Genomic DNA, 141,833 nt, shown 5'->3' with positions numbered 1-141,833 from the left:
ATTAGACCCACAGGTTAGTGCATTTATTGACTCCGCTATTGGCAAAACAGTAGTGACAAAATGCACCTTAAAGGAAATTGATATGTATACACAAACGGAAACAGCTCAAAACAACGCGTGTGCATTGCGCACAAAATCGAAGTCCTGCTATGGTTGCTATGAAGTGCATTATGAAAAGATGACATCATCAGGTTCCCAGGATGCAATGTGATTTATCCAATTCCGCTAAAGGAATTAAGAATAACATTGGATTCTTTTGCAATGAGGGCATATCAATTTTTAGGGAAATGCTTATTTTATTTAGCTTTATAGGTTAATGTTGGCAAACTGCACTCTTTTTAAATTCCAGAGGATTATTATCAGTCAAAACAAATCTTCTGAAAATGGATTGTGCATTACAGAAATGTTTTATATAATTATCTTCCATATATATTTCTAAATCCGCCCCGGAGAGGATTGTAGGTTTTAAACCCATTTCCTCAATCTGTCGTAGAACATTTGCTGTATATAAATCATTAAATAATGTGTGCTTGTAGCTGTGTATTCATTTATACATGTCCTATTTCCTCTCTGCCTTTGTCTAAAAATAGGCATCAAGCGTTTGGACATTGATGGATAGACTGTGAACTCCTGACCTGATGAAACGTAGCAAGAAAGGCTGCGAGGGCACAGCGTGGGGTGTCAAAGGTCGCCACGTTGAGTCAACAACCTGCATTTATTGTGTGGCGCAGATGAAGTTGGAATAACACATTTTTAGCCTTTTGGTTCATATCTGGCTCATAGAAACACGAGGAAGAGAGACTGGAGGAGCAGCGGGGGCTGATTGGGGATCAGCAGAGTCTAATCAGCGCTGCCCCTGAGATAAATGTAGGTATGGATGTAGAAGATGTCAGTGGCACATTGTTAAACACTCAGATGAGCTGTGTGTCTCCGCGTTTGAACTCTCGTCTGTGCTGAGCACAAAGGCTTCAGGCAGTAATGATGTCGCCTCCTCTGACCCAACACACTCCACAGGAGCGGTCTTAATGACCCTCTCCTGTATTCTTTCTCCCATTTTGCCTCCTCTGACCCCTCCCCGCTTTCTGGCTCTTCACACAGTTCCCCAATGCCAGGTTACTTCCACCACAGCGGAGATGGCCAAACACACCCCCTTCCCACACGCCCGTACGCTCCCCGAGGGTGAACCCAATAGGTCCACCTCGTGAGTCGTCGCATCTCCCCTCTCGGCCCCCCACCTCAGCGTGGATCCGTGTCCTGCCTCTGGGGCTACAACACGGACACGGCTCTCGTTCCCTTCTTCATCCAGCCGGCACAACTTATGTGTCGGGAAGGGCGAAGGGAATCAAATAACAAATCTGAGAACGCAGCGGTCGTCAGGAACCTTCTCTAAGCCGATGTGACGATGAGGTGTTTGGGGCTTTCTTAAGGTGGACCAGGGGTTACAGAGAACCTGGACGGATGAGAACTTGGATCTAAAACGCTACAGGCAAAAAAAAGAAGCCCTTGCATGAAAAAATACAGGTCACTGACTACTGCTCATGTTTCCTATCTTGGTTTCAGTCTTCAGCAACAATAGGAAGCTGAAGTGTCACTTTCTTATTGGTCTAATTAAATTGGCACCATCAGAAACTCTTTGATATGGCCGTTATTCATGCCTTCAGTGCAGATTTTTGTCCTTGAAACGGAATACGCCGAGCGAATTCGTATTGATCGCAGGCCTCTTTCCACTCCAAACGCTCAAGGCCGACGTTAAAATGACTTGCTTCCTATCTGCATCTTTAATTGATGCAGATAGGATATTGTGTGTGGGGATTGCTCTTATCCACACACTCAGTCCATTGCTCTTTACTGTTTGATATTGAGTGTGTGTGAATGCGAAGGCTTCTTTTATACTCTGCTGGTTTCATTCTCGGCCTGACATGAAGACGGCAGTTATGGCCGCCTTAAGAGCTTATGGATTAAAAGGAGGATGTGCTCTGTGAGGGAAAGAGAGGACATTAGGAGCTCTTTATTAGCTAATCACGTAGATGATGAGGCTGAAGCACTTCTATAAAACAGCAATGACAACAGCAGAAGATGATTTGCAAGACCCAACAATTGCTTTCTCCTTATTACATTAATTAATTACGATGGTGAGGATTTGCACTGCAAGTCAGCAAGTCAGAGTGGCGCTAATAAAGTAGAAAGAGTAGATAAAAGTATAGAAATCGTGTTTTGGAGGGCTTTAAACATTCCAAGTGAATGCCAAAGGAACACAATGAAGTTTTTACAGCTTCATTTTGAGGCTTTCACGTGTCATTTACGGAGCATTTATGAGCCTGTTAATGACACATTCGGAATTTTTGCCAAAGGTGGGATCTGGGAAATGCAGTGTTATTGAGAAGCTCAGTTTAAGTGGATCTTCACAGACATCCAGGGCCCCTGTTACTTCTACAGGCATCTGTAAAAGGCTCCCTTTCAGACATTACTAAGCCGTTTCAGACTGTGCTGAAGTATCTGATGTTTCACAGATATAATCTAAATATCTGTCAGGTTCTCCGTTCATCTTGAAAAAAGGCTTGTGGAGCTCTTCAGTATCGCATTTGTAAAGCCAGGAGCTGCAAGGTGACACAGCTCTTTTGTCTCCTGAGGTCAAAATCAATGTGGGCCTTAATTATATAACGCTCGCTGTCGAGTACGCTGTTGGCGGTGATTGTGTTTAGAAGTCAGACAGTTAAATCTCCCGACGTGTGGAAAGAGAACTTTTTTCCTTCCAAAGTATAAACATTTATTATAGCGACCTGCCGTGTTGCATTTGTCCCTAAACGCGAGTGTAAACTATGTTTTCAGAGCCACTTAGATGTGACAGATGCGTTTCACCAACCTGCACGCCCCTTCTGTCACCGGTAGGAGCCAGCCCAAGAACATTCCTGCATCCAAAATCATTAGAAGCTCTGTGAAAACACCACAGGTTGGTTTATCAGGACATTTAAACGCGAGCGACGTCGCTCCGTCCGTCAGAGGTTGACAGCGTGTGGATGGGAGGAGATGAGAGCCGACCAGACAGATGTGTGGCCATTATACGACTGGAGTTTTTATTGTCCCCTCCCTCTCCGCCACGCGGCAAAGATTAGAGAGCTGGGAGGAAGTTTAGCACACATCTGCCATGTGTGAAAGCCTGACAGCGCCTGCCTGTCCGCACAGGCCCACAGACCACGTGCAGGCCAACAAAAGTTCAAACCCGATGTCTTCATTGAAACATCAGGGGTTTGGATGACCATGCAGAGGTGACGAAGGGAAGGGGTCACCCACACACCTCTGCTGGGATGTGTCAGCAAAGGAGTGGAACCAGGTCACCCAACTGGTTAATAGTAAACAGTTACCGAGCGGGTGTGTTGTGTTCATGTGCGGGGCTATTTGTGTGTGTGTGACTTCCTTCAGGGCACCAATGCGGTGATGATTTACTTAATGTCAAATGAACAGTTGTGGGGAGGGAAACACCATGCAGGCGCGTTGGCTGGAAGCTCTTTAGCATTTCACGCCCTGATTGTGAGAGAGCTCCTGTGGTCAGCGCCGAGACGGGACCCATTTCTATCCTTCTCCTCCGAAGGCGAGGGCCCGCTCACGTCATTGACAGCTTTTGAGGAGAAAAGAGCAGAAACCATCTGCGCAATAACAGCTTTTATGAGTTTGTCCCACTCGCAGCGAGCACGCCGCGGTCTCCTGGGTGGGCATCACAGCCGGTGACAGCCTGATGCGGGCTGAGAGGTTGCCATGTTGGCTGTCTACCCCCCTCTCAGGCTCATCTCCGGGGTCCACAGAGACCGTGAAGCGAGGACTATCACCAGCGTTGCCGTTGCCTATAATCACTTTCTATCTTCTCTTCTCAGACCGCCATCCACATTTGCACTCTTTCCCCACACCATCATTTATTTATTTATTCCTTTTTCAGTGTTTCTGTTTGCCACTCTGATTTTTTTTCCCTTTCTCCAGATTTGTCACGGCAAAAAAAAGAGACCCAAATGGCGCTTAAGGCGAGGCCGGAGACACGCGAAGCAAAAGACACCATCAGCAAATCCAGCAGCAAATAACGGCTCTTTCTCCAGCGACATCTCGGACCCTTAATCCAGCTCTTCAAATTATCTTTACTGACATGGAGGTTTGTTGACCACCAGTGTCGGAGTACTAGGGGACTCGTTGATGAATCCAATCTGCCAACAGACTGTTTATGCAAATGTAGGTCACCATGCTTAGAACATGCGACCGAGCGAGGGGGAGACATGACAAAAGAAGCCATGTGAGGCATGTGTGCAGGTTATGGGACAGTAGCCGGAGATAGGAGCTGATCGGTGGGCTCGGTCCACGGTACCGAAGTGACAGCGGCTCCCACTAATGAGCTGACCTCATCAAACACCTCCACATCTTCCTCTAGCAGCACGCACACATGCACACAAAAGATCCTGATGCATCCTGACAGGTTCTTTGATGGGTCGTGGGGGTGGATGGACGTGGTCGGTGGGTGAGCAGGAGGTCGCCGTGTCACAGAGGTTTATGTGCAGCATCTAAATTCACATCATCATCTGCTTTATTTCCAGATTGTGTCGTATCCCCTCATAAATGCTCATGAAAAATGAATAGATAAGATAAAAGCTGGGTTTCTGAGATCAAACTGAGGTCAGTGTCCTGTCTATTTAAATACTGTTACTTGTCACAGTCGAGATTTTCAGACTTCATCTTTTAATTTTCTTCTCTGTGTACGTTTCATTGTGTAAATAATGTGTTGCCCTTGAGTTGGTGGCCTCACTTTTCAGTCCCTCTAACACATTTGTTCGGCCCTTCTCTTGTCGCCTCTTCCTTATCTTGATTTCTGAGTGCGGGAGCAGACAGGTGTTCCTGGCTGTTGCTGCCTCTGTGAGCTAAAGGCAGTAAGGCAACACCTTCCCCACCGTTTATCCGTTTATCCTTAACAACTGTGATGTCGTAACACGACCACTGTCCACTGTACATTTGCGTCTGCGTAAGTGAGCGTAGGTCTTGGGTTTTGAGGCGAAAGGGTTAGATTTCATCTAGATAGCAGCGGGAGCTGTGGAGGTGGACAAAACATATGTTCCAAGGGCTAGGAACAAAAGCACTGACACGTTAGCCTTTTCACAGAGATGACCTTTCCGCCGCTCCCCATTCCAGCCTTTCCTGCCTGCCGCTGTCCTTTTGTCTGCCAGCTTGCCTCAGGCCCAACTCGAGCCCAGTGCTAGAATTTCTCCCCATCTCCCCAAATCTCCCTTGACTAAATGTCAGGGTTACATATTTCTCTGCTCGGACTGAGGGCTTTAATTAGCACTACTGTGTGCACATATGTGTGAGTTTCTGTTTGTGCATGAGACTATGAATAAATCCGCTTAAGTCTGCATCATTTTACTGAGGGGAGGCGCGTGTCACTTGCGCGACCCTGAGCGCTCGCTTGTGTGTCCGTTCGATGCCGCTAACCTCCCTCCCTGTGGACCGGAGCGAGCTAACGGCATCAACGGGCAGGAAAATGTGAGAAAAAGATGGAGAATCGCAATTAACGGTGGCAGCAGATCCGCTAATGTGCCAAAACGCTAATCCTCACATGCGCAGACGCATCAACACGCAAATATGAACACATGAAACCCGAGGCCACCAGACATTCATACCACCCCGATCAGCAAAAGGAATGCCGTGTTTCACGTGCAATACACAAACCCAAGGTGCTTTTAACAGCTCTGATGTGCAAACCATCACTGAAGAAGCATTTACGCCTCACCATTGCTGTGTTTGTTAAAAATAATGAAAAACCTTGGGAGGCTGTTTTGCGTCTGAGGCCTGATGTTAATTAGGAAACAATGATTTAATCATTCACGCTCCCCTGCCAGCGTTCTCAGCGCCCCTGCCTCAGCTCCATGGCACAATAACAGATCAACAACCAAACATCACACCACCATGGCGATATATAACACCACCCAGGCAACACATTTTCATTGTTTCTGGGATGCTGAAAATATCTAGAGGTTGCGCTGGCAGATATGGGACAGCTTAATGATCGGTGTCTGTGTGAGAGAGACTGTGAAGGCACATCACATCAGAGGGGAAGACAGGCCCTTCCTCTCCTCTGTGCTCTTGGAGTGGCTGGCAGTTACCCAGTCCTCCATGAGCGCACGCCGCGGACTGGTTCTGAACTGGTTCCCTTACTCGGGGCTAGCCTGGGACCAAATTCTGCGTCACCTCTAATTAGGGGTGGCGCCCAGGCGCAGGCATAACGAGCTGATGAATAATTAGAATTGGAGGAAATTGTGCAGCCAGGGTGGCAAATCTGGAGGGACAAGTGCTGAAAACAAGGCAAGCGGCATTAAGTCCACAGTCAGTCAAATCTGTGAACTTGGCCAGCGGCGTTAACACTAGGCCTGTGTGAAGAGGAATAAAGCTCCAGCACTGGTGGCCGGCCAAGGCCATCGTCACACCCCCAGGGTGGATTAACAGAAACAAATAAGATGTGGGTGAGAAATGAATCCATAAATTACCAGTGATAAATATTCATTCCTCAGCGCGCCGGCATTGTGCGAATGCGAAACCGTGTGCAAACGGATGCAGAAGGGTGATACTGCAGAGCGCGGCATCAATTTTGAGGCAGAATGTCAGAATCCTATCGAGTGACTGACAGTTGTGTTTGGCTGCAAGTGCTGTTCTCACTTCCAACACCCGTGCTGAGGAGAATTTAGCCCAGCCACGCTGCCTGTGTATGAGAAGTCAAAACACCAGCTTCCTGCTTCAAACCAACATGAGGGCTAAATATAGCCTGCGTGCATACAACTTACATTTGAACTCATCAGACTTTAATATTTTAAAATGATTGCGTTGAGGTGCAGGAACAAGGCTAAAGGGATCTCCATCAGTACAAGGTAGCACCAAGTGACTGGGTCATATTCTTTCCTCTCGCGCCCCCCCCGCCCCTGATTATCATGCAAGGGGTCGAGACTGGCGTGAGAGGGGGGGTGAACAGTCCTCCCGGGTGGTGGTGGTGGTGGGGGGGCATTCATTGGGATGGGAGCCGGGGAGTGACGAGGACAACCATGGGGGATAATCCAAGGACTGTGCCCTGTGACGAAGCCCTGACGGCCAACATGGCTGCCCATCATTAATTAGTGCCGGCCTTCCCCAGCCACCAAGGTTATTCACGTCCGTGGGTCATTTAACACGCTGCCCACTTTCTGCTTGCTCTTTTCTCTGCCAGCTGTGCCACTTTGTCTGGCAGAGTGAAATCACGCCTGCTGACGCTGGGCATTAGACGTGTGACTTTCATATTTTCACCTCCCGTTCGGCGGCCTGTGTGCTTTCGCCACGCGAACGCTGATACGGGAACTGGCGACGCACTCGTATTCATCAAAGAGACGCGTATTTTATTTAACGGCTTTGAATGACTTCAGACCTCAATTTGCAGCCACAATAATGACCAAGGTTTTCTTTCACTGGGGTTTTGCCCTTGAAAACACTTCTTTCCTTTCGGCTACAGAAAGGATATAAAACTGCTGGTGAAGCAGAAGTAAAAGACATGGTGATTAAAACATGATATCAGAGCGGTGAATATGTGTCCATGAGGAGATGAGTGGGAGCAACAAAAGGCAGAGACTCAGAGTTTAGAAGTACACATCACTTATAATAATAACTATTATGATTCTTGTGTGTGTGTGTGTGTGTGAGAGAGAGAGAGAGGGAGAGAGAAAGAGAGAGGGAGGGAGGGAGGGAGGTCAAAGAACTGTATTTAAAAAAATGAAGGCAAATGTTTGATATATTGTTCTCTTAAAAGTAACCGTTTCCCTTTTCAAGCTAACCGTTGTCTATCTCTGCAGCTTTGTCTCGATAAAAGGTTTCCCCCATGTCTTGTCCACAATATTGCTGTGTGTCTCTGTGTATTATCTGCTTATTAGCCTATTACTGATATCTGGAAACATATGGCTAAAATAATAAGTAGAGAACACAACCATGTCATGCTACAATAAACAGGACTTTTCCTCTTTTTCCAATCTTCCAACTCATTTGAACTTAATGCCGCATTCTTCGTTTGGATAAGCATGAGCGTGTAGCCGATGTGGCCGTGGACGAAGGCGGACCGCGGAGCGAGGTCGGAGCTCGTTAAGACCACCTATTATAACATTTCGGAGGGTTCTTAATAGAAATGCCTCAGAGCTGATGGCGTTTAAAAGGCGAGGAGTGGGGGGGGTTCTTTTTTTTTGGGTTCCGTGCTGCACGTCATATCATTAACCACGGAAGGAAGAGTGCAGAGTGTCTCACATCCCTGCTTTCCATCCCTTTTCCTCATACATTAGTGTCCTAATGTCACATTTCATGTGTAGCGGAAGGAAAAACGCGTTGGGTCCCCAGCTGAATGTGGGCTAAGGGCAAAAAGAGAAGCCTTGGGCAACCGGAGCAGGGGAGAGTTGTGGCATTAATGGTGATGAGTACTGATCACAGACTCTGGTCATTAGACTAATAAGACTGTATTTAAATTAGCCAGGGATGGTTCCACCCCCCTACCCCCCCCTCTTGCCCACCTCCCACCCCTTCCTTTTATTTTCATGGTCATGCATTGGAGAACACATGGACATATTTCAATCTGAGCTTCTCTGCCTTCATTTCCTTAACGAAACAGCTAATTAAATGAGGCACTCTTCCCTAATTAATAATTATTTCTCTTCTGTCGACCGGAAGAATCCCTTGTTTTCTTTTCACTGGCCGTAGTTGGATTTAGTGGCCGAGAATGTTTTATGTTGCTGCGCGAAATGACCAGATCATCAGACAACCGGAGCAGCCGATTGTGCGTCCATATGTGGACGCAATAAGCGTCTCATCCAGGGCCAAACTATATTTATTCACACTATATCATTGAATTGCTCCACTGCACAGGCTTTTTGTATAACGGGAGTTTTTAGGTCCGGACTGATCTTTATTTTGTCTGTAAGCCCGTCACTTTGTGTTATGCTTTATAATGCCACAAACGTATCCCGTTACTGCAGGTGGAGGGAGCATAAAGGTCTGGGTGGTCTGTCTGCGTTTCAGCAACGCCGGGTGATCATGGCCGACAGTACCACTGGCGACGGTGTGATCCGCGGTCCGCCTGCAGCCATGGCGGGAACGTTCTGGCCTGTTCGGGTCCTCGGCCCCTTTATTTTAGCTTTTAACCAGCTTCACAGCTGAACAGCCACTTGGGGACAGGCTTAATCACCAATTTCCCCCCAGCGAGCTCAGCGGCTCCCCACCGCCCGGCGCTGGCGGCGGCGGTGGGATTTTGCAGGCTGACAGTGACCCTAGCACAATGGGGTAGGACCTGGCTTTCCTCTCCTCTGTGGAAACATCTAGAGGCTGTGTGTTTGCGGGCGGGGTCCAGGACAGGCTTATTGCTGGGGGTCAGTTTATATTGTGCCTGACTCTGCCCCATTCAGCTCTGTCATGACCTTGCAGGCCTGCTCTGCCCACTGGGGAGAGCGAGGGAGGGGAAGTGGAGGGTCACGATCCCTGCGGTGCACGTGTTGGATGCAGACGCTAACGCAGCCTGACGAGGGTCTATTGGAAACATATTCTCCGGGCCTTCGCCACTTTAGCCCGCTCTTTCCTCCTCTTTTTGCGTTTTCCTCTGACCTGATGGAGCCGAGCAGTGATAGCTGACCTTTTCCCAGCATCGTAGGATCACTGTTTACGCACCTTTGGCTAAGCCCTGGGGGGGGGAAGAGTGCTGCTCGCACCACATAAATCTCACCAAAGCCCATTGTCTCTCCATGGGAGCTTTGTTTTTTGCATATTGTTGCAAAGTTCACCAGGAGAATGACTGTGGGGAATTGTCAGAATGCAAAAATCCTCTTTTTTCCCCCTTCCACCATCTGACACATGTTCCAAATGCTGCAATTGTTTCTTACCATATCATATTGGGACCAGATACAGTGTCTGAATAAAACATATCGCATGTCATGTCATTTGTGGACAGTGCCTCCCCAAAAGCCAACATTTGTGTTTCTTTTGTGCTGATGTTTGTGTGTTGCAAAGCTCAAAGTAGGGATTTTTTTTTTTCTTCTCCTCATCTTTTTTTGTCTTTTTTACCACCAAAGACAAGCGGGATCTCCATCAAAGAGAGGCAGGGGAGCGGACAGATGGATGGAGCAGAGCATGATGCTTCGCCACAGACCTCTAATCTCCCATCTGGAATGTGTAAATCAAGACTCTGTATATGCTCAACTCTGCAGCTCTGACAGATTTATACAGCGCGAGCTTGTGTTTCGAGGGCTCCAGAGGCAGAGAATATGTAAACGTTTTGCAGCAGTTTATCATGGGAATCAGTCTTGTTTTAAAGATGGAAGATCATAACTGTATTGGGTGAGAAATTGGTTGTTTTCAGAATTTCAAATTTATCTTCATCGGCAACTTTTTGACATAGTCTAACTGGCCGGCTGTTTGCTGTGAGGAAGTTAAAGTTAAAGACCTGAATGGGAATCAGTTTGGTTTTTTCTTGTTGCACCGTCCTACAGTAACATGCAGCGAAGTTCTCTCAGTTCTCCGCGTGGCCTTTCCTTTTTCTTTTCTCGCTTTGATGCCCCCCCACCCCCACCCCTCTCTCTTCCCCAAGTTCGAGGTCACAGCTTTAAACAGTGCATGCGCCGTGTTTGGTGTCAGGTCTGGGGGGGGGGGGCGATTGAATGGCGGTGGCAGGGGAGCTGACATCTAACATGAAGGTTAAGTGACAGGCGGGGCACAATAAGGTCAGCTTCGGCGTGCCACCCTTCCAGACCTCTCTGGAACAGAGCGGCAGGAAAAGGCCCAGTCAACTGCTTACAGATGTGCCTGGACGCATGTTTCACTGACAAACTGGAGGCAGGCGCCACTCTCTGATGGTACCGCTGATCACTTCTAATCTGCATCTCACTGGCAGTTACAACACTCAAGTCACTGTGTGAGATCCTAAACATCCCAGTTCACCGACTTTGGCCTTTCATGGCTTATTTTCATCAATCTGCTGATGGCTGACATATTTATCTGGGCCGAGATTAAGAACTATGATGCTTGCAACCGTTTAAACATATTCTTTACTAAAGTTCCTTTTGGAATTTGCTAGAAATATGTTTTTTCCCCTCTTCCTCGTGTTACTAGCAGACTCTTCTTCAGTCCATACCATGTTCGAAGCCCATCTTTCACTTCTGACAGCTGTTTTTAATGCATTTTCCTGCAAACAGTGGGAACCTACGGGATCTCTTCCCCGAGGACAGGCAACCTTGCGAAAGAATAAACAGTCTGCTGCCTGCACATGGTGGCTTCAGATGTTTCATGTACACTACATCAACTATGACAGTAAAATTGCACATCTTTTAAACAAATTCCTCAATAAAAACGGCATGTTGAAGCGAACGCTCGGCAACGTGTTGACATGCAGCCATTGTTAAGATTTTGAATCTATGCAAATGAGTTGCAGTAGGTCCAAACTCAGAGCAATAACTATAAAAAAGACCCTGCTTCCTTTACAAATTTAAGATATTGTAATAATAGCTTAAATGATCGATACCGCTTTTTATCGTAATGATTTAATATGAATCCATGCTGTCATATTTATCTCACCAGATGTTGCTGATGCCTGTTAGTTTGTGTGACAGTCATCTGTTTGCTGGCATGAGAGCACATCAAAAATGACCATTTCGGATAAGACGAGATCACTTTAATTAAGCAATGCCTGCAAAGTACGAGGGAGAAAGAGTAAAAGAAAATGGGGCGTCCGCCCTGCCTCTCGCCCAGTGACCGCTGACTAGCAGCGCTGGTTAGAAATAAAAGCAATTTACAGACAATGGATGGATGGCTGGAAAAAAACAGAAAACATGGGGAACACGCTGAGGGCATCTGGTGGACAGACTGATCTGAAGGGGTAGGCATTGTTCAGTGATGTCACACAGGGGGGGAAGGTATTAGGTAATTTGCTGGGCCTGTCACTCCATGCAGACGGGCCCTGGCTTTTAGAAGCGGCATCATCAAACCCTCTGCTACCCCCTCAGATGCCTGCGAGGTGTCAGAGGAGAGGAAAGAATAGGAGACAGGTCCTTTCCTTCCTGACAAAATGATGCAAGTGTTTGCGAAAGGAGGAGGGCGCAAGGGGATGTTGCTGCTTCTCTGGTATGTGCACACACACACACGTGCAAAATAACACACATTCAGCAACTGCTGCCGGGATTGCTGAAAGCATTGCGCAGTGTATTGATGAAACCTGCTCATGTACAGACACACACACACTCAGCTCCACCACCCCACCTCTTCTTGAGGCACTTTAGACAATGAAGACCAGACTCCCGACTGTAAGCAACAGTTCTGGCCTGAAAAGAGCAAGAGTGTGTGTCTGTGTGGTTGTGTGAAAAGACCCAAAGGTGAATCTTGAGATTGCTTCACTGAAAAGGAAAAGAAAAGAATATCTGTCAATATTTTCTGTCTTCTCTCATCGTCTCAATTTTTTTCCACCCATCCAAGCCCTGTTTTTGCCCGATTGTGTGCACCTATTGATTGACAACTGGCTCCAGAGCCACTCAGGCCTCTTAAAATACCAGGCCGGGGCTTCAGGTTTCAGGCCCCGGCCTCAGGCCCCGCTATTGTCTGCGTCTGGAAGGTTGGCTCCATTAGAGCCTGTCCCAGTCAGCCCCATTCAGCCTGGCTGCTTTGTGTACCTCCACCTCTGCCGCCTGCCTGCTACCCACAGGGTCCGGCTAGGTGGGGCTGACAGGGTGTCAGTGCTGACAAGTTAGGAAGAGAGACAGGTAGACAGCACACAGGCCCAGGCGCCTGTCCTGGCAGCCAGTCTCAAGAGTCTTTCCTTTCTGACGCTGCTCACTCATCTTTTGTCTCCAGTGGTGTTGGCGCTCTGTTCTTCTCGTCACCGCTTCACAAGTTGCCGAGAAGGGCTGTTTACACAGGATATGAATAGAAAGGACTCATTTTACACGCACGTTAACTGAGCAGATTGAACGAAGTGAATCCTCCTTTTTTTTTTAAGCTGAATTCAGATTTGTAGCATTTTAAACAAGCCAGTAGGAAACGTTTACAGCACAATCTTCCAAGATTCATTCCATCTCTTTTTACCATCTTTTTCTCATCTGGGCGCCATGATTTGTTACACATATAGCAACAAAGGTCACTGTTGATGACGGTAAATGCGGCATAGTGGAACACCATCAAAAAAAACATCCCAGACAAGTGAGTGCGAGGTGGCTAAAACATGTCACCAGTCATTGTTTTTGTGTAATTTAATGCTTGAGTTTTGGCCCGGGGCAGATTTAACTATTTTGCGTAACTGACATGAAATAAACAGAGGTGACGCATTGTCACTTCCTGCCATTGTTGAATTGCTGCCATCTTCCACCGGTGACATCATCTGGATCCAGTGTGCGGTGGTGACCAGGAAGCACGGCCCTGTCCAGTCATGAACATTTACCACGTCCGGATTTTTATAGCAACCAATACCCAAACAAAGCCAAATCATCAAATTTTGGCATGTCTTTCATAATCTGACCAGGATCTTTTTTGGTATTAACTTTAATTTGCTAGCAATGAGATCTGGTTTGGTCCTCAGGTCTCCTCACAAAGAAGAGGAGGAACAATGTTAAGTTTGACTCTGCCGAGAGCAGCAAATGCTTCTCCTGCTCGAGTTAACCACGCCGGCGACACCGTCCGCCCCATCTGACATTTTAATCAGGCTGAGTTGTTGCAATGCCACATCCTCTTCGTCAACAGTCTCATCCAGAGAATGCATGTAATGAAATTTGCCCTAAATCATGGACATCAGGCTGGAGGTCCAAGAGGTTAAGAGGTGCACAGGGTCAGGTCCAATATAACGCTCCCTCTGCAGAATTAAAAGGGAAAGGCTTCCTTTGTCCGAGCCGCCCTGCAGGTCAAGGAGGTCAGAAGGTCGGTCTCGGGGGGAAAGGCCCGGCTCCTCCACTCTTAAATGCTGCAACCTCGTCCTGGAAAAATCGAAGATGCCTCCCAAAAAAAGAGCCTTGTCTTTGATGGCGAGGGTTCAGCCAGGGGCACGGTGACATGATTCAGTGTTCTATAATTGAGAGAAGAGGAAGTCCACCTCTGCAAAGCCGCACAGCCTCGAGGTCAGAGGACGGCACACGGCACCTGTGACATTATCCTTTGTGACTGCACGTGTTTGCGTACGAATGCGGATGACACGGGGACGGGAGGTTTGTCGAGGAGCAAATGTGATTCACGTCAGACATCGTGCTTATTGATAAAGATGACAGATGCTCACGCTAGCACGGCGGACCTGATTCAGACGTTAACGCAGTTAACTGCTATTTGCTCGCTGCGCTATTATTCTAAATGGCATTATGGTGAGATGTGTGGCTGCAAGACATGCTGGTGCGTAGGTCGTGCGGGTGGATGTGCTCATACAAGTTGTAATGGCCGAACTAGGAGCTGCTGGTTTCAATATTGAATGGGTATCAAGGCCAAATGGAAACAGTGGCAGCTGATTGAGACAAATGGTACTGAGGTCTGACATCTCAGCTGAGCGAGGGAGAGTATATGGACACACTCCGAGTAATGATATCATGCTTGATAAATGCCACATTAGCCCTTTTGTTGCCTGTATGGACATAGCGAGAGACACTTTAATAGCCGATACAGCATCATAGACGAAAGGCCTGATATCAGATTTATTTCAAAACTTCGGTCTTTGCTGAGACAAACAACAGAGCCATAAGATAAAATAGTTTGCGTCTGCTTTTGTGTCTTCGGGGCAGATCGAGAGATGTCTGCCACGTTTACGTGGAGTGACCCTCAATTTCCTCGTCCATCCCAAGGGCTCTCCCTTGTTGTCTCTCTCTTTGTGTCTGCCTCGCTCGCTCTTATCTGACTGTCTGTGCTTGTTGACTCTACCTGAGTTGGTTAGTCATCCTCTCCAGGCGTCACTAAGGCAATTTCAGGGATGACCATAAATCAGCTGACAGGCTCCGTTATCAGCCGGTGACACATTCAACATCTAAGCAAAGTTTAATGGCAAGCTATAAACATTTATGAGTATACCTTTTGTGTGCAACTTTTGGCTCAAGTGTTTCTTCAGACCTCTATCAGCGGTGCCTTATCTTGCACTCAGTGTGACAGATACAATGAATGGAGACAAAATGGGCTATTTTGCTCACTGAATACGTGCAACCACATAACTTGTTGGTCAAGATTGTTCCAAGCGGTATTGACTTTGTCTGCCCAGGTGACTGGATTCTTGTGGGTTGAAAGGCACTGATAAGAGAACAAGAAGGTGTGAAACCAACTGCGCAACCGACACGGGAGGCTGCATTCATGCCAGGAGGATTATAAAATAATCTGATGGCTCTGTTGTTATAACACTCCCATTTTGTGAATGCTCAAAGATAAGAAAGAAGGAAAAATGTGTCACATATATGTTTGACTTCAACGGCGCGTCAAGCTTTGAATCTTCAAAATCCTTCAAATGTCCACAAATAACTCCTTTGTTTTTTAACTAAAAAGGTTAAAGGCCATTCCGTCAAAGGAAGCCAGCTCCACCATATGTTTAAAATATGGTCATTTGCATCACATGCAGGCATATTACAGGAGGCAACATTGTGGGTGGCTTCATCCATCAGAAAGCTCCTTACCTGCTGACAACCATATCAGCATCTTCACACCTCTGGCTGGAGGGACTGTCAGAGGAGAAACAGCACAGATGTGGCGCTCGTTGTTTTCAGACAACACAGGTGTCCACTGATCTGAAACAAACAAACAAACACTGGTCAGTGAATACTTGGATTAGATATGGCTGGTATGAAATTACAACAAACTAAAAAACTGGAGCCGTTAACAGAGAAGTTAACAGAAAAGTCCAGTGGCTCGGCCTCAGTCCAGTATATCAAAGGTAATAGTGGCGCGGTTTAATTAGAGCTTCAACACCAGCGCGCTGCACCAGCCAGCTGATAAGGAGAGCAGACAGATGACAGGAGGTGTGCGAGGCCGGCTGGAGACAGCCTTATCTCGGGGCGGAGAAAGACTGCAGCCGCCCTGGCTTCCTCACGCGATGGAGGGTGTGTGCGTGTGCGTGTGTGTGTGTAAGATGGGGGAGAGGTTGCGATAAGCCAATTACCTGTGACTCATCGACTTCTTTTTCTCATTGCTTTGCAGATAGCCGTGGCAAAGTAGCACATGTCGGTGTCAAAGGTCGGCGCAAACACCTACAAGGTCTCAGTGCCACCTTGCGACATGAGAACGTCTCTTTACCTTCATCCAACCGCAAATCACTCTGCTATTTTGGATATTCTATCCATATTGTGGTAATTGTGCTTTATAGTGTGGAAATAACAGCGTCTCAACCGAACGTAGAAGGTATAAATGGGTTAAAATGAGAGTTTAAGATGGAGATTCAAGTGAAAAGGTACAGTAAAAGTGAGACAGATGTTCAATCTGTATTTTATCTCAGAAGAAATGCATCAGATGAAGTGTGGGTAAATGGATGACCCTCTTTCTCTTGGTGTATCCGAACATTTATGGGCATATTAAGTCAGTGAGTGAGATATCCATAAAAAAAAAAAGATCCATATAGCGCCGCTGCTATGTCTAAGTGTGTGTGTGCACTTGTGTGTGTATGATGGTCTGGCTCCTAGCTGTCTGCGCCTTGCTCCCCGCCACTCACTGCACACCACATTATTTTTAACCCACTGCCTCTGAGAGGAAGCAGGAGAAGCTCGGGCCTCTGAAGTCCAGCACAATAAGCAGTAAGATCACACACATACACAGTCACCAAGTCGCACACGTGCGCTGAGACACCTCGGCACACACTCCGTGCTTCTGTCACATCCTCGCAGACGCAGCGATTCATGGAGTTTACAGACTTTACAGGCTTTGCTGTGGAGACACGGCGAGTGTGTCTCACCTTGCACCCCACCCAGCTCCGCGCTGGCGCTGGCTGAGTCCGCTGACCCAGATCCAGAAGGTCACCCCGGTTCAGCGGACTGTAAATGAACTGATACTAATTACAGTAAACAGGACTTCATCAGGCATGTGTGTTCCTGCATGTCTGCTTGCATGTGTTAGAACCAGAAAGGCTTAATTCAAGGAAAGGAGAGTTCCGCTCACCGGGCCCCGGGCAGTACGCTAATCAAGCTTGTTTAATTGTTTGCATCGTCAGAGTTTGGATTTTACTTTTCCAGCAAGTAAACACTCAATCATCAGCAAGGAGCTTTTAGAACCAACCCGCTGTCTCACGTCCGGACTTTTTTTATTTAAAATGATCTAAAATGTTCTTCAGATTTTCCACCGTGTCTGAGTTGCCCGCTGCAGATCTACCGTTGTGCACGTGACCTCAGAGCTGCAGGGATCCTGAAGGGTGGCACGAGGAGTGCGATTAATATCAGATTTAGTTGTTCAGTCGATTCAGTGACATCTGCAACCATGGCCTCGGTGCCATCAGCAGATGCTCAACCAGAATATAACTTAGGTCCACAGTTCTAACATGCTGCTGTGTTAGGGTTAGACACATGCCAAAGAGAAACTCATTAGCATATTTATTTTAGCCTTTCATTACACCTGAAAGATCCTCTAAGCCCTTTCCAGCCGTGTTCCACGTTGACTAATTGACTTCCCTCTCTGTAAATTACCCAGTCAAATGTTCCATTGATGCCTCACTGGGGAAAGGGGTCGGCCCCCTGAGTGGTTCCTCGCTAGTATTTAGCTTCTTGCTGTAGGGACACACACTTACACACACATCAAGCCAGTCACTCAGTCAAGGCAGAAAATCAGATTGACTCAACCTCTAAATGGCTGTGCCATTGAAATCAGATTACAAATGAGGTAGCCCACGGTTTGCAGAGCCATCTCCTCCACCACAAACACTTTGGCCTTGAAAACATACACTTCTCCTTTTTCATTTTTCTTTCCTTTCCCTGCACACATTCGCCCGAGAACCCACTCATATACACACAGGCGCTTGAGAGGGAAAGTGATCAACAGGGAAAGTGATGGCTGGGGGAAAATTGAAGGTAATTAAGTCCAGCCCTCCTTGTCTGAATCGATGAGATGAGGGGCCACAGGTCCATCTCACGTTGCATTTTCTTCCTCGCAAGTCCTCTTTAAAGCTCTCGGACACTTCATGAATGGTTCTGCAGGTTTTATAAATTACTGGAATGTTTGTCAAGAACTAATATAATAGCCTGACTCCTTCCTGCAGACTTGCTTTCTTCATTATGAGAAGTGTCCTTAGTTCCCTCCACGGGGCCTGATGTTGACATCCTGCTTCACAGCCTGTCCAGCCGCCACAGTGTGCAGCCAAACGCCCTGAAAGTGTCTGCTGCATTGTTCTCCCACTTGAAAGTCAGCAAAGCTTTGTCAGCGTCCTCTAGTGTAGTCCTTTATCGTATTCACACGCTGCGCTGTATTTTTAGCCCATCCAAGTCTGCTCACTTTGTTCCGGCAATTCTTGAGCAATCTTTCAGACCCCCAACCTCCGCCACCACCACCTCTTCCATTGTATTTTTAGACAAAGGTGAAAAACGGTGGACCTTACTGGGAATTATTAAGGACCTTCCTCTGGCTGAGGGCTGGGTCTGTCTGAGGACAAGGAGATGGAGGCTTGAATTTAGAAAATTGGGTTGATGTGTGCAAGGCAGCCTGAACATCACTGGCATTAAATATAAAGGGGGGGGGGTTTACATCTATAAGTATAACTAAAAGGTTTGATGTATTGGGAAACACACTTAAATGATTAATGGAGATAAATTAGAAGATAAAATAACCCAACTTTTATGTAGAGACTCAAGAAAACAGATACACTGATGGATTTCTGATCTCGAGGGTTGCTGGGAAGCAGATGTTTGTAGATTGCTGTTACGCTAAGTAAGTCGGCTCCTGGCAGGAGATTCACAAGTAATGTATAAACCTCGGCAAGGGCGATATCCGTCTTTTCGTCTAACACCCAGCAGGAAAGTAATTAAGCAGATTTACCAAAACGTCAAACTTCCCATTTCCTCGCAGCCGCTGACTGACCGCTGTTGGTGCAGAAGCTGGCAGCCTTGGCATCCCAATGAAACAAATATTCCGCTTAGCAAGTGGATTGTTTTGCAGAGTTGTCAGAAAAGGCATACAAAAGATGACGGTTCACTTGAAATTCAAAGAGTCGTGCAGAAATGCTGAGCAGTTCTGTGTGTCGGGCCAGCGGCCGTGACCAGAAACTGATTTGTTGCAGGGAATCGGACGGTTTCTCCACCTGTGGGAATGGTGGAATGAAAGGAAACGTATATGATAAGCATGCGAAAGAGTTTGGTTTTGCATGCTTCTTGTACAACCTCCATCTGCGCAGCCTTTGATATTCAGAAAATTGCTGTTGTGATGCTAGTACCAAGCTAACAATAACACTTTCTGCAGATGATTAAAATGTTTGTTGTTCTCTGTGTTCATGAAATAAGACTCGTGTTCTTCAAGCCAGTTTTTCTGTGAATTCTGGTTCTGGCTGGGGTTAAAGGAGAAGGGGGTGTGGAGTATAAAGTGGGGGTTTGTCCACCACTCACCAACAATCAATGTTAGGGCGACCGTGTTTCATTTCCTGGTGCCTGCCTTAGTTCCCTTTAAATAGCATTACCTGTTGAAGCCAGTTAAATCACAGACAGCATGATTAGAAGGCTGTTGAGGACCCAAAGCCTGGGCAACAAAGCCCGAGCTAGCCTTTAATTCAATTTATCTTTATAAACACACACATCTGCCTCTGATTTGCCACAAAGTTTTTGAGATGTCTTTTACTGCTTTGACCGAAAAGTTTGGGGCTCAATTTACCTACTAACCAAGAAACACTCACTCATTTGAGAACCACCCATATCTGGATATTGATGATTTTGCCTGTAATAAGGCCCGGGCCAGTGAGTGCAACATAAAACAGTACATAAAATATCCTCCTAATGGTGCATTAATGACCAGGATCAAAAGACATCTGTATTAGTCAGGATTATATAAATTTCCTGGGTTGCTTTGTGCTTAATGAAAATATATGTATTGCGACTGCACGTAGTCAAATATAACCGCGATGAATGAGAGCATGTGTGCTCTTCATAAGCTCAAAACGGGTTGGGGGAGGTTTTAACATCATGGTGGACAGAATACTACCTTGAGTACTTGGCATAAAATGCACATTATACCACCAATCTGGCCTTTTTGTTCCATCCAAACATCTTCGCCACACGGTATTCATGGAGGTGACGGAAACAGATGGGAGCTGGGGGACATCAGCTGTTGCCCGTTAGCCAGGTCACCGCGCTCACCATTGTCACAAGTAGACTCAAGCGTCGTGTCGACATTCTCAGGTCATGTTCTGGAAGTGTGGGGTCATGCCCCTTCACCCCCAGTCCAACCAATGAATTAGGGGCCAAACAAGATGTAATTACACCCATTTGGCTGAGGGAATAGTCACAGGACTGGCAAGTGGGCTGGAATCTCCAGTGCCTGTTTTCTTAGACAGAGCTGCCCAACCAGGGGTCGCGACCTACCTTTGTCAACCGCGGGCCTCATAGAGTCAAGCTGATACTTGACAGCAGAAGTTTATATTAATCTGTGTTGCAGCTCTCGTTTGAGAAAAATAAAGTCAGAGCCCTTAAACTTCCACTGAAAATCATGTGTAAATATAGTTATCATATCGCAGTGTGAGTAGGCGACACATCATTAGGGTGTTAGCCTATGAGCTGATGGGCAGAGGCCAAAGTGTAACACATCCTCGGTGCACGATAGGCATCGTTTATCACCGAGAGCACTGCTAGCCCATTAACAACCGTGGTTCCATTAGCTTTATCTGCAAGGCTTTCATAATGCCTTGTCAGGCCGCATCATGATGTTCGCGTGAGGAAATCATTAAATATTGTTTGTGTGAGATGGAAGCATCTAACGGCCGGGCCATGTCCTCCGGGGTCCTGATGGAGGGGGCAGATAGGGAAAATTGAAAACCAGTGGCACTCTGGTGATACAACACACTCTCTCCGACTAAGGCTGGGAAACACTTTCTATCTACAGTATTTCTGAAAGAGTTGAAAAGGGATTTAAGGAGAGGGGATAAATAGTAATTACCCCCTGACTTATCTGGCTGATGGGGGGGCGGGGGGGTAGTGTGGGGTTAGGGATTAAGACGAGGGGATCAGGGCCTCTCATTCGGACGGAAGATGAAGACAGTTGTGTTTGTATGAACAGACACTGGAGTTCATTGTCCTCCACACTTCCTGCCACCCCCAAGGAAAAAATGACCCCCCCACCGTACCCTCGATGTGGAGAGGTATCTTCATGCAGGAGTATGCACACAGGCCTCATTCTGTACACACACACACACACACACACACACACACACACACACATCCTCCTCTCCTGATCAGATGACATCATTAACAATCATTACTGGGACACCAGGAAGTGCAGAGATCTCCGGCTCAGTGTCTGGCTCCATGGGATCAGGTTAGCCTGCTGCAGATGAGAGATTTGAAGAGGAAAACACCCAGCAAAGCTATTTTACCTCTAGATTTCATTAGTGCCCCGGTGCCAGCAGTGGCCACAAAGAAACAATGACAAAATCCAAGAGGGGCCAACCCACCGTCACTTTGTGGGCCCTTTGTCTGCCTGGATTTCCTATAAATTTGTGGTTAAATTTCCTCTTAAATCCTTTAAATTGACTTTCTGTGAGAATCAAAAGCATGCCTGAAGCTGTTTGTTTCAACATGCAGGAAAGCCACGCCAGATGGCGGTTTGATCAAATATTAAAGCATATTTGCAGTGTTACACAAGCATCCAGTTTACATACAAGTATATTAGGTTAGGCTTTCCTCTGATGTTGAATATTTCATTAAAGCCGGATGATCGGTGTTTTCTCCTACTGTCAACTCAAACTGGATGCAGAACTTTGCGGTTTCTGTGGCCGGGTTGATGATTTTGGCCAGGCCCGGTGTGTGGCGTGTGACGGAGCCGCGGCTCCTCGGAGGGGAAGGCCTTTCTCTTTCAGAAACCTGACACGCCAAGCCCGGCTCTGTCAGTCCCAGGCTGGAAGCTGAGGCCTCGGTAGCTCCGCCGGTACGAGCCCAACCACAGCTGCCGCGAGACAAGACGTACCGATGGTGCTGACGCTGTCGCCACGAGACGCTGTCGCCACAAGACGCTGTCGCCACGAGACGATGTGCGCTGTCCTTTTCCTGGGGGGGGGAAGACGGCAAGTGTATGGTGGAAACGTCTGGGTAGCTGGGAACATGCACGCATCTGTGCACCGCAAATACAAGGAAAATGTGTGTGAGCCCAGTGTGTGTGTGTGTGTGTGCGTGTGTGGGTGTGTGTGTGTGTGTGTGTGTGTGTGTGTGTGTGTGTGTGTGTGTGTGTGTGTGTGTGTGTGTGTGGACAGTCCTGTCTGAAGAAGGGTGACCCCTACTGTTACAGCAGCTGCACACCAGCTCTAGCAAGACAGCAACAAGAGTCATATTAATAATGAGATAAAATAAAAAAGACAAAATAAAAAATAACTCACTTTAAAGGACCATCTAAATCTGCTGTGCACCATTTAATATAAATATAGTTTATTTAATGCTGCATCAGGAACAGCATGGTGCTCTTTTATTTAAATATAATGGATTTGGAAACCAGATTAAATCAAATCAAAATTATAACAGACCTGTAAGGCCATATGTTACAAACTTATTAAGAACTAGACATTTAGGTTTTTTTTTTCTTTCTTTCCATAAATATTACTTATATATTTGCCTTCAGATAAAGATCCTATATGCATGTAAATCTAGTTTAGTTAGTTTCTAATGTCAGAAATGTGCTTTTTGCTATATCAGGTGGTTTATTTAGCCTGCTGACATTTGTACAGCGGCTCAGGAAATAATGCAGCCTTGAACCTGCATGCAGGGTGAAAGAACACAACCTTCTGGATGTGGGTTGTCTTCCAAACGAGCCTTCACCTCAGACAACGATCATCAGCAAACATCACAGCCAGAGAAGTACTTTTCACATGTTCCATCACCGTCCACTTGAGCTTGGTGCTTTTTTCATGAATAGGGGCTATGATTGGAGCAGGGAGTGCTGGAAATCCTTTGAAAAGAGAAAACAAAAGGTCTCCTCCACCGTGATGGAGCAGACCTCTCAAGAGACCGGACCAGGGTCTGACTCAACCTTTCACACAATTGGCAGCCAACAATGAAACAAACCCTGCCCTCGCAAAGCTGCCATTGTGCTGGAGCACGCCACAGCTGCGGAGAATCACATTTAGGTGTCAGAGGCAACAAATGTTTCTTTAATTGGAATCGTGGTATTAGCTCATGTTTCCTCCCCGTGCTTTATGAATCCCCTGTGCCTATTGTTCTGAAGTTCGCTTTGACGTCGCCCTGGCGGCTCCAGCTAATTGAGTGAATGTGTGTTTGGACCAGGTTCAAGAGAAACTACTGTCTTTTAGTGTGTGTGTGTGTGTGTGTGTGTGTGTGTGTGTGTGTGTGTGTGTGTGTGTGTGTGCGTGTGTGCGTGTGTGTGTGTGTGTGTGTGTGTGTGCGTGCCTACATTGACATTTCACCATGTACCCTTGCTATTGGACATGTTTTAGTCCCGGGAAAAAGGATCATTCAGTTGTCAGCAGTAATTTTTTTTTAAAAAGTATGTATCCAAAAAAATTTAATGTTTAAACAAATATTTCCTTCTATAAAGTAAAAAGGTGAACAGATAGAAACATTATAGTAATGCTTAAACTACATTTACCTGGCAGGAAGTGTTTATTGTTTTGAGCTCCTGAAGCAGCTTCTATTGGCCTGATAAGTACCTTATTTTTATTTTTTCTTGCGCTACCTAAATCTTCTTTAATCGGTAGAGATACGATTACTGTAATCTAGGGCATCAAAGACACACCAATCCCTTTCTAATCCGGGATCTTAACACTGGAGCAAGACGACCTGCCACAATCCAGGTCACACATACGGATGACAGATGAGGACAAAGGAAAACTCTTGGTTTTCAAGCATTTATTTTAGCTTTACATTAATTATGAAGGGGATTCTGATGGTTTCTGCTACCTGGGATGTTCCCTTTTCCCCAATAATTGTTCTGAAATATCTTAATTCATCCATTTAAATAGGAATCCATTTTACATAGAAACATAATCTGCACTTGGAAGTTGTTTTGATTTTTGATGTATTACAGAAAACGACGCAGCAAAACAACAAAAACAGTTTCCTGATTAAACTACTCATGTCATGTCCCAGACGCCAGATAAATTGCATAATCTGCATATTTCCCCAAAATCTTTAAGCCCTTTTTTCCGGCGAATGATAAAATCGCAAATGGTCTCCAGCGCATTTCCGCTGGTCTTGAGAGGGGACAGGTGCTCCCAGATCAGTGTCACGCACGGATTACATCTTGTGTCGCGGAGGGATTGTGAATCGCCGTCATAGGAACTGCGATTAGAAATATGGATTAGGAGCAGAATAAGACGCAGATAGTGCTAAATTCAGCAGATAATCTGTCGGCGTGCCTTGACCAAAAGATTCCTTCTGTGAAAACAGAGTTAAGACGACTCTCTCAGTGTGTGTGTGTGTGTGTGTGTGTGTGCGTGTGTGTGTGTGTGTGAGGAGGGGTTGGGAAGATTACAGCAGAGGATGCTGATGTGTTATGCTAGCACAACGGTTTCAAAGATATTTGAACGCTAGCAGGAGGATGTTTGCTGTGGCCAGAATCTGAGGTTTGCTGGTTAATGCACTCACAGCAGAGTGGAAACACAAGTCAGTGGTTGGGGAGAATTCATTAGCGCGCAGAAAGGTGGCTACTATTACACTCCTCCGGTGAAGCCCAACTCATCCTGCGCTCAACTCTCTATTTCTCTGCAGTAAAGTTACACCAGCCGAGATGATATTTCCCAAGACACCAGGGCCACTGATTAGAAAATGGTCCTCACTGAAACAACAGCTTCTGATCTTTATCAAAGTTTAACATCCTCCCGCCCTCCCTCCGTCTCTCCCGACCATGCTATCTATCCGTCTCGGAGGCCTGTCTCTCCTGGGAGCCAACTATAAGTACTCCATCAGGCAAACCGCATTAGCGTAATTTCGTCCCAGGAAATTAGCAGAGCAGAGCGGCGCCAATTAGAAGTCAATAGCTGGCTTTATTAATCGAGCTAGCCATCGCACTTGATTAGATTAAACCGAGGATGAGTTCTGTTTGCGTGTGTGTTGCTGTGCATTTACTCATCTCTGCGTCTGCTGTCAGTGTGTGTGTCTGCGTGTGTGTGTTGCAGAAAGCAGCAGGTGCTGCTGACTTGCTGATCATGGCTCATTCTGACTGTCTGCAACTCTGTCAGAGCCCAGTAATATGTTGATATTGACCCCTTTGAAGACGCGGCGCGGAGGGGCACCGAGCTATAGACGGCTGCCTTCCTGTAGATATGAGCCCATCGAATAAATTAAACTGACATTATTGTATTAGGTTATACAATCGCATCAATTAGCGGGCGGCACGACGAGCACGACATCATACTGTGACACAGTGAAGCATGACAAACAGATGGATATTGTCATAAAGAAGATAATTCCAGGACTTTATTCTCTGGCTTCGCAGTAGAGCGGCAGCAGATTTGACAGCTTAGGTGGCATTATTCACTCACACATGGAGATGCTGTCGATATGGATACATCTCCGAGGATTACGTTGTTAATTTCCTGCTTGTGTAATCTCAAAATCTCAAGCCACACAAACGTGCCCTAATCCAGCTACCACGTATGCGGAATAACGCCGGTTCCTAGAGCTGCGGGAAAGATTTGTCTAATTTACGGAATTCAAACTAAAAGTTGGGTGTTTTTTTTCCTGTCAGTTTGTTTATGGATCGGTCTCTTTTGTATGTTTGGATTGATAATTTAACACTCTTTCTCTAACTCCTCCAAAAATAAATCTTTGTAATCCATATCCGGGAAAACACTGGAACAAAGCTTAGTTTTAACCAAATACACACGATACATGTGGCGAAGCAGCTTGTATATGAATTACGCATCCCAAAACGAGAGGAGAAATATACATTTGGGTGACAACATTGTAATTTTCTTTTAAAACATGAGTCCTTTTAAGATCTAATCACAGCTCAGGGCTCCAAGTGTTAAGTTTCCAGCTGAAAGCATTTGGAAATCCCAGGCCCCTGTGTGTCTTTAAAACATGGAGTTAGGCAACCACAAACTGGTCAACACAGCCCAACCACAGAAGCCCCACTCTCTCTCTCTCTCTCTCTCTCTCTCTCTCTCTCTCTCTCTCTCTCTCTCGCTCTCTCTCTCTCACACACACACACACACACAGACACGCCGTGGCACCATAATTACCAGGGTGTCCGCCATTCAAAACCAGCACCCAGCAGATGTTAAACTGGCACTCTTGGGTTAGAATTTATTGCAACTGATCTGCATTAAAGGTCAAATTAGCCTTTTCTGTGAATACCAAACCCGCCTTTAATGGCGTTTTGAGGTGCGCTCGTATAGCCTTGGCCACAAACCAACATTGTGTGAGGACAGCTCCCCCTGGGTCCACGTCTGAGCTGGTGGCTAAGTTGCTCTGACAGCTACATGCTTTAACAGATGCAGTCCAGTGGAACAGCCTCGCTGGGAAGACACTTGGTGGATGTATGTGATTCCCTATCTAAATACTAAAAATGTAAACTTTGACTTTGAAATATATACCAAAAATTTAAAGTCAAGAGTAAAACAATACTATAGATAATTGCAGATGCTAAACGGTGGACATCGAGACGCACATGCTTAATTATGCTGAGATTTGTGCGGTGAATAATTCACAGACATCATGAGTCAGGTACAAATCCACCTGTAACAGCAGCCTATTGTGCATCAAACCCGCGGTCTTTCCAAAGAGCGAGACCCCCACACACCTACAGATCGGCTTACAAGACACAATCTCAAATCTAATCACAGTAGCTACAAGAGTTGTGAGGGGAGACAAAGCGAGAGGCTTTTCATATTCGTCTCCCTCGTGTCAGGTGGACTAAGTGCCAGCTGGACTGGAGGAGCTGGCCCAGGAACAGGTAGCGTTGCTGACTGCAAAGACAGTTTTAGGTTACCGAGCAAAACTGAAATCAATGATCTGCGCCGCCGCCGAGAAATGGTGCCCGAAGAGTTTGAATCTTTCTGACAGCGAGAAGTGAAAGAATGCGAAATCGTCTTCACAAGAGTCTGGAAGGAATAATTGAAGTGACACAACACAGATTTACTGTGCGGGACGTTATTCTTGGCCATACTTTAAATCAAAATTTCATCCTCTTTTCTTAATTTTTCAATTTCCCCTTATTACAAAAACAACTTTTGCAACGTGCAATTATTGATATTATTTTACCAAAGATATATTTTTGCCCTGAAAATTTCCCCAAACCTGACAAAGGGCCCGTTTCTTCAGCCGCAAACAAACACTGCTATTGACTTGGGCTAAATCATGTGAAGCATCACTGAGACGCGATGTGGAGACGCCGTCCAGCTCAACGTCCACACGGTTGCCTCAGGACAGCGTTCTGAATGAATAAAACCCATCAGAAATTGGAAAAGCCACATTCTTTCAAACATGATACCCTTGGTTATTATTCCCGCTTCCTTCCTTCCCTTTGTTTCACAGAAATGCTGCCACACTGCTGCAGATTGTTGACCATATTTCCCTCCGTTGTCTCCGTCTCGTCCCACCAAAAAGTCTAGTTTTCATGCCCCGTGCTCGTGCATGTGTGTGTTTTTCTGTGAGGGGAAAAACACCGCTTATGAGGTGTCCCACCGTGTTCCAGGCTGTGACCTGTCAGGGCTCGTCCGGCCACTTATCTATCACCGTGTATGCGGGTGGCTTGGATCAGCGCATCCCAATACACATATTTGCTCTTCAAGCGTGGGCTGAACAACACGGAGGTCAGCCATCAAGATGACCCCCGGTTGTCAAACACAGCTAAACACAAAGGCATTTAAGACGCTTTCTTCGCCTCGGGCCGGGTGACCAGACGTCTTCGCAATTACGCTGCTGCAACGACGAAAGATAAGTCGAAAGTAGAGAGAAACTGACAAATTGCTTAAGAAGCAGCGACGTATGAATAAAACAGGAGTTGCTGCGGAGTCGTCTTCATTGTCTAACTTGTAAATCTCGCTTGTGACGGACCCTCGAGAAACTGGAATGCAAGTGCGTGACAGTGATGGAGGTGAGCTGCCAGACAGGGCGTCAGGTAGCTGCCACACAGGGTTGATCAGCCCCGTGACACGCCATGAGGCCCGGCCTGTGACATGCCGCTCTTTCCAACAGGTTATGAAGACAGGCAGGTTGGCGTCGGGGTGACAAGAACCAGGGGCTGTCAGAAGGGGAAAAAAATGCAAGGACAAGATGTCATGTGGCGCCACCGTCCTTGATTTTGCTCGGCTGAGACAGCCGTGAATGCGGTCCGTGCGCGGCGTTGATGGACGGGTGTGCATATTGCACGTTGAAGATGTTCCTGCGTGCGCCTTGAGCAGCTCGTCCTAAATCTTGCCACATTTTTTTTTTTTTTTTGCACCTTCTGTTTTCAGTCTTGTCCAAACTCAACAGTAAAACCTCAGATTTTATCTAAGCTCAGTTTATTCATCGTGTCAGTGGCAAAAAAAAAAAAAAAGGCCCAAGAAACAACTTCTGACCACAAAGATTTGGTGGTTTACTCTTCGACAGTGTGCTTCTTGTTTCTGAAAGCGTCCCTAAACCCCTCGGTTTTGGCATCAAGGCTGGAAATTCAAAAATGTCCTAATTATGGGCGGGGCTCCTGGAGTCATTAAGACACGCCCAGCCGCTCTCCAACAGCACCCCCCACCCCCACCCCCAGATTCACATGCCCAAAAAGACACACAGGAGAAAAAAAATTCTAAACACACATCGACATTAATGCTAGCTAATGCTAATGCTAGTCGCACATGTCCACACGTTTGCCTCGTTATGTCCAAATCCAAATGACCGCAGAGAGGTCATTTAAGTTGGAGAACTTGCAATATTTGGAATTCTTTCCCATGCCTCCAACATGGGATCAGTCTCCATTTCAGCCAATAGCAAAATTCAAGCGTAACAACAGGTTTTAACCTATTGAGGGTAGTGATTCAACAATACTTTAATTCAACTATCAAGAGTGTGGCCATAGTCAAACCATTTGTTCAGCATAGAAAATGGTTTGGGGGTCGAGTTACTCTGTAAAGACTGAGAGACAAACATTTGTTTTTTGTGAGAAATCAGAGTTTCTTTGTAAAGTTCTTACAGATTTGTCAAAATAATCAAATAAATAATCAAAGACCAATCTACTGCAACAGATAAGCCCTAACATGCGTCGTAAAAACACCAACTGGTGTGACATGCAAATACAGACTAGAAGGCTTTGTTTTGCAAGGCAAATGTAGAAGAGTTCTATTTTCCTAAGGCCAAAGAGCAGTAATTTGTTGCAGTGCTGGACTTGTTTTCTGGAGATAAGAAACTAGTTAAGGAGAAAAACCTGTCTAGCGATGCTATTGCCTCAACGCGATGATGCTAATTACTCTGATTTCCCCATTAGGTGAATAACTTTAATGTGTAGCACCATCCTAAACATCATATACACCTCTACTCAGAAGACACACAGGATTCCACCCATGTCCTCGCAGATCAGAGGTGGTTGATGGACAATCTGTGGAAGTATTCATCAGCCTCGAAACGTGACGATAGGTATGATCCAGCTAAGTCAGGCCTCCAGCATGAGAAAGCAAGACAAACTTTGAGAGGGCGTCATCTGCAGCAGCTCCAAAGGTTTCTGATCACAGTTGCTTACAGCCACGTTCAAGGCCTTGCATGAACTTTAGATAAGGGCCCGCTACTTCAGACATCTTCTTGAGATGCTGTTAGCAGCAGCAAACCCACACAGTTTTACTTGAATAGGCAAATGTTGTGCGGAATAACGTAGAACGCACCAACGGGGGCAACCTCAAAACCACCCAACTTCCATTAATGCCTCCGTGTTTATCTAACAACTCCTCTCTTGTTAAATCACCCTCTACTGGTGAATTAAACCCGGGGGACACGTGCGGTAATGTCTGCTACGGGCAGCCATTTGTCTCTTTCCTCTTCATCCTACCTCTGAAGGGTTAGGGTTGAAGGCACGGTCAGACGTTCTGCGCTTCCACCCATCACAAGACCTGGATCAAGGTCACATGACATTCAGCAGAAGCATAACAATGTTCTCTGCCAGCAGCTAATAACAAAAAATTCTTTTTGACTGAATTAACCCGCAAACAGCTTCTGGGCTGCTGAATGACCACAATTGTACTTAAACAAGTCCATTTAAAGAAACACGCCCAAACTGTGTCAGTATTTAGTACTTTTTAGTCTTTTGACTACCCCCATCTGCAAGGTAAAACTGGAATCTACTGAGTAGACTGGATGGATGGATGGATGGATGGATGGATGGATGGATGGATGGATGGATGGATGGATGGATGGATGAATGGAAACCCTTGTTCCTCATTGGTGGAGCTACCTTTTGATCTCGGGGACGGCTGTGTGCAGTGAATGCATCATTGTGTCATATTTGAACTGTTGTCTCCATGTCAAACAGCATGATGAATAGAAGCAAATGTGAAGAGAGAAAAGCTGGAGGCTGAATTGGCCTGTGCCGGAGTGCTCCGTGCAGCTACAGACAGATCAATATTTGCAGACACTCCTCTGCTATAGACAGCATTCATGTCAGGATGGACAAATGGTAGCCACTGCAAAGGCAACGTCTGGCCCACACACCACACTCTCTTAGACAAAAATATGTACTCTGCCTTACCTCGTCCTCTCCGCCCCTCTCATCCAAACACACTCTGAGCGCACGACAAACGCGCAGGTAAAGGTTAACAAAAGGTCTCTATGGATCCTTTGAGTCACAAAACAACAACCGCTGTCTGCGTTCACCCCGCAATTATCTCCTTACAGGGCTAATCCCAGCAGTTAAGTGGCTGGCTAAAAGCATGTGTACACAAACATTGCCAGAGAGCAAGGTGGTGCACGCCATTTATCTGCTGGCTCCATCACACACCTGATATACACCCATCACCGAGCCTGACAGGAAAGATACCGAGTCTGACCTCATAGGACACGAACCTGACAAACCTAATAATTTATAGCTAACAGATGCAAAACGTATTAGCGAATGACGTCTTAGATATTGATAATGACTTATTACTTATTGGTTCATTCGAAATGTGGTGGCAGTTAAACTGACAACATCTTCAGATAGAATGCTTGATATCGATATTCCCGAGGTGAACAGTGCACGAAAAATCCGACAAGACAGTACAAAAGAAAGGTTTTTGATTAAGTGATAGCAACACAGGAAGCTGACGTAATATGCGCAAATCAGTCATTTAACACCATCTGAAAGAGCATAGCCTGCTCTGAAGGGAAGGGTGGGAGGTAACATGAGCCAGTGTGAATGGACTCATTGTTGCTTTGGCTTAATTAGGCGTGACAAGTGAGGCGTGAACAGATTCCCATCATTAGGCCTCCTAAAAAGCCCATTAGAATCAATGGGCCACACTCCGGTCAGACTTTGTGTCTACCAGGGAGCCAGCCTCCTGCCCCTTCAGCAGGACACTGGATACAGTTACAGCCACCATGTTACGGCTAACTCAAACAAGGCAACACCCAAGATAATGCAATTGACGCCACGTTCAAGGGGAAAGGGGAGGATGATGAGAGAAGCAGGGCCAGGAGTGTGGGACTGCTGGGTTTGGGGTAGAGCTTGTCAGGCTAACAGGAAAGTGTGTGTGAGTGTGTGTCCCAGCCTGTCTGCTGAACAGAGGGCGATACCAGAGAAGAGATCCGAGCAGCCAGCGCGGCTGATAAACTGCAGGGATTAGCAGGCACTTCTGGAACCCAAGTGGCCCTATCAATACGGGACCGGGCCCATTGATCTGTTGTCTGCACGGGTGCTGGAGCTAATTCCTGGACCTTGGCTCTGAGTGCTCCTCACCACGGCGAGGTGGGAGGAGGGTAGTGGCGGGGAGAGACAGACTGGCAGCATGGCGCCATCCGCAGACCCGAACGTATTCGAGGGTCTGCCCTTAACACAGCTCGGTAGATCCCTAACATCAATGCAATTAGGTCGCATGGGGAGAAAGTCTGGTGCAATAAATTCAGTCCATATTGAGTCACTATGGAATTTAGTACAGGGATATCTACTATTTGCTGCTACCCGCTGCAGTTTGTGCAGTGAGCTGAACGTGAACCATGATCGTATCCTAATTATATTTTTACTGTAAGCAAGTTACTCCTTCAACATTTGTCACTGTCGGGTATGGAAATTGCAACGTGTTGACAAATGGGGCTTATCTGGAGGAGACTAGCCCACATTAGCACCTCCACATAATCCCTTTCTGTCAGAGATACAGCCAGAGGAGCGAGGCTCAGGAAAAAAAAAAAGGTAAAGCCATAGTATGATAAGAATGGAGGGGCAAAGGGGTCGAGGTGTTGAGAAACTGGGGGGAGCACCAAAGATGGGTATCAATGTGGAAGGAAAGGGAGGAGGACTACTGGGAAAGTAAGGTTTGCTGAAAGTTAACCCCCAAAAGAATGTTCTGCTTCTGCACCAAGCTTCCTCTTTTGAAAATGACAGATTTAAATGACAGATTTAAAGATGGTGCGGTATTACCATCAGGGAAGAAGATAAGAGGAGAATAATGAATGATGGAGAGCTCTCGTAGCCCACTCAGTGACAGCGGGGCTGGAAGAAACGCACACACCGCTTAATATTTCATAACTAAAAGTGACTGGCTGGGTTTTGTCTGATTCGGTTCAGTGTCGTTTGGCCCTTAAGTTTAAGAAATGCCGTCTGTCTGCGATGGAGTTGAATGGAGAAATATACTTAAGACCTATATGAAGTATTAACATGCACTGGAAAGGTGAGTGACACAAAAGGACTGAGAGCACATCATTGTGTATATTCTGTGGTCATTTTATGGATGTTGCGACTTATTTAGCATCTAACAAAGCAGACTTAGGTGTAATTGTAGGCGTGGACCTGTATATGGTACAGAGCTACACTTTTCCATATATTCTATACATTGGACATGTAAAAATGGATGTGTGGAACTACAGAGAAATGAAAACTATGCATGTATAAGCAATAAGATTGTTACAGACGCTGAATATTATTCTCAACACACAATTTCTAGTTCAGGTTGACGCTACAGTAACGGCATCAGGGCTTTGTCAGGCCCTGAATCAAGAATTTGGTGGAGACAGGAACTTGAATTAGAAGAGGGAAGAACAAGAGAGGGCCTGTAATAACACCTAAATCCATTCAACATACCCATGATGCCAACATCACGGGGGCACAAGAAAGAAAAAACACAACCCGGGGCGACAGCGATTGTCATTCCAAAATGTTACGGTAATCAGTTAAGTAATTTTTCAAGATATTCATCTAAAGCAAAGCTGGAGTCAACAGCATGACGTAACCAATCGGCTGATCCTAAAGGGCCTTTGTAAACTAAGCCTGCGGCTTCAGTGGATGTTTGGGGAGAAATTAAATTTTACATTTCTGACTTAGATGCGATGTTTAATTTTTAGAGACAGCTGACTGCTGCTATAGGAATAGAATATAGTCACAAGTTAAGTATGCGTTCTCTTATTTCAGGCCCCATTCCACCTTGTCACCACTTTCCCTCATTTCCCCCTCTCTCTGCCCTTACTGGGTCATCTCCGTCTCTCAATCCACTCTCATCTTTCAGTGAAACCATCCCCCGAAAATCAACTCAAAATAACGTTTCACCTCCAAAATTCCTTCCAGAGACATCCGTTACCTCTCCGCGCCTCTCAGAGAGAAAAGCCATTCATATTTGATTCGCGTCTGAGCAGAAATGGCAGTAATGTCTCCTATAATCATGACAAGTGTAATCAGGCGGGCTTTTGATGGGATAACGGCCGGGTGCGTGCTCCACGACTGGGTCAAGAATGATATTATATTTGGCAGTTGTGTCACATTTTTCTTAAAAGCTTTCCTTTGATTTCCAGACCAAAAGCTCTTGAGATTTCTGCTGACATTTAGATTGATTTTCCTTTGTTTCCATGCTTAAAAACATGGTTCAACCATCTTTTTTTTTACAATAGGACGATCCTGTGTTCTTCAATTGTTCTGCTTTTCTTTATTTTGCGAGATGAGGATGGTTTTCATGGGTTTCAAAAAGTAATAGGAACTTTTTAAGTATACGAGGATGACTAAAAATATAATCTGATACATTTTAAAGTTTCCATTTTTTTATTTTACCTCCTTTTATTACCTTTTATTTTACCTGTATTTACCAATAATAGCAGAATACGGTCGCAAAGAATGAAGCCGCACTTGTGCAACTGTGAAAGAGGGGCTCTGTTTGTGGTTGAGGAGAGTTAGTAAAACCTGTTATAATTTTCAAAATAGAACTGTAGCAAAAACACAGAAATACACGGCAATTCAAGTCCAGACACCTTCTCAAACTTTATGGCACTCAAACGTATTTCAAGTGTTTACTTTTTTATAACAAACTCAAGTTTATATTATTCTAGCTTACTACGATACTCGCTACCATTACCTGGCTTTGGCCTAGCATTGTTACTAGCATGCGAGCCTATTACTAATATTGGCACATTTGTACGTGACTGTAGGCGTAGAACGTCTGCCATGACTGCAGAGACAGGAAGGGTGGGTGCGGGGGGGTTAATATCGGCGCTGGAATGGATTTAATGTGTCATGTAATCGCGACACGTGTGAGATCAAGCGGGTTTTGATGGGCTAGCTGTTGAAGTGCTCTCCACTCACACGTCAGGAGGGCGATTCCATTTGGCAGCCGTGTCACAGTTTTCGTAAAAAGCTTTTTTCTCATTTGCTGACAAAAAGGTGCTCCGGGGATCCCGACGGCAGCTACGCCAGCGTTACCCGCGGAGCCTTCCCGGTGATGCAAAATCCTCCGACACGAGATGCACTGATCAGGGCCGAGCGGAAAATGGACCGGACATAAACTTCCTTGGTCTTCGTAGGAGTTGGGCCCACAGTTTCGAACAAAAAGTTTCTCCTCTGACCTTGGCATCGTGTCCTGCGTATGTGTTTTCATGCACGTGTGTCATTTTTTTTAGGAGGGTGCACGCTCGCATGTGTCAGGGGGCCCTCCTAATCAAGTCTGACACCACACCAGAGGCCTCATATGCTACCCTACACTAATTTCAACCTTACCAGCAACCTCCACCCCTCCATCATGATGATCGGGGCCAGACTTTGGCTCCAATCAATCCATGCTGATGGTAAATAGCTTCCAGAGCCGTGCCAAGCCTATTATTTCCCATCCAGACCCTACGCATTCTCAGGTGAAATTGGCCAAGGCTGGGGGGAAAAAATGACAAGGGTCATCCCGAGGGTGGCATAATTTACCATCGCAGACTCAGAAACGTGCAGCAATCAACTCTATTCAGTAAGATTCTGACAACCTAAGTATATAGCAGACATTAATGCTACCATGTGTACTTAAATTTACACACACTGCAGAAGGAAGTGAGGTTTTCTGGCCCAAACAAACCCAGGATGCCACTGAGAGTGGGTCTTTAAACACACTTCCACAAGGGATCGGATGACTTCTGTTGTGCAGTAGTTATAGTTTTGGATATCCTCCTCAAGTGCATCCACATTGCCCTGATAATCATGTGGGGAAGTACCTAAACTCGCCTAATAACATTGCACCACTCATCTGTGGTTATTTCAAGAGGAAAGAAGCTCAATTGAATGAGATTTTTCTGCCCAGGAATGATTATTTCATCATTACAACATCATACAGTACCGTAAGATGATTTATAACTCATTGTTAGACACATGGCCGATTCTCCGATCTGCTAAACTCATTGTAGTTTTGAAAGGCCAACCAGCCGTGCTGTGATTAATTACAGTTTAGTTTAACACCTCTGAAATGTCAAAGCATGCCGTCCCTCTGTATCCCCGCTTACACCAGCCAAGCTGATCCAGCTGTTCCTTATCTGCTAAATCATCATCTTCAAATGTCAGCGTAAAATGACATGTTTATTGAAAAGAAGGAGTGAGTTTGTTTTTCAGCTTACACCCGAGCCTGTAAATCAGGCCGGTGACTGACACACTGCTCAGCGCTCACATGGACCTCTGTCCTCCTATCTTCTTCAGCAGCCTCGGTTATCTTGTTGGAGAAGATGCTGATGAAGAATTATGTGCTGTTTGTTTTAGTTGTAGGCGAGAACATATTTCACAGTGTTTAGGGTCACAAGGCGAGTTGGGATCTATGTGGCGAGAGGAGGAAATATGAGCTTTTAAAACTCCTGATTCCCTCATTGTCTACCCTCGGGGCTGAGGCTGTACTTGTTTCAACACACCCATATAGAGCAAGGCCTCAAGTTATACATTGACAGGGAAGTGATATATGAAGGGTCATGAGGGTAGCATACGGACACAAACATAAAGAAGGTATGAAACTACTGTAGTTCATATTAGGCTCATATTAGTTGTTTTAGTTTGCATTGGAAATACTGGTTAAACATGTCATTCCTGCAGCTGTCCCACCTTAACCATTACAGAAACTAGCCTGAGATGAGCGGATCCAGTCTGCAGAAGTCAGTTGACACATGCAGAATGGTCCTGACCGAGCGTGGTCTGCTTCTGAATAGCTCCTTTTCTCCCAACGGAGTTCATTTTGGGGACGTGACCTTCTAAGTGATAAACTGCCATTTTTAGGAAGGAGCAGACTGAAAGATGATGACTTGGGAGGACAAAAGCAGCTTCTGATTGGCTGGAATTGTGCAAAAAGAAAACACATTTATGACTGTAGTTTGTGAGCATGCCAGATCCCATGTGCCCATCTTGGCCCTGGACCAGTTCAGCTCAACTGGGTTCTCTGAAAAGAAGATAATTGCTCCAGTGATCACAGTATGAGAGAGATTTAGTGTTGCTGAGAACCATAAATGTCATAAGCACCACCACCCCGATCCCCACAACCCATCAGTTGTTTCTCAACTGGGAGTCTTGTGGTCAACGAATTAAGGGATTTAACATGTGATTATACATGAGTGTTTGCAAGGGAAACTTCCCTGTGCACGAGCACAAAGGAGCACTATTGCTCTGTCTGCTCATCTTCCCTGGCTGCCGTTCTCTCCCGTCTCTGCTCTCCGTCTGCTTCACCTCATCACCTCTCAGCGTCTCACCACGCCAAGAAGACCACGGCAGACGGATTCGTTTAACCTGCCCACCGGCCCGACTCCATCTGAGCTCTGCGTGTATGCTGGGATGGAATTAAAAAAGAAGGGAATCCTGAGATGATCGATGGTGCATCATGTTTTACGCAAGGTGTGGATGAAGCAGACAGTTTGCGCTCCATTTTGCTCCTCCCTGACAGCCCTTAATCTTGACTCCCTGTATCTCTGTTTCTTTTTCCCTCGCTCTCTGCATTTTCTGGTTCTGTCTTCCTCCCTCCAGCTGTCTGGATGGCGGGCTTGACAGCCTTGGGGTGTTTAGGCTCTGGAGGGATCCCAATTTCCTCTTCTAATCATGACATCATCCTGCCTCAATAGGTTAAAGATGTGGCCAGGATATTCCCCGCTTCCTTGTTCTCCATCCTCCCATCAAATTACAACATTACAAGTTGCCTGCCATGCTAACCTACCCTATTAGGGTACTTTTTCTGGGGAAGGGGTGGGGGGGGGTTTGAGAGAACAAGGACTGAATGCATGTTTGTTCCGGGTTAAAACTCATGTAAAGTTATTATGACTGGTTTTGCACATCAGACCAGTTTCAGTGGAGCCCAAATCCAGGTCAAGGGGTAATCCAATAGTGTTGCTCATCAGCAGTTTGGCGATGCAGTCCCAGTCTCTGACATGATTAAAGGCAAAGGCTGATTCAAAGTGAAGAGTAGCTGTGGTCCGCATGGCCTGTCAATAGCTGTTCACTTCACCCCTGCCGAGTGCACCGGGAGCGCCTCATCTGGTTCGCTCTATGCTCAGCTGCAGCGCTGCTCTCCTCCCGGCTCTTCTGTTTTGCTTCGGCTCTTTGCCGGAAAAAAAAGAAAAAAACACTTCGACCGCGTTAAGTGAGTAATGAAAGAAGCCCAGATTACAATCAAACTTTTCATTTTCGGCCAACTCGACAGCTGCGTGCAGCCATGGAGCGCGTAATGAAACAACGGTCCTGGAGCGATGGGGGCCGATATTGGCGGTGCCATCACGGCCTCCAGTCAAAGCAGTTGTTCAGACCTAATACCTTTTCATCCGTGCGTCTTTCTGAGAGAGTCGGGCGTTCGTCTAAAAGCCGCATCGACAAAAGAAGAAGAAGATTTTATCGCTGGGATCTCTGGGACATAAGATTTTAAGAGTTATCTAAATGTGTACATGACAAGTACAAATGATAAATGCATCTGTGTGTAGCTGTAAATAATAATTGACATCTATGTTCTCAGCAATATGGCTTTTAGGGTTCATATTGTGCTCTTGGCATACACAAGCTTATATACTCATAGTCTATGTCTGTTTATTGCAGGGAGGCAGCAACATGAACCAGATCCAGACTCTTGGCCAGGGGTCGCTGCTATGAATGATCTTATTACTGCATATGAAATAGTGTGTTATAAAGTGAATGCTGTTCATTATCTAAAGCAATCCCAGGGCACCCACATGGTAAAGCTGAATCATGCTCTGCAGAACGCTGCTGCCGCACTTCTCCCGCGCGCCCGACTGTTTTTCTTGGGTGAGGAATGAAAAGGAAGTGCTGCAGTCATTTTGGAAAGACCAGCAGATTGCAGAAACTGCAAAAGTGCCTGGGCTGAAATGATGATCCCTTTAAGCGGGCCTCAAAGGGAGCCTAGCACAACCAAAATGGAGCGCAGCCATCAGAAACACCTGCAGTGACAACAGTGATTAAGTTTCAGAGGTGTGACACGTAGAACGACTTGGAGACCCTGCAAAAATGTGATCTATTATGGTTCCTTTTTTGCAATTGCCGTGTTTGAGAAACAGAGTAGCGCAACTGCCAATAGCCTGTAAGAGCAGGAATGTATTATTCCTGACAGTCTGGCTCTCGGGAGTCTTCTAGCTCAACTGCTAACCAAAAAATGTGGTTCCACCAAGTGGTAAAGTTCAAACTATTGAGGTTAGATAACGGACGTCCTTCCAGCACAACGCAACACCGATAAACATGAAACTACTGCAGAAGGTATCTGTTAAATTTTCATGCCGGTGCCGACTTTTCTACTGCTCCAATCCAGTAAATAAGCAGTGCAGCCACGCTGTCTTCATGAAGTGGGATTTTGTGTCAGGTAACCAAGCAGAAGACTGGTTCCATCACTCCCAGCAATTAACATTCCCATCCACCTGTTCCTGCGCCGGCTAATGACCGGCCTCTTGGGATTAACATGGAGAAAGGTTCATTCGCCAAGTGCGAGCCCAGAAACCTGAGCCACGATTTTAGAGTCCACTGAGAGAGCCTTTCAACTGCCAACGGGCAAAAAAGCATCTCCGACCACGAAGCTCTGAATCGGTCCTGATCTCCCCGCTGACGGCGGTCTTGATACTTTACCTCTATTCTGGGTCTTTTGCATACTTTTAATACCTGTTTTCCATTTCAACTTCCGTCAACGCTGCCTGTACACATCCGCAATTTTTTATTTATTCCGGTTGTTGAGATGACAGCATAGCCTCTTAAAGCCTGTTTACCTGACATTCATTTATTTAAATGCAGCAATAAATAGTTTACAGCTCCTAATTAGTGGCAATGTGCAAGCCAAGTCTAGATTTTCAGCTCATTATCCACGATTTAAATGCAATTATTCAATGTCAGTACAATACCTAACAAGTAATTAAATCCTTTATTCCTTGATTCTCATTAAAACTTAATACTGGCAGCGTTGCATTTGTTGTATCTTGGCTAAAAAACAGCATGAGTGTGTTTCACATTAGAGATTTAGAGAGTGATACTGTGCCTGAACCTGGCAAACAGTAACCTTTAGGGTGGTTTAGAGGCAGCTGAAGTCAACGTCACGCAGCTGTTTTTCATTCCTCTCAATGTTTCATCTTTTGTGCTCGGAAGATTATGCTTTTCTCACCACGGTGACGAAGTAACGGCCCTGGGATTCATCTGACAGCCGTGCTGATTCTGCAAATAAGTTCACCTGACATTTGTGAAGCAACGCTATCATTCCTTTTCTTTCTTTCTTTCTTTTTTTCATTCATTCCAGTCAGCCAAACAACAAAGCTGCTGGTGGATGACTGTTTGGCATCTGCTCTCGGGCAGTTACAAGCACACATCCTCTTTTATTTGCAAAATGAGAAAGGTGGGAGAAGTGTGGAATTGGATTCCTCTGACCCCGCTGTTCCTCGTCGGTGCGGCTGTAGACAGCTGGGCGCCCGCTACAGTTAAGATCAGAGGGCTTGATAAGCTGGGCACTGATTTACAGCGAGCAAAAGCCTCTGCAATCACCTAATGAGCTCGAGGACGTTTACATGTTTATTAGCTCGGCCGAGACGGCTGTATTCGTACATGTTTTCAGTAGGAACAGTAGGTGTGTGCACGGTTTCTCTGTGGTGAGTGAGGGTGGGGGGGGGGGGGGGGGGGGGGGGGGGGGGTGGTTGGTGATAAATGGTTAAATAATGTTTACACAAAAACAGGCATGAAAAAGCACCAGCACCCATCAACGCTTTCCCCACATCTGCAGCACCTGGAAAAAGCTCTGTGTTGGCCAGAAAGTTAATGCACGACAGACTGTTTTCTCTCTCTGCCTCACACACATACACACACACACGCACACACACGCACACACTATTCTGTGTTTGGCCTTGTTAAACTTTCACAATCAAATCCTCTTACCGTTTTTTTTCCAGTATGGCCTTTTTGTTCAAGGGCTCTAAATTCTCTCAGAGGTCGTCCTTTAACGAGACCAAATCTTTAGTGCAGCAAGTTTCTTGTTATGGGTTTTGTTATAATGGGGAGCAGGCTGCGCGTTTGTTCTTTCTGGATTTTCTGATGCCTTTCTGGATGATAACTTACAGGTGGGAGCATCGATGTGGTCAAACACGGAAGGTAAACTGGCGTTGTTCTTCAAGTAGAAAGAGACGCGGCTCTTATTAGAACTATTAAATAAAGGGATGCAAAGTGGACTTTAAAGTTGATCAGGGTTTTAAATGCCACACTCTTGTCCACAGGATTGAATTGTAAAGCTTCGTCTGACACCTTGGCAGGACTGTTAAATTCCTTCAGGGTTGCGTGAAGACAGACATTAACACAAAGCAGGTTTGTGCACCTGTGGCCTGAACGCACCGCGGTAACCCGGAAGCGGCGCCTGTCCTTCGGCCCTACAGATGCTGGTGCTTCTCGACCCAAACAAATCACTCATTTTTTATACAATTAACTCCCACTCCCTTCCTGCGCATGGCTGGATGCGAGTGTCGCCCGCCTGCCTGCCATTGTGTGCTAATTTTAGACCCATTATTCGCTGTAACAAATGAGCAAAGGGCAGAGTCACTTTCACATTAATAGTTTGCACCCAGAGGGGAAGTCTTCCCCCTCATCATGGATCAAAGGTCTCCTCTATTGTATCGAACTTCCTGCTTCCCTTTTTAGCCACTGTGTGTTGTTTTTTCTCACTCTCCTAGCCTGGTCCAAACAACCTGGGCCATGAAAGGCTACAAAATTGGACACCGCTGTGAGTGACAGGTGTGACACGGCACCCCTTGACCTTTAGGGTGACTATGGGAGGGCAGGCAGGTGATTTGTGGGTTGAGGAGAAGATGAGGGAAGACGCGTGAAGTGGAAGCTTACACTCCCGATATCGCGTGTCCTCTGAGAAATCTCGATTCCATTGTTTTACTGTCAGCAGAGGTGTCCGAATTTGACAAAATGCCTCATCGCCTTTCCCCCGTTTCGGCTCCCACAGATGGAAAATGATCGAGTCTGAGCTGCTGAGATTACAGTGACCTTGGTCTGCCCAAAATAAACCTCCTCGGGGTGAAACAGACAACTGCGCGCTCGCGACGCGACGTAAAGGTAAAAGCCGCAGCGCTTAATTTCTCGCTCAAACGGAACATATCACCTGCACCGAGTTACTGCTCAGGATGACGGATGCACTGGAACTGCGTCTCGGGAAGCTTCGCAGCCTCGCGGGCCGGGAAGTACCACATGTCACGAAGCAAAACAAATCTCATCTCACCATTGTGCTGTGAACAACTGACCCAACACATGTCTGCGATGAATCACGCAGACACATTTGAAGGGAAGATAAAAGGCAATAAATAATACGGCAGGGGAAGTCGCCAGCAGTGCCAGAGCCAAGAAAGACATAGAGTCAGACGCTCAGTCGTCTCACTCAAACACATAAGCCTGGTACCATTTTAGCTGCCATTATAAATAGTGCTGTTAGGAAGAAGAAGAAGAAGAGGAAGGAGGGGGGAAAAATGAGTTACTGTCGTAGGTCAACAGTTGGGAGGCAATGGCCACAAATGTTTGGGTATTTTACGGCACAGACCGGAGTCACCTTGGTAACCCGCTTACTGTGTTGTGTCGCCCTAGAGGGATCGGTAATTTAATATGGCCTCCGGTGTGCAACAGACGGGGAACGGCTTTTAAAATCTAGTCATAAAAAAAAGAAGCAGAACATCACATGACAATTTGAGAACACTGCATTGCTAACTCTGCGCGTCCAAACGTCCACGAGGAGTTGGTGAAAACAGTATAAAAAAAAAGCAAACCTCCATCTGTATATATAAAGCTATAATAATAATTTTTAAAAATCAAAAGGCTGAGGCAGCGTTTCCCTGCTATCTGAACGCTCGGTGAAAAGGATTCCTGAGCGGGCTGACATGAGCGATGGAGGGATGGGGGATGAAGGAGCCACTGGCCTCCGCAGCTACGAGAAGTTTTCAACCTCTGGCGAGTGATGCGTCCACGTTAATGCAACACGTCCCCCCTGGGAGGTTCTGCAGAGCGCGTGGCCCTGCGGACCCAAGGAACGAGCGCTTTGCTCCTGATACTTCAGGTCAAACATTCTGCTCCCGGCAGACAAGCCTGATGGTTTCACAGAAACCGTGAAGGAGGCCACAGCTTATTCTGCACTAATGGGACATCCAAAGGAAAACAGTGACACACACTTCACAATTCCTTATGTGTCGCAGCAGCTTACGTGGCCCAGATTAAACATAACGAGCATTTGCACTCCATATTATCGTTAGCAGTTGTCCATGAAGGTAGCAAAGTGTCGACCTGGGCAATTAGAATGTGGTTTCATCCAAAACCTGAGCAGCTGCTTGAACTATTGGATATCATTTTTGGCAATAACAGATTTGTCGCGTACGAGCGCCTCGTGGTGTTTTAAATGAACGAGCAAGCGTCACAGTTGTTCTGGTGCTGAGTCTCCGAGCCAAAGCCAACATCTCTCCCAGTTACCCCGCGATGATACGCAGCTCGAGCTGCCTGGAAAGACCACAGATAAATTGACTTTCTCCTCTTTTTATTTTTAAAGTTCAGGGGTCTGACAGACGGACGGAAGCACACAGACGGGGGACAAATATCTGTGAGCGTCTGTATGTCACGGAGTCACGAGGCATCTCGTGGGGCATGTTTAGAGAGTACAGAGCTGGGTTCAGGGGGGGCAGAAGTGGGTCCGTGAGTGGAGGAGCACAGACTGGGGAGGAGGGGGGGGGGAGGTCATCGTGCCTTCGGGCAGGTGGGGGTGGGCTCAGGAGTTAATTGGTAGTTTGGGGTTTGACGCTGAACAGTGATGACAAGTCAGTGTGGCCAGCCCCAGCGAGCCCCTGCTGCATATTCACTGTGTCGCAGGGCATCGCGGCGACCGTCACAGCTCGCCGAGCAGGGCACATCAAAGGGAAACAGATAAAAGCTGCGTTTCTTTACGTTTTCGCCAACATTTGTCAGCGCCGCAGAACCCCAGCGTGACGCCTTTTCCTGCTCCCTTCTCGGCGATGACGTGTCCGCCGTCTTTTGGTTTATTACAGGCTTGAAACATCCCCGTGTCTGGTAAGAAAGGAGAGTTATGAGCGTTTCAAAGCCAGGCAGTAAGTGAAAGAGGGGGCCCAAGCGAGGCTCCCTGGACTCATCAAGCGGGGGTGACTCAGAGGCCCTAATTGTGTCCCAGGGAAACTATTGTAGGTGATGTTGGGAGTCACCCTGGGCCCCGAGAAGGTTACACTGGCCCTCTTAAACCTGTTGTAGCCTGGCGCTCACATAAAAATTACACCTCGTAAATACGTACAGCCCGGGAGTGTGTGAGGCAGGACGGGGTCAGTTACTCTTCTGAACCCTGCCCTTTAAACTCGCAGTCACCTTGGCTGTGCTGCCAACTGCGTGTTAGCTTGTTAGCTCACAGCTTGCGTGGCAGAACGGGAGACAAGCAGCTGTGTGTTGACTGGCTTGTCTTTCTGCTTTTCTTGGCACGTCACGTCGCTCTTTAGCTTACCAGCACGCATGATGTCTCCTCTGTGTATATCTGCTTCTTGTCCTTGTTTGATGTCTTCGAGCGAAAACACTATTACGCCAATTCAGGCAGTCTGGCTCTGACATTGTTACTGTTGTCTGTTGGTGAATTTGTTCCAGCGGTAATGTTATTCTAGCAAAGACATGCAAAGTTAATCACAGATTGTTTTTTCCTTCTTTTTTTTAAAAAAAAGGGGGGGAGGGGGGTTATTTTAATGAAATCTGCACCACTGAAATAAACTCCAGTGGCCGGGGTGATTGATACGGTGGTTGTTGTTGGCTCTTCTATTTTTGCTCGTATCAAAAGCTATAAAACAAAAACCACTGTTAAGGGGGGAGGATATACTGTTAATTTATTAGGTTAGGGACTGCGGAAGTCTGGTTCTTCATTTCTTTTCCATGAATAATCTCCGTCCTGGAGTGGTGGAGCAGGTCTTCCTACAGGCTACGTATGCATGAGGTGAGCTACTCTGTATGCGGATGTGTAGAGCAAGTCTGTTGCAATATCTCTGTAATTAATTTGAGTAGAAGAGAGCTGAGGGGACGACGTTCTCTCCTCTGGTTCTCAGGGTTCCTACGTGGAAAGAGCAGATTTGCAATTAACATTAGCCAGAAACGGGAGAGGGCACGATTGATGTTCCTGTTGAGTGGCCACCGTGCCGAGGAGGAGGACCGTATGTGTGTTTCAGGCTTGTTAAAATTCAGGCCAGAAATAAGTTGATAACAGCTGTGATACAGCACAAATAATGTTTTCAAAGCCCTCATTAACATCCAAAAGCCTACGATGGAAGACACGGGAAAAGGAAAAAAAAGAAGCTTTTATTCTCTTTTATTGACATTTCAGCTCGGCTCGTGCTGATACGTGCCCGCTATACAGAAATGGAAACTATGGAATCCAAGATCAGCATTATGTTCTTCTGGAAATGTAATTGTCCCTAAAACACTGAAGCTACCACACCTATATATTTTATCTGGATATATGATATATCTATAATAACCCTTATAAATATATGTCCATATATAAAAGGGACTGACATGTTACTCATTCCCAGCAACCGTAACTGTAGCCATAAAAGCTAAGAGCTCCTCTGTTGGAACAGGAAAATTGCTTTTTTTTTCCCCCTTCTGGAAATTATTAACAATAATTATTCTATTATTGGAGAATATGAGTGTACTGAACAGGATAATCAAATGACTATACAATACTTTCTACAGTAGGTAGATGCTGCGCGCTCAACTCAAAAAGCCATGATTCAAAATCAGGTCATTGAAAATTATTACTGCAAAATAAAAATGGAACTCTGATTTCCTTCTGGGAAGGATGTGTGTGGGGGGGTCAAAACAACCTGTTCTCCGCCTGCACGCTCCCAATTTCCCTCATTCAGGTTTCTCTGTGGCGGGCTCAGATGTTTGTAGGTTCTTTCAAGACTTCATCACAAAAGAGCAAAACAGTTCAACGGCAAACAGCGAGGGGGGTAGGGGGGGGGGGGGGGGTCCATTCACTGGAGTGGTGGAGCCAAATAAAACCCACATGAGGAGCACGAGCAATTCATCTTTAAATGTGGTCATGAACTGAAAGGACATTCAATTGAACTTGCTGGGAAAATATTGGTGAACCATGAATTGGTTTTCATGTGCTCCCTTGGCAACCTTAGAAATGAGCAGTAACCTTTATGTGGCAACAGAGGTCAGGTTCACGGGCCTCTATTATGAAGGCGCACACAAAAAACAACACATTATTATCCTGTTTCGTGCCGTTCTGCCTGGCAGGCAACGGCAGCGTCGCTAATCGTGATCTGATTGCTGCTTTTTTTTTTATATATAACCCTTAATTCAAAAGGTCAGAGGTAGGAAATGTTGGAATGCTCTGGACGGTGCTGAGCTGTGCGCGTGCACCGCGTATCCTGGGGTGTGAGGTAATAACCAGCAAGCAAATAAACCATCAAATGTTCCACCTTTAATATGAGGCTGGTTAACAAATCCAGCAGGTGTGAATAAAACATTTGTTTCTGCACAGCTAATGAGGAGCAATTGATATAAAGGCTATATAACATATCTGGGTTCTGAAGCACTTGGTTATTATCTTAGCGTCTGAATGAGATCTCCTGGGATTTAAGTGCCTATTTAAATGAATGGAAGCTGTTCTTTTCCCAACTTTTGCGTTTGATCTCTGCCATTTTGCCTTTTAACTTTTCCTTTGGCTGTCACATCACTTTAGCTTCGTTTATCATCTCCGGAGACCTCATCCGCCCCTCCTGGCGGCTAATGGAAATGGCTTGGGGGGGGGCGTGGCTCCGAGACAGGGTGCGCCACATACCGTCGGCACGGGGAACACCTTCATGTGACGGATTTGGTTCTCAACGGCGAAAGGGCGGGAGTGGGGAAATGTCAGAGGAAGGCCCTTCATTAGCAGCTTCACCCATTCATGCTGAGATCTTTTCATCCAGACTGATTAAAAACAACAGGACGACCAGAGAATTGATGAGTAATGTGATTTAGTGGTGCCGCCCAAACATACTGGCACAAATCTACTGAAGACAAAGATTTAATCAAAGGGGTGTGTGAGTGCTGCCAGCTGCAGAATTCCATTTGCAGCTGAGGGGGAGCGGGAATAAATCAGCGGTCAGATGCCGATATGCCATCGTCCGACTCTCTCGACCTGATGGAGCACCCGAATCATATCAGGAGACGTTTGGAGGAGAGTCGGCGATGATGCGAGCAGAAAGGACAGAAGAAGTGGCGCCTCCTTCCCTGGTGGGAGCAGGGGGACTTCCAGGGTATCATTCCCACCCCTGATCCGTGCCATAAAAGTCACCATGTAGGGGGAGTACTGCCCACGAGGGGGGGAGGTGGGGCCCTTCTTCTGCTCTTCCTCTCCTGCACCTTTGGCTGAATGCACCCATGTCACAGTGACACGTATGTGTCTGTAAAGGGCTTAATGAAACATGAGATTCATCCACAGTATGTAAGAGTTCCTCACATGACTCATCCGTCACACCCTGCATGTTTAGACAGGGGGGGTTGTTGCACAAGTCATAACATAAGCTATAGACTCCAGTCAGTGCACAATAGGCCATTTGTGCCACCCTAAGCCACAATAGTTCGCTAGCTTTGCAGAGAGACTGAAACAGGACGATAAAAGTGATTCACATCAAACGGTTATTTTATTTCATTCTTATTATGAAGAAATAATCATTATTATTCATTATTATTTGAATATGTGCAGCGTTGCAACAATCCAACCTTTTAATTTTTGATTCTGTGAAATCTGCTGTGTTCCTAAAGTGTTTCTGCGGGCAGATGAAGCTTTAATCTTCTGTGTAAGCGGTGTCAGTGAACGCACCACGCATGCAGCGCCGGTGTCAAACTCTGGGAAGGTTCTGAAATGATGTCAAACGTTCACCTCTTTGTTTGCTGATCTTTAATGGAGTATTTAGCTGTGGGGGTCATACAGCAGCATGATCGACAGAGTGAGACATGGGGGTGGGCTGGGGGGGCGGCATGGCTTCAGAAAACACGAGCCTTTTCAGGAACTTTACCGCAGCCTGTGATTATTTTATTCTTTGATGTTGGGGTGTTTTTAATGGGGTTTGGGAGCCGCAGACATGAATGTGACGACGCGCAGCCATTCAGCGCCGCAGCAGCAGCAGCAGCAGCTCCAGGTAGGCAGGAAGCGCGCACGGCCCGGGGAGGAGGGCCAGACGCACGGCCCGGGGAGGAGGGCCAGACGCACGGCCCGGGGAGGAGGGCCAGACGCACGGCAGGCCTGCAGCTGACAGCGAGATCACTCTAGAACACCTTGGTATGTATTCTTGGTTTTTGAGTTTATTCAATCAAATATATCTGCTGCTCGTCCACGGAGGTCTTGAATGAAGTGGCCCCGACTTTACGACTTTAGGACCTTTCAGTCCATTCAGCCTGGTCTTAACACACTACACACTGCGTTGTTAAGCTTTAAATAAAAGTTAAAGGGTTTAGCAGAGCAAACTTCATTAAGACACAAGCCTAAATAAAGCACGCAGACTATAATTATTATAATTAATATAATAATAATTATTATAATTATTATAATAATAATTATTATAATTATTATAATAATAATTGAACTATAAATACAACGCACATGAAACAATGGAACATTATTTTATAGGTCAAATTAATTTCTAACAAAATTGAGGACATCTAAACAAACGGAAGTGTAATATGCTAGGAACGTTTATTATCATTACTATTATTTTTATTATTACTATCATTATTGTTGTTGTTGTTGTGTTGATGTTTATCCCGCGGTTCCTTAGCGCCATACAGTGGCCGTCAGACATTTTCATCGCGGTTTTATTCGTTCTCCGCTGCCTTCTTTATTTCATCTGAGATTATCCTCACCTCTGAATAATTACTTTTTAAAAAATACACTTCCCGTCTTCCACGTGTAAGATGAGAAAATGAGAGTGAGAAAATTATTTCCTGTTAGTGGCCGTTGAAAATATGGAGGCTGCGCTCTTCCCACTTTTAAAAGAGAAATGAATTATAAAATAAATGAAATCACCTTTATTCCCCAACAGTCACAAAATCCGCCTCAGAGGACAAGAAAGCCCGAGCTCCAACAGCCTAAATGGGTCCATCAAGTCCAATTGATACAATAACATCAATTTGCTCGGTTCAAAGAACGTTAAAAGAAAACCCTGGAACTGGTTTTGGGGGTCTAATGACCCCAACAATTTTCTCCCAGCCGGACACATTTGCGGACGAGGGAAGGAAATATTCCATGGGACCATCTGAGGAGGGTTTTCTTTGTAACAGCTTCTCCAGGTCGCTCCTGAGGGGAGTTGGAAAACATGTCGGCCCTAATTAGCGCCGCAGACATCAGCAGAGGTCCAGGAGCGTCTCTGGAGCAGGTTTAGCCCCGGAACGTGGGTCCGAAGGGCCGCCTTCGATTCCAAATGATACCCGTGAAAAGAGTCAATTGGTCTTGGTTTGGTTTTTATTTATCTATTTATTTTACAATCAAAATGAAATAATTAGTTATAAATGCGAAAATCATCTTTTATTTTCCAATATGCATTTTAAGATTACAACGTATTTTTACACAATTTACAGTATTTTTTTTTTTTTAAAAAACATTCTCACACACACACACACACACACACACACGCCCACGGACAAATAATCTGAAAAAAGAAATTAAATACGCCGTTAAATACTTTTTTCAATCTCAGGTTAACATTTTAGTCCCAATAGTTGTGATTTATATGAACAGTTGAGAGCTTTTCAGTTTTTGTTGATCAAAAAATTGAACAACTTAAAAAAAAAAGTCAATATTGTTTCATTAAAATACCCCAAATAAATAATACTAACATTTGGTTTGGTCTCATTTTCTCCTATTTTTTGGTCTAAAGGACGTCAGAACAAGGCTGGCGGTGGTGCCTGCAGCTCAATCACATTACAGCCGTGATGATCCCAGTATCATAGCGTTCGTTTACCACCACGGCCTATTAATCACCTTCCATTAGTGTCTCTGCCAGGCTCTCAGGAGCAGTTCCAGGATCCCAGTCCATCTTCAAGGATAAATGACTCATCAAGACAACCGCAAAAAATACAATACAACTAACGGCCTTTGTTCCGATGCGTCACTCCTGCATGCATCTTCATTTAGGCTCTGAACACACACACACACTCACGCACACACTCACACACACAGGCGGACCAGGGCATCGATTAAAATATGTTTTCCCACCATTAGGATTGGACACGGGACGGTGTCCCATGGGAATCTGAGAGTCGGTGTGGGGAGAGGGAAGGAAAGGAGAGAAGGGAGTTTCATGTGCAACACTTTAAAAAGAGGAGGGTTCTCCATCTTTGCTTTGTCAGGGGGGGGCCTGCTGACATGGGGAAACATCTGCTGCGTAGAAATCGAGACTGATGACTCAAATTATGTGCAGGCCGAGGGGCTGCCAGCAAAGATGGAGAACGTCAAAGCGGGGAGAACGGACAGTCCAAGGCTCGGAATCACAGGGCGAGCCGTGGCCGGGCTGGAATCGGGGCGTTCCACGTCAGCGCGGGCCTCACCTGCAGCAGCCTGGGTTCCTTATCTGTCTCCAGCCATCAGCCGCGCCGCCATTTGAGCTGAAGAGACTGTCTCCGTCTCCTCCTGCTCCTTCTGCAGGTCCACTTGAGAGAAAATAGAATGCTTTCACCTCTCGCTTCACCCCCAGCCAATGCTTTTATGACTAGACCACTATATTAGAACCAGAGGCAATAATCCAGACAGCCTGGACCAGACTCCTGCTCACTCCGGCCCGCTACCTGTTTCAAAAAGAGCCCGGCTGCAGAGAGACGTATGTTGTCATTGATAATCTCCATTACTGGGGTCCGGTGGGACGAGGGGGCGCTGGTCTATGGCGGCGGGACTGAAGGAGCGCGGCGTGGCTTTTAAAGTCTTTCGCCATCTCCTCCTCAACCACGTTGATTCGAAGACAATCGTCCTCTATGACAGCAAAGAAAAAAAGAGAAGGCCCGCTCCTATTCTCAGCTGCAGCCATGCCAGTAAGCTGATTTATGGGACTATCAGATGCAGATCTGGAGAATATCTGAGCTGGGAAAGCTAATGGATCATTACTATGTGTCCCTCACCCCCCGTCTGCCTAATGACCGCAGGGCTCGGCTATTCTTTGCTTTGATTTCGAGCACATTCTCCAATGTGGCTTGAGTGGACAAGCTGAGCTAAGACACAATTTTCAGGATTGCAGGGTAAGTGCCTCTGGGAAGACCTTTCTATTTATATGGCACTTGACTTTCTCTGCCACTCTTTCCTGTTTGAGAGAAGCAGAGCAAAGCTGCTAACTTGGGTTTCTGAAGAGCAAATATTGAACTAGAGGCTAGTAATAAATCATTGAGTGATAATTAAAGTTTGCATGTCGTTAACGGTCATTCCCACCGATGTCAGGTGAACACACACCGATTCTGATCCCTCCTCGCCGAGGCCAAGTATCGTTCTGTCAAATAAAGTCCTCGCCGAGCACGAACAGTTGTGTTTATTCCCGTTTTCTTCCAAAAAATGATTACAAAATTAAGGTAAAAATAAGAAAAACATGTCTCGGGCTTCTCCCCGAATAGCTAACAGATTTTTGATGTTTTGTTCAGTGTCACACAGGGCTGAACCTGGCACTGCTGTTTGTTTGTGCGTGTTTGTCCAAAAAGGCTCAAACTTCACAGGCTTTATTCTGAAGACATCTCCAACAAACACTTTGAAATTACAGCCCAGTCTCCATCATGTCATTACGCTGCTCTCATAACCCCAGCGGCTGCTTGATTTTCCGTCCGTGTGGGACTTTGTGAAGCATCTCAGCAGTGTCCTCCGCACAGTCTGCTACAAAAACACCACCAACGACCCTTTTACCTGTGGAACTGTGCAGGAACAACTGCTGGAAGCCTGATTCATCTCTTGGCTAACGACGCACCCTTGTGGCCGCGGAAAGCATTGCATGGGGGGAAGCAGGAATCTGCCCCAGCGCGGAGAGAGAAGAGTGGAGCTTTTTGTGCCAATAAAACTACCCAGAAAAACTGATCTTAGACTCACTTTTAATCAATTTGATTTGTTTTTTCCTGTAAAGTTGCGCCACAGCTATTATTGCTTCCACACTAACATGCTAAAACAAGAAGATACGTTGAATTTTCATCTAAAACCAAGTCCACAACTGCTGATCGAATGTATAAACCACTGTCAATAATCAGATATTGATCAGTGAGGCCACAGCAAAGGTGAAAGCGGATCAACAATGCGCCCTGCTATTTTCAAGCTAAATGTTTCTGCAGCAGTGTGACATTTAATAACCTAATAATGTGTTATGATAAGGCAGGATAACAGTGAACAAAGCTGTTAGGAAAACACTGCAGTTGCTACGCAACACAAACAGAGGTGTAATTATCTTCGACAGTGATAGTTTTCCATTAGCGTCGGTAGCATTGAAATTTCCTGTCATTCAGTCGCAGGTGTGCCCTTGTTAGCTGTTTTCTGCAGCTTCAAACATGTCCCAGCAAAACACACAGCTGCAGACAGGCACCTCCTCTCCGTAATTAGGTCAAATCGTTAATGAAATAAAGAAAGCGCGGGCCTGGAGAGGCTGTGTTTTACATCTCCGAGGCGTTGATAGGCCTCATCAGGATGCCAGGCCGGGCTTCAACAGTCTGTCGGCATATCAAGAATCGCTGTTTGTGCCGCAGCTTTGAAAAGTAATTATATTTAATTCTGGAAATTACGAGCAGTTTCACGGTGACACGCCGTCAAAAACAGTGTTTTGATCGGCGGGGAGCCGTGTCTGTCTTGGAGCTGCGGCTCATTCGTTAGCGTTTGATCGGGTCGTCTTCTGTCATCGCCTCTGACAAAACATCTTCCAGCTGAAGAGGCTGCAGAGCTCCGAATACACAACGTGAACTTCCCAGCGGAATGCACAAAGAGGTTCTGACGGCGGAGTTTTGGCTTCATCACCGTGTGTGAGAGAGACTTCTATCATTCAGCCATCCATGGCCTGTTGTTATTTACAGCAGCAATAGCAAGCCTTTGTGGTCCAGAACAAACCCAAACTAGCCATCAGTATGGTTTAAATTATGACTATCCATAAAAAAAATTACTTTCCGTCATATGTTTTACAGAAATTCGTGTGTGACCTTTGACCTGGAGCCGTTAAAGGGATTAATATTCTTGTTTTATTATTCTCTATTCAACGGCTAAAATGGTTTTCCCCATTTAGACATCCACGAGGGCGTGTGACAAAACTCCTCCTGGCCTGCCCCCAATTGTCTTTTCTTTCTTTTTTAACAGAATTTATTTATGCAAATGCGGAACGCTGTAGATGGAACGGCTCCCAGATCAAATCAAATGTTTCAGAGCATCTGCCGCGCTGACTTGGCAGATGTTCCCGCGGCTTCGGCGCGGAACCTTTAAACGAAAGGCGATGATGGCCGTGTGCGTGGAACGAGAGCCGCGCTCCCTCCGAGCCATCTGGAAGGTGGCTGAGGAGCATCGCGGACGTGAGGAAAATATATGTTGAAAGGTCCCCATTTCCTCTGATCAGTGGGGCGATCAAAGGCGGCGATGCGGATATACACGTTCAAGATGGTGGGAAGGTTTTGCAACGGCCAGATTGTTGAAATCAACCACAGTCTTCCCTCTGTTGAGGTTTGGAGGATGGAAACCCATTATGGAAATTGGCAAAAGCCAAAAAAATGTGTTTTGGGGATGTATGTAAACTGTTGACCTAAGGGATCTGCGAGGAATGTACTGCTCATCCGCACTGGGGTGGATACTGGGAAAGTTTATCCTCTCCGAGGTGAACTGGTGCCAGACATGCGAGCAGAAAACATCCCACCTCCCAAAAACGCTTAAAAACCGACCCCTCGCCTCAGCCGCCATGTCTGAGGTCACGCCAGACCAAACCTGCAGTTGTCTGTCCTGCGATGACCCCTCGCAGCGACCGCCTGACCCGCGGACCGCCCACCGGCGGATCGGATCGGGCACGTTCGGGACCTACCGCGTCGTCCAAAGGCCACCGTGACAGGCAGCAGAGCCAGGAGGCTCATTTTGCTTTGAATTAAACTTGTGTGCTCGCCTCCTCCTGCAGAACCCCAGCGTTTGGAATCCTGACCGGGCTCGTGCAACCCCAGCCTGCATCCAGCAGCAAACAGGGTGAACGTTCTTTTAGAATTCGCCATCAAACTTCAGATGACGCTGCCATTGTTTACTCGCTTCAATCGCTCGGAGACAGACGTGTATTTATTCCGCACAAAACTCGGCTTAGATGCAAAATACCAGTTCTATGGAGATGTTTACGACTATAAAAGGAGAATATCATATAATTTCTATCAAAACGGGAACCAAATAACAATTTGGGGGAGTTTGTGGTCTTTTAGTTTCTCCCTAAATGTTAAAAAATGTTAAAAGTTAAGGTTTGAATTTAAATATTTTGTCTGATAATACACCATTAGAAAAACTGCGATGACAGAAAAGAGACCATACTGGCTAATTACAGCTGCACAAACAAGCTAATTTACCTAAACAACTGCTGTTACTAAGCTAAATGTATCCAGGGATGTGTTGAATCGGTTGCATGTATAGGGACCATATGCTCGGCGGTCACCATAAAGATATGATAATATTAGCACATGGTGGCGGCAACCCGGATGATGACACACAAATCCAGGAGCTACATATGGTAACCGCTGGTCTGAACCAATCAAAATTAAGTTAGCAAACAAATCATCAGCTTCAACAGAAAGTGGATTATAGATTTTAAAACATGGTGGATGTATTCAATATTATATTTCCAGGCCAGTCGATGCGTCCTGCCCTCTGAGGAGGCCTTTTTTCCCGAGCAGCCTTGTCGGCGGAAACATCTAAAATGTCATTGACTTCTAATTGCGCTCCTGCTAATGGTCCAGTCTGTAGGACGTTTGAGTGCAGCGGTGCACTCGGGGAGCGAGGTGAACGGCCTAATGGGCCATCTGTGGAGAACATGTCGCAGTCAGTTAAGAGCCCGGTGCCCCCTGCTGTGGTCACCATTATGGAGCCCCACCAACACAAGTGACTCTTCAGTGGCTTTTACTCTTTAGCCATTCACTCCATTTCCATTGTCGGCGTCCTCGAGCTGCCGAACGCTTCAAAGACTCCCTTTTGCTGAAGTTTTGCAGGCCACTATACTTTTTGCCCCATTTTATATGATTTTTAAATGCAGTTTCCACTCAAGGATATGATGTGACCATGATGTGGAAAAGGACCTCATTCAGCTGCTCCTTTAGCTCACTTATTCTTCCCAATCATATCACACAAATAGAGAAAAGCTCTTACCTTTACTTAAGGGGACAGTCTTTAGTCATTAGAGACACACAATGTACTGATGTAAAAGTCCAAACAGCTCTTTAGACTTGTTTCGTCTATATGTACATATATATGCAGAGATAGAAACTGCTCTGCCACTGCCTGCAGCAGTTATCAATGTGTCCACAGCAGATTATTCGACTTTTAAAAGAAATCAAGTATTGAGTGAAGAAAAAAATAAATTCTGAATGGAGGCGAAGAAAAACCTAGTGCCACTCAGATTTGTGTTTATCCATGTATGTATTAGTCTGGGCATTATAACACACATGTTTCACGGAAAAACTGACGTTCAATTTAAATTGTTTAAAATAAATTCATGTTTGTGTGTTTTGAGAGATGACCGCCTCGTAAAAGGAGCACTATGTGTGATTGTGGCCAGAACTGGTACTACAACTACAATCAAAACACTGGTATCCCTCCGCCTCCCTCCAGTGTAGAGGTTGCCAGTTAAGTTACCGAATCCAGCACGAACGTCTCCGTTTGACCGATGCACGGTTTCATTCATTCATATTTGTGACGCTAACGTTGGGATTTATTCGAACATTTTTTAACTGGTCAATTTAAAGAACAAAGACGCATAATATTATTCGACTGAGAAGCACATTTGAAATATCCGCGCCTACATTAAATTGATTTAAGTTAGCCAAACATGCAGAATCCTACCTGTCCAAGAGAAAAATCAGCAACTTCGGAGTCGGGGTTCAATTTTTTCCATCTTTCAAAGGCATATCCTACGTTGTTCGGAATTATAACGAGGCTTTTTAGGTTTATTATCGTCCGACATTGGCGTTCCGAAACGTTCATAGCTGCACCTTAGTGGTAACTGGCAACCCGGTAGTCGAACCGCTCCTGATTTCGTGATTGGTAGATCGGAGGTGGGCGGAGCTACAGGCCAAAATAAAAGGTAAACCTTAGTAACGGATCTGACACTTCACAGAGAATATTTTGGCTTTATTGTTGTTGTCAGTGATATGTCTGCAGACATGTGAGGGCCATTTTATGATTAAATGCATTTCCTCACATACAGGTCCATTAAATGTTTTAAAGAGCAGAAAAGATTGGTACACAAACACACCATGTCGGGTAATTCTTTGGTACGCTGACTCCTTTTTGAAGGAATATGAAAAAGTTCTGCTGGAAAAACAAACCAGAGAACTAATGAACTCTCTATTCTGAATGCTACAGCAGCGTACACTCGCCCGTTGACACTCCTTGTTTTCTGGCTAGGTGCCATATCCCTATAATATTTTAATTGTGTGTGTCTGTGTATGTTGGCTTTTGCATAGTGAAGCAGTTTTAATTATATCGTTTATCTGCCTCCCCGCGGTACATTTGCATACAGTGTGTAGAGGACAGGTTATATCAGGTTATAAAACAACTTATGAAAGCTGAATGATGCACAGAGCCACTTTGCGATTTGAAAAACACAATGCTGAAGACAAAAGCATTTCCAAGAGTTTTAATAATTTACTAAAAAAGAGTGTAAAAGTAACAGATCTCTCCCGCTAAAATGGATCTGTTTGATATTCAAAGTGATGGCAGATGTAACAAATCTTTCCAACTTGCCTTCGTGTCTGCGTGTGCACGCTCATTTGGCAAATGAACCTCATGGCTGTAAGTAAATGAGTCTCATACTGTATATACTGTATATTAAAAACAAAACAAAACAAAATCTCACAGCAAAAAATACTTTGATATGAATCACTTGAAATGAAACCAACCAGCATGAAATGTACAGCTTTTAAAAAAATGCAGCTGACAAGTGTGTATATACAAACATGCTATATGACTGACCCAGAGGCAGGCCTTCTCTTGTGTGACATCATTAAGGACAGCCAATGAAATACAGCATTTGCCTTAAATATTCAACAACCTTTGACCCATTTCATTTGAACAGAAGAGTAATACTTTATAAATATAGAGTATGCTGCATTTCCTCCATTAATTAGTTTAATTCAAACTTAAATAAAATGGTAAAATGAAAAACATATGATATATGTTCATACTGTGTCCACATTTAAAAAGATGGTCGTGTCCATCACCCTTTTAAGTGCCTGCTTGGAAGAGGTAATATATATTTATGTATATACATATCTATATATATCAAATATGTATCACATGATATAATTTCTATAAATATGGCATCTGTACAATTGCATTAAAATGACATTTTGTAAATTTCAAATCCCAATTACAAGTCAATTGGGGGAAAAAAATGTTGAAGTATCTCATTTTGTTCTTTTAAATATTAAAAATAAGTCTCAGCATTTTGCAAATGTACGTATTACACTATAAACAACAATTCTGTCTAACTTACCAACATCTTCATGTCCCCAACACTTAGGAAGGCCAGAAAAAAAAGTGCCTTTATCAAACGCTTCCCCTTCGGAGTAAGTGAGGACATTTGCCCTTTTTCATCAGTCAGACTGCAGAAGGTCAACAGTGCAGCTCGGTACAAAACTGTAAAAGTGTCCTACATGTAAAAAGAACATGTTCTGTTGGTGGTGTCATGCCGTTCTGCTGGTTGTGCAACTTGGAGTCCCTGGAGGTCTCAGATAGGGCAAAAGGAGAAACATGCAGTGTGCCTCTCTGGAGTAGTCGCCGGAGTTTCAGGAGATTTATCCACCGAAGCTGGTTTTTAAGGTACAAACTGGTCCTCAAACTGGTGTCGGGAGTAAAAGCAAAACCCGCATTTTGCCTCATTGCAGACTTGCCCCATCCTTTATTTGCCCCTTAAATCCAAATCAGCAAACGACAGAGGAGCTCTGCTGCCCCCTGTTGTCCAACAATAAGAACGGCAGGCATTTCCTCTTCAGATTTTCTTTTCACCTTGCACGGCTAAAGCATGTTCAGGATGGCATTGTACATTTGGACCAGAACAGCCAGGTGGACAGGCAGGCAGGACTGACGGTCTTGCGTGGCAGGAGTACATGTCAGCCACGAGAGAGCGTTGTACTGCTCCAACACAAACCTACATGCAAATATCAGAAATGTTATATTTACTTTTACATTACAAACAGATTTCAGTTTGCTTTGTTCTATAGTTCTGCTGATAAAAGTATCCATTGCAATAACAGATGTTTTGGATTTACCTGAGCACATCAGAGGTGGTCTTTGAGTCCAGCGGGTGCGGCGTCCTCTTTGTTTTCTCCGACACCAGTTCATCTGACTGGGCGATGGAGATGTGGTGGTGGAGAGAGGCCTGAAACAAGGACACAAGGGGCTAGTCAAGAGCAGAGTTTGGTCAGAAGGAGCAGCTGTGTGGCCCCTTTCATCCCACATAATCAGAAGCATTCCCGCACAAAACCATCGATCAGTATCGCTCTTCCAGTTTTCTTTCCTGGCATTCTCTGTATCTCTCACCCCGTCACAGCGGCACATGTGCAGCGTTCGTACCTTCAGGAAGAGCGGACACTGGCTTTCAGCCTGCGGGCAGGAGGCCCAGAACCAGTGAGGAAGTCCGTTTGCTGGTGCTGTGGAGACGTAGTAACCCAGAGCCAGCGGCTGCTGTTTCAGCTCCTCTGGTGGACTGTCTCTGGACAGCAGACGCTCCCCCTCTCTCTGCGTGCAGGAAAACACCATGAATGAATTAAAAGCATGACTCACAACCCCAAAAAAGTGAACGTTCGGCTCCTGCCACTTTCATTCACCCACATATCATTCATCTGCACGCTGTAATCACTCTTTTTTGTGTTCTCTCATACTTAATGTGTTTTACTGACTGTTTAACCTGCTGCTGAACGCCTCGTTTCGCATCACCTGCTTCATAACTCTTTGGTCTGAGTGAAACTGTGTTACAGGCTGTCAAAATCTCTCTTCCCGTGTGCCTCCAAGACAAATTCCTCTGCATGTATTACACTCGGAAACACCAATTCTCTGTTTCCTGATGAAACTACGCAGAGCGGAGTGTCAGTAAAGGCTGCGGGAAGAGTTTCCATTCTTCAGAGAAGAAAAATCAAATCTAAATCTGAAGAAGTATGTGTTGAAGCATCTCCAAAGGAACTGTCTTTTTCCCCACAAGTATTCCATGTCAGTTTTGGTAAGAGGCTGCCATGGGATGGCTGTGGAATATACCACTAATCCCTGACGCACCTTGGTGTGCTGGAAATGTGAACCCATTCCCATCATGGATGGAGAGCCAGGCGAGGGCACAGGCGAGGTGTTTGGAGAAGAGTGCAGGTTCCCCGTGATCAGCATCATGTCATGGCCGATGTCATTCTCCAGTTCATCAGGAAAGGGCAGATCGAAAGGCAGATCATCTGAGGAAGGAGGCAGATGAATACGGATTACTTTGTATTCCAACAGATGATATTGTCAATCGCTGCTGGACGCTACCGTTGTTGTCCTCGGTGGGGTAGGAACTGGGAGCCAGTTGGGTGGTAGCGGAAGTGGGGAAGACGAGGATGTGTGTACAGGAAGCATCCTGAGGTGTGTTCAGCTGCGACGTCTGCAGGTTCAGAGCGGTGCTCCGACCAAACACTGAGCCCATGGTCACTGCATCTGCAAACATAAAACAAAGTTTCAAATTATACTGTTATCTAAACCATCTATTTGATCTGGGTGTGTTATATGTTCCATGTTATTACTGAAAACACAATCCCTGGTGAGATTTGTATTGATAATTTAACAATGTAGACAGGCCACTAACCAGGCATGACCACAAGAGAGCCCTGTGGCTCCATGGCAACCAGGCAGGCACTGACAATGGTGGGGGACTCAGCAGATGAGATCTCACACATCCGACAAGCCTCCCTCAGCTGGCGCCCTACTGAATGGAGGGAATGCTCCCCGAGTAGCGAGCTCCAGTCTAATCCAGAGAGACAGTAAATCAGTGGCACAATCTCAAATGAATCAGCTTTGTTCTGCAAAAATACATCAACTCAATTCAATGTTGGTGGTCAAATATGGAAGAGGCATTAATATTAAATATCTTTAATACAAAGAGGCACTCCACAATAACCTGTGCATTTGATTTGGCAGGAATAGCCTCACCTTTCAGCTCCCCATGGCCCAACCGGCCTAATCGGCCAATCACAATCCTCCAAGGCAGTGAGGTCATCTGGATGAGGCCGATGCACCATTCCCACAGCTTCTGCAGTCCCATTTTCCTGGCAGAAACTTTAGGCCGGCGTGCTCTGCAGTTAACAGAGAATAAAATGATTAAATGGGCTGAAAAAGAACCCCGCATGACAACGCGACTAAAAAGCCTGCCCAGACCTGTTGGGTACATCGATGTTGATAATGCTGGTTTCCAGGAGCTCCCCCTGCTGGTCGGTACAGGACACAAGGAGCCACCGTTGGTCGTGTGACAGGCAGTATCCGACGAAGAGCACGTTGTATTTGGAGGGAAGTTCCGCCCAGATCTCCCCTTGTTCGGGTTGTTTGGGACGGGTTGGACCGAGGATGAAGGGGGGGGAGTAGAGCTGCAGTGGGTGGGGGTGCTGAAAGACAAATCAATTAGCAACAGTGCCAAGTTAGAAAAAGACCATAAGCCTGGAAACAGTTATTTTTATTTGCAGGCCTACCGTTGGGCTACTCAGAACAGAGCTGACGGTGGACGCTGGTCCAAAGCCTGTCAGGGACTTGATGTATGTTTGTTGGGGCAGCAGGCGTCGGCACTGGGAGTAACAGGAGAAGGCCAAGGAGCGGAGACGCTGCAGGTACAAATGGCTCCCCCCGCTGGCTGGCTGGAGGAGGTGCTGGCAGGAAACCACCTGGAAGAAAAAACAAGACGTAAAGATGGTGAGCGGAGTTGTGACGGAGGAATCGGGCTGGTTTTTTTTCCAAGGTATGGGTCTACCTGTAGCACAAGTGCAGGTCTAATCCCTTCGGGCAAAGTCTGTAGCATTTCTGTGTAGCACCGAAGTAGACCCAGTAGCCAAATGCTACCTGCTTCCACCTCGTCTCCCTCTTCCTCCACTTCATTCCTTCCACTCCCAGTAAGAAAAGCATCGACGATGTAAATAACAATAGCTGGTGGGTTGGCGTGGCCGTCTATCGTGTCACCCAGGGTGGGGATGCCAATTCTAGACTGTTCAGAAGTGCTGAAAAGAGAGCAAAACGTCAACTTGTACAAATCTGCCCGCGCGTTATTGCCCTGAACTTCTCTGTCTGTTCATGCGGTCTTACAGTTCGGGGGGTTCTGCTGGCGTGCTGGCTGGTGTCGTGGTGCTGGACGGTCCTTTGGATTCGCTGGCTGCACCTTGAGGGGTCTCGCCTGTCTGGTTTGAGGTGGCGCCGATCGGCGTCTGAGCGTTTCCTGAACTGGTGGCCCCTGGAACCTGCTCCCCATCGGCGCCCGGAGGTTGTGGCTGACTTGACGAGGCCGATTGGGCTGACGTTGTGGAGGGTGTGGGCGGCGTGACTTTAGGAGGCACCAGAAGACTGCTGTCCAAATGCAGAGCTGACAGCTGGGGACCTGCATTTACAGGACAAAGAGGACATCTTTGTGAGATCCCATTAGCCGTAATGTAAACTTTGTCTGGGATGGACGACTGAAAGGTTCCTACCGAGCTGCTGCTTGCAGGCATAAGCGTAAAGTTTCAGCTTGTTGAGGTTGTCAGTGTGCTGCTGTCCTGTCCAGGGTCCAGTACACAACTGGTCCACATCCACCTCCTCCAGTTTTTCTGGCTCCACTTGTTCCCCAACAAGTATGAGACCATCCTTGGACACCTTGGCGAGAGGACGGTGCTTTCCAAGGCGGCAGGTCTTAAAATGAAAGCAGTTCGGTGTCTCATTAGAAACACTCACATTCAGTTTTTGTGCTAGCAACTCACAATAAATGCTAATCTTTCTTGCTGGAGTCATAATCTGATCTCCCACCTCATAGACAGCACTGAGCTCCTGGAAGAAGGCCTGTGTTGCAGCCAGAAGAGAGGGGCTGTTGGGACACAGCACTAAATAGGCCACGTCTCGCTGCCCACCATAAGGTTCCAGAAGCAACTTCTCCCAGAACGGTAACGCCAAAGGGGACAGCGCCATGAAGTCCCTCTCACGGTCATAGCCCAGCAACACTGTAGGGATGGGTAAGGGCTCCGGAGACTCCTCCGAACCTTTGGCAAAATGAGACTTCTTTAGGGGGATGCAGTCTAATAACAACACGTAAGCTTGCTTACTTCACCCCAGGAAGTCAGTGAACTCACCGTAGGAGCCTCTCCCAGCCATTTTATGGAACTGCTGCCAGGTAAGTGGACCTTGAACGTGCTGGATGTTTTCCCAGGTCCGCCCTGTTCTCTTTTTCTGGATGGCATCCTGCAAGAAGGGCTGCAGAGACAGCAGCATGCGGACCATATCCTGGGACGACAGAGTGCTCATCTCCACCACTGTGAGAAATGACAAGACACACACAAGTTCACACACACTGTAAACGACGCCTTTAATGTGTTTCTATCTAAAAGACAAAAACACACTATTTCTACATGCAGAGAAGTGGTTTAATGTCCTATAAAGATTCCGCTACACGTCAAATGTTCTCTCCCAGAGTGAAAGATGGAGCTTATTAATTAAATGCTGTCACACATCAGTGCATCCCTAATGTAAACCGACGGACAATAAAGATGATCCACAGTATTGATTATAGATAAAAAAAAGACAATTACGGAGATACAAGGTTTCTGAGGATATGATCGCTGACAGTAATAGCCTGCAGACAGCCATCAGCTTAACCTTGAACAAATGTGACTGCTTTGAGCAGCATCCATTCATATCCCAAAGCTATAATGAACTGATTTTTTGACATTTATCTGACCGGACAAAGTGTGCTTCTTACCATTCGTCTGAGGCCAGGAGTGAAAAGCCGTACTTCTGACAACAGTGGAATCTACTTTCCCCCCTGTGGGGTTGTCCACATACAGAAGTCCCTGTTCCAAAGCATTGTAACAGTCCACACAGGCGTCGTTTCCATCAGCCCACTGCTTTTCAGACATCCAACTCTGTAGCAGCGCCCCCTTGCGGCCGTGGCAGGAGCAGCGGAGTGGGAGATGCAGCGATGCCAGGGAGGACATTGGCTGGGAGCACTGCTCCTGCAGGAGGACCATGAACGACGGAGAGGCAAGGCTGACGTCCTGTGCCTTTTTGGCCTTTGGATTCCCCATTGTTGGGTCCCGCCGACACAGAGCCAGTCTCCTCTCAGCCGCTCGGCCTACCTCGGAGGTGCGGCCGAAAATGTCCAGCTCGTCCTCCAGGAAGAGGCCCGTGCCATGTGACAGTAGCCTGTTCACAATGGCACTGAAGCCACACATGCAGCGGTACTGATCTTCACATGTGGAATCAGGGATATACACCCCGACATCAGCTCCTTTCACATTCATATTACAGGCACAGATACAGCAGCTGTCAAAGTTGCGGTCCTTAAAAACGTTGAGGACGGAGTCTGAGAGGAGGAGGACAGTGTACAGGCTGTGGGCCTCGGGCAAGGACGGTCCTCTCCGGGCGAGCGGCTCTACAGAGCTCAGAGGCAGGCTAGTGGAAGGCGTAGACGCTGGCGAGCTGAGCTCGGTGCCGTCCTGCTTTACTGAGCCCTGCCCAGAGCTTGCAGCGTTAATACCCCGTGGAGTGCGCGGGGTGCGTGGAGTGGGCACGGAGAAGCGGGGAGTGGCAGGGGATGGAAGGATGCCTACAGTGGTGCTCACTGAGGCGGTGGTGGCGCTCAGCTGGCTGTACTCATGCTCCGTGTTGACACTGGGGATGTTCCTGCAAAGCACACAGCGCAGGAATTAAAGCCTGATTGTTAGCAGCTTAACCAGATGGTGCCAAGTCCACCTTCCATGACAGTCCTCACAGGAAAAAAAACCCTTAATGTAGCCAATTACTCACGTGTATCCATCTCTGTTGAAAGTGTTTTGCTGCATGACCAGAGGGAAATGCTCCATTTTGGGCAACAGCGACCAGGACGGACGATAGTAACACTGGTCTGGGATCTTAAGGGGTGGCAGACTTTGACTGGGCAGGCAGAACAGCGGCGCAAACATGGACGAGCCTATCGGTAGCTGGAAAAACATCATATAATTGGGGGAGAAAATTATTAGCATGGATAAATACTTTAAAGGCATCATGAGTCTTTGCAGAATTCTGACTGAATGCAAAGTAGTTACAGAATTTCCACCAAATCTGCACCATCCAAATCCACAAAGTCCTTGCAGAGACCAGAGAAGCTCCGAAATGTCACCCCGGAATGCAATTGGAATGCACATCCTTACAAACACACCCTGAGTTACCCCAGAATAGCTACTTATACAGGCCAGTGCTGCAGCACATGGAAAAGGAGCCTTTAAACCTTCTCACAGACCCAAAGACACAGAGTCTTTGGAGAGCTGAAGGAAGATAACCGTGGGATTACTGTTAACTAGCCAGATTTGCGCTGCATAAACAGCGAGCAAGTGCACCTTCAAGTGCTGCTTCAGGATCATTGTGCTGTTAAAAAGAGATTTGTTGCCACGGGGCACGGCTCAGTCATCCATGATGACAGTTGAACAACTGATCATGAACTGAAACACGCGCTCTCTTTTCATCCTCCAGCACTCTGGCTCAAAGCAAACTTCAATTACATCATTTCAGAAGCGCCTCGGTTGCAGACCGCTCGTACATCAGTGAATATATAGAAAGAAACAAGCACTTTTGGTTGCACATGATGTACGTGTAATCAGTCAATTGAGATTTGTCACAACACACTCATTATAATCCGGCGGAAAAACATCTGGAGACGCAGCAGGTTGTCGTTAATTTACAGAGATCCAATAAATCCATTTAAAGCTACAGTGAACGTTTTCGTCGTGTCTTTGGAGAATGTTAAGCCCCGCCTCTCCTCACCTTGTTATCCTCCAGTCGGGGACTGGCCACGCCCTCCTCTGTATCCATCTTGTACTCTGGCAGATGCGAGGAGGTCAGAGGCAGCAGGTGGTCGGAGGCTCCTCCGGACACGGGCGTCTCCTGGCTGGGAGTGTCCCGGTACGTGGTGATGGGAGAGAAGGCCGGGGGCTGCTCCAGGGACGGCGGGGTGGGAAACATGCGCTGGAGGTCTGCTATTGCTGGAAGGAAGGGACGGAGAGAGGATGAGAAACTCTCCAGGAGGACAGGAATATCTCTAATGAGAGGAAGAGAGACTAACTTGAAGGGTAAGATACTGCAACTCTGCCTTCTTTTCCTACGGGACGATCGTCTGCTGATGCTGGAATCTTAGCGGACTGATGGTTGGTGTAAACAGTCTACAAATGACAAGAAAGTTCATTAAACGGAGTCGACAAATTATTATATTATAAAACAGTTAAAGAATGCTCAGCGGCGAGGGCTCACCCCCAACTCTTCATCATCTTCATCGAAAATGTTGTCTAAGTCAGAGATGTTGACCACCAGGTCTTTTTCTCGGGTCAGCGAGGGGTTGGGTTTGGCAGCTCCGTCATCTGGGCCCGATTCGTCTGAAAGAATAAACAAACATCTAAAGTCAGACTGGAGCAGAAGAGGAAGGACAGGAATCTGACAAAAGTGGGAGAAGAAGAAGAAGTAGAGGATGATGATGATGAAGATGATGAGGATGGTGCACCTGATTTTGGAGCTGAATTAAAAATAGACATAGCATCTTTCCCATCAGGCAGTGCTCCGTTGCTGGTGATTTCATCTCCCTGATGGGCAAATTAGCAGAAAAATAAGAATATACTCAGCTCAAATTAATGACTGATTTTGACTAAACAAACAGCCAAGAGCCTCCTTTTAAGTAACGATTATATGAATAAAACATTTTTCCTTGTACACAAAACGCCTTATTACCACAGATTTAGACTCGTACCTTCAGCTTCTTGGTGGGTTCTCGTCCCTGACTCTTCAACCTCTTGGAAGTGGAGAAAGTGTACTCAATGTCTCCTTCCTTAAAGTCGTAGGGATCATCCCCAGGTTCCCGCAGCGCCTCCACCCCAGGCTGCTGGTAGAGGCCCAGAGTCTGGACGTGCTCCCTCACCCTCACGTCTGAGATCTTATACCTCTTCTGAGTCTGCGTGTACAGCCTGGAGGAAAGAAAATTCCCTTTTGGTGACATTTTCACTTGCTTCCAGAGGTAAAGCTTGATTTTCACCGATCTTCCTCCCTTTCTTACCTTTTTAGGGGGGCATCAGTGCATTTGTCTGTCTTCAAATCCTCTAAAATATCAGTAGGGAGATCAGGAGCTCTGAAGTCAGCCTTATCGGTCCTGGGAGTCCTGAAACCCCTCCACCAGCCAGCCCCTGACTCCTTCTTCCTCAGCAGAGCTGTATACACAGCTGTCTCACTAGGGGACACCCCCAGTCCCGAGGGCCCCTCCGGACAGGCAGGCATGTCCATCGGCACATCCAGCACCTCAGGCTCTCGCACTTGTGGATGTGGGCTGAGTGTGGGTGGAAGCGGGGACACGGGCGACTGTAGAAGGGATTCTGGGACTTTTCGGCCGTTGGAGAGAGGTTTGGGGTACTTGCAGCTTGGCAGAGCAGCCAGGGGCTCCTGTGGGGGGTCCAGGGCCACAAGTCCTCCAAGCTGGGGGCCTCCTGATGAGTCCTGCTCTAAAGGGGCCTCCTGTGTGACAGACAGGCGATGGTGGAAGGGGATCGTGGCCGGTCTCTTGGACTGTTTGTCAGCCTTTTCTGCCTTTTCACTGGTCTTGTGTTTGGGGAGGGGGGTGGGGTACAGAGTTTGGTTGGCACTGAGCTGAGGATTTGTAGACGGTGTTGATGTCAGCGCCAGCTTCTGATGCTTTAACCTGCAAAAGGAAAAGGTCAAGCACAATATGATGGAATTATTCAGGTGCACGAAACCTCTTTAGTTGTCACGACTCTTTCAAACATGCAGCTGGGCCCAGCAGCCACTTCTGTGCTGCCTTTAATGTCTTAGTCTTTTCTATCCCACAGCACTCAGATCCTGCATGCCTCAGATTTAGACCGAACAGCTTGTGTTCGCCACATACCTGGAACACGTGCAGGAAACTCTCTCCCCCAGCTCGTTGAAGTCCCACGTGGTTAATCCATTTGGCACTTCCTTCTTAGCTGCTGCGTCAGTTGGTTTATTTGATCTGCAGGGGGAAGGGATGAACGATTAAATAAAAACAGTTGAATTAATCAACCCATCTGAGTGTATTCCGTCATAATCATGCCCGCGAGTCTCAAAAAGAGCTGTTGAACTTACACGTACTGAGGCTGGTTGAGATAACATTCCCTCCATGCCTGATGAACCACCTGGCAGGTTAAGGTCTTCCCAGAATGCTTTGGGCTGATGCTGGGGATCCCTATGCTGCTGTCTGGTGTGGGAACGCTGGAGACCGACGTCACAAAGCCGCTGTCCGCTACCAAAACGATTTCATAAAATCCACCGTGAGCACTGTCCCGTTTTCACAGGAGCTGAAAACAGGCGCTTGATCGAAATCCCCGTTTCTTACCTGAGCTGGGCTGCTGTGGTGACGTCGGAGGCGTCAGCGGCACGCTGCAGTGGTTGGGCTCCCTGCTGAGGCCCTGAGCTGCAGGAACAGGTGGGGGCTGCTCTACTGGTAGATCCCCCTGAGCAATCAGCACTAAAGCAGCTGGGTAGGTCATCCTCACACCACCTAACAGGAGGAGGAAGTACACTTCTTAGTGATGAGGCACTGCAGGAAGTGCTGCTGCTCATATTCACTGGAATTGGCCCCGTTGGTAAGAACCAGGAGCTCAGGTTTCTAATTGCGCGGCAGCATAAAGTACATTTGCACCTCATCCACACACTTGGCTCACTCGGGCTCGAGACCACATGTCTGTCATTTTTAGATGTTAGAGCCGCTGGCAGACACGGGAGATGTGATTATAATCAGGTCAAAGCAACGCTGTGGGATCACACTGATTAGACAAAGCTATTAGAATAATTCCACTGGGCTTTATCCACAACTTCCATATCTTCCCTTTCATTGTCTGCTCCCCTGGTTTGCAGTCATTTGCTAACTCTCCCTCTAAAAGCCACTTCAGTATGTCCCTCATCCACTTATTGTCTGCTAAATAGAGCTGATGCACTGACATGTTTCCAAACCTCCTCTGAATTGAGGATGCACTGAATTGATCAGTTAGGATTTTTTTAAGCCGATGTTTTGACTACTTCCACTCTGACGTCGACTCTGAGCTGCAGATAGAATTGCGACGCGCAGGCCATCTAAATTAGAGGGACGAACCAGACAGGCTCCTCTTTTTATAATCCTCCATCTCCTCCTGCTGCTTCTGTCTGAGATAAACACTGCCATTACCATTTGTTTGAGCTAGTTTATATGGAGAAAAAGCAATGGGCTCATTTAAACAATATAAGCAAGACTTCTGTCACAGACACTCAACTAATTAGAAATAACTAAAGCAACAGCAAAATGAGGAGCGAAATAAATCAACAATGCAAGATCGCCCGCGCTGCTAGTCAATTAAGACTGAGACACTGATCTTCAGTAATGCTATCAGTGATCATTTTTATTGTAAATCCTTAGCTTCCAGCCTCGTCTTTCTTCTTTGAACTATTGTGCTGTGGGATTGTCTCCAGCGTCGCTTTGTTTAGTGTTTGTCACAATGAGCATTTGTTCTGGAAGTCCCTTGGAAACAAGCTGACACGTCTCCAGGGTTTTATTCTGCTACAAGTGGAGCAACATCCCTTCCTTGTAATGTGTCGTTATTGTCACTCTTGTGCTTAAGAGATAGCGGCCATTGTTGTCCAATGTTCCAGGAAATGTGTGCATAATGACACACATTTGTAAAACAAAGCAGTAAATCGTGTGTGCAGATGTCTCGAACTAAAACTTTCTGCATACCTACGATGACCTCCACGGCCACGTGGCAGCTGCTGTCGTACGTCTGGTTTTTATCCTCCGCTTCCTTTTCCGCGCTACCGTCTCTTTGCTGCAGCACTATTGGGTAGAAGTAGCTCCACTCCTCCATCAGCTTCCTGGTGGCCGGGTCGCTCATCTTGTAGGACTGACCCGTGAGAGTGCCGCTCAGACCGTAAGGACTTAGGATCACTGCGGACAAGCGAAAATAATCGACTTTATTAAAATTGCAAGGCAATAACACTCACTGTGGGACAGTTGTTGCCGTTTGAGGCTCATTTCTGTATCTAGTTCTCCGTGCACAATGAAAATGGGACACAGGAATTCATTTAACCGCCTCTTTCTGCACCACCTGGTACAAAGCGGTTGTCTTTCAGCGTTACCTTGCACTGGTGTTATGGAGGTCTGCGCGAGGCAAATGTGGTTTCCTGTTGTGTGGTACGCCGGTTGATGCTGCGCGATCTCTACACTGGTGCACACGTTGCTCTCGCCATGGAGGAAGAAGGAGAAGGAGCACGACAGGCGCTCGCTGGGGACAGAAGGCAGAGACGGTTTAGAGCCCTCAGAGGGGAGGAAATTTAGTAGCAACATGCTGTTGTGCGTCCCCTCTTTGTGTCTGCCTTGATCACATCTTATTACGTAGTGTCATTTAATCACACGGACCCACTAACATGATTAAAGTGAGATCTGAATGGAATGGAGAAACCTATAAATCTGCGATATTGGCAAAAACAGATGTATGAAAGCGACACACCGGGCGTGACAGATGAGCCCAAGTTTTCTCCAAACAGCAATTTAGAGAAGACACTCGGGATGTGTCTGTAAAAGCCTCACTCAGCTCCACCCACATTGATCCTCCAGCTCCTTATTGTAGGTATAAATCCTCATTTGCTTTTGACTGATGGTGGTGACTTCATGTTTACATATGCAGCAATCTCTTTATTAAATCGCTCGTGCATTGTTCATCATCCACTGCCTTTTTTTTTTGAGGAATAATTGTTTGGTCTTTATTGCAATCTGTGTTCCAGTGGGTAGGATGGACATCATTAACTACCAAGACAGCTTTACTGATGGACATTTTTAATCTATAAAGCCACCTTGGTTTATATGTATGTGAGACTGACAGTAAAGTCAGCAGGTACTGTAATCTTGCGATTACCCTGCTTCCAATGCAATATCTCCGGTGCCCTGAGGGAACCAGACCTCCATTTGAGCCTTAATGGATCATCAAATTCAATAAAATGGCCAGTTCCACAGTCACTCATGGGCAGAGCTTAACAGTCATGACAGAGGCAAATATGTGGTTTTGCTGACCGTGATGGCCTCCAGATGGCGCTGAGGGCACCAAAAGATTTTTAGGTGTTTTTTTTTTCTTCAAGAGGACAGATTTTCAGCTTTATTAATGTGCCTGCTGCTCTCCTCCAAAGCAGGAACATGACAGGTGGTTGGATGCATCTGCATGTTCACAGGAGGAAGACAGGATCCAAAGCCTGTGGCGACCCCGCTCTCCAAATTTCACAAATGTGAGCGGGATTCCATTCGGTGTCAGTGCCCTCCAACCCCGTCCTCGGTCCATCATGGCACTATACGGAGAGCTAAATTTAGCTGCAGCTCAGTGGAACAGCTGCAAGTCAAGAGCAGCAGTCAGGGACTTGTGCAACAGTCAAAATCTGCATCTTTCACCAAGCCGAAACTTCAGGATGTCTGAAGAGGGCCGGTGAACAGAAGTAACCTTGGCTGAAAACAGAATTCTCACCGCTTTTGGTGTCACTTGAAAAGTGACATTCATTGGTGTCACTTGAAAAGTGACACCAATGAATGTTTTAAACAAAAATCTGAGTATTTGGAACAACCACCATGCACTTGGCTGAAGGGGTGCCCTGAACTGAAGCAACATTAGCAAAATATCCTGAAGTATTGATAATTCTCTTTGGATTGTTGCTACGGATCTTTATGAGATGTCTGTTTACTGATTGTGACCACTGCTCGGAATCTGCTGCTCCTATCTCAGCATGTCTCCTCTTCATGCTAATTTTCCTCATTTCAGAATCAAAGAGCAAGATAAGCTACTGTATATAGAATAAAATCCTATTTTCACCTGCATTTCATTTGCATTTATTACAAAGCAAAACTGCAAATAGGCCACAGTACAAAGACTTGATTTAGATAAGTGATAACGGCTGATAAGTATGCAACCAGGATCTATTGTGCAACGATAATAACAACAATACAAAGCAATTAAATGGGAGTAAAGAGCATCAAAGCGCAGACTGATGCAGCGGGGAGATTGATGCTCCCTGTCCTTTTACAAAGGGCATTTTTCTGCACAGTAAGCGGGGTGTGAGTGTGTGGACACACCAGGCTCCTCGGGGGGACAGTTGTGCAGTCGGCAGACGCGCACGTGGGTGTGCGTGCATGTATGTTTGCGAGAGTGGTGTACTTAGATGCGAGGCAGCTGTGCGTGCTGGGCTGTATGAGTACAGGTATTAATAAATGAAGAGGAGTGATGGCTGAGAATCGCCTCAGGGCTGACAGTACTGGAGAGAGATAGAGTGCAGAGAGGTAGAGAAGGAATGGCATGGCGAGGGAGATGGGGGGGTGAGAAATAGAAGAGAAGTGAGCGGAGGAAGCGAGGAGGCAGAGTGAGGCAGGGGGGGAGAAAAAGGCAAGACAGAGCGAGCACTGGAGGGTGAAAAAAGGTAGGAATAAGGCAGAGAGTGTGGATGGATCGAGAGGAAATTAGGAGGGCGAGGAAGAAAGGATACAGAGTAACATCAGCAGTGAGAGAATAAGAGAAAGAGGAGGAGGTGAATAATTCAGTGCCACGCACTGCAATTGCTGCACACACATATCGATGAGATCAGAGCTTTAATGGGTGGCTACTGAGCACACTTTTATGGCGAAATCAATCACCGAGGCTAAGAAGACACGGAAGCTTTACAGCCGGCGCGAGCACGTGCGCGCTCACCTGACTGCCGTATGGGTTAACCTCATATGACGGCAGGTGTGTGACATCTGCAAAGGCACGACTGTGGACCGGCAGCATCTGAACGCGGTTCAAACACCTGAAGTTGTCATTACAGAGGTGTAACACGTGTAATAGGCGCCGCGCGCACGTTTGAATGCCTTCAGAGGGAAAGAGCAAATTGTCTTTTCAGAGTCTCCGCGCTGTAAACAAGCCGGAGGGGGAGGCGGTTAATGTCTGACACGCGTCATGGACTTGGCACGAAACTACAGCGCTTATCTTGATTGTGTCTAACTCAGTAGGGGAAAATATAAAGATAGAGAACAACCAAGGGGATGAACGGCAAACAAACGCATCACAAAGTTTCTGCTCCTGCTGTTAGCATCTAAAGCTCGTGATCGGACAGATATGATAATTGTGCTACGATATCATTAACTGCCTGTGCACTGAACGGGCACAATAACACTTTTTTAGACCCCTGCAAATCTGAGGGATTAATCTCCTTAATCTGTGCCTTAAATTCTCCGCCTGCCCCCACAGCAGCACTGTTTTTGGTGTTATCTTCTCTTCCTTCCCACACGGTCTCCTGGAAACGCCAGAGCGGAGCGCTCGCAGTTGTGGTGTCGACGGGCTGGCGCGGGAGAAGCTGTTTACCCTCCTGAAAATGAGCGCGAGCAGCAGGGAAACAAAGGTCCTGACACACCGACTCTATTACATGCAAACAATTTCAACCAAACCACCAAACAGGCCTAATATTGGTTTGTGCATGCGCTCCTGCGCGACATGACAGCATTAACACAGTCACAAGAGGAGGAAGTCAGCTTGATATATTATTCAATGGCCCCAAGTGGGTGGCTTCAGTCAGAGCCACTATCGCGGCGCTTGTGCTCTATCTATTATTGTGCATTTACAGTAAAAAGGGGGCACAGTGTAAGTCCAGACGCCTTGAGAGTTAAAAAGCCATTTAGGATTCAAAAAGGGAGAAAGGCTCGAGCCAGTTAGGTTCTCTATACGAGCTGCCACAGGGAGCTTGGCTTCACATCTGTGGATCAAATTAAAAAAAAGAGGAACAGGATCTGCTGGCAGGCTGCTTCTCTGAGTTATCACTGTCCTCTCTATTGATCCACGCATTTCTTTTCTCATCTCTCTTTCTAAGGTTTTACCTGAATGTTAGAAACCGAGCGAGGGGGGGGGGGTATTAAATGATCCCTTCTGATGAGAAGGTTCAAACGTCTCTGTGGGTTTGTGCCAGCTAACAGCTTCATCAGACTCACACCGACTGAGGTTAAGTGTAACAACATGGGTTTGCGTGCCGACCGCCGCGGACTCGGTCCTTCTTTCGCTGACCCGACGGAATGGGTGGAAAATTATCCATTTAAGTTAAAGTGGCTCTTAATACGCTGTCATCCATGACATAGATTTCACACATTTCTGCGCCCACTTTATTTCAGATGGACCGGTTTCGTCTGCCAAAGACATAATAAGTCAATTTTAAAAAGAAAAGCCAGCAGAATTCAGGAGACGCATGCAAACGCCCCAGAAATGTCCTAAACACTTTGGAGAATTGTTGCAATGAATAATGTTACTTGTCATTAATTGTATTTTATTGAATAATATTTACTGAATCTAACAAATAAAGCACTGTTGCAAAGAGCACAAACACAGCTGCTAATTAATATTTGATTAACTTTATTAATGAGTCTCCGTCTAATGAACTCGGTCCACAGTAATCCATGTAAACATACTCAGCTGTACAACTGTCCCTGTGCCATCTACCATTCCACAATTAATGGATATTTTCCATGACTAACTGTCTGAATCGGGGAGATAATTCCTTTGTAATGCTGGAATGAGCAGAATTCAATGATAAAAAAATGCCTTGTAAATGTGATCTTTCATTAGCACTAAGGCTTAAATATGCAGCCCACATTTCATCGTTTTTATGGCTTTGTTTTTGTAAAGAAAAAAGAAAAGGACAGCTAAATATTTATGCATGAAAATGTGGCTCTTAATGCAAAAGAAAGCTCCTGGATTAGATAGACAGTGCAGTGAACTTGACATGGGCAGAATTGACAGATCCGATGAGAGACCGATTCCAACATGCCCATTGAGCGGTCCATGATTAATTTACAACCCCCCGCCTCCTCTGATCCCCACCTCCCCACCGCACACGGTGCGCCTCCTCCCTGCTCCTCCTCTCCCCCCCCCACACTCTCTCTGTATCCCTGTCACTCTCCTCTCGCTCCCCCTCGACGTCTGATGCAATCCGTTACCAACCCGGAGTGCTTCTTTCCTCCCATTCAGACACAAAGGCAGCACGAGTGCTGTTGCTGAGAGAGGAGTTCTGGAGGAAGGTTTGGGAGCGGGTATGGGGGGGGGTGACAGCGGAGGAGGGGGAGGGTGTGCATCCTGGATGTGCCAATCCTCACATGGCCCCCCTGGGGATACACGCATGATAAACACCAGATAAGTCTAACAAAGACAGCCGTGCCACAGCGCAGGAGCTGGCATGGGTGAGGGGGCATGGGAGGGATTTCTGCACAGCAGCGCCCCCCGATGGGCAACAGCGAGACAGTGTGGGAGTGAAGAGGAGACAAAGGAACTGGTTACAGCTGAGGTAGGAGTAACCTGAGCAATATTCCATCATGGCATGAAAATACTGATGGCCAGAAATCTGCACGCTTCTCACTGTGGGCATCACTGCTATTCTGGGACGAGGGCTGGTGTGAGTGTTTGGGGGGGGGGGGGGGGGGGGGGGGTAAGACAGCATGTGTGCTGGAAGCAAGAGGAGGAGGCACGTGTAAAGAGAAAATAACCACGGTTTATTCAGACCATGTGATGGCATGCAGCAGCCACCTATGATGAGTGCTCCTGTCCTTTTTTTAGGGTTTTATTAAATGCTTCCAGAATTTTTAATAATTTACAGATCTAGCAAGGGGGGGAGGGGAGGTGCCAGCTGACGGCATATTTCTGCTGATCTGTGTGAATAAAGAAAACACACACAGGCCACAGACGCAGTGAGGAGAACACCAACACATCTACAGTACAGTATGAAGACACTCATCTAAAGATGACTACATGGTTTCATTATTCAGTAAACTGCAGTTGTGGCTGAAATTGTATATTATATTTCAAGTTAAACCTCAAGCATCATTGCTTAAACGTGCAGTTCATGGCGATACCGTCTCCTCAAATGCATCAGTCCACACTGTAGGTTTCACTGTGTGACCATGGTAACCACTGCCAACCTCAACTTGGCATCAAATGTTAACATTAGCCTTCTAGTAATAACAAGCTACTTCGGTTAACAGAGAGTCACACCAATGCATCTGGGCACAACAGCAAGACCAAAAGACGCCCTCAACACCTTCATGCTTAACGACCACAGGTAAATTCACCTTTGATTATCATCCGCCAGCGTCTGCGTTGCTATTGTTACTGCTGCTCTGCAATGTGCGCTGTTTATGTACAATGTATCCAACACCTGACTAATTTCATTGTCAATAATACGTTTATTTTATTCATTTTCGTTGCAAAATGCTCACAGAATAACGGGAGGGAGGAACCTCTTCAGCTTTAAGGGGAAATGAGACTGATGAATCAATTTAAAGTAAAAAAAAAGAATAAAGTTAAAGATAAATAATACATGATGTCGTTTAACAGCTAAGTGGTCTCCAAGGAGCCATTTGACTGGATATTCAGCATTTCAGCATGGATCTCTGAGATGCTGGTTCCACGCCAGCGGGAGAGGCTGAAGTGGGCAGACTGAGCCGTGAGGGGGAACCATCACTGAAGCAACAAGTTGAGCTACTGTCATAACAACCAGCCCTCTTTTTACTCTCTTTCACTGTCTCCCACATTGCCACAGCCATCCAGCACGACACACACACACGTATAAGCTAAAACACTCTGCCCTGAGGGAGAGAGGGAGACAGAAAGAGCTGTGAGGGCTCAGCTCAGATCAGCTCTCACCACCACTCACAGTCCTGGTTTTAGCAGCCTCCCATCATGAGCCACAACATCAAGAAGACACTCGACAAACACTGAATCACAGTGCAGCCATTCACACCGGCAGGCTGACTCACACATGCAGGCACATGATGACACACGCATTCTCTCACTCTCCAGCATGCACGAAAAGCAAGAGACAAAATCCAATCATATGTCCGATGTGCGCGTGCGAGCGTGTTGAAGGTTCCGCTGACCTGCTGCCCAGAGACTTGTCTTTCAGCTCCTGCGGCTTGAAGAACCATTTCCCGATCCTCAGAAAGCCTTTATTCATCAGAGATCTGCAGGAATGAAGAGGAGAAAGACATTACACACGGAGAAAGCCACAACAGGAGTAATGATACAAACAGTCCGAAGGATTAGGGATTACGCCCGATCCCCTAAAACAGTCTGTTCATCTGCAGATGCGCGACTCATTTCAGGAAACAAGCCTGAGCTGATCTCCATGACGCAGATGATCGGTTGACACCTGTCGGTGCGTTCTGCTGCTGACCAGAAGGTCGGTGGTTCGAGCCCAGGCAGGGACGGTGGGGATTTTGGGGACAGTGGAAGCTCAGTCTGTACTCACTGGTCTGAGAGGTTGGGACATGTCCAGGAAGCTGCTGATGTGCTTGTGAGCAAGGCAAATCCCTCAAAAGTTTAATAACGCCTTTATTTTCTTTGACAGAGCCACTGTCCACTATTATTATTATGGTCCACTGTTTAGAATACATCAAAAAAATCTATTCTTTTAGTGCTGCGATCTCCGAGACACTGAAATAAGTGTTGTCATTTGGAATTACAGTCCCAATATCGTTGGTTATCTTCCATCTCCTCCATTTTTGTTTTCCATGTGATTTATTCGCCGTTAAGGATTTATTTGCCAAAGCTCTGACAGTTGACAAATGTTGCCTCCCCAAGTCTTCTGCAGTAAATCTCACATATTGTCAAATCTCACTGCGGGAGACGCATCACTATTTATCCAAGATTTGTGGATTCTGCGACATCTGGATCTGCAACATCTGACGTGTTTCTTCAGGTTTTATGAGAACCTGGATCACATCACAACTGTATCAAGACGCCCTTCTGTAACCAGACACAAATCAGCTCTCTGACCTTCGACCCCACCGGTCAGTGCATCCCTCCACTAACTTTATTTAGTTTATTATGTTAAATCAGCCTTTCCAGTCCAACTTTGACCCGGTCCAGTAACAAACACTGGAGATGCGACCTAATGCTGTTTACCGATCAAACACCGCTCTAAATCTTGGTAAACATCCACCCGTCACCCAACACACTCGTTGCGCGGAGTCGCCGCTCGCCTTATTTTTCACAGCTTTATTGAAATTTGCATGACTTTAATTAAAAACGAAAATAAAAGTGACAGACATCACATCGCCTGACACGAATGAAAAAGTGCTGGTGATCCCACCAGTGTTGAAATAGTGAGCTATAAAAGGAGTTAGTTTCAAGGTAATAAGAAGGTTAATTCCGCCTGCCCCAATGATGATCACTGATGCTTAACTTAATAGAGAGCAAATATGTGCTGCTTCATTTAACAGATGGCTCTGACTCAGAAAGGGGAGCTTTGGGTACTTGAGCAAGTGATTCAGCACACAGATTATCATTTCATTAAGGTGAGGCTGCTGGAAAGAAAACTGAAGCTGCCACGTGTGACATAAAGCACTTTCTTGTTTACAAAAGGCCGATTTTGTTTATTTCTCACCAACCTCCGGAGTGAAGCTTTTGATTACTGATGATGCTTTTAATAAACACTCATTGGTGCTAAATAATGAGGATGATGAGTCTACTGAAGCACATCTAAGCTTCTCATCTGTGAGGGAAATCTGTGCCAAAAATACACCTGCTCTCATTCTTAAATCAAAATAACAGAAATTATAATTCCGTGGACGTCACCTCTTTGGCACAGCACTTTAAATGATTCCTACTCCTCCTGTTTGCACTGGTTCTGACATGATTTCTGCGCAAGACTCATATATAAGTTTTATGATCAATAAATAATTGAAAAAATGGATTGCCTATTGAGAAAATGTCTGTTTTATTATAATGTTATTTTACTACATTATTTTGTGATGAATTTGTTCATTTATTTATTCTCTCTTGCGAAGCAGCTGCACAGTTTACAGTCCGTTATAAATCATTTATGATGTACATATTCTATAAATAAATGCATCAGGGAATAAAAACGAAAACAGTGCGTAACCTTTGAAGGAAAAGTAAATACAAATAAGGAAACTTGGAAATAAAACAGTAGAAGAACAAGCTGGTAAATGCAGGATTTTAAAATGTTTGCACCCCGTAGAGTAAAAATTGAATTAACAAGTTAAAAACTGTTGCCAGATTCAATATTTAATGCATGAAGAGATGGGTTTTACCTTTCCAGCAGGTTATGTATGGCCTTGAACAGCAGGGTCCTGCACTCATAGGACAGGCCACACTCCCACAGCCCCTCCTCAGCCACTGAAAAACAAGGACGACATCCAGATCATTCATCTTTATTTTCTGACGCGGCTAAAATGCAGCGAAACAGCTGCACACGTCGGTAAATAAAACAGTGAACAAAACGAGTTTGTGACTAAACACGCTGCATGTGCTGATGAGATAACCAGTGCAGCATGTCAGGAATACCAGGGAGGATCAGGGCGCGCGTGCGTGCGTACGCGCGTGTGTGTGTGTGTGTGTGTGCAGAAGGTGCTCGGCTGCAGCTGTCAGGTTGGCTGCAGCGGCAGCCCGGTCAAACTCCGCGCAGTTGTCAACCTCAGTTAGTGGAAGTGAGGGAAAGAGAGAAGAGAGAGGCACAGACGGGCAGACAGGCAGACAGGCAGACAGGCAGACAGGCAGACAGGCAGACAGGCAGACAGGCAGACAGGCAGACAGGCAGACAGGCACATGCTCGGGCTTGTGCGGAGCTGGAGCTGGAACTGAAGTCCTTCTGTCTCAGTGAAAATCAAAGACAAACACGGTCAAATCAGCTGCAGCGACGGAGCTTCGGACACGTCGGCAGCCGCTTCACGTGTGTCAAATGTGATTTCTTTAACCCTCTGACCCGACCCTGCGCTGACCCCCCCCCCCCCCCCCCCCCCCCCCCCCTGCTCTGTCATCCTTCCAAAAACACGGCACGCACACACACACACGCACGCACGCACACAGACAGAGGCCAGTTAACAGTGTTTTTCTTTGTTCTTTGCCATGTACCTGCAGGGCTCCTGGAAGAAGTGGAGGCTTGTGGGTGGGTGTTGTGTTTGCTTATGGGGTGGTGGAAAACAAACCAGGCATCACAGAAATTCACAAGAAAAAGAAGGAATGAGAGACAGAAGCAGATCGCCTGGGGGATGGGTGGCAGAAACCTCAGTGGCGGTTTCCTTTTTCCCTCTCCTGTTCTTCACCTAACCTTATTTTTTCATCCCTTCCACTGTAACCCCCCCCCCCCCCCCCCCCTCCCCACCCCACCCCCTCCCCTCTGTTGATATCCCCTCACTAATTCCATCTTATTCTCCATAACGCACAGTGAATGAAATTTCCCTACTCGCCAGAATTACCCTGTAACCATGGAAACGCTGCCGGTGAGAACATGGCGCCCTGGCATTCAGCTTCAACGCTGGTCCCTCCTGCCCCTCACCCTCCCCCATCTCCTCCTCCTTCCTCTGTTCTATTACTTCCAGCACCCCTCCGTCACGACCCTACCCCACTCCGCACACACACACACGCACACACACACACACACACACACACGTCCACACACACCCCTCATTTACTCCTGCTTCAGGGCTCAGACAGGAAGCTCACTCCAGCCAGCTCTTCTACAGAGGAGAGAGATAGAGCGAGCATCACGAGCAGAATGCCAAGTCTCTGGCAAAATCCAGCTCATTAGCTTTAACTGACTCTACATCTCTCTCTCCCTCCATACCTCTTAAAAAATGTCCTATCTTCCAGCGTACCCCCCCCCCCCCGATCCTCAACAGGCCACCTTGGTTTGCTCATGTCGTGGCCAGCTCCAGCTCAGCCTCTTGGCCTCTTTTTCTAAGAAGACCCTGCCTTCTCTCCAGAGTCCCACCCCAAAGTTAGCACGGCGGACCCCAGAGCAAAGTGTTTTACAAGTTGTAGATGTCACACGTCCTGCCGCTGTGATGGATCAACGCGTTCAGTGACGACTCAAAGTACACAAGGTCACGGAATTGTTGGAAAGTGAAACACTTAGCAATTAAAGGTAACATGGCGTGAAACTCGCCTACAATCGTGTCCGCGAGCAATGATTTGGGTGTGTAGTGTGTTAATCGGAAGAGGGACACAAATGGCCCCGGGGAGAACTGTGCAGATGCTACGTGCAGGGCTAAGTGCAATATGCCTTTAAAGCTTCATGATCCATCATTCCCTGAACTACAGGGAACTGCATCATGTCTGAAAAAAAAATCTCCAAGGAACAGAATCTGTCCACCCTCAATTACATTACCAACTAAAAGCTCAACCTGCCCAAAGATCCAAATAAGAGCAGATTTTGCACCAGCCTCCGGGTAAATGAATTAAAAAGAGTCCCTCCTGAGCTAATCGTAACCAGAATGCATCAATCAATAATAAGACTAAGGAGCAATTCGAACTACAGCAGAGCCCCCCTGACTAAATGACACCGCCATTCTAGGTATGTACATAAAAGCCTGCAATATTTCAGTTAGCTACGACCAACAGGCATGATTATAGCATCGAGCGACAACAGCATGATTCGCTTTGGACAAAAAAACCCTCACCTTTCCGTTGCAAACATTAAATAACAGCGCAGCAGGATACAGTAAAGAGCATAATGGAGCACGTTTGACTCGTCCTTCCCCCTCCTCCAATGTGCTAACTGTTAATATTGATTTCTCAATTTCATTTAAACCCATGACTTTAACGAGGGGCGTCGGATGAGACGGCATGAGACGCGTTTCAGCCTCACGTAAAAGGACGAAGAAGTCGCCACAGCCCGACGGGACGCCGGCGCCTGAAACTTCTTCCCTGAGTGGTGCAGAGCACGCGCCAGCTCCGGGCCCGACTCTGCAGGCGCGAGCGCGGCATGCGCACGCAGCGAGGTAACGCTTGTTTGTTCTAGGCAACCTTCCCACCCCCATCTCCGTGCCTCGATGCTCTTAACTGCCGCACCACCCCAAACACAAACAAGCAGTGATTGAACTGGGTCGCCACCGCCAGTCCCTGCATTACCGCTATATTCCCCTCTCTCCTCCACTACATCTCATTCTCATCCATCTCTCTCATTTCCCCTCCCCTTCTCCTTCTTTAGATCCATCTTTCGACCGATTTCTCCCTTTCAGCGGCGTTGATCTGGCACCGCGGCGGTGACCTTTCGCCACAACACTGCCGTGTTAACACACCGCAGAGGTGGTATTGATCTGAGGCAGACAGAGACACTGGGAATTAAGGTGTGACAAGGTTCCGTCTCACACGATGACCCCTTTCCACACGTTTCCTCCCTCGTTCCCTTCTCTTTCTCACCTCTGTTCTTTCCCGCTCTCTCCTTTTTCTATTGAGTCCATAGCAGCCGGTTGTCAGGATGTCCAGTTGTGTCTCCACAGAGTGTGTGTGTTTGTGGGGGTGTGTGTGTGTGAGAGAGAGACTTGATTAATTAGCAGTGATATGTCAAGTTTGGTTTTCTTTTTGTTCTGCACTCAGTGGGGTTTATTCAGCTGTTTTGGATGAATTTGGTGTAGTTATAAATCATTTCATGGATAAATGCTTTCCAAAACACCTCCTCCTCCTGATTCTGATGTGTGACAATTCAGAAAATTGAATCGAATCTGCTGGAATAATTACTGTGATGTGTGCTGAGCGATCCTAATGACTGAAAAATACATTAATAAGAGTTTCAGCTATAAAATTAATGCTCATTAAATGACACATGACAATAGGTGAAATGATTCAGCTTTAAGTGGAAGATATTCCCTGTTTACGCTGATGATGAGGCCATTTTAGAGTACAACCAACGGACCAATCTCATAAAATGGATACGAGCTCAACACATTCCCATAAAAATAAATATAAAACATACAGTGTGACTGATTTGCCACAGGATGTCAGAAGAGCCTTTAAGAGGGAACTTGTTGCTCAGGGACTTCACCATGTTTTACACTTAACAAATCTGCTTCCAATTTGGATTTCTTTTTTTTTTTTTGGCCACAGTTTTGGTTTTGGGCGCGGCAGACAAACATGGGAAATCTTTTTAGTTCCTCAAAAACGTCATCGCTGCTTGAAAACAACCAGCGAGAGTCAAAGGGGAAGGCGTCCTTTCGGTCCAAATCCGATCTTTCCTTTTCCTCACTTTTATTAATATTGCATCTGATAACACTGCCGCCATATTGGCAGGGGCTAATTATAGCGGCAGCACATATTAATGAGCATATTTCCAGTGCGAACGGCAACATGTGCTCCTCTCTCTTCTCTGTGCGGCTGACAGATGATTTCCAGGAAACCATTTAGCTAAACACTTTATAAGCTCGCGCTTTTACAACTGCGGCGAATCTCGGACGGGCGGCGCAACGCTGGAGTATCCCGACCTGCTTTCCGAACAGCTGAAGGGTTACATGATACCATGAAAGCATTTCCATTAAACCATAGCAACTCTGTTTATTATCTTCTGGAGGGAGACAAGGACCCAATAACTGCTACCACAGCTCTCTATTAATGCCCCCACATCTGTGTCCAAAATCTGCTCTCATTTGCCCTCAGACATATATTTCCGCGGTACTTAGCAAAGGCTCCATCCTTCAGGGACGGTAAGATCAGACCAGCATGTAGTGTATAGAAATCCCACTTGTTCAGCTGACAGTTTTGCTTGACTCTTTTATTTGAACTACAACGGCAGCTTGTTGCTAACGTCTGTCACGCTAGCAACAAGCTGGCTGATGGGAAAACATCACACCTCATGGACGCTGTCTCTGCCCGTGTGAGTCCAAAAGCACGAATTACCCAATAAATCCATGTATTTCAAGAAAAGGCTCACTTCAGACGATTCAGGCAGCTCTTTTTTTGTGAGAAAACTATAAAAGGACAAAGGTCTGGACCAACAGTAGGTGAAAAACCTCTTCAATGGAGGGATGAATATTCTGCACTGTAACTGGACTGGATATATTTGACTCTCCCACGTGGCCTCCCTCGCCAATATGACACACTCTCCAGCACGCTTTATCACCTTTCTGCCATGCTTTTACACACATATCAGCAAGCTGAAACACCGTCTTCTGTCACATGAACCGAGAGCACAAAATGTCCCGAATGTTCTTCCAGACGTTTCATTTCCAACATCTGATATAAAGTTTGGAGCGCTGCGGGTCTGCGGGTGCTCCAGGGCAAGCCTGCTCCCTGTCAGCCATCTCTCTGTATCATTATAAATGGACGGAACGAGTTAAAAGGACGTGTGTCAGGCGCTGAGACCCAGAGAGCCCGGGGAGATGGACGAGGGGAGGGGCAACAGTGACAGCAAAGAGGAGGAGAGTGGAGGGATGTCTGGAATCAATTAGGTGACTGGGCTGCAGTTGCTTGCATAGTTGTGGGAGTGAGTCAGACAGAGAGGCAAGAAAGGGGACTGGGGTGTGAATGTTGGGCCATGAGCGGACCCGTGTAAATACTGGCACACAAATGCCGCAGCAGCGCACAATTAGCCCCTTCATTTAGCCCGTCGCGACAAATCTAATTGCCTTTGAATATATTTTGTCAGTCTAAATGTTGCCGGTGATCCTTCCAGCCCTTCGCCGGTGGCACCAGATGGAGCTGGGGAGTCGAGTTGCAGCCAGGAGAAGCCCCACCTCCCCAGAGCCGAGGTCAAAGTGGAGGGTGAGAATAGGTGGCTGGCGCTGACCCAAGCCCTGACAACAGAGCGCCTCTCAATACGCCCTTACACAGCTTCTGCCGCTAGCTTATTTTTACACGGACCTCCTGGCGGTGCCTTTTCCAACAACTGGCTCCACTTATTGGCAGTAGGTACATCGGGAGCGTTGCGCAGGAAAACTGGCCCCGGTGCAGCTGAGGTTTGCAAAACAAATGGGAGTTTTGCAGCCACCACAATTTGCAGAGCGTGTATCACGTTGCATTAAGTAACACATTCTGAGGTTTGGCGACACGCAGCACTGCCAGATTCGACCTGCTGCGAATTCTAGGTGCCGCGGAATAGCAGATGAGGGGAGGACAGAGGGTGAAAGCACAGAGCGGCCCTGACAATGTGTGCCTGCTGGTGGAAAACAGCACGTTTAGCTGGGGTTTACGCACAAAACGTGTCCACAGAGAAGCTGAAAGACACACATATATAGTAACTTAGGTGTCAGCCACTCTGTGTGCAAACAGGAAACTCACAGAGGATGTTTTACACATGCAAGAGGAGGAGGAGGAGGAGGAGGAGGAGGAGGAGGAGGAGGAGGAGGAGGAGGAGGGCATCATCAAGAGCATGCGGGAAATAAAGAGGTTAATAAAAAAAATTCAAAACAATAAGAAAGTGGAGTTCAAGTTCGTATCAATACAGCCTGCAGTGACAGTGTTGACACTATATTACAGGCTGACAGAAGAGGTCGCGCGTTGGGGTCAACGCAGGAAGGAAGAAACAGAAGGAAGCAACTGTTGAGGCGGAGGTGAAGCTACAAGCGGAGCCGAAATGACGCAATTAAAGCGTCCAAATCTGCATCAAAGCGATTCCTCTGCACGTTTTCTGCGCGGTTGCATAAACTACAGTGAAACGTGGCCAAAAAAAAAAGTCAGAGCAGAAAGGAAAATTGTATAGTGAGAAAGTTTAAGTGCACGCGCGTGCACGAGCATGTGTGGGCACGGTGGCCTCTTGCCAACCCCCAGCAATCCGAAAAGAGACAATTGTGCAGAGAAAAGCCAACAGAATTATCCCACACCCTTACGTAATTTTGCCAGTCACTTAGCTCATTCAACCCAGCACACACACACACACACACACACACGCGCGCACACACGCACACACACAGTTTTGATGTGCTGTGAATGGAGAGATGCTAAGTGCTAAGTGCCAAGCAATTTCCCACAAGTCACCGGCTGATAAATAAATGAATGGGGAATGTTTGTGTGGACTGTTGCCGTAAAAAGAAAAACACATTTTGTCTCTGTGGTCTCACATAATCACAACTGCTTGGATTCCAGCAGAGAATTAACAGGGAAAAAACAATTAAAAGGGAGCTGTGAGGAAGCAGAACACTTGTTACATTACCGGCGAATTTCTGCTGAATCTGCACTGGCGAACCAACAATGATCAGGAGTTGAACTATTTTCTGTCTCGTTTCTTCTCATCATTAATTAGCTGCGTTATCATGGTAACTGCTGTTTGCTGGGCCGCGGCAGCTCCGCACAGCACCAGGTTAGCATGCGCTTCCCATGCCGTTCTCTCCCTGCAACCATTTCTTATTTAATACTTTCAGGGAAACGTGCACGTTCGTGGACGGCGCGTTGCTTAAGCGGGACCGGAGAGTGAAAGCTTGTTTTTTGCTCAGGCATCATCAAACAGCCCATCTGCAGATTTCCAGTGAAGATAAGCGTCAGAGGCAGGCGCAGAGTTAAATATCTGAACACTAATACTCCTGATTTTAATGCAAAACAACTGAGGCTGCTGTAGAATATGAAATATTCACGAGGAAGCAGACAGGAATCTCCTCCTCCTCCTCCGGTGATGCTGTTCACCCCTCACACACACACACACACATACACACCTTCCCCCCTTTCTAATCACGCTTGGAATGGGAATAAAAAAAGGGATTAAATTAAAGGAAGGTGGGTCCTCTGGCATCGTGTTCAGTGGCAGCCGCTTGTGCTCCGGTGGTGCCACGCTGACACATTAGGGTAATTTATTGACAAGTACGCTGGAAAACAATGCTGCTCACTTGATCCAGAGGAGCGAACGGTGAAGTGGACGACTGGAGAGTGACTTAAAGTGGCTGTTTTATTATTATTAGTGGCATTATGACCGCAGAGCCACCTGAAGTGCCCAAGGCCTGTGCAAGACCTCATTATTTGGAGTAGAGTTCTTTTTTCAGGTAAAGTCAAGTTAAGGCTGGTTGGAGCTAAAGTCAGGCCGCTAATAATCACTTAGAGATTACTCGTGCGGGCATTCGAGCTTTCGCCAATTAGCCTTCAACCAAATCATTCAAAGCCTTCCAGGTAACGCAAGAATAAAAACAGAACGTGTTGACATTTTAACACGGCGGATTTCTATTTCAGGACACGACGATATGGGCTGGGATGGACCTGGCGACGAAGAGGGGCCCGTTTCTGTGGCGTTGACCCTCATGTTAAGCCAGAGACACTTGAGCACCTCATTAGAAGTGAATGGGCCTCGAGGTGGGAGACCGGGGAGCCATTGAGAGGCTTAGTGGGACTCCACAGAGCTCCCTAACTGCCACAAGAGGGAAGAGGAGAGGAGAGGGAGGGACACTGAAAATAAATAAGCTCTCTCTCCCTCTCCCTCTCTCTCCCTCTCTGTCTCCCTCTCTCTTTCCCTCTATCTCTCTCTCTCAAGGATGAGCAGGATGATGGAGAGCTCTCCTCACTTTCCTGGCAGGCCGGGCTGCAGTTCATTCATGGAGGTATTGGCCTCTCGTCTGGTTCTTAGAGCACTTACACAGAATTATACGTCTCATAGCCGTGACATAAATGTTCCAACTGACAAGGAACGAGAGATCAATTTCCCAAACAACATCACAACCAGCCTGGACACTGTAATGCTTTTCTTTCCTCTCTTCCTTTTAAACAATAATGGCACCAGATTTTTTTTTTTGTGTAACATGGGTCAGAATTACAAAAAAGGGCCGTTTCCAACAGGAATGAGAGCGAGGGATAAAGTCCTTTTGAGTTTAAAGCTTCCCGACTGAACATCTTGGAAATATAAAATACCTTCACTATAGTGGCTTCTAATTGTTTAAACAAGCAGGTTGACCCTATGGGAGAGAAGAGAGGCATCGATTGTTGGTGTACTGCAACAAAATCAGCATTTCTGAGCTGGTGATAAAAGCGCCAGGGGTGAAAATCAATTTGGTCATTGTAGTCACTCGGCCGAGAGGCCTCAAACTAGCTGTAGATATCAAAGGCAGCCAGCAGATCTTCAGAAAAGAGCAAACAACGGCTGCAGTTATTCCATCCCAGAGCGCTTTCTGCGCCCCTTAAGTTGTGTCTTAGAGCCTCTTTTACTGTAAGAAGCTGCTGCAAGCATCACTAAAGCAACTGATTTAGCAGAGAACCAGAAATTATAATGAATTCAGGGGAAATTATAATGAATTCAGGGGAAATTATAATGAATTCAGGGGACGATCACCTAAAACCGTATATTTTAGAGCCTCGCGAGGAAGTAAACTACAGTGAAAAATATAAATATCCGTCCGCTTTTCCGAGCTTTCCAGAAAGCTCCATTCTTTTTTTCCCTCTCATGACACCTCCCTTCCATGTTCTACCTCCATCTCTGGTTTGCCCCACCCATCGACGCTGTTTCCAGCAAACACTGATCCCTTTAACTCACCAATTCCCTCGTTTTTCTGGGGTTGTTTTGGGGGCTTTTATACCCTTTCTCCACTCCTCTGTCGCGCTTTTTTACACTTCTGTCTCACTCTTCCTCTTCTAAAACGCACAAACGTGCACACACGCGCGCACAAAGCTCTCATTCTTTCACTTTGTGGCTTTTCTTTCAAAACTGAGAGCTCGCAGAGGAAAAAACTTACACCCCCACCCCTTCTCTGTGCAGCTGGGAAACTTCAACCTTCTTCAATGCCTCATCCCCCCCCTCTCCCTCTCCCTCTCTCGCTCTCTCTCACACACAGACACACACACACATTTGCACACTCGGTCTAGGGTCAAGAGGTCACAGGCCACGCCCTGACAACCCATAAGGGGTGGAGAAGAGAAAAGGAGGCGGGAGAGAAATCAGAGAATATCCGTTCTTCCCTGCAAATTTACAGACAAGTAAACATGACTGAGACACCCCCCCCCCCCCCCCCCCAGGTTCTTGGTTTGCAGCCTGGCTTTCCCTCCTCCCCCCATGCATGCGTGCAGGATAGGCAAGGACAGACGTAACCCTTTTTCCTCCTTTTTTCCTCCGTTGCCCTGCGTGCGACAGGCGGGGCGTTCGTACATCTGTCCATCCCGCTGAAAACAGTCGCTGCTCCAGAACAGCCGGATCCTTCCTGGCTGCTTTTATTTATTTATTTTCTCCTTTTTTTTGAGGGGGGGGGGGGGCGGTGAGAGAGATGTGAAGAGAGAGGGAGGTGTGAAATAAAGATTTCTTTAATAAAGAGTGGGTATTGTTCTGGTGCAGAACATGTGCAGAGCAACAAACTGTGTATCTGACTGGCCGGAGAGAAATCGCAGATGTCCCCCCCCCCCCACCCCCACCCCCCCCCCAACTCCAAACAAGCCACTTCTTTTCTTCTTTTTGAAGCATGAATTCCCGTCATACACAACACATGCTCCCCTCCCTTTCTCCCGCTCTCTCTCACTACTTGTATCTCTCCCTTGTCCTACCCCTCCCTGCTCTTCCCGCCCCCTCCTCCCCTCCTCCCTCTTTTCGTGCATGTTTTCCTTTTTTTGTGGCTATCATGGAATTATCGTTTTCCACATGACTCACTTCTCCACCAGCCAAAGCCAGACAGGAGGAAAAAGAGTCAAATGCCGTCTCAGAATCCATGAGTCTGTCTCAGTAGGTGAAGCAACATTCCCTCGCGGAGGGGGGGGGGGCTAGTATCAGCCAACGACCTACTTCACGATTTGAAAGAAGGAAAAAAAAAAAATCCAGGAGGCTAATTATTCATTCCCTCTGTTTGCGTTTTGCTTCTGTGAGCCCTTCCTAAGACAAACCCTGAAGGAATAAAGAGATGGAGTAGGCTTTGATTGGCAACTGTACACCCCCACCGTTCATTCGCCAAGAAAGCGAGCGCGCTAACAGGCATGCGCCACCTGAACATCACAGCAAACGACCCCAAATACAAGAGAGGGGAAAGGGAAAAGAGACCCCACAAAGCCACAAAGCCTGGAAGCAGGATCGCTGTTTGAAATAAAAGCGTGCAAATCTGCAGAGGAGCATCTCCACTAAGCTGAGATCAGCTCTGAGATCAGATTTTGATACCGTTTAGAGTCTTAAATGTCAATACAGTTTCTTTTATCTTGGTCATCTTTTAGCTCTAGAAAGAAACATTAGCCAACTCAGATTATCTTCAATCACCTAATAGCAGTTTTGGCTAACCTGACTCATGTGATTTAAAACTCAAAGTTCAAGTTTTAATAAATCCATATGTAGGAGGACATTCCTGTTGCCATAGCGAGGTTTTCCTCCACTTGCCGCTTGAATGGAGAGATTTTTACAGCAACAGTTAAGTCATCTGCTGAGCCCTTTAAGAAGAATTCTCTTGGAACTGTGATATCTGAGAGCAGCAGGAGGAAGAAGAGAGCACTGGAAGCATCACAGGAAACAGTGAGTGCCTAGTCAAATGCGTTGACACAGAAATAAAGGTTTCAGGAGTGGTTTCGGATCAAGATGGGGTTTTCAAAAATCCAAATGAGGTTATGAGATTCTTGGTATTCTATTATCATTTTTGAATTGACCCAGCAAAGGTTAATGCTCCAATTGTGCAGGTCTAGTTATTTCCCTTTTGTATCAGTTTCATCTGCAATAAAAAAAAACACATTATTTTATTATTGCATGTATGCAAAAGGCCAGTGATGATGAATATGTACTCAGCATTGTGCATGAAACACGTGAATAGCAGATTTGTCTTCTAAAGAATGAATATTTCTTGCACGGTTGACCTTTTCATCCTCACAGAGGTGGCTCACACACTTTTTATTCACTCTCTGCCGGCTTTTTTATCTTGTTTTAACCTCATTTACCCGCGTGGTCCTCGCACAGTTAAACTTTAAAGCCTTTTAAGCTAATTCCCATCCAGCCATCCACGACTACCTGCCGCAGCAACACAGCTGAACTATTTGGCTCGGTTATCAGTTCAGAAACAGCTTCCTGTCCGCCTTCTCTCCCTGATAACATCCAAAGTGAATCCAGGGAGAGTCGCTTTAACCGTGTTTGCACAACCCTGGCTCGTTTCTGCAGCGCGCCGATCACAATGCTGGGAGTGTGACGCTGCAAAGCTTGTGCAAGACTGAGCGGAGAATTAAAAAAAATAAAAAAATAACAAAGAGAGGAAATAAGTCAAGGGTTATAAAATGCAAACTGATACCCACCTACGATGATCATTTGCCCGTAGTTCACAGGAGACGGAGCACTTCAGGGTTCTCTCCGCAATAATCAGGGAGGTGAAAACGTACACTTAAGGTACTCTTGAGAGAAACACTTAATTCCTCTTTGATTTAAGGAAAGCAAAGATTATAGTCGGTGGCAGCGCGGCCCAGATATGCCGCTATCTCGATAGCTACCCTGATAGCAGATTTCCGTGGGCCTAATAGATAAAAAAGGACTTTTTTGGACATTATTGGATCGTTTCACACCCTGCCATTGTGTAAAGCACTAGTCCAGTATATGAGCACTGCCTTCTTGCATTCATGACATTATCACATGATGACAGGAAGTATCTCCTAAATGACACCCAAGAGCAGCCAACCAAGAGGTTTTATCATCAGATGAGACCTCTAAAATGACCAAATCTAGGTTTTAGAAAAGTTATTTAAGGGAAAATGGACCACAAAAGGTCAAGATAAAACACTCCTCCTCACTTTTGAGGGTAAAATTGTATGTCCATCCATTTCTGTGTACTTTATATTGGCCTGCGAGAGCACTTTCATGTATTTCCTTCTTACTTGTATCAACATATATAGCAGCACCACTTCTTTATCGCCAATCAAAATAAGAATTTCACTTCCTGACAGTCACATTGCTATCCTGCATCGACTGAATGAGCAACGGCGCAAGTCCGACAACAAAGGAGACGCTGTTCTGCCGAGGGAAACGCATCGGGTGAGCCAGCGCGGGACAGCGGCCGCCGTTGCAGCGTTCTGTGAAATACAGAGGGATTTATCCGGCTGTAATCAGCTTAATCAGCACCGGGCGAACTTATTTGGCAGGACCTGGCTCGATTCAAACAGATGTTTTTATAAGAAAGGCCCCAAGTCCGGGCATTAAGATGCAGGCAAATGCAAAACAAGCCCAGAACCGTCCCCCATAGTAAAGAGTAAATTATGCACCACACACTACTGAGGGAGCATCCTTGCCAGCAGATCCATATCAGTAATATAACCTCAATGCAACCTGTATTTCTGTAGCAGGTGGTAAGTGGGGAGGAGGGTTTGTCTCCACAGGCCAGATTACGGGTTCACAGCCAGACGTGGACAGATGGTGGCAGAGGTTAGCCCTCCCTCCTGTGCTCTGATATATACACACATACACACACACACTTGGCAACCAGTTTTTCACAGGACAATTACCTTGCAACCTCTGCCAGCCCTCACTCACTCACACACCTACATGCACACACCCTGCACCAATTATGGACACTCACAAGGAATGATAACCGCCACACACACGCATAAAAACCTGTCAGGGTGTGCGTATGTACACACACTCCACAAGCCCTCCAGCTTTGGGGGGGGAAAAAAATATGGCAACCGGTTCTGTTGATGAAGGACACAGCAGCCAGCTGCAGCTTTGAAAACCCCACAGACAGACAGACAGACTGAGACTCTCCTACATATTTGGCATGGATTTTTTTTTTCTTTGCTCTGTTTGTTTGTTTGCCTGAAGTCAAGTCCAATTTACACCCTCTCCCAGCCCTGTTAATTCCATTATCTCTGATTATTTTCTCATAAGCGCTGCTGCACTAATCCACTTGTTGCTCACATATCTTTGTTGCGCCAGCCAACCATCGAGTTGATAGCGGTTGTGCACGAGCCAGGTTTTTAATGTAGTCCTATCTCACTCGCCCTCATTCTCTCCGCCAGGTTCCACGCAACGCAAATGCAACCAATGGCGCCGAGTCATTTTGGCGCGCGGACAGCAGGCCGGTTGCAGGTGAGCGACTCTGAACTTCTGCAAACGCGAAGTGGCGTTTGATTATTTTAAACTTTACAGTTTACGCTTTACAGCGAGGGGAGATCTCAGACTAATGTATGCACATAATTTCTCTGAGAAGGTGTCGTTAAGAAGTCTGGAACAACATTCACCCCCAGCTAGGATTGATTCCAGTCAGAGGGTTTTTTTTCCTTCTTCTTCTTCTGCTGGATTTCCCCTACTTTGTATTCCTCTCAGCTTAACTACAGTTTCCATAAAGAAGAGGAAAGCTGGGGGGGACGCTCACTCTAGCTGGAGAAAAACATGTAAACATTTCATGTACACGGTGAGAAATGTTTAATTTAATCAAACGCCTGACGTGATTGGGATGCGCGGGGTAATCTTCGTGGTGGCGTAAATATGCAAACACCAGCTTCTGAGCTGGAAATGAACGCCGCTCCGGCTCTTCCTCCCGCTGCTGCGTTCACCTTGACCACATGCTGCTTCGGAGGTGCACAGGAGCACCGCCCACGGCGTTATCAAAGTCATCAGCCCTTCCGCCGCAGACGAGACCAGATGAAGCCCGGGCAAATCCACGATCGCTCCTCCTGCAAGTCTCCTTCTGCGCCTTTATGCGCTGACAAATCAAACCGCCGTTTACATCGCGGGAATTTAGCGATGTAGGTTGTATTCAGGCTCATTTGTGAGGAATGCAACAGGGGAGTCATTTCAAACTCATAAATCAGCCGCCCACTGTTGGGGCTGCAGTATTCAGCCACCGCGCAGCACATGTAGCTCAACACAGCGTTCCCAATTTATTATTAAACACATCCGTTGTATTAGATTTACTGGATTTATATAGTTGAATGCAATAATTCACATTGATTTAGGTGAAGCCCACAACAAAGAAAATGGCAATTCAATAAATAATGTGGTTATAAAGTACTGAGATGATGGGTTTTTTTCTTTTACACTGTCATCAAACTCAAGTGGGAAAGTCATTTCTCCGCAGGGGAGGAAGGGGACAGCAAGGCCACTGCATGAAGGGATAAATAATTGGACAATTGTTTGAGAACAAACAGCACGGACGGGAGTCCGGGTCACAACCTGCGTGTTTTCGGTCTGAACAGCCGTGCACAGACTATGAGTGATGTGAAAGTGGAAATTAAAGGACACTGAGGGCAAATCAGGCCAAAACAGGGGGAATTATGCTGTTTGTGAATACTCCGGCTTTGCCATTTACAGGATTTTGCAATATGAGGCTCCAGCAGGAGGTTGTTGTTGTTAAAGTCGTGGCACGACGGCGCTGACAGGAGGTCTTGCACAAGGTTTGGAAAAAGAAAAAGGTGAGATTAAACATTATCAGGCCCCGTGAGTCGTATTCCCACGGTTCAGAGGAAAGAAAGCGAAGGTGTGGGTTGTTGTTTGACTCAGAGGAAGCTACAACATGTGAAGCAACAGCCAAGGGCTACTGTCAAGTAGGGGAAGACAGGGGGACCCAAGAGCAAACCCTGGAGAACTCCTGTGAAAGCAGCGAGCAAGCAAAGTCGTTTCTCTCTGCAGTCGCTCAAATCCTCACCCATAATTTAAATGCAGAAATACGAAACTGTCATCTAAACTATTTCGTTGTCAACCAGCGTTTCTTGTGTTTATTCCCATAATTGCTAATTATCTGTCTCCATTAAAAAAGGCAAATTTCTCTGTAGTTTGTTGCGTCACCAGAGGGTCCAGTCCCATACGTCAGACTCGTCGCGCTGAGTAATTTGGTGGGAAAAGGATTATTACTGGGAGGTCAAACCACCATTTGGTGAAACAGATTATGGACGAATTATCAAATGTAAATGCAGGCCACATGTCCATGTAAGCATGTTTGTTTCAACACTGGACGTATACTTCAAAAGCTTAAGGGCTGTCATTTGACCTGTGGGCCCATCTTTGTGACGTTGTGATGTGGTTGCACATTTAGTTGTGAGAACACGCCGGAAATTGAACCTGTTAGCATCAGGCACATTGGAATATTTACACCCTCTTTCAGATTAAATCGCTTTTACTTAAACCACCATCTTCACAAACGGGTTAAGACAAAGCTAACGACAGGGCTTCACATCCAGGGGTGTCACCATTTCTACCACAAAGCATTTAACTGGTAAATTTACCCATAAATTCTTGCGTCGACTATGACCCCAGCTTGTACATGTTTGACATTTTCCAATAGTTGGGAATATACACAAGCAACCGATCCTATTTTCTTCTTTAGGTGCGACAGTTCCAATTTTATCAGCCATTCATGATGAATGACTGTGCCATAACTCCATCCTGTGAGTGAGTGAAGGAGGTGTGGGGTTGTGCGTACCAGCTGGGATGACATTATCCTGCGAGGGAGCGCAAATCTGACAGGGCAGAATGCCTCTGTCACCTAATCAGACCGTCCGGAGTATGCTCAGTCACATGCTACCCATTTTGTGCTTGTGTGCGGGTCCGCCTGCGTAACAGCCTGCGTAACAGCCTGCAAAATTGCATGTGCATTTGCGCTTGTGACTCCCATCCAAAATATGTCACTTTCATTCTGACCGTGCCAGCCTGACAATAATGACTCGCTTGTTTCAACACATTAATCCTCTTTCTTCTCTGTTCTTAATTCCTGAATACTCAGGACATACGATCCGTGCACGGAAGAGTCGAAACACGTGACACCAAGGCGCGCCTTACAGTGGAGCCCCTCCTACGGCTGAGACTAGTACGAATTATATCCTTTAAACTCGGATTTGGTTTTGTTTCTTTGGCCAATACCCTCAGCTTTAGAGCCTTACAACAACCACAACACAAATCAGCTTAAGGAGTCAGCAAATATTGCCTCGTCACCTCTGATCAAGTGAGCTGTTTGACGTCCCTGAAAAGTGGGTAATCTTTGCCTCTGGAGCGGAGTGCACGCAGCGAATATTCTATCACAGCACAAATGTGAAAACATGTTCGTCAACGTGTCCCGTGACCAGATTGGGTAATCTGGATGTAATCTGGACGATCTGGATGGTGGCTGAGGCCGTAGTTTGGGTGTGAAACCCAGTGGCATCCACCTTGGGAAACTTTAAATATATCCATAATCCCGTTTGCCGGTTTCCTTGTCAAACAGATTCTTTAGTTTAATGATTTCGACACGTTAACATTGCTTCCTCATTCTTCTTACAATGGAAACCCCCTTTTCTCATGTGGGTCTGTAAAAGTGTGGAGCGCGTTGGGGTAATAATGGGCTTTTCTTAATCATCACGTCCATATGCTTTTGAAAAATTCATCTATTCACTTCTCTGGTCGGAGGATAACGCTGAGCTGTCCAGCCAGCTCATTTAAAAACATGTCAATCCACGCTGCTCCAGCAGCCGCTACGTGCCTGGCAAAATAATTATCGTTATATTCTGTTGATTCACAAAAGCCGGAAGCTTTAGCTCCTCGTCAGATGTGTGGGAATCGGCACCAGCGAAGACCACCGTTAAATCAAAACCCCTTTTAGAAATCACCGCAGTCAAGACGCCGTGAAACAAACGATAAACGTGTGGAAGTGTCGTGATTAACTGTCAATCTGATATGACTAATATCCTCGTTGAAACCAGGGAGGGGGATGGCGTGAGCACCCAGATTATGCCCCAACTCCAACGCTGTAGGTGGTGGCGTGCAGCCTCTCCGCCTGTAGCATCAGGGGTATTTCCAGTTTATCAGTTACATCACAGATCAAACTAAATAAGTCAGGAGGCTGAGAAATGAAGCGGTTTGACAGTTCGGTTAAAGTCGGAGGACGGAACTCGAGTTTTCCCTTCTGATGCCACGTAACGTCTGGGATCGAAAGACTCCGGCTTTTCTGTGTTTTCCCTCCCTGGGTTTTCCCTGAGTACTGTCGCCCTTCTGTGTGCGTGTGTGTGAGTGAACAGTGTGTGTCCTGCTATGGACTGTGACTTGTCAGGAGTGTATTCCTGCCCAACGATTGATGGGACAGACTCCAGCAGCCTGATTAGGAAAAAAAGGGGGCAGCGAACACGGGTGGACGTACGGAGCAGAGTAAAAGTACCACAGCCCCAAACACCCGAGGGAAATGACCCCAGTTTGAATATGTGTACATGTTTGAGATGTTCTGAAAGTGCTGTTAGTGTTCTGTGACATTAGTGGCAGTTTAATCAGTTTAAATTGAGTTATTGTAAGGAGATTAGTAATTTCCCCTCAGAGTCACATGATAAAGATATGTGACAGATGAAGAATGGAGGAAAAATATATATGGACACCCATCGAATTTAATTATTCTTCCCACATTTGAAAATGCATCGCATGATTATTTTAATAAGTTTGGGGGTTTTCAGCCTGTTAAGCATCAAATGACTGCACCATTTCAGTCCTAATATAAATTTAATCTGTTATGTTTTCTAATATACAGGATTGTCATGGGTTTATGTAAAATGAAAAGCTAAATACAGGAGAATAAATTAAACTACGGTTAAATTAAAACTCAGAAAGACAAAAAAAAATAGCCAACCCAAAATTGTTTCTCAGTATTCTGATATGAAATATTAGAATGTAACAAAATCCAATTAACACAGTCAGTTTTCTAAAAGGAAAGGGCTGAAAGGCAGGTGAGAGAAAGCTAACAATCAACTATTCCCACAGCAGGAATTCTGCTGCAGAATTCTCATAAGACAAAAGGTAAAACAATGATATTCCTGGCTACAACCTACTGTAATTTGGAAGAGATTCAGCCTCATTTCAATAAACAATTAACGACTCCCTCTCACACCCCGAGTGCTACGCGTTTAAAGTCCAATATGAGATGCAAACAGAGACTATTTATATAGACCATCATCATAGTTTCTGCAGCCTGTGTGAGACCACGAAGCAGCCTAATATCAGAATAGCTATCGGACAGGTAAGAATCCTCCTATCACCTCTTTTTCAGAGGATTTCCTCTCCGACTGATGTGTGTAATCATTAGAATCAGTCTGAAGTGGACAGTAAGTCACTTTCAAAAAGGTCAGTTGCTGCAAAATGGCTCCATAAAAGTGACTTTGAATGAAAGATTTATATTTATTTGAAAAGGTTTCATTATTTACTGGCCCAATATTCAATTCTGAAAATCCGCAGGACCATTTTCACGCCTTTTCTCTTCGACTATATTGATTTGAACTGTATAATTATCTGTGTAAACGTGTTGAACAGGACATATCCTAACTACCAGCCATTTCCAGGGTTATGGCAACGAAATCCTTCGATTAGACGTCACGGACTCAGTCAGGTTGGCGTCTAAACCGCTGGAAAATTGAATTAAACAGGTCGGGATTATTATTAACTTTATTAGACCCGAACAGTCACGTCATCGTTAAAGCTGCAATTAGCCGCTCGAAAGGTGCTGCTCGCGCCGCTCCTCCATCCTCGCAGCGACGCGGCTCCGGGTAGCGTTGTGTTGACGTGGAATCCCTCTGACTGCAAACTGGCGATAACAGGGAAATTACCGCCAGGATATAAACATTGCAGTGGAGTTTAGCAATTAGGAAACAAGATGATGATGATGATGATTGGAGCCCTGGTGTGGAGGTTTAGGGAGCGCAATGACACACACCTGTTTACGCAATCTAAATGAAAATGTGCATCGCGGCTACTGTAAATGACACGTTTGTGCAATCGGAGCAGCAGCATTGGCCTCCGTTAGAAGGAAGGTGCCCAGAAGGCTTCCTCACATCACCTAAACTATAACAGGTAACAGAGGACTGATATTCTCACGATTGTTTCCGCCTCTCCAGCCAATGCTCAGGCTTTCTTTCTGTTCTGCGAGGCCAAACTTGATAGGACCCCGCACCCGTTTCTTCCTCTGCCCGGCCCAGTCAATACGCGGGACTTTTACACACGTGCGCGGTGAGATAATGAAAATGTTTCTATAAATAGGGACAATACTGCTGACGGCAGCGATCTCTCTCCAGTGGGACATCGCCGCGTAACTTTCCCCAACGCAAACACGCACAGACATTCCTATAGTGGCGAGAGCAACGGCCTCCGTTGTGGTCTGCTGCAGACCTGAAGCGGCATGTAAACACCAGTGTTGCAAAGCAAACACGCGAGATACGCCAGGTCCAAATATAGGACGATATTACGCAACACGGATCGATTTTACACGTCTTGAACAAACAGCACGCTCTTCGCGCTGCAGCGGAGACGCACGAATATACAGAAGAACTGACTGAACAGCCGTCAATGCAGCCTCGTAAAAGTTTATCCGCTGCCCTTACAGCCTAACAACCACGTTGCCTGTGATCATTCGTCAGGCTATAAAACCTAAAAACAACCACAGAACGCTTCAACGTCTGAGAGCGTTTTTCTCACCTTCCAGCTCGTGATGGATGACGTCGGCGAGGTTGGGCTCCTCGCCCCACCAGAAGATCCACAGCTCCTTGGCCTCGGGCTTGACCTTGCGGCGCCACACGCAGAGCAGGTTGGCCTGGACGCAGCGCATGAAGCTGCGCAGCACCGGATCATCCTGGGCCGGAGCCGAGATCACCGGTCCGTATTCCCCGCCGCTGCGGAAGCAGTAGCAACGCCATTTAATGCCCGTCAACTCCGCCTGGGAGAGGAAAGAACACAGACATTTGGATTTTCAGACATATGCTAATTTCCAACTGAAGCACCCAACACATATGAACGCGTAAGAGACCTTAATAATAAATCCATAAGTGACAGCAGCTTTGTTGTGTTGCAGCCATTGATTTCTTCCACATAAGAGACATCAGACAAAGCTGGTTCAATCAATAACCACACAGGCCTTTTTTTTTATACCTCCCTGTTGTGTTGTTTTAATCAGCGCTTACATTCTCCACCACCGGCGCCGTAAATTTACAATAAGTGCGTACGCAAACGCTACAGTAAACGGCTGGGGGGCGACAGCCAGACATGAGGGACGGCTGTGAGCCAAGCACACGGGCGACGCAGGAGGGACGGCGAGAGAAGGACAGAAAAAGTAGCAATGGGGGTCGTCGGCTGGAGCCTGGCCAAGGAAGTGATATCTACTCCATTTAATCTGAGGGGATGATGGGTGTTTATGCTGGGTTGCGGAAGACTTGGAGCCACTCCACCGTGACCGAAGCGCTGTCGTTTCCGAAAGTAAGTGCAGTTCTACAGGTTCACGTGGGTATTTGGCACGGGTCGGGTTGGGTTGGGGGATGGGGGGTCTCCTGCCGTGACTTTGGTGTGACAGTGGTGCCACGAGGGCTGATGCCACGCAGCCATGATCAGCTGAGCGAGCACAGCGCTATTTCTTTTTTTACAGACAGAAACATCTCATGAGCGAGTGCGTGCAGTGTTTTGACCCCCAGGAAATGACTTCAGAGTACCAACAATTACAAGAACCAACCCCCCCTGCCCCCGCCCATAATGATAGTGTGCATAATGGAAGATACAAACATCAACACTGTGATAAACCAGGCCCTAAAATTAGCCGTGACAAGGTCAAGGATGCCGTTTCTCCCAAAGCAAAGAGGAAGACATCTGCTCGCGCTGCCTCGTCACTCCCAGTCAATGTCAAAAGTTCTCCCACTGTTTGACACAGCTGTCTGCTGCCGCTGCCGCTGCCGCTGCCGCCGCCGCCGAGCGCACGGCGCCGAGGAGGAGCGCAGCCATGTCAGAAAGTGTATTCACAACACGGACAGACCACTTGTTTTTTTTCCTTTTTTATGGCATCATGTGCTCTCTGGTAAGTGGGCTGCCAAAGATCCCCCCAAGAAAGCATTTAGGAGAGGAAAATACCCAAATCCAACTCAGTTCATTTTCAAAATAAAGTCAATGCTGCCGTAACAGCGCTGCATTTACCAAGGATTCATTGAATTAACTGCTTTTACACTCTAATCCAATCCATCTAATATATCAGTAATGCATGTTAAAGATGCACAATTAATATGGTTGTTTACTATTGTTTTGGATTACATTTTATTTTGAAATTGTACATCACGTCGGTAAGATCACGTAACCCCCGAAACCACAGGTGCAGAGTGTTTGTCCGCGGTGCGTGAAGTCTTGTTGTGGATTAACCGAGACAGTTGCAGGAAGAGGAACAACTCTGCAGTCACATGCTCCGAGGCAGCTCCAAACACATGCCTGCACGCACGCCCACGCGCGCGCGTGCACACACAACCACAGAGCAGCTGTCGTGACGTGCTGACCAGAAGTGCTCGGAAACACCGACATGCATCAGGAGGCAGACGCGCTTTTCAGCTGATGTCCGGCTCTTTTTCAGCGGTGACGGCTAAAATCTGCCTGCCTGTCGGTGGATTTCAGGGGGAAACGCTCTCCAACGCGCATGTGTGCGCCACAGCAAGGAAATGATTACAGTATCATGGTCTATAATCAATATATACGAGCCTTGTTGACCAACTAATTCACTCTTCTTGACGTGAGGCTCAAAAATAAGACAAGAATTTTAAGCAAAATGCCGATATAATCCAATGAAACAGATTAAAAAAATGACTAACAGGGTCTGGATGAGCTGGATTTTGTGTATGTACAATTTACAGCGACATTATGCAATATCATTAATAAGATTTTGATTTATCAGCAGTAAAGGACAGAAATAAGCCAGCAGCAGCAGGCTGTAGAAGCAATGCACTAAGAGGAAATTGCATTTACAATTTAATTAATCTAAGATCATTCTGAGTCCACTGTGTTTGTGGGGCAGAATATTTGTCAGCATAATAAGCAAATACGGGGAGGGGGGGGGGGGAATGTATCTAGAGCAGCAGCTTTCTGCGCACTAAAGAACAAATCAACATTTATCCTGGGCATCCTCCTCCATCTCTTTTAAAAACTACCACGGGGGTAAGAAGGTGACAAGGTCAGGGGACGAGACAGCAGATTTAGTTCCTCTGTCAATAGAGGCAGTGCTCCTCTAAGCCTCCCCCCCCCCCCATCTGCGGGTTGGACGGTGCAATTTCTGATTGAGTGCAGGAGCAAAAACAAGAGCTTTTTCCTTCCACGGCGACGGCGGACCGAAGCTCTGACCTTGTTCTCACCTCTATTACCTTTGTTGTCTCCGCTCGCCGTCTCATCTCTCAGAACTCTCTCACTGTCACGGAGGCCTATTGAATACAGCCGTATCTCACGCTCCCCCTCTCATCTTTACTTTTATTCCCCCTCTTTTCTCTCTTATGGTCTAGTAAACAGAGGAAAGATAAGGCTCCCCGTGTCCAGGAGATCTACTTTTTTTCTCTGCGCAGACGAGGCAGAAGATGACACGCGTATTCTATTATCGGCCTTCGTTATTATTTCAGACGCTTTTTACATGCTGGGAGATTGTTTTCCGATTATAATTCTTTGAACCGGAGACGAACTGACTCAAAGGAGACGAGGTCAGCCCCGGTGCACAGAAATGACTGGATTAAAAAAAGAAAAAAAAGGGAAAGAAAATCAAGGCAGAGCAGAAAACAAGATCCCATTTTCAGGGATTATGTCTCCATATTGCATTTGCTAAAAGAGCCACACATGCAGCGTATATTGTTTAAATGTGAACAATGCAGAGGAAACCGCAGTTACTTAGCCGAGCTTAGAGGAAAGCACACTTGACATGCACTTCACAGGAATGCTTCTGCAGGCTGGAAATATTTTTACTCCTTCTGTTCTTTCTCAATAACTTGAGGGGACCTTTTAAGCGGATCTCTCGAACTTCCCCAACATGCAGCTGCACGCGTGTTTGTGTTGGACGTCCACGTAGGAAAAGGCGCCCACTTCGACGTGTTTACACACTCTTTTTTTTTTCTTTTCTTCCAATCAGGTGGACCTGCCTGGAAAATTAACTCACCGGGGAAGTAAAAGGACAAGTCAGAATGTGTTTCTTTTCGGTTAAGCCTTCACTCTATTGCTCCCCATTTGTCGGAACATTTGTGTTAAATGGAGCTGGTGTTCCAACAAAGTAGAAAATGCATGAGTGCAATAGATTGTGAGACATTCTTTTCTGTTTTCTGACAAAATGAGACACTTCAGGCAGTTGAAGGATCTTAATAGAGCGCTCCCTCCGACTCTTGCTCGGGTAAAGCTGTTATTCTGCTGGAGTGGCGTGGCTTTCTCCTCAGTGTCAGATCTGTTTACACACTTTGATGGGCTGCCTATAGATGTTCACATTACTTGTGACACCCGTCAGTCTTTAGATGTCTCAACATGCAGCACCTGCATTCAGTATCAGGCAGCAGGCAAAATATCCTGATTACTGGAAGACCTTAATCCTTAAATTGTTAAATAATCTGGGTTTTTTAAAGCAACTTTAAGGTTTGCATTTGCACCAGCTACATTTGCCTCCCTGGGAGGAACAGTCCTTCTCTCCTCTGACTGTGGGTTGATGTTTTATTCGTATCTGATTCACATGTAAATCCATAAAGAAGAGTTTCCTTTTTTTCTTGCAAATTCTGATATTTAAAGGCTGCAATGAGGGAACAAAATGGACGTGTTCTCTCAAGAACTGCGGTTCATTTCATGTGCAATCCTCATTTACATTCAGTATTTACACTGAAAATACCACATCTGTCCTTTAGAGATATATTAAACGACTCTTTATTTGGATTTCATCGTACAGAAGCCAATAAAGTATATGCATGGAATTTAATGTTTTCTTTTATCCCTCTGAGGTCATTAGGAGGTTCTCAAAACATGATTTGTATTGGTGCTAGCTAAATTCGTGGGTTTTTCCACTCTCGGTGGCCTGCAACCTGCTCTGTTTCGGAACTGAAGCGCTCGCAGTGTTCAGTGTTTCAGCTGATATCACTGACATCAGCCACAAAGTTGAGTCTCCGCACGGCTGCCTTTAAGATGCTGAAAACCTTCACGGCTCGAGCTAGCTGACATGAAAAGACAACATCGGGATTGCTGCTACCGTTGGTTACGTCACAGTTAAACGTGCTGTAAACATTAAACACCTCTCCCGCTGTAGTATTAAACCACATTGTAAGAATGGTGTCAAAACACACACGTGTGATATCTTGAGATTTACAGCTTGTTTTTCCTGGATACTTCAGAGCTGCAGGTGAACGCAGATTAAAGGGATAGGAGATGCCAAAACACACACAAAGGCAATGGCGCCCGTGTGATTGTGCTGCCAAGTCAGCAGAGCGAGGGCTCGACTGTTGGAGGAACGCATGGCAGGAATCAGAACAGGCGATGACTCCCTCTTTATCAATTAACCCGCTGAAATCAAATTAACCCACTAGGAGTCACACTCCCCTCCGGCATTTTACACCATAAATGAGGAGCGATGCACGTTGCTGCACCGGCGAGGTGAGCGAGAACGCCGCAAAAGCACCAAACAGGTGTAAAAAGGAGGCCTCGGGGGGGCGCGGACACAAAACAGATGCTTCTCCTTTTGCGTGCTGCCGCCACCTTTACGCGTCTGTGCAAAAACGAGGAGCCGTCATTTGATCTGTGTTCTGCTGGAGCATCCAGCCCTGGGAGGTGAGCAAGCCAAGCGACCTAATTAGAGCACGGAGAGTCCCGGGGGCTGAGTGACGGATAGACCTGCCAATCACGTGGCAGAGAGCCTCCATCAAGCAGCGACTTTTCACCTGACGCGAGAGGAATGAGCAGGGGGAGACCAATAAGGACGGCGAGGCACAGCATTCCGAGGCTGACGAGATTCCCGGCCGTTTGACAAATAAAACAACACAAAGCCGCGGCATCAGCGCCGAGGGAGAAGCTAAAGCGCTGGTCCTGCTTAGCTTAAATTATTAACGTGCAAATAAATAAACCAGTCTCTGCTTTAATAGTGTCTCTGGTGTAACTTAATTAACTGTGACAAGCCCCGGGAAGGGGAAAAATGGGCAAAAGACACAGACAAAGACAGAAAATCTGACTCACAAAGAAGGAAAATCACAAGTAAAAAACAGTTGCTAAGCAACATACAACACACGGTACGTAAGAATTCGGCTAGGTTTTTAATTTTTTTTGAGGTTTCTGTCTCCAGGGCTACAGTGGGACTACAAGATTTCACATTTCTGCTACCCTCGCCTTTAAAAATCACAAAGAAACTGAAAAATCCACACTTGCTTTGCCTCCTTTCAGCTGAAATTCATACACTCAGCTTTGGCAGGCAATATTAGTGAGCACACCGAACATTCATCTGCAAAGTCCTGGACTACCAGAGGCAAAACTTGGCACGGGATTGCTCACCGACTTTCTTTAGAGAAAGAATGAGACAATTCTGTGCAGTAATTGCACAATTAGCACTGCATGGGGGCTTCTGACATGCCTACAAGTAGTTAATAGTCTGATTGTTCCTGAAATTGGGCAAATGGAGTATAAGCACGATGAAATATAACTCAATTCGCTTGTAATTTCCTGCATTGATTCTTTCCACAGGGATGCGGTATTAGATAAAATGACGAGCCAGCATGACTTTTCCTTGTTTCATTACACACACCATGAGCGGCGTGTGTGTGTGTGTGTCAGATAATATAGTCAGATGTGAACAGGTTGTAACCAGTAACTCACCCGTAATATGTGGTGTGTTTACTTAATGGGAGCGGCAGCACAACAGAGCTTTAATGCTATGCTAGATGTTCATTGTAAATGTGCTAAACACACCTGATCCCGTTCCAGTCTTTAACGTCTGGACCACGGCCTGATCATATCTCTCACTAACACCTCCACGCTCACTCGGCCATGCCCGGTAAATAAACTATCAAACTTTCCGGCTCTCATTTTTACACCGTAAAGTCCATTTACCCCATCAGGCCAGCCGGGACTTTAAATTGAGCTGTGCAAATTCCCATTAGCATCTGAAAAATCATGGGTGTCTCCCTAATTCAAGATGAGAGAGCACGCTGCTTGGCAGTGCAGGGAGAATCAATGCAGCACAAATGGCTGTGAATCAACAGTCTGCACATAATGTGTTTGTTCTCATCAAGTGCCCCTCTGATTGGTTGCAGATAATCTCTCAATGGAACATGAACACATGATAATTAGAATTTGCAACAGCACAGCAGACATTAATGTTTTCTCTCTGCCTTTGTTTTGTGCACCCTTTAACCTAAGTGTGCTCTAACTGCAATTGAATCCCAGCCAACCATGATATTGGCAAAAGCTGTCTGGCTTGCAGAAAATATTTGCTCAGTTAGCAGGAGGGCAGCGTGTCTCTCCTGGAAGACATTACCTTTGTCAAGGTGTCGGCAGTCAGGTGAAGAGTCTGCGCGTCGATTTCAGCCCGGGAGCAATAAGGTCAGCAGACATAAAGATTATTTAGTTAAGAGGATTTAAAAGGGATGTTTTATATAGACGAAGCTAAAGGAAATTCTCGCTATATAAATATCTGATTCGCTTGAACCTTTTTGGTCTTTATTACCTCCACTAAAGGGCTCGTGAGCTCACCCAATTAAAGGTCCGGTGAGAGTTGGCAGTGCCGGGCCGTGAGAACACAGACCTCTGGAGCGGAATACCTGTATTCAGCCCTCCCAACCTATGCTGGGAGTGTGGGAGAACCTAGAGTTGCTGCCAGGAAACACAATTCATAACAACATCTTCCTCTTATCAGAAAGAAAACATGATTTGTTTGATAAGGCGTAAAGGGACTATATCACTATATAGTTGATTTCTAGTAGGTGATCTAACAACTGATGCTGAAAACAAAAGCAGCTGCTTTAAAAAGACAATATGTGAATATTTCAAACATTCAAGCCATATTTTTTTCAGCCACCCTCAATGGCTACTGTACTACTCTGTCCCACCGATCGGCCGGCCGTCCTGCTCACATCGGGGGAACAACCAGAAGACACCGAGAATAGAAAACAGCTGGCACTGCAGGGCTTACATACTTCAGGCTTAAGCCAATGTGCTCCAAAATACTCCTGCCCATCCTGTCCCATTTCCAGCTCCGAGACCAGCGGTAGCTTCCTCCCGCCCTCCCACCCTTCCTCTGCATGCTTGAACCATTCCTCACCTCTGTGGCCGGGCCCTCACAAGCCTTACTATTCACACCAGATCCACGGCTACAGTCAGGAGGGTGGAAACAGAGGAGATATGTGTAGTAAAACAGAGGGAGGAGGTGAGGAGAAAGCACGTCCTCCTCCTCCTCCTCCTCCTCCATTGGCTCTGGCAGAAAACCACCTAAGGAAGCTGGGCGGCCGCATCTGAGAACGTCTCGTTCACACAGGTGGGCCGCAGTCACGTTGGATCCAATTGCGATCACAAAGGATTCCCGCAGCAGCGACAGCGGCAGATTAGTGGGAGGCGCCACACACAGACTGGAGGTGAAGCCGGTGGTAGCTGTCAGAATTGCGAGCGAGCGGAGCCAAAAGCGCAGGTTGGGCGTAGGGGGTGGTGGACTGTTTAGTGAGAAGCAACCAGATGGAGCTGCTCCATAGGGCATACAGAAGACGGGGGGAGTAGGTAGGGGGGGCGGGGTGCCTTGGAAACCAGGACTGACTCTCTCCCTGTGCTGCGAACTTCAATGTCTCTATGATTCATCGCACTATCAACAGTAGATCGCAGTTAATATGTACGCGTCCTTTGAATAAGAGGACTTATACACTTACAGAAAATGTATAGTGATTAATCCCGTGCGGCTCCGCTCGCTGTTGTTCTGACAAGACTCAACAACACAACAACATAATTACTGCATGTCATTCCTATTAAAGCCTGCGACAAAAACGCTAAAAATATCCAACAACACTGTCATTCATGTAGTTTTCTACGTGTACTTCCTGTTAATTATGCAACTCAACCCGGGATAATAAAGTTTAGTTATTCCTTAGGTAAAAATATAGACATAGAGCATCATTATTAGTGCCCTTAATATATAAGCAATTTTTAAAAACCAAACACAAGCAACAGGGTAAGAATCTGACTATCGTCTCGGCAACATTGCTCCCAAGTTAATGTCTTATTGCTTAGCAACATGCAGACCAGAGACAGCGTCTGTCACCTCTGAATTACAGCGGAGACATTTGTGCTGTGTTACAGCCGTAAACTCTACAGTCAGACGTGCCCGGCAGCACATCAAAGCAGAAGAATGGAATTCTGCACGGCAGCGGGATTTTGCTTTATAGTGATTTACCGATACAATTTTGGGGACCTTCAGGTGGAATTAAGCAAAAAAAAGAGGAAAAGAAAGCAACCAGAATGCAGGTTTTGTAGAGATGCATAGTGGCAGCGCGAGTGCCGACACGCAGCCGCGTAAAATAAAAAAACAAACCCCAACTTGAGTGATTGTTTGGCCTCTCTTCATCCGGCCGACACCTATTTTCTCCTCCCTCAGCAGCCTCGCCGCATCCAGCACCATTAATAACAGAGAAATGCAAACAGTCCTTATTAAAAAGGCCCAATCCTTGATTACCCACCTCTTCTTACAAGGTGTGGACACTCACCTGCCATAAATCACAACACCTCCATTAACACTATTCCCAAAGCCTCATCCCTGAGCACTTTATTTCCATGCCAGCCGGCAGCATCATTATTATACATGCAGGATCTCTATTGGAATACAGTTTGGCTAATGAGCGCCTCTTGCTTGATCACATTAGACCTGCACTTGAGGACACTTAATTAGCAGTTTTGCACTCTGTGTTGAGGGGACAGTGGAAGTGCTTTAATTAAGGCCACTGCTTCCTACCTACGTTGGTGCAGGCGCGCAACACTGGCGAGATGCATCCGCTAATAAAGGGGATAAAACGTGCGCTACGTGTGTGAGAGCGAGCGCCGCTGGAGGAGGGCGAGCATCTGCACTGCACTGACATGTTTGCACGCATGCGATCGTTGCCGCTGTTGTCTGGGAACACATGTGTGTGTGTGTGTGTGTGTGTAATGATGAGTATTTGAAGTCTGACTCTTGAATCTGAGATATGGGTTTACAGTATTAACCACACACACACACACACACACACACAGAGTCGGGCTTTCTATGTCATCAGGCTTTTCATGGTCTCTTTGCATTTCATATTCAGGCTCAGGGACTCTGGCCCCAGTCCGAGTCACAAGAAACGTGCCCAGTCCACAGAAAGGCGACTGTTTCCTCCAACCCCCCACCCCGTCTCTCTCTCATTTGTTCCTACCTCTTTAATTTTCTCCCCTGCTCCCTCTCACCCTCTCACTCTCCGGAACAGGCTGAGGTTAGCAGTCAGGAAATGCACATAAGTTCTAATACTTTCCTAAAATGAAAACAGATTCCACTGCAGTCCCTCAGTCTCTCTCTCTCAGCTGAAAACATTCCTCTGTTTCTCCCCACATCCTCCACCCTTCCCTCCTTCGTCATCACCCCTCCAGCCCAGCTCACCGGCTCGCTTCCTCCTCTCACGCCGGCCTCCTTTGCTTTCCGCCACAGACGGATGAACGCCGGCGGATGGAACAGTTGTTTTATGGGTTTCGGTGAAGCTGTGACGATGCACAGCTCAACGCAAGTCTCAGGACACGGGACACTTAAGGCACGTCTGTCTAACGAAGCTGATTGCAATCAGAGCGAGCCGAGTGTTGTGAGGGATGAAAGCAGCGCTAGTAGGAACGCTGTTTGGCAGGCAACTCCTCAAAGGACCTTTATGTAAGCTAATACGACCTGGTTTCGGAAATTAACAAGGCGTCATGAGCCTTTGTGACCTCAAGACAGAGTTGACATCGTCACGGTTCCAACAAAGGCGCGCACAGGCGAACGCGGGAAAACTCCTGTTAAGCAATTGGACAAACTAAAACCAATTATCTCATGAAACTGTCAACCGAGCTTATGAATTCGTAGCTCCGCTGAGAATAAACAGCAATCGCGAAGGCTGTCAGGGTGAGCTCAACTGGAATGGCGTCGAATTTCAAAGGGTTTTTTTTCCCCCCAAATTGATCAGTCAATTATTAAAATCTTTACTCTTATCTTATTTCATTTGCTGCAACAATGACACCCCCGCAAACACAGATTTATCCTGGGGACAATTCTCACAACTGCTGCTGGGGCAGTTCTCGCCAACGTCCTGTGTCAAACAGGCCACGCAAAGGACACATTTTGAAGTCTAATACTGCCGGATCAATACTCCCACATGATGCATCTACTCCCTTTAAGTGCATCAGACCCCACTTCCTGTTCTTACTCCACGCGTGTGTCAGTTCAGACATCGGGATGCGATCTGCGTCCCCCCCCCCCCCATCTATTTATCTCAGTCACAGCCTCTAACCAGGACACTTGATGTGTCATTAGTGTTTTGCGCTGTCTTGGACTCCCGAGTAGGATCCCTGCCAGTGAGCAACCGCTGTGGCACCAGCCAGTCATAAATATTCTCAACAAGCCAGCTGATGGATGGTTTCTTTCCCACTCAGTCTGAAAAAGATGTTCACACGGGGGCCGGCGTGATGGCCAACAAGGCCACGGCGAGTGAATGAAGGCTCCGCGAGGGAATAACCTCAACTGAGGAGTTGACAGAGACGTAATCCACTGTTCTGTGTCAGACTGGGTGAGTTTAGGACATCTGACGCTGCTGCTCCGGCACATTTGTTTCAGCATACAAATCTGAAACAGATGGTTTCAAGTCATTGTTGTGAATTGGTTTTCTCCCTGTCTGCACCCTTGAGGGGGAGATACGACTCTTCGTATGACCGTTTAAAAGCAATCAAAAATGACTAAGTAACGATTGAATCACACCTGACTCTTAATCAGCTGCGCACTGGAATGAATGAGGAATTATTCGCGCGGCACCAACAAAGTTTATTTCTTTTCTCAAGACGCACGAAAAGCAATGAAAGGCCTCCGCATGAGACACGTGTCGCTTTATCTTTGTTGTGGCATGTGTTGAGTAACAGAGGCCTGTTGTTGTCACTGGCAGACAACCTGCATAATCACCAAAAAAAAAAAAGAAAGCCCTCAGGACCCCTATGTTGTTGTGGATCTCAGCAGCCTACTGCCTGAGCTCAGGCTACTGCATGCCTTTCCACTTGGCTGCCTGCTGTAGTAGGACAGTTAACTTGCTGATTGCAGGGCGAAAGCGCTGTGAAAACACATTGTCGGATTTCCTCCACCCTCTAAACCATAGTTCTTAAAAAAAAAGAGGGGAAAAGGAACTGCCTGTAGCACAAAAACCCCCTTTTAAGATAAAATGAGTGTGAAAGTGTTGTCTCCACTGCACGTCTGAATCATGCTGTCAGTGTCGTGGCATCATTTCTCATTAACAGCCCCAGATCACCCCTTCACGGAGCTTCCTTCCCAACTTAGTTGCTTGGCAATGCAACAGCATTATTTCCAGTGAAATGATCACCGAGCTGCTCTGTATTTTTCTTCCCCAGATGCCAGAAGAAGTGGCATACTTCATTCATGGCACCTCAAGTGTGCATTTTGTGCGTCGTGAGACGTTTCAGGTCACAGTTAAAACCGAAATTCGCAGATGCATTTTTTTTTTGCATATAATGCATGCTGATGTAAGCATATTTACAAGGTTTGGCTGAGAACTATTGTGCTGGTCATTCTGCACCACTAACCCCTGGTAATGATTACCTAATAACGCCAGCAGTGGGTTCACCTTTGTACGGCAGACGCGCAGTAACCCCCCCCCCCCCCTCCCTCATGACCTGTCCATCCACACTGGCTGGCGTGTCTGTGGCGTGCAATGATTTAGTGATACTGTACCAGAGAAAAGATGTTGGAGTGGCAGTCCTCAAGGCTTGCCCCGTTCGCCCCCCAGTTCGCTGCTGTAGTCATAATCGTCCGCCGTTGGGGTCGTCAGCGCTGGGCATGTCGAAATCCTACATCGGTATCAAAACACCGAGCTGACTAATCGGTTCCCCTCACCAGGCTGCCAAAACACGCAGGCTTATAACCTCAAAAGAGCAGCGAATAATAGACTCTGGATGGATGGTCGCGCAGAGGAATGGGCGTATTCACACAGAAGTGCAGAATGCATCCAGAAAAGCTCCGGCGGGTATAATGTTGTAATGTAAATCCGAGCGTGTGCGGGGATCAAAACAGTGTCACAATCCAGGTCAGGCGAATTGGAATGTGATCGTCGTCAAAGGCGGGGAGCAGAGAAATCTATCCATTTCAGTCCTCTCGCAGGGGAAGATCAGCCCGTGTCCGTCGTTCCGCTCATAGTTTCATCGCTAATTGAGCTTAATCCTTTATGAGAAGCCACTCGTTTGTCCGGCAGCAAAAACAAAAACCAAAAAACCCAACAACCACCCAAAAATGGCAGCAAAACTTGTGCGTTTGTCTGTTCAGAAAAGATAACAGGCACTCGCTGCTTTGTAAAGCAATCCACTCAAAGCCGAGACATTACGCGCAGGATATCTGATTCCGTCTGCTCCACAAGCTGATGCACCACTTGTGATAGTTTTCGAGAATGGCATGAGCTATTTTTAGCCCTCTTTCTTACCACAACCGTTCCTCTCACAATGTAACCCAGCCTGCCGCGCACAAACAGGAATGTTTAATCCTCCTCTCGCCCTCGAATTCAACGGATCGCCAACGAGGGGATGGTTTTAAAAGAAGCCCCCGCTGCTGCTCCGTGGTCGGGCGGACAAAAAGTCCCAGGAACCCTGAACCATGAGTCAAAGCGTTCAGACAGAAAAGAGGAGAGAAAAAAAGTAATTTTACACTCCGCCACCAGGAAAACGACAGCCAGGCTTCTGAGAGGTTAGAAAAAATCCTTCCTTCCTTTTAGTTTTATATCATTACGACACGTCCTCTCACGGTTCCTCTCAGTCGTGCACAAAAAATACGCGATAGTTTCTTTTTTTTTTTGTAAATGGACAGTTCAGTAAAATTGAAATTCAAAAAGAAAAGTGACGCTCCTCGCCTGGCGACGACCACTGACGTGCAGAACGTTGCATGCTGCAGAATATTCCTTTCTAAGCGCGTCCACCTCCTGTTCTCTCACAGATGATGGTTCGATTATTCAATTAAATCCCCCAAATATGTGGATGGTTTCCAGAGAAGCGCAGCCGGTCCTCACTGTTTAGGCAGCCATTCCTCCCGGAGCGTTTTATCATCGGCAGTATTGTTCCAGAGGTACATAACCGTGCGTGTAGCCTGTGACATTCTCACCCTCCGGTGTCTGTTTGCTTTACGCGCAGCGCCGATGAAGCGTTTTTTTCTCTCCTTCCTTCGCGCACGATATGGTCCAGCCCACCGCGCATTGTAACGTAATGGCGGTCGGAAGCGAACCGCCGAGGCTCGCCTTCCTATTTGGCCAAGTTTAAACCCACGTGATCAAAGTCTGAGATTACAGTATTGTTTATTATCTTCCATAAAGACCGTGGATGCGACGCCCGTCGTGCGCGCCGGTTATACCCGTCTTTGTTGTGGCCACGACGTGGGGTTTTTTTTTTTTTTTTTGTTGGTTAGTTTATGCCGCTTCGGGGCATCAATATATTAAAGTCCACGAGGTTTCTTATGTTTCTTATATAGTTCTTGTATTTTATCTTCGTAATGATGCGCGCCGTCTTCCCGTGGCGTCTTTGTTACATAATGGAACTGCTCTGACAACAAAATAGAGGTCAGAGTGACTTACTGAGCTCATTCTGAGTTTCATAAGAGGCATCTATGTAGGTTAGATTTATGCTCAGCAAATTCATTACATCGCTGCACTTGATGCTTGATGGCTGCCATTGTTCCCAACACCCCCCCCCCCCCCCCCCCCCCCCCCCCAAAAAAAAGGAGCCACGTTTTGTAGATTTTAGGAGGGTGGGAAAAAAACATTTTTAAAGATTTATTGTCTTAACAAAACATGTCTGCCCATTTCTGTTGGCTCCTGATCACATGACAGGAAGGATGTGACCCCAAAATCTCAGCCAGGGCCGCCGTCGACTTTCACCACCAAACTCTACTCTTGCTCTCCGGTTGGTGTCGACACCAAAGACCACTTGAACCGGCTCTCTGGTGTTATTCGTAGAAAGCAAAATATAGTTTGACTCTTCCTGCCAAGCTGGAGCATTGTTGTACGTACGTATACATTGTTGCTGGAGGTCTATAAAAGGGAGCTTCAGATGTTCCCTCTTTCCTCCACGACAGCAGGTGGTGCCCTTTGAGGCTGCAGAACAAAAGCTGGAGCACGGAGCCACAGTTTCACCAGCTCGAGCGAAGAGGCCATCCAGAAGTCAGCCCATCAAATATTTGTGTTATTATTAAAAATACATAAATGCACAATGCTTGGATTTCCGACGCGTTCTTGAAAAGGAGCCGCCAGTTTCAGGGTCCAACCTGCTCCCCTCCTTCATTTCTTAGCTTGATTCTTGTTTGATTCATAAGGAAACCGCTTCTTGGACTGTAAAACAACTAAGAGAGACTGGAGCGCGGGCCGGTTTGTCTCCAGAGTCATTTTTATTCATGAATAAACATGCAGCACGAGTAGCTACAGACCTTTTCACGAGGATCTCCCTCAAGGTCTTTGAAATATTCAATCAATCCGATTTCCTGCCTCAGTCGCAGAGAAATGAGTGCGTGATGTTGAATTGAATGTTGTTTCTTTAGTTTGCTCTCATGAATATGCGGCGATGTTTAAACGCCCATCGCGCCGCGGAAATAACCTTTTATCCTGTTTATCAGTCTCTTTCCAGGGATTTATTCCCACATCAGAGCTGCTTGATAACCCGGCTGAGATGAGATTTAAGACTCGCGACGAGCGATGATGTTTTCCGTCTACCGGCTTTTCCGTGGAGCCTGTACAAATAGTAACGCCACTCTGGACGAGCTCCTCAGAGCGGCGAAGGCTGGAGTGTCATCAGCAGATCCCAGAGCTGCTGTGATCAAAGGATGCAGCCTTCAGGTTAGTCAGAGGAGGAAATAAATCATGTAAGAAGAGCTCTGGACTGCACCGATGCTAATGCGCATGCTTCTTATTAGCTAATTACTGGTGACAACGACAATGAGTTATTTGACTGTGTTTAATAATCTAATGGTGCACGAATGAAACAGCAGCCGCCGGCTTATTTTTACGTGCGGCGTTTTCTGCCTCTGTCAGAAGCTGATTTTATGCAAATGTAAACATGAAAGGAGGAAGCCTGGTCAGGTGGCGCGTTGGCGGCGGCGTTGTCGCGGCGTCCTGTTGACGTGCGCGCTGTCACAGACGTGTCGTGGGGATGATGTCGATGGGAGATCGTTTCATCTTGTTTCTTCTTTGACGCGTGGGTCCAGCGTGGCGTCAGCGATCGTCCCTCATCTGGATCCGAGGGCCCGCCTGAAACGGGCCAAACTTCCCCGGCGACGGCGCCGACCTCCCGCCGACGTCAGCGGGACGACAGCGATCAACAACATCAAAAAAATCCAACGGAATTTGATGTCATCTGGTGCGTCCTGCCGAAAGACTCGTACATAACCGTTGGCTTTTCTGGATTATTGCATTTTAATTCAAGTGAAAGAAGATTAAGTGTCACCACTATATAGGCTTCATTAGCAAAGCCACTCACACGTCTGCCCCTCCACCAGTCTAGACAAACAGATTATCTTTAATCAGAGCAGCGATGCGTCTTTTTGCCTCCACACACAGCTCAAGTCAGCGGGAGCCTGATGAGGGGAAGTATGTAGCATATTGGAATAGATCTATTCAACCGATAGCATCTCATCCCATCAGCTCGGCGCCAAGTGTGCCAAACTGAGAGCGCCAGGGTCCTTTGAACGCCTTTAAGGATGTATCGAACAACAAGAGGGAGGGGAGGGGAGGGGAGGGGGGAAAGGGCGGGGGGGGTCTCCAAATGAGCCCTGGATCATTCCTGAAGCAAGAGGATCAATAAGTGCCGGGCTAAGCCCTCGCTCATCCATCTGATTCATATCTTTCCCCCTCTGCTTTTCAGCTTTAAGAGGAATCACTGAAGGAAAAGCTGCTCTGTGGCGCCGCGTTCCAGCTGCAAGCAGTTCCTCAAAAACACACCCCTGCGTTCATGTGATTAATGCCAGCGTGTGTGTGTGTGTGTGTGTGTGTGTGGGTGTGTGTGTGGGTGCACTCCACACTGACTTATGACACTTTAAGAAGTGCATAAATATACTGTAGACAAAATGATTGCATAATAACAAAAATAAGACATAATTTGGCCAGAATTAGGTCACTTTGTTTATTTATTTATCTATTTAGCCATCCATTTAAAGAACCAGGCCTGTCTTGGTGCATCTTCATTAGTGGTTGTTGGATGAGTCCACACACACACACACACACACACACACACACACACCCAGAGCAAATTCTCTCCATAAAATCAGACGAGCGTCGGCCCTCTCTTCATGGATCCAATACTTCTCCGGCATTTCCTGGAGCGCAGAGAGTCTGGCTGAAAAGAATAGATGGTATGCATTATAATGAACATGGGCTGACACCGCCTCATCCATCACCGCACCCAGGAAAATTATAGCAGTGCCGGCGCGAGCGAGGGAGAGAGGCGGCAGGAGAGCGGAATGACGGAACCAGCGCGGTTCTGTAGCTCCCCTCTTCCTGTCATCGCATCAGCGCTGTTGTTGTCTAACCACCAGGTCCACTTCTGATTCTGCTGCCTTTGTTTCCTGGTGGGTTCAGCTGCCTTAACTATGCATCCGCCCGTTCCTGCTCATATACTTTCACGCCTGTCTGCTACATGAAGGGACGAGGCCGCCCGGGAAGCATCTGCTGTAGAACACACCTCATATCTTACATCTTATCTTATCTCCTCTCTTCATCTCCATGATTCCTGGCTTGCCAGGGAGGCCTGCAGGGAATTTCCTCTAAATTACAGCCACACACACACACACACACACACAGCAACAGGAAGCGGTACGCCTCCTTCCCCATGCAACGTCATAACCTTCTGCAAAACGCCATCGTTTATGACGCACAACCAGCAGAGGGGGGATTGTTTAACCAGATCCTCGGGAAGCGGCGCTTTGAAGAAGAGTTGCAGTTGAATTCCGCTGCCGCCTCCATCTTAAAGGCCACTCCGCCGGCCCAGGATGCGTCGGTGACCTTCTCCTCCGTCCCCTACTCAAACGCACCCACCAAGCTTCTCATTGGGAACACGTTTCCCATCGTCCATCGTTTGTTTCTGGCCACAGATGCACGCTCACTGTTCAGAGCTCCCATTTCAGCCTCCTTTTTTTTGGCGTGGACTCAAAGGACAGACTGGAGGTGAGAGTTTGTTTACCCGCCGCCTTTGAGCGAGCTTTGTGCGATCTCGAACGGTTCACTCCGGCTCTGTGAAGACTGTTGTAATGGCGTTTCCACAGCATATTGATTTGGCGATGAGCAGACGATGTCTTTGTGAGATTACTCCCGAGATGGCAAATTAGATGTTATCTTGTCGCGACAAAAGAGAGGGAATCACACGGCGCGTTATCTGATCTGGAAATTATGTCAACCCGTCAACTCCACTGACGCTCCAGAGTCGTACAAAGTGCAGATGTTGTCAGTATCATCTCAAGAAGAGGAGAAATATTTATTGATTTGAATTTAAATTGCTAATCGCGGTTTAAAGTTATGCAGGCGCGATCGCCTGAAGGTTAGAGCGAGGCCTTTAATCCCCCGCTGCTCCCAGTAAACCTCCTGTGCGACCACGATGGAGAACCTGGTTGAGTTGCACATATTCCAGAACACGGGCCTTCCCCCTGTGCTGCGCTTTCATGTCAAAACATTACCACAGATATTGTGTTTTAAGCGACCGGCCAGCATTTCCACTCGGCTGCACCGTTTGATGCCACCTGAGCAGAATTCAGCAGGAGCCTCCGAGCTCCTCATACATAATGGATTGTTGAAGGTCTGCTCAGTTTTCATGTTCTCCTAATTCATTTCACAGAGGGAGGAAGAGCTCTGCCGGCGTACAGACGCCGTCAGAACATACGTGCGCCATCCAGCCGTGCCTCCGCGCTCCACCCAGGACTGGTTTTTAGGTGGAACAAGCGCAGTTACTTTGGGTTTAAAGGACTTTATTGATCCGCATGATTTAAAATAAGGCCCCGGCTTTCAGAGTAAAGGTTCTGACTGTGTTTCTCTTGGTTGAATTGTAATGGTTATTATTAGATTAATGTTCATTTTAGCCTCTTCTAGGATCAAGAAAGGAGTCTGAGCATGAAAGCGCAACCTAATAATTTTCCTCATTTCAAGGCAAAAGCTGATGCAGGTTCAATGCTCGGCGGCGCCGCTCTTTCCTTGCCCTCCTTTTTTTAAGCTTTTCCTTATTCCTTTTGTGGCGTGATCTGATGTGCCGTGATTGTCTTTTGTTTCCTGTGCTCACAGCATAAAATCATTCATGAAAATCAATCCAAACGCGGCCCCGCGCTGCCGCTTCTCAAAACGTAGCCTTCTGCTGACCTCAATAAATCGACCAGCGAGCGTCAAACATTTCAGTTAGTGCCCTTAAAGTGGCCTTTCCACAAACACAGTCCTTCACTAAAGGGGGGCACTGACAGACCTGTGTGTGCATGTGTGTGCGTGTGTGTGTGAGAGAGAGAGAGAGCAGCTTCTGTAATAAAATTGCTTTTTACAAATGATCATGCCCATAATTTGATTATTATTTCAACAGGAGGGATCTTGCTCTCTTTGGCCTTTACAGGTGTCAAATAAAAGGTCAAGAAGTCAAAGGAAATATGTCTCCTATCTAATATCCAGTCATGTTTCTATGTTAACGAGTTGAGTAATGATTTTTGGACATGACCAGGACTCATCATGACTGCGCTGAAATTCCACCAGCAATCAGACATTAATCAGCCATGATTCGGTGTCGATGGAGGGAAAAAGAAGTCTTTTATTTTTAAATCCTGGACAATTATTGGATTGGATTTATTGGTCAGAAGGGTAGAAACACGATAATTAAAAGTGTAAGTTGGTCACACACAAATAAAGGCCCAAATGAACTACCGTAATACAACTTTTAATGCCCAAAATGCTAATTTAACAGGCTTGTGCGTGTCGTCGGGGGGGGGGACGTGATCCCTGCTGAGTCTCGACGTGTTAGCACCCTCACCGTGAACATGCTGGCATGCTGATGCGAGCATAAGAGGATAGAGGTCCTGGATGATGGAACCTGTGCGGAGGCCACGGTGCCCCCCAAACATCTGCCACTGCGCGTTCTCCTCTCAGCCAAAGAGGCTTCCACCAAGTGCCACCGTTGGCCCGCGGTGCTCTTTTCACAACAGCTACCGCTTTAACTCCCATCCAACAGCTGCAGCTTCTCTGCAGCCCTCTCCAGTATCCCCTGCCCTCATGCAGCAGATATTATCGGCTCTCACTTTGTAATCCGCACATAGCTGGAAAGCAGAGAGGAAATGTGAGCTCTCTCCTCGTAGCACCTGTTGAAGCTTACAGAGCGAGGTAAACTGGCGGGGTTAAGTGAATTAGAATATTAGCTCGGATCATTCTTGTTATTAAAGCTTATAAATCCGAGCAAGGTGCCTCCTGCTCGCTCCTCCACCTCATATGGACCTCGACATTTAAGCAAGAAAGGCGGATTACCGAAACGTGAAATTGTGGTGCAATCGTTTTAATTAAAGAATAAACTTTGTGCCACCAAAGCAGGCGAGAGTAAATGTAGGTTTTTGCACTGTGCAGATTAGGGATTTATGTTCTGCCCTGAGTAATCCAGTAAAATCCAGCCCCAAAACAGTGAAATAACAGATGGCGTGTTAAATTAGGGGAGAGTGACAGAGATCCAGGCTCGCTTGTTCTGAGGTTTTGTCCTACCGGTTGTATGGATATGAGGGTGGTTTGTGTGGGGGAGGAGCTGGGAATTCCTGAGAGAGGGAGAGTGGGACAGAAAGAGAGACAGAGAGAGATCTTTTGGCCACTTGTGGCCTTCACAACCCAGGCACAAATCATAGAGGGACATGGCAATCTGAGTGACAGATGAACAATGCTCCCATTTTCCAACCCCCTGTGAACAGGCCCATCCATCATGGGAGGGGAGATTAATTCAATTCATCAGCTTTTTGTCTCCTTGGGCCCCCTAATGCCACCTTATATTGCTCAGGAGGGGGGGGGTTATAAATGTTTGTGGACTTGATCCGAGCCCGCTTGCTTGACACCGAATTAAAACATTACTCTTTTACTCTTACCCGAACACCTTTCGCCAGCAGCCTTTCCTGCCACTTCTGCCATAATTCTGATCAAGATTAGTTGTATTTGGCGGATGGAGACAAAAGCGCACTTTGGCTGTGCGGACAGGAGAATTCTTTTTCAATGCCAGATAGTATTTCCCCCCCCTCAGAAGACAGGAACTTTTTACAAAAAGATAGACAATTCTGATCCATTTGTTTGATGGCTGATAAAGGTTTTGGAATAGACAATTCTAAATAATTGAAAAGATTGTCTCCCACCTATGATACCTTATCACGTAGAATATACTTCTTTGGGGTAAATAAGCACTATAATAAAAAGCTTTAAATCTGTGCAGAGTTCTTTGTGTTGGAACGTTGCACCAACTCACGATGGCACCGCCACCCTGTGGACAGTATAAGTACTGCAGCATATACATTTGCCTCAAACATGGGGAGACAACAGAAATTCAGCCCACTTTGATTTAATATTGACCATTTGATATATAACATTTTAATCCACTTGAATTCATATGGTGCTATTCCTTTCAGGAGACCGACCTTAAATATTTTAAATTCCTACAAGGGAGAAATCCAATTTACTGCTTGAAGAGAGCTGCCAATTCTCAGACATGCTGAAATAGTTTAAGATCACATCTTCAAGCCACAGTTTGAGTTTAAATAAACTAAATGGACCCCATTTGATAGGAACCATCAGAGAGATGCATTAAAGATCAAAGCCAATAACAGGATTCTGTTGGTGACCACCATCAGAAAGATCAAATAGATGTGAGATCAGAATGGTGACTTTATTTTACACAGAAATGTCCTTCTGTAGGTCGTAGTAAATGCGGCCTCCCCTCCAGACACACATGTAGTAGGCCAAGCTCAGACTGGCCAGCAGAGTCATGAGCAGGATGGTGCACACCAGAGCCAGTTTCCAATTGGAGAACTCATTTGGATCTGGGTCTAAGAGAACAGAACAGTCTGATTAACTGCGACAATCTGTGCCGATGGACCACGAACGCACCACCCACCTTCCTCCACTGTGTATGGTTTTGGAGTGCTCAACACGTTCTGGTCATCCACCTCCGGTCCATCATACTTCTCTGGAGCCGTGGGCCACAGATCCTCCTCATGTAGATCATTGAAATACTCATCCAGCGACGCCTCGTCAGGTACAACCCACTGCTCAGGGAGGACTGCAGCTAGCAACGAGCCACAAGAGGATGGTGAGGGAACAGCTTAAATGGAGCTTTCGCAATCCTCCTCTTACCTGAGCGCGCGGCTGCAGCCCAAAGAAGCGAGAACACGAGAAGATGCATGACTGTGCCAACCTGGACTCCCACAGCTTTTCACTTCCTGTGCACTTCATCTACACAAGTGGCAGCAGCTGCGGCTTTTTGACTCAATCAAGCTGAACCAGGGCAACAGGCCGGCCCTGATGTGCTCCTCTCTGCTGGCAGCTTATTGGCCAAAATACACTTTGACTGCAAACAATTCATGCCTGCACAGTGAGCTATTATGCTGCATTAGGGGGGGGGGAGGTGTTACAGCTGCTCTAGCTTACAGTTTTATCAATATTTATGTTGTAAAGAATGACACCTGCAGCTATTTCACAATTACTTGGCAGGCTTTCCTGCCATTCACTTAGAAAATTGCTGCTACGCTCGCTGACGTGCAAGCAACACAATCACACACGATGCCGTCAAACACATTTATTTCACGACGCAGCATTTGCCTTCGGTGCTTTCAGAAGTCTTAATGGCCTGCTGATATTATTCAGCTTTCTGCAGTTGCTCTCACATTCTGAAAAACAGGGGGGGGGGGTTTCTCCCCGTCTGGCTGGAAATATGACTCATAAAACCCACATCCTGAAACACTGTCATGTAAGAAAAATGAGATAAATAAAAGGAGGAAAACAAACATTTTCATTTCCTGCATGCATTGACCAATTTCCAGAGATATTTACTGTAAAATGTGAAATGCATGGTAAAATATACAGTGTTTAACTGCAGGAAGAGCTCAGATATATTCAGTATTTATTACAGAGCTGCCAAAATTAGCCAGTTCACCCAATTGGTTGTTACTTTAAAGTAAAGTGTAAAGAACTTTGAAACTTTCTGTTTTCGGTCATCATCTAAAACCATAAATGAAGACAGGTTGGTATTTTGTAGACAGGCCATTTAAAGATTTGCTTTCTGTGGGATTCATTTGTGTTAAACACCGATCCCTGCTGAATATTCCACCCTCACATGATGAAGGCATCCTTGTTATTTGAGCCTGTGCTGCTCCCGCTCACACTAATCCGGTGGTCCAGGTGAGAAAGGGTCCACTAAAATAAAGTGCAGCCAGTCAAACAGCCAGTAAAGTTCATGTAACCTTGTTAAATACAAATCATGCATCACCACAACCAGGAAATAAAGTCCACTCTTCACTAAACAACAATAAAACAAGAATAATTCTACTGCATTTCTCTTGCATAGATGATAGCTCAGATTATTTGGCTCCTTTGAAATTGCATTAAAATAAGTCACTCAGGAAGTAGAACGATCCGTTAAACTCTACAGATGTGCGATAAATTTGGCATAATTAAGACACTCAATTATAACCCCAATGAAGTTAAGCGTTAAGCTAATTATTTGCTCTTTTCGGGAAAATTTCAACTTCACATCTGGATCTGATCGCTCAGTAGTTGTTGTTTTTATTAATTCAGTCAAATACTGAAAACTCTACCGGTATCTAAAAATCTATTTATTAGGCATTTATATCATATACAGCTAAGAGAATGAAAAGACTTGTGAGGTACACCGTTCAGGGAGACCTTATTGCTGCTGCTGTATTTCGCTCTTCTGGGCTGTTCTATTTGTAACTAGGGTGTTAAAATGCTCCCCGTGCAAACCTTGGCTCCCGTGACCATTAATAATGTAACATACACATGACAAAAAGTAAAAGACACCATCTTTGTTTCCTGAAAAACCTAAAAAAAAAAGAAAAGTTAATTCATTACAGTCACAAAATGGACGTCATGGCCCGTTACAGCACTGCTGGAAATGCCTCATTTGTTGAAGGTGAAGCCCCAACTGTCGGCCGTGAGCCTCCTCGGTCCCTGCTGAAGGACACGAGGACAGAGGACGAGGACAGTGGGGTCCTCTTCTCTGTTTCTGCCCTGAGAGGTTCAAGTTCATGTAGAAGGATCTGACTTCTCACAACCAAACGTACTAAACTAAACCTCCTGGTTCTTAAATATCTCTTGTCAGCTGTGTCGTTGACTAACTGGTGTTTTGGGGGGGTTTTCCCTCCACGTCAACCTTCCTTTCACATCGGTGGAATCGTGACGAGTCTGCATCGAGGGAGGATTTCTGCTGAATGCTCCTTCCTTATTTGTGCTTCTCTCCCTCCTGATAGACCTTGCGAAGGCTGGCGTCCAACAGGAAATCCACTGACCTGCAGGGCAAAAGAGGAAGAAGGCATTGTTGCGTCAGGCGGCGCAATACTGTCGTACACTAGAGAGTAAAAAGACAGGGTTGGACGGAAAAGGACTAAGGAAATTAGCTACGACCCCGGGCTCACCTGTCTATGGGCGTGATGATGAAGGGGATCGTGGAGAGGCCGATAGCTGTTGTCATCCACTTTCGGACAGGCAGGGGCCACTTGGTGCTTCTGCCCATCAGGTGGAGTGATGCAGCACACACACGGTTAATGGTGAAGCCCGGGATGATCACAGAGGCCAGCGCCTGCCACACGAACGTGTCCACCACGGCAACAGCCACCCGCCCACTCTTCCCCGGATTGTCCCCGTGAGCCTGGAGGAAGAAGTCGAAATTAAACGGCGGCAAACGATCACCTTCCAAAGCTCTTTGACGTTTGGAATTGAGCTCCTCAACTCGTGAAAAAGCGTCTTACCACAGCGGCTTTCTTCCCTTTGTCAAAAGCGTCGGCAGTGACATACGCAGTGGCCACGGCATAACTGCCCCACACCAAACTCACTGGCACCAGGGCACGAAAAGCCTCCCCGACCTCGTTGGCATAGCCTGTGGACGTCAAGAGATACGATGTTAAACCTTCAGCAAATGCAGGACTGCGCTTAGACCTTCAGATTGGTTTCTAAAGTGCATTATAGCCACGCGTTACCTTGCATATACACTCTCATAAAACACACATTGGTTAATGTCCCATGGCTCAGTTTGGGTCAGTGGGTAATTAGGGTTTGAGGTCAAATCAACTGTTTGTCCCTCTGTCGCGGACAGAGACGCTGTCCAGACAGTTTGACTCAATAATCTGGCAACACCAACAGAAGTCTTAATTTATCAGGTGTCAGGTGAGGATTCATTTTTGTTCCTGCTACATACACCCCTGTGCGAGTCCTGAGCTGAATCATTTACTCAATCCACCCCATAATACCAGTATTAAAAAGACACGCCTGAAGAGATTAGAGATGCAAGCGGAATGGCATTTTAAAAGCCTTGGACATGACATAACATTTAACAGAGCAGGAGATTAAGGTAGTACATTCTGAATTGGTTTGTATATTTTTAAATCCCTTCCAGGACGGTGTATATGAGGACAGTGGGGGGAAAGAGGAGACCTTATCTTTGATAATAAAAGAGGAACACGGGGTTCTGGTAGTGAAGCGGCTCCTGGTGCGTTTGCTATGGGCGTCTCCGTCTCTGGCTCATTTACCTGTCGAAACTTGCTGAGCAACTACGTAGACACCGAGTTATTCAGCCCAAATCCTGGGACCAACGTGGGGGGAAAAGCCACCCTTATTCAGCCCGTTTTCTCGTGTCTTCGGGAATAATGTTCCTGCTGTCCAACCTTGAGCTAGCTAGCGCAGAGCTCCGGGGTCAGAACAGCCCGGGGTAAGGTTTCGGTCTATTTTACCGTCCTTTCACGGGTAAGACAAGAATAAAAGGAACACCTACCGAGGAAGCGGACCCACGTATCGCGGTAAATGTCCACCGGTTTGGTTGTTTTTTCTTCCATGTCTGCCTACCTTTACTCCATCCCCTAATACTGTACTTACATAAAACATATGAGGGTCGGGATGTTCGAGATTGCCGACTTTCTTTTCCTAGCGCGGCGACGGAATGGCACATCCCACCCGCGCTCCGATTGGCTACTGCTTCTTCTCTCGGATCATTTGATTGGTCAAGATAATGGCCAGTGTCCCGGTCAGCCAATCAAAAGCCGTGAGAGGGCGAGGGAGGCCGTCGCCATCCTAGTAAACGTAAAATTGCAACATTGCCACACCGCAAGGACGGTGAAGGAGGTACGAGAGCCGAGCGGACCGGTTTGTTGGTTTAGGTCTTCTTTTCTGGTAGCCGGCCAACTACTTTTAAGCGCAATAGCGCCATCGTGTGAATTAAAGTGTGAATTACAACAGCTACGATACCACCAGAACTATTTAGAAATTTAAAACACATCAGACAAAATAAAAGAGAAAAACAAATAGGGAATAGTTTGTAGTCCTTTAATTACTTTTATTGCCATTCATTTCTACACGCGTAAATGATCTGTACTATAATATTTGGCAATCTTGGGTTCTATTGCAGTAAAGAGGTGGCGTTAGGATGGATTGTGGATTTATAGCAGTTCAGGTGTCCTCCATTCCATTTATTTTCACTCATACAGTATATAATTAAATTTCACGACGTGTATTTAATTTCTTTTATAGGCGTTAAATCTGGAAAAACGCTTATCTATGTATTCCCTCCACCAAAAGGTTATGTGACAACGTTTAGCTTAGGTTTCAGCAGTGCACAGTGTGTACAAAACTTGAATTTTGCTAGCCAACATACCAAATAATCTTGAATAACAATAGGACGGGACTGATTTAGACAACCGTCTAATTTGACTTCATTACTTATTCGAACGGGCAATTCATATTATCGCTATCGCTGCGCGGACTGTCCAATCAAATGCATCATATATGATTGACAGGGTAAATAGCCAATAATATCGGGCCATGTTACTCGGTGAACCAATCGAAAGGAAGAGGATCATTCAGTGGGCGGAACCTTGTCCTACGATGGCTGCAGTCTGTGGGAATCATCTGTATAGGGAGTCCAAAATTACAATCCTGCGGAAAATAATGCCTTTAAAACCACGATGGGCCTTTGTTTTTCTTATTATTACCACAAGCCTGTGTTCCGCCGATGATGACCATGAAATGGAGGAGTTTTTAAAGCGAGAGTATTCGCTTTCTAAGCCGTACCAAGGTAACGCTGCTGGACTCATGGGGGAGAAGGCGGCGGATGTTTCCAGAATAAAAAAATATTAACTTACATTATTATTCTAGTTTGATTTAACGGTTTGTGGATTTAAACGTAATCGTGCCGAAGCCAAACCAGCACTCGTTTAGTCAATAATCAGAATTGTGGTTTTTCTTTTGAATGAATAACAACTCAACCGTGCTGCGTCAGCTGTTCTGGTGGTCAGTGATGATTGTGTACCCAGGTGTGGGCTCCTTAAGCTCCTCCCACTGGGAGCTGATGGGCGATGCCATGGTAACCACCGAGCAGGTGCGCCTCACACCTGACATGCAGAGCAGGCAGGGGGCAGTCTGGAGCCGGATTGTGAGTATTTACCTCAGCCATGAGTTCCTGTAGTGAGGTGGCATCGAAAGGTAGAATCCTTAGCAAGTTCCTCAAGCTAACTAATGCACTTTACAGTGAAAACATGCTAAAACGTCGGCTTGTTGGCAGCATTTTCTTGCGTGTGTTTCCAGCCTTGTCATCTGAAAGACTGGGAGATGCAGGTGCACTTTAAAATTCACGGTCAGGGAAAGAAGAACCTGAACGGAGACGGTCTGGCCATTTGGTACAGCAAGGAACGCATGCAGAAAGGTGAGCGCTGTAGGTCCGGCCGTCCCCGCGGTGGTGATGTCAATACCTTGTGTTTGTGTTGTTTTACAGGCCCTGTCTTTGGAAACATGGACAACTTTACCGGTCTGGGCGTGTTTGTGGACACGTATCCTAACGAGGAGAAGCACTTAGAGGTACGCAGAAACGGCGCTGCTCAGATTTAACACGTGGTGGCGGCGTTAAGACGGCTTTGAAGCAAGCGCGACCATGACCGAAAGCTTTGTAAAAGGGCTCTGTGTTCTTTCCTGCAACCTTTTGGAGACAGGCACAGAAGAAAAGATACACTCCTCGCACACAGGTAACCTGCCTTCGGAGCGTTTAAACCCAAAACACCGAGCCCGTTCCTCAGACTCCCAGCATCCTCTTGTCCCGTTTCGTCCCTGCATGGTTGCCGTGTGGTGTTAAACTAACATGCTAATAGTGATCAATCTGAAATCGCGCATGCTAAAGTGTTCTCAGCTCATGAGACGACGGATGTTATTTGGTTTGGCGTCAAGCCCGAGAAGTTGTGGAAAGCTCGTCTTCCTGCTTGTGGTTTTTATGAGTAGATGTAGATAACAAAGAGGCGGTTTAAACTGACTCCCCTCTCTCGCTCTCTGCCCCCCCCCCCTTCCCAAGAGGATCTTCCCATATGTTCTGGCTATGGTCGGCAACGGCAGCATCGGCTACGACCACGAGCGGGACGGCCGCCCCACGGAGCTGGGCGGCTGCAACGCCATGGTGCGCAACCTCAAACACGACACATTCCTCTTCATCAGATACGTCCGGCGCCGGCTCACGGTGAGTGGCGCTCTTGGTTAGCACAGCGGGGGCCCGGCCCGGCCCGGCGCTCGCGCCGTTGAGGACCACGTAGAATGAGATGCCACAGGCTTCTGTGAAGACCCCTCTGTTGCCCAGGTGATGATAGACATCGATGGACAGCACGAGTGGAGGGACTGCCTGGATTTACCTGGTGTTCAGCTTCCCCGCGGCTACTATTTTGGTGCCACAGCCTTGACTGGAGACCTTTCGGGTAAATATACGCTTCAGTGTCTTAAACTGCGTCGGCACGTGGGCGTTGGCACGTGGTTTTTCTGAAGGTCCGTCCTCGGTTCTGTCGATAGATAACCACGATATAATTTCCCTGAAACTCTACGAACTGACGGTGATCCGGAGCGAAAAGGAAGAGGAAGAGGAGGAGGAGGAGATAACAATACCCAGTGTGGACAACTTTGAACTGCTGAGACGTAAGACAAACGCACACCTTCAGCCTCTTCACCGTGTTACTCTTCTAACGTCATATGTTGTGTTCAGTGGTTCCAGCTGAAGAGGGGATGAGCACCGTGGCCATTTTCTTCACTGTGCTCTTCTCCATGCTGGGCTGCATCTTCCTCATCATCATCGGTCTGGTGGGCTACAACCAGTGGAAAGAGAGCAGACGCAAGCGCTTCTATTGATGAAGAAGCTGGAATAAACTAGATGTAGAGCGGAGTCAGTACTGGAGTCCCTGAGAAGTGAAAGGCTGCGGCGCACCAGCAGGGGGCAGCAGAGCTTCGTGTGCGCAACTTGACTGACAGGAGCTGATGCTTCAACTGTGACTCAGTCTTTTAATTTATTTAGACTTTTTAGTGGTTGCTTTGTTTTTTCCCCAACCAAAACTTACAATCAAGCCTTCTGTTTTTAGTTTTTTTTAAAAAAAATAATTTATCTACGTTTTTACCCAATGAGGCCATTTTAACATGAAAATAAGAAATGAAAAGGTTTTTTTTTTTTTTAAAAAAGGGACATATTTAATCATAGATGGCTGAGACACAACTGTTTATTCATCAATGTGCTTGCCTGTGTTGTGTGACCTTTGACCTCAGAAGCCCACCTCGGACCGTGGCTTCATGTTTGCGTTTCCTGTGACTTTTACAACATACTGCTGTACTTTTGTCAAATTGCTGTTTTATATGAAAATGTGCCTCATGTATTTCACATAAGATCAGTAAAGCCAATCCTGAGAATCCCTTAATTATTAATCAATCAACAGCTCGTATTGGACGTAGGGAGAGTAAACACAAGACCCGGGGTTAAGTGCCAATGTTGGTTTTATTAAAAAAATAAAATACAAATGACCCAATGAGTACACGCAAATGTCTCCATAAAGCAAAACATTTTATTCATCGTTCGCCTTTTTTTTTTTTTTTTCCTCTTTTTCTTAAATTATCATTTTGGCTTGTAGGAACGTCTTTCACCTCCGAAGATGGTTCCGATTTTGGCTCCGTTTGGTTGGTGTTGCCCACGTCTCAATCTGTCGCGATGCGGATGGGGAACCGATAAGGAGGCCGACAAGGGTCACACCGCTCAGCCGACAGAAACAAGGATTCAGCTGACAGACAATAATATGTCAGGAGTACAAAGAGTTAGTGGTTGAAAAGGGACAGGGTAACACCAAAAAGGATGAAAAAAAAAAAAGGCTTCAAACTCAAGCACACATCTTTATAGTAGCATTACAGGTATTTTTAACAATAAATGTACACAAATTAACTAGATTACAGTACAGTGCCACGCAGACTTCTATTGCTTTCAACCGTGCTCAGACAAAATGACGGCAGCATTTACCAGTTTGTCCTTTTGTTTGTTTTGTATTTGCATAGCCTACTTGAAGTTAGTCGGGGGGGGGGGGGGCTACAGAGATGCAGACACACGGGGAGGCCACGGCTTTGGTTTATGACGGTCAGAAATGTGGTGAACCTGGAGCACTGGTTGTTAAAGAACCCTGAGACTGAGGAAACAATAGAGACGAGATCTCTCATGCACGCGCACGGGCGCGGAGCGGGAGTGGTAATGACGTGTGTAGTGTGGACACGGCGGTGGCTTTGGCTGATCATCGTGTTGACACTTCCGCCCGGTTGGACGTGACCTTTATGCGGTTTGTGACGTCGCGGTCCACAAAACAGCCCAAATAATAACTCCTCGGGACGGCGGGGAGTCGCGTCACGCACGTGACTTTGCCTATAAAAAAATATATATATATTCTTTCACCCATATACAATCAGTTATTGTTAAATATGACATCAGAGCCGGGTCTGAGCACATTCTCACACTGGGTTTTGGCAACTGTGGTTTCTGAAGGAACAGCGCAGAGTAGACGGATGGACGGACAGAATGGATATAGCCCTTAATGTCAGTAAACATGTCAGCAGGCATGCTAGCTGCTAGAGAAACGACGCGTCTCCATGTCACGCATTCACTTCTGCAAAATCGGAACACCTCCACCCTGCCCCCAGATTCAGCTATGCCAACACGCGCCAGCGGACCTTTGAAGAGAGCTCAACGGTCCGTTTTGTCCTGCACAAAACAGAACACGCCCACAGAAAAGGACGCTCATTTTAATGCTAACCGCTTCCGATTCGCTGGGAGAAATTCTAAATCTTCACAAACAGCAACGACGCATTTTAAATCCAATCCCAAAAACGACAGCGAGGCCGAGCCACTATTGTTTAAATGCCTTCAAACCACATCCTCTTCTCAAACAGCAAGCTGAGCTAGAGCGAGCGGGTGCTTGGGTCAACACAAACGTCATATTTCAAAGGTAATCCACAGCATAATCTACATCATCTTAAATAATAAGGCCGTAGCACGTCGGTTTTCGGCACAGAGTTATTAACATTTTATCTTGCACCTCCGAAATCATCAACGTTTACTAGAGATGCAGCAAGGCAGCTTCAGGTGTGTTGCTGGGGGGAAAAAAATGTCTTCCGTCACTAATGGGAGTTTAAAGCACAACAGCCCCTCTGAGGAGCTGGCCGACATGTTTGCACCAGGGCTGCAAACCTGCCAAAAAGCATGTTTCATTAGGCTATTTAAATGGACACGAAATGAAACTTTAAACCTCGGGGAGCCGCACATCAGCCGCACACGCTCGTAGCGCTTTGCTAACCTTGAGCCAAGCCGGTATGCAGGGCAGCTAAAATTGTAGCTCGGGGACTCCAGAAACCGAACCACGGCCGTTCCAGCGCTGCAGGTTTTGGTAGGACAACTTTACATGCAGAACTAGCAAGCAAAATGTTAGCATTTGCTCCCAATGTGGTTACATGAAAATATATACAGCACCAACAGTTTGATTTTAAAACGCACCATGTTTGGTGATAACACTTATATTGCCGAGATGGTGAATTTAGATGATGCTTATGACGCTGAATACATGAAAGCAGATGTCCAGCTGCCCTGGATTCACGACGATGTCAGTAAGTTGTGCAAGAATGACTGAGCTGTTAGGTTTTGCACATTTGGGCGTTTTAGTAGCAGAGCAGATTGAAAGCTGATGAACCATTGTGAGCAATGAAACATTGGCTGAAATAAAGGGTTCCTATCCAAACACACAGCTGCTATTCTTAAATCCATACTTGTATAGAATACACACAGAAGCATGCATTTTAACACTGCAGCTCTGCCAGCAGTGAACAGAGCCTGCGTCTGATCGTGCTTCCCCCCTTGGCTGCAAACGGAAAATACCACTGCAAATCCCCCCCCCAGGCTGCAAAAAGCTGCAGGGCTCATCTAGAAACGAAGGCAGCCATTTAACTACTGTAGCACTGCAAAACACAGCCACACTAAAAACACACCCAAATTTAACCTCAGGCCACTTCACCCCGGCATCTGGGTGCACGCTTGTCTAGCTACTTTCGGCTAACACCACAAGGACAAACCCATGAGCAAAGAAAACATGCCTCATGCAAGAGATACACGCTGAAGGATCAACTCCCTCCTGCCCCGCGGCGCCCGAGCCGCCCTCTCCACAGCTTTGTTGCCATTAAAAGCCAGATCCACGGCTCCCAAATGACCACAACCGGTTATGAAATGGTAAAAAAAGCTCATACATCCTTTGTTAGAAACATCAAACAGACTATTAGTAGAAATGATCAAACCGTCCACTCTGAAATGCGCCAGCACGCCACCATAAGGCTGGTTAGTTGGTACGGGTGGCGCCGCCCTCTTGGCCGTAAAGCAAGAGTTGCGCGGCAAAAGACATCTGTGCAATTTCTGGGTGCCCCCCCCCCCCCATTCCAGATGAGAACAGCTCCACAGGCTTCACGCCAACGTTTGCGATGACATCAGGAGCTGACCTCACCCGTGCAGCTGTGCCCTACATTTCCCAGCGCACATAAACGCTCGCGCGGCGTGAAAAGGAGCCGTGGCGAGCAACCGTCCGCTGGTTCGACGGCGCGGGGGGGGGGACGAACGTCAACCGTGTCCGCGTCCATCCTGCCGCAGGCGAGACGCCGGGATGGACTGGAAATGTTGTGACCGAAGCCGAGCGCAGCGGCGGGAAACGCAGAGGGCCGGAGTCAGGAGAAGGTCGGGTTGTGGTCGCCGCTTTTCTCGCTACAAAACCATCGGAGCGGCGGCGCTCGTTTGCTGGTTTCCCCGGTGATGAACAGCAAAGCCAAACACAAAAAAGGAGTTTCTGTCCACACGCCGTGCGATTCGTCTTCCACTGAAAGTAAATTAAGGGTGGTTATCATCGCCATCCTGACACCAGGCCCGGTCTTTGCTTCCTGGTGATGGTGAAGATGATGATGGTGATGATGGGGATGATAACGGCAGTCTTAAATCACCCTGTGTTGAGCAGAGAGCCACGTCGACTGGCGGCTTGGTCTTGCTGGGAGTCACACGATGTGGTCCGCAGTGCTGGTGCTGGCAGCCTGGTTGGGCAGGTCCGAGGGGGGCTCCTTCTGTTTGAGGGTCTGCTGCGGTCCAGAGCAGCAGTCCCGCCCGTTCGTCTTGCACGTGCGGTGCTCGTCGTCGCTCTCCTCCTCCAGGCCCGATCCCTCGTCGACGTCGAGCTGGCAGACGCACACCTCGATCCCAGAGTCGCCGGTTACGTGGCGGCGGCGGGTGACGAGCTCCTCGTCTTCCTCCTCCTCCTCCTCTGCCGCCATCAGAGGAGCTTGCGCGTTCTCCTCTGCGTGGCGCTCCGTCTGGGACGGCGTTGACCCCGCCTCCTGAGCTGGCGGCGGGCCGACCTCCTGGCGCTCCACACCGGGGCGCATCTCATCCAGACGCTCCGGGGCGGAGGCGGTGCCGATCTGGCTGACTTGTTGGAGCAGCGCTGAGGTCACTACAGGCGGGGTTTCGGAATAAGGAGGGGGCGGCGTTGGGGGGTGGCCCACGACTTCTTCGTAGTCGGGAAGCATGCAGTCATTCCAGAACCCTGGAAGACATCGAATATAACAGCATTAGCTTTCAAACATCACCCGTAACAAATACAATTAATCAGCAGAATACAGAAGAAAGGGTGGCAGAAGATAGGCGCCAGCAGCCACCACAGCCACTTCCTTCCTTGTAGCCGAGCAGATGCGCAACAATGCACCTAAAACGCTGCAGCACTATTGTTCTAGAGGCAGCTGCAACGTTCGGATTTCAGCCTGGAAAAAAAAAAAAAATCAAACTGAAAACTGAAATGAGGCACGTGAGCGGACCAGAGCAACGGAAGCTCGTGCCTTTGAAAGCTCTGTTTAGTTTGGTCTGAAGCTTCCTTTTTCACTCCCTTTTTGTTGGTATTTATTATTTACTTTTGCTTTTTTGGGGAGCCGCTTTAATAAACCCCCCCGTTGACATCAACAAAGGGCTGATATCTTGGGTTTCCTTCTGTTTATCTGTGGCAGCCAATATCTATTTTGGAAGCACGGCAGAACTCTCGCTCATCAGCCGTCTTTAAAAACACACAGATACATCGGATTAAAACATCCAGAGTCACTTCTGTCGCTGTACTTCTCATTGCAAACAAAAAGTATAATTAAAGCATTATTATCCAGACTAACACTGACTGGGAAGTGTTGCTTAATCATGTGTGGATGGTCTTAACGAGCCCGGCTGGCTGCCTCCGTGTCTCAGCGTCTAAACACAGTTCATGTTTACATGAAATGGAAACGTTGGCTGCGAGCCTCAGACGCTGACATGCGTGCGCCTTCCAGGGAAGGTCTGATATAATCTCTAATAAACTGCATCTACGACTGAGGATGAGGATCAGCGCCTTTATATTTGACTTTATGGCTGCCCGCCTTTCTCGGTAAAAGGAGGCCATTCCAGTTTATAGAGCAGAGCGAAGCGTGGCGCGGCTTGCTGCTTTATTGTCCGGGGTGTGTTCCGTGTGGGTGGAAGGGGGGCCAAAGTTCAAACACATGGCAGCACAACCTGAAGTCAAAGGTTTTAATTGAACCACGGGGCATCGTAAAGCAACTCTAGGACACACATGTACGCTCCCGCTACAATCAGCCGGTCTCTGGTCCCTATTGGGTGGTCAAACTGCACCTGGGGGAGCTCTGGAAAACTCCTACGGATACCAAATGCACTCACTTGGGTTTAATGGAGGAGGAGAAATGAAGGAACTGGAGGCTCCCTGGTAGGCCATGAGGCTGATCTCCCGCTGGCGTTGCTCCTGCTGAAGTCGCATCTTGACCCTGCGGTGTCGGTAAGCACAGCAACAGCTGAGCATGATGATGAGGGTCCATACCAACCAGAACCCTGTTGAGGGGAAGCAAACAGGCGAGTGTAAGCAACAAAGACCGCAGGGGAGGAGGTACCTTCCTTAATAAGATAGAACTGTACAACACAAATAAAAGGCAGTTGAAAATTCCTAACATGAAGGATTGTGGGCGGCTATGAAGTGTGTGATTATTAAAAGCTGATGGCAGAACCGAACAGGTGGATTACTAGAGCCCGTCCCGATGTCCCGTCATGTAAATTCCAGCTGGCGCCCACCCAAAACAACCAACGCCATCCAGGAACTGCACTTTCATGGATTCTGAGAAGCGTGGCAGAGGTTCAAGTGAAAGTCTTTGGCTTCGTAACCGTGTCATGAACCCAGGAAACCTTGGGAAATTAATCCTGATATCTTTGCTCCAGTTTTCTTATCGCACCTACAAAGCCCACGCTGCTTGGCGCTTGCAAAACATCGTAAAAATGACACATCCTGGCCATGTGGCCTTATCTGCTTGTATCATCTAGTTACCAAAATATTTCTAAATGACAGTTCTTGTAGCCAGTGTCCATCTCTCTCCTTTCATCTCAGCACTTTAACCTAATTTCCAACAGTTCTGATTCTAGTTGGGGACTGAATCTAGTGTGGATGCATCTGATCTGCAGAGTCTGAGCGCACACACATATGAATGCAACACTCGATGCATTTAATTGTCTCATGGCGTATCGTGCACGTTTATATAGAGTGAGGGCAGAAGAAAAGCCCCTGCAACTTACACCAGAGTTCATAGTAGTATGTGCAACACTCCGTCTCTCCGCAGCAGTAGCCCATCTCACAGCGGTACTGCTCGTTGTTTAAACCGAAACAGAAGTCCTTCCCCTGGAAGACAGAAGCGTAGACGACATGAAACATCAAGTGACCGTGCACACCTCCCAGGCTCACCTACGGCCGTCTGAAACCCGTCGCCATCACATTTGAGACGTCGCTTTCATTTAGACAACAAAAGCACCTGAACGCAACATCGAGGTAGCGACAACAGAATGGGGTTGGCGTTACTGGAAAAGAGCACCGCAAAGTGATCGAATCTTGGTCAAACTTGTTTTTAAAAGTACCACTGTGGAGAAAAATAGAAGTTCAAAGGCGAGAGAATGGCGTACTTTTGTTGCCTGTCCACCTACCCAATATCAACCTCGCTGAATAAATACGCCAAACACCGGGTACCAATTAGCTACGGCTAACCTCGATTTAAACTTTAAAAAAAAAATAAGATATCACGCCCGTGTGTCTTTTGAGTAACTATCCCAACCTTCCGTCCCAGTCGAGCCCGAAATATAAGTAAAAACTTTCAGTAACTGACGTCATCCGCAATGTACAGTAGCGGACCGTGGCCCGTTTCCTTTGTGGAGGAGACAAAAAGGATCGGATGAAGGCCTTCACCCACCCCGAGAGCCTCGGCCTCGGCTGAGCAGCGCCGGCCGACAGCAGAGGCGCGGGCGCCGGCTTACCTGAACCAGGCTGGTCGCGGTGCAAAGGAGACCTATAATGGATCCCAGTGTTTTCTGCGGCATGTTTCTGGGCGGTCAGCCGTCGACTCGACGGGAACCATATAGCAGTCGGTCGAATCGTCGAGCTGCCGGGGTGACTGGAAGTCGCCGCGGGTGTTGTTGGTTACCGGCGGTGGCTGTCGGACATGTTTTTGTTGTTCCTCGTCTCACAGACGGCATTAACACTCGGTGAACCGGAGGCGGTATTTAAGCGGTAGGGGGCGCTGTGGGCGCACGTTTGAGGGGACCAGGACGCAAATACGAGTGATGGTGGGAAGGTAATAAAACCTTTATTTTAAAAGCGTTCATAAAGAGACAGCACAATCAGAATGAAGACAACCGATGTGTGATTTTCGAAATAGAATATTTTCCATATCTAGCCAGGATTTACAGATTTAGGAATTTAATATTGTCCCTCATCTTTTGAAACACATCATAAATTATAGATGAAGACACTCAATACAGCATGATTTACAAATGCCCTTTCTATGATATTTCCGCCAACATAACAGCTAAATTCATTTCTAAACGATTTGTGGGTATAGCAATGTCCTTGATCACTCTAATTGCTTAAGAATAAACAATTAAAATACAGTACAATAATGCACATAAATCAGTTCCATTGTAAAAAATTAAAAATGACAGCCTACATGTTTTTCAGCTACTATGGTGTTTGGAACTATTCTGCATTGTTTACACTGACATGGCGTGGTTTCCATGACAGCAGATCTTGACAGCTGTTGTCTCACGGAGCAGCAGCTCTGTGGTGACATAGATGTTAATCCCCTCAGTCACAGCAGGGACCGCAACGTGCACAACACAAGAGAGCATGGTGAGTTGAAGCAATTCACACGGCTGCTTTGGAATTTGACGTTTTAATATTTGTGTTTTTACCAACGATGTGTCTGTTGTTGATAAATGTCTCAGGGTAGGTAATTCAGACAGATTTTATTATTTCCTGGAAAGCTATAGCTCATGGAAAAATGCCTTCAATAGACCAAAACAGGCTGATTGTGATGAAGTGGCTCATCGGGTCATTTAAATGTCTGTAATTCCTTCTCTAGAATGTAATAGTTTTATTAAAAAAAAATGTAAAAGTGTTTTATCATCAAAACTGTTGAAATAGTGCAAATGGTCTCTAAATGGTGGACACTGTCATGGGCTCAAATGCAGCTGTGTTCTGCTTCAAATGTCTCCTGTAAATGTTCTTTTTGACACTGAGGACAGGCTGCATTAGCAGAACACTGAACCCTAAATAGGCGGCCACATGTTGGACGGCAGCCACTCCACAGTGCACAGGCCTAATCTCGGCCCGCCGAACGTGTCAGTCGCTGCACGCAGCCAATCACTAAATCTGCAGACGGATTCTTGTGTGATTCCTGCAGTGTTGCATAGCATTGACCTTGTTTACAAGCTGTCTCGGACTCTTATGCCACTGTGCTGACCTCTGACCTGTGCTGATTTACCTAACCGAGCTGGTTCGGCAGTGAAAAGAGAAAAATCTCTGCCTGAATCTGCCGTTTCATTGAATTTCATCAGCTGCCGCTGTTCCACAATGCAGGGCCTGTTGTCCGTTTTCCGCAGGCTGAAGCAGTCTCCGGAGCAGGAGGTGCACTTGTTGCTGCTTGGCTTGGACAACGCTGGCAAGACCACTGTGCTGAAACAGCTGGCAGCTGAAAACATCAGCCACATCACCCCAACACAGGTCCTGATGTTTTCCCATTCAAAAGTCTCCCCTCATAATGCTTGGATTTATCAAAAAGTAACACACCTTTTGGTTATTTCGCAACAGGGCTTTAATTTAAAGAGTATTGAGTCAGACGGCTTCAGGCTGAATGTTTGGGACATTGGAGGTCAGCGCAAGATCCGACCCTATTGGAGGAATTACTTTGAGAGCACAGATGTCTTGGTGAGGTTCTGAAGCCCGGCTCTGAAAGTTTAGAACCTTTTGTGATTGAGACATTCTCTGCTGCAGATCTACGTGATTGACAGCTCAGACAGAAACCGATTTGAAGAGGCAAGCCTGGTGAGCAGGATCCTACATCTTCTCCGTCACACCCTCCGCCCTCCGTCACGTCATCGCATAGATTTTGGTTTCAAAATGAGCATTTTAAGGGTTTTTCCTTCTCTTACCCCCGAGTGTGTGTTTTCTTCCAGAAGTTGACCGAGTTGCTGGAGGACGAAATGCTTGCCAGCGTGCCGTTATTGATCTTTGCCAACAAGCAGGACCTGATGACGGCGGCCCCTGTGTCTGAGCTGGCAGAACTTCTCGATCTGAACACCATCCGGGATCGTACGTGGCAGGTCCAGGCCTGCTCCGCTGTCACTGCAGAGGGGCTGCAGGTACAAACCGCACAGCAGCCTGCACAAGACCTGAGCTGGAGAGCTGGAATTTTTGTTGTTTCTTGAAAGAAACAACTTTACTTAAGATCAACCTAATTAGCCTGGATTACTTTTGATCTGATTAAGTTCCCCCTGTGTTTAAACTGCGTGTATACTATTTATACAATTAGATTAGAAGTCCCAAGTTAAGCACGATTCTTTTTAAAACCCAAAGAGGATTTGCTGTTATGTCGCTCCTTTTGTTTTCCTTATGTAAGCATTAACCCTGATGTTAATCGGCATAATCAAAACAATCACTATTAAATAAGTCATTAATCAGATGCTAAACTGATTTTCTCTGACCCTCAGCGCCAACTCATGACCTACACCTGATAGTTACATACCCCTGCGGTCTGCTTCTTTACAGGACGGCATGAACTGGGTTTGCAGGAATATGAAGTTTCGAAAGAAATAACTGAAGGAGCAGAAGTGCAGCATTGCAGTCGGTCTCACCTGAATGCGTCACGGACCTTTATCTATTTTGGGGTATTTTTTTTCCATCATGTTTACCAGACATACACAATTCAGTGATTGAACACATGTTCCCTCTCAGCTGAAAGATATGTTTTGTATATAATGACTATGATTCCTATTTCTAATGTAAATATAAGGTCTCTGTGTGGTAGATTGCGGTACGCCTGTAAGTCTCTGTATTTTCGGCTAGAGGGCGCTGTTGCGCTTGTCTTGTCTGCCAGACTGAAGCCTAAATGATTAAATCGTCTTCTTCATGTGAACGATGCCACCCAGTGCCCTAGTTTATAATGTCGTTTAATAATCGTAATTTCTTTATTATCAACACAATATCACCAACACGATATTGTCCTTTCTTTGACCTATGTTTTTAGATTCAGCTAAATACAGTCACGTGTGCTCAGGTCCAATTCGACACACACAAAAAAATTGATATCCGAAAAACCACCTTACATACGGTGAAATGAATTCAGTAAATCTCCTGAATATACAGTACAATAAGCCAACAGAAGCACCTTGGCCATTCAATTACTCAACTGCTCACCTTGTTCACCATGATTTACCACAGGTCAATTGCGTTTTCTGAGTATTTTTCTATTTTGTCTTTTGCAGCACATTTGCCACAAACCCCACTAATCTGACCTGGACGACTGCTCTGCTGTGGTCCTATAGTGCATTTACATACAGACCTTTTTCAGGACTAATGGCTCGCCAGTACAATTTGCATTTATATAGTCCCCTACATACCAACACGATTTGGCGCCTTTGCCTATGATAAAAATAAACCTCCTCTCTTGGCCTTGAGTCTCTGCCACGCTGCCGGCATGTGTGCCGGTGTGTGTCTCTCCATGTAAGGTTGGTTGGACTTAATATTTCTGACTCTGATCAAGACCGAAACAAGTGCATAAATTCTCAAAATTGACCTCTTAATGATTCATCCGCTGCGCCATGCGTGTGGTCTCACGTGATGGTGAATTTCTAGCGTGTAAATTTGAATACTGTCGACACGGCAGAGTGGGACGTTCGGCCTGGGCAAACTGTGTCAAGGTAAATATTAAACAAGATCTGGCTTTCTCGGGTAAACCAAAAAGAGGGAGGACCTGTTCTCATCTAATTTGCTCATACAAATACACATATTTTAATCTATGGTGCACAAATTCAAGGGAATAAAAGCCTGGATAAACGTGTCTCTCTCTCGGAGGAGTGCTTAATCACTAACATCTCACCCACCTGCAAAAATATGCCCAACTGATGATGAATCTTCCCTGTTGAATCATTCGACAGCATTAGGGTGGGAAAGGCTGCCTTTAAACCCAACTGCAGAGTGGACTGTAAGAACCACTCCTCCTTACCTCTGGCTCTATCTGCAGCGAGGTGAGAGGCAGTCAGGCCTGCAAGAGGCCATAAATCATGGGACTTTCCCAGCTACTCAGGCCAGCACACTGGCCTCCCACACAGGGGAAATGAAGGGCAGAGTCTGATTGAGTCACAGGGGGAGCGACAAAAAAATTAAAGGGCAGGTACGATCCTGTGACTTAATTAAACTGCTGTGTTCACACTCACAGTACTCACATTTACCTCTATATTGTTATTTTACACTGCAGACAAAGTGTAGCAAAGTGCTGCAGTGTGGGGCAGTGATTACTAAAATGACCGTTTTCCCGTGTCTCCAGCATGGGAATTTATTCATGCTGCATGCTGCATTAGCCAGACTGCTAATTTTGTTGTCCTGCTGATGTTATTTTATCCTCATTTCTTTTCTATTTTCTGCTCTGTTGAAACGCCCCCTCCCCTCCATTCCCCCTCCTCTTGTAAATTTGCAACCAGACTCATATCATGGTCACAGTTACAGTGTTGGGGACAGTTTATTTGGCTTATTTGGTTAATCGGAGTCCTTCTAGATTAGGACCGTAAGTGATGTTGCTGAACGATAAACAAACCCCAAATGTCCACATTCCTCCCATATCTGTGTGTGTGTGTGTGTTTAAACTGTAGAGTCATAAACAGGGCGGGGTGGCTTTAAAGATGATCAGCTCTATCAGCTAGTGAACAGAGGTTCACACCTCAGGGGGGTAGGTGCCAGGGTCAGCCCAGCAGGGGGTCCTTGGTTCTGTTTGATGCTCCAGAGACAGAAAGCAGAAACACTAAGGTGGTGTCAGGATCAACCCTGATGCTACCAGATACGACTGAGTTCGGAGTTCCGTGCAGCAGTTAAAGGGAATGAGATAAGACTGAGCGCAACAGCACATTGTTAGCTTTTTCCTTTTCAGTCATATGTAGCATCTAATACACAAATATTGTGTACGCGCCTGTGCTGCTATATTTACGCATCCTTATTGTCTCTATGACGACTGTAACTCCCTGTAATTGGAAAGCTATCATGTTTAGCAGATAATAACATGAGTAAACCTCGCTGAACATGAATCAATAACTCCTAGCTAGTGGGAGGTCAGGGGTCATACTCTTGACCCCTCACTGACCCCCGACCCCAAACTGTGCTGGGAGGAAATAGCACTTTCCTCCGTCCAAGATGTCCTAGATTGACTGATTGCCCTAATCATTTGTCGGATCTGGTCCAATTCTCCTTTCCCTGTCTTTGCTCCCCTGCACTCTCTTGTCCCTCCCCGGCACTCATAATTTGACTTTTTTATCACCTCTCGCTGTAACGGAGACCTGGCGCCATCCGTCATGACAGCACCCGCTGACAGCTCCTCACACATGCATGGATTTTTACATTTGACTCAATCTGGGGGCTTACTTTACTGTAACCGATTCAATATTCCTCAAATGAGCCAACTGATCTATATATATATGCCACAGCGGATGGGATGATCTATAGCGCGGCCTTAATAGGTTTCCGAGTCTCAGAGACTGGCTAGTTTCGGGGGGGTGGGGGGTGGGGGATAATTGGTGCAAATATGCATAATTATTCATTACATATTCTTACACTGTTCAGCTTAGTTTTCATTGTACCACCATAATGGGTTTCTTTGTTCATTAATTCCAGAAAACTCCTCAGAAGGAAAGTTTTTACCTTGTTAATGTTGAAATACTGTTTTTATGGACCAGAACAATCAGTCATTATCAGGACTGTCAGCTTCAGAGATTAAAAAATAAAACAAAAAAAAATCCCAACTGGTTGTGAAATTGCAGACACGAGGGCTAAATCTCTTTTGGGGACTCAAACTGAAGGAGAAAAGCTTCCAGGTCCAGGAAAACGTATGTCATGATGATATGACTGTTAAAATGTTCTCAGTGGCCCTCTTGTGGTGGGTTACAGTACAGCAAAGGCTTGTGCAGCGTTAGATATTCTTAATTTAGTGGGTTAACTGATAAATAACTAGCTCTAGGCTTGATGATGGGAACCTGTTCCATCCCTACAGTCTTTAAATAAAAATCCACATTTCCTAAAGCACTATGGGTAGAATGTTCATGTACGTAATGGTATTGCTGCATTATAAATAAATTACAGCAGGCTGCAGAACAGCCGTGTGTGTTCTTCTTCCTGACGAGCAGCGAGCGACAGGAAACGCTGTTTGTGTTTTGGTTTTCTTTATACCTCTCTGCTGTGTCCCTTTTCTTTTTTTCTTTAAAAAAAAATGGCTGCACTCACGCTTTGGAAGCGGCAGAGAGGGTAAAAGAGAGGGAGGGAAACAGAGTATTCTCAATTTCCTTCTAAAAAGAAAATTCATTTGCAGTTGCTAATGTAATGTCACCGTTGTGTTTACTGAGCGTGGATGATGTATAGGGGATGTTGCATTGAGTGAGACTGCTTAATGATGCATAGAATTAAGTCTGTGGCTTTCAGCTGAGCTCCCCACTCTTTCTCTCATTCTCTCCCACCCCTTCTCTCTTTCACACTCCTTTCCCTTCCTCTTTTCTTCCCTCCTTTTATTTTTTCCAGCCTTCTTTGCTTTTAAATCCCACCCTCCTCCTCCTCCTCCTCCTCCTCCTCACCATCGCCACCAGCCTCCTCTCCTTCTCCCTCAGATGCAGGCTGTCTTGGACTGCTGGCCACACGTTGCTCCGTGCTCCGCTGCCGAACTCCATCAATCACCGCGAGGGAGGAGAGCACTTGGAGAGGAGGGGCGCAGTTAAAAAAAAAAAAAGGAGGGTAGAAATAAGATACAGTTAGGGGAAATGA

The 141,833-nt window shown here is 46.5% G+C and overlaps 5 protein-coding genes and 4 long non-coding RNA genes across 17 annotated transcripts in view; 6 read left to right on the top strand and 3 right to left on the bottom strand.

Moving 5' to 3' along the window:
- Positions 1–5,050, top strand: part of LOC115250261 (uncharacterized) — a 5,507-nt gene extending 457 nt beyond the window's left edge. Inside the window, exons 2-5 of the long non-coding RNA XR_003888845.1 lie at positions 1–13; positions 591–687; positions 784–867; positions 3,973–5,050. The exon at positions 1–13 is cut by the window's left edge and continues 91 nt beyond it. This is a non-coding gene — a long non-coding RNA (uncharacterized lncRNA). The remainder of the gene's footprint in view (positions 14–590; positions 688–783; positions 868–3,972) is intronic.
- A 43,057-nt stretch (positions 5,051–48,107) lies between these two features.
- On the top strand, positions 48,108–52,017 carry LOC115250151 (uncharacterized). The gene is made up of 2 exons (XR_003888711.1): positions 48,108–48,259; positions 50,397–52,017. It is a non-coding gene; the product is annotated as an uncharacterized lncRNA (long non-coding RNA).
- Positions 52,018–56,292: 4,275 nt separating this feature from the next.
- LOC101064404 (mediator of RNA polymerase II transcription subunit 13-like) lies at positions 56,293–112,191 on the bottom strand. 2 transcript variants are annotated; one of them, XM_029837407.1, is made up of 31 exons: positions 110,628–112,191; positions 98,399–98,636; positions 78,456–78,540; positions 76,278–76,361; positions 69,491–69,636; positions 69,093–69,299; positions 67,719–67,883; positions 67,475–67,625; positions 67,251–67,355; positions 66,411–67,046; positions 66,108–66,321; positions 65,865–65,943; positions 65,618–65,739; positions 65,433–65,529; positions 65,135–65,352; positions 64,142–64,314; positions 63,096–64,018; positions 62,470–62,649; positions 62,150–62,379; positions 61,837–62,035; positions 61,457–61,745; positions 61,128–61,371; positions 60,853–61,041; positions 60,545–60,768; positions 60,320–60,462; positions 59,976–60,134; positions 59,663–59,827; positions 59,420–59,586; positions 58,724–58,888; positions 58,420–58,529; positions 56,293–58,298 (listed from the first exon to the last, which is right to left on the bottom strand). In XM_029837407.1, exons 1-31 carry the CDS (start codon positions 110,697–110,699, stop codon positions 58,166–58,168), a joined length of 6,312 nt encoding a protein of 2,103 aa, XP_029693267.1. In that variant the 5' UTR covers positions 110,700–112,191; the 3' UTR covers positions 56,293–58,165. The 2 variants fall into 2 exon arrangements, with proteins under 2 accessions (XP_029693267.1, XP_011603229.2); XM_011604927.2 differs by having other exon boundaries at positions 67,469–67,625; positions 110,628–112,187.
- On the top strand, positions 74,407–76,267 carry LOC115250153 (uncharacterized). The gene is made up of 3 exons (XR_003888713.1): positions 74,407–74,689; positions 75,384–75,460; positions 75,736–76,267. It is a non-coding gene; the product is annotated as an uncharacterized lncRNA (long non-coding RNA).
- On the top strand, positions 111,510–113,139 carry LOC115250152 (uncharacterized). Its single transcript, XR_003888712.1, has 3 exons — positions 111,510–111,629; positions 112,762–112,933; positions 113,010–113,139. It is a non-coding gene; the product is annotated as an uncharacterized lncRNA (long non-coding RNA).
- Positions 113,140–120,682: 7,543 nt separating this feature from the next.
- On the bottom strand, positions 120,683–124,086 carry mtfp1 (mitochondrial fission process 1). The gene is made up of 4 exons (XM_029837267.1): positions 123,905–124,086; positions 122,886–123,013; positions 122,553–122,785; positions 120,683–122,426 (listed from the first exon to the last, which is right to left on the bottom strand). The coding sequence occupies exons 1-4, from the start codon at positions 123,963–123,965 to the stop codon at positions 122,360–122,362; spliced, it is 489 nt and encodes a 162-aa protein (XP_029693127.1). The 5' UTR covers positions 123,966–124,086; the 3' UTR covers positions 120,683–122,359.
- A 461-nt stretch (positions 124,087–124,547) lies between these two features.
- On the top strand, positions 124,548–127,932 carry lman2la (lectin, mannose-binding 2-like a). Of its 4 annotated transcripts, XM_003965479.3 has the most exons (9): positions 124,564–125,200; positions 125,439–125,557; positions 125,710–125,827; positions 125,897–125,979; positions 126,111–126,143; positions 126,464–126,625; positions 126,743–126,857; positions 126,949–127,071; positions 127,139–127,932. In XM_003965479.3, the coding sequence occupies exons 1-9, from the start codon at positions 124,948–124,950 to the stop codon at positions 127,279–127,281; spliced, it is 1,149 nt and encodes a 382-aa protein (XP_003965528.3). In that variant the 5' UTR covers positions 124,564–124,947; the 3' UTR covers positions 127,282–127,932. The 4 variants fall into 4 exon arrangements, with proteins under 4 accessions (XP_011603148.2, XP_003965528.3, XP_029693123.1 ...); XM_011604846.2 differs by lacking the exon at positions 126,111–126,143 and having other exon boundaries at positions 124,548–125,200; XM_029837263.1 differs by lacking the exon at positions 124,564–125,200 and having other exon boundaries at positions 125,503–125,607.
- Positions 127,897–135,024, bottom strand: wbp1 (WW domain binding protein 1). The gene is made up of 4 exons (XM_011604847.2): positions 134,798–135,024; positions 134,069–134,171; positions 133,169–133,336; positions 127,897–132,023 (listed from the first exon to the last, which is right to left on the bottom strand). Exons 1-4 carry the CDS (start codon positions 134,858–134,860, stop codon positions 131,479–131,481), a joined length of 879 nt encoding a protein of 292 aa, XP_011603149.2. The 5' UTR covers positions 134,861–135,024; the 3' UTR covers positions 127,897–131,478.
- LOC101061715 (ADP-ribosylation factor-like protein 3) lies at positions 134,161–139,292 on the top strand. 5 transcript variants are annotated; one of them, XR_003888692.1, is made up of 8 exons: positions 135,026–135,114; positions 135,561–135,668; positions 136,398–136,541; positions 136,629–136,745; positions 136,812–136,862; positions 136,994–137,179; positions 137,586–137,704; positions 138,302–139,292. XR_003888692.1 is itself a non-coding variant. In XM_029837266.1 (7 exons), exons 2-7 carry the CDS (start codon positions 135,612–135,614, stop codon positions 137,631–137,633), a joined length of 603 nt encoding a protein of 200 aa, XP_029693126.1. In that variant the 5' UTR covers positions 134,161–134,318; positions 135,561–135,611; the 3' UTR covers positions 137,634–138,291. The 5 variants fall into 5 exon arrangements, 4 of the variants coding, with proteins under 4 accessions (XP_029693126.1, XP_003965526.2, XP_011603147.1 ...); XM_029837266.1 differs by lacking the exons at positions 135,026–135,114; positions 138,302–139,292 and adding an exon at positions 134,161–134,318 and having other exon boundaries at positions 137,586–138,291; XM_003965477.3 differs by lacking the exon at positions 138,302–139,292 and having other exon boundaries at positions 135,024–135,114; positions 135,564–135,668; positions 137,586–138,291.
- The last annotated feature ends 2,541 nt before the right edge of the window (positions 139,293–141,833 follow it).

The sequence above is a fragment of the Takifugu rubripes genome, chromosome 6 (assembly GCF_901000725.2).
Source record: "Takifugu rubripes chromosome 6, fTakRub1.2, whole genome shotgun sequence".
NCBI classification, from domain to species: Eukaryota; Metazoa; Chordata; class Actinopteri; order Tetraodontiformes; family Tetraodontidae; genus Takifugu; species Takifugu rubripes.
The sequence above is the reverse complement of the archived record's forward strand: the minus strand, read 5'-3'. Positions and strand labels throughout refer to the sequence as shown.

What these genes read in the sequence shown, in the direction of transcription:
- LOC101064404 (XM_011604927.2), bottom strand. Translation starts at nt 110,699, where the DNA reads ATGACTACAGCAGCGAACTGGGGGGCGAACGGGGCAAGCCTTGAGGAC. An exon ending in TAATTCAGCTCCAAAATCAG is followed by an intron (nt 65,740 to 65,864) that starts GTGCACCATCCT and finishes TTATTCTTTCAG; the next exon opens with ACGAATCGGGCCCAGATGAC. An exon ending in AAGATGATGAAGAGTTGGGG is followed by an intron (nt 65,530 to 65,617) that starts GTGAGCCCTCGC and finishes TGTCATTTGTAG; the next exon opens with ACTGTTTACACCAACCATCA.
- mtfp1 (XM_029837267.1), bottom strand. Translation starts at nt 123,965, where the DNA reads ATGGAAGAAAAAACAACCAAACCGGTGGACATTTACCGCGATACGTGG. An exon ending in AAGGGAAGAAAGCCGCTGTG is followed by an intron (nt 122,786 to 122,885) that starts GTAAGACGCTTT and finishes TTCTTCCTCCAG; the next exon opens with GCTCACGGGGACAATCCGGG. An exon ending in ATCATCACGCCCATAGACAG is followed by an intron (nt 122,427 to 122,552) that starts GTGAGCCCGGGG and finishes TTTGCCCTGCAG; the next exon opens with GTCAGTGGATTTCCTGTTGG.
- lman2la (XM_003965479.3), top strand. Translation starts at nt 124,948, where the DNA reads ATGTTACTCGGTGAACCAATCGAAAGGAAGAGGATCATTCAGTGGGCG. An exon ending in GGGCAGTCTGGAGCCGGATT is followed by an intron (nt 125,558 to 125,709) that starts GTGAGTATTTAC and finishes GTGTGTTTCCAG; the next exon opens with CCTTGTCATCTGAAAGACTG. An exon ending in ACGTCCGGCGCCGGCTCACG is followed by an intron (nt 126,626 to 126,742) that starts GTGAGTGGCGCT and finishes TCTGTTGCCCAG; the next exon opens with GTGATGATAGACATCGATGG.
- wbp1 (XM_011604847.2), bottom strand. Translation starts at nt 134,860, where the DNA reads ATGCCGCAGAAAACACTGGGATCCATTATAGGTCTCCTTTGCACCGCG. An exon ending in CCGCGACCAGCCTGGTTCAG is followed by an intron (nt 134,172 to 134,797) that starts GTAAGCCGGCGC and finishes TCTGTCTTCCAG; the next exon opens with GGGAAGGACTTCTGTTTCGG. An exon ending in TCCTCCTCCATTAAACCCAA is followed by an intron (nt 132,024 to 133,168) that starts GTGAGTGCATTT and finishes GATGTCTTCCAG; the next exon opens with GGTTCTGGAATGACTGCATG.
- LOC101061715 (XM_029837266.1), top strand. Translation starts at nt 135,612, where the DNA reads ATGTTAATCCCCTCAGTCACAGCAGGGACCGCAACGTGCACAACACAA. An exon ending in GCCACATCACCCCAACACAG is followed by an intron (nt 136,542 to 136,628) that starts GTCCTGATGTTT and finishes ATTTCGCAACAG; the next exon opens with GGCTTTAATTTAAAGAGTAT. An exon ending in TTGAGAGCACAGATGTCTTG is followed by an intron (nt 136,746 to 136,811) that starts GTGAGGTTCTGA and finishes TCTCTGCTGCAG; the next exon opens with ATCTACGTGATTGACAGCTC.